Here is a 144,179-nt window from a genome sequence, read left to right as displayed (position 1 = left end):
TCATCGCTGGTCCCGTCCAGCACAGAGCCCTCTTCACCGCTGGTCCCGTCCAGCACAAAGCCCTCTTCATCGCTGGTCCCGTCCAGCGCAGAGCCTTCACCGCTGGTCCCGTCCAGCACAAAGCCCTCTTCATCGCTGGTCCCGTCCAGCGCAGAGCCTTCACCGCTGGTCCCGTCCAGCACAAAGCCCTCTTCACCGCTGGTCCCGTCCAGCGCAGAGCCCTCTTCATCGCTGGTCCCGTCCAGCGCAGAGCCTTCACCGCTGGTCCCGTCCAGCACAGAGCCCTCTTCATCGCTGGTCCCGTCCAGCACAGAGCCCTCTTCATCGCTGGTCCCGTCCAGCGCAGAGCCCTCTTCATCGCTGGTCCCGTCCAGCGCAGAGCCCTCTTCATCGCTGGTCCCGTCCAGCGCAAAGCCTTCACCGCTGGTCCCGTCCAGCACAAAGCCCTCTTCATCGCTGGTCCCGTCCAGCACAAAGCCCTCTTCATCGCTGGTCCCGTCCAGCACAAAGCCTTCACCGCTGGTCGCGTCCAGCACAAAGCCCTCTTCATCGCTGGTCCCGTCCAGCGCAAAGCCTTCACCGCTGGTCCCGTCCAGCGCAAAGCCCTCTTCACCGCTGGTCCCGTCCAGCGCAGAGCCTTCATCGCTGGTCCCGTCCAGCACAGAGCCCTCTTCATCGCTGGTCCCGTCCAGCACAAAGCCCTCTTCATCGCTGGTCCCGTCCAGCACAAAGCCCTCTTCATCGCTGGTCCCGTCCAGCGCAAAGCCTTCACCGCTGGTCCCGTCCAGCACAAAGCCCTCTTCACCGCTGGTCCCGTCCAGCACAGAGCCCTCTTCATCGCTGGTCCCGTCCAGCACAGAGCCCTCTTCATCGCTGGTCCCGTTCAGCGCAGAGCCCTCTTCATCGCTGGTCCCGTCCAGCGCAAAGCCCTCTTCATCGCTGGTCCCGTTCAGCGCAGAGCCCTCTTCATCGCTGGTCCCGTCCAGCACAAAGCCCTCTTCATCGCTGGTCCCGTCCAGCGCAGAGCCCTCTTCATCGCTGGTCCCGTTCAGCGCAGAGCCCTCTTCATCGCTGGTCCCGTCCAGCACAAAGCCCTCTTCATCGCTGGTCCCGTCCAGCACAGAGCCCTCTTCATCGCTGGTCCCGTTCAGCGCAGAGCCCTCTTCATCGCTGGTCCCGTTCAGCGCAGAGCCCTCTTCATCTTCATCGCTGGTCCCGTCCAGCACAGAGCCCTCTTCATCGCTGGTCCCGTCCAGCACAGAGCCCTCTTCATCGCTGGTCCCGTTCAACGCAGAGCCCTCTTCATCGCTGGTCCCGTCCAGCACAAAGCCCTCTTCATCGCTGGTCCCGTCCAGCGCAGAGCCCTCTTCACCGCTGGTCCCGTCCAGCGCAGAGCCTTCACCGCTGGTCCCGTCCAGCACAGAGCCTTCATCAACATCTTCAATAAGCCTCCAACGCCATGGCCACCCGAAGGGTCCTCTTCACCATGGCCACCTCCTCAGCCTGCTTCACCATGGCCGCCCGAAGGGAGGTCTCCGCCAGGACCGCCCGAGAGGTGGTCTCCTACTCCGCCATGGCCCCCTGACCAGTCTGCTCCGCCACGGCCGTCTGGACCATCCTTGAGTCCGTCCATTCTACACCCGGTCCACCTCCCCATCACGGACTCCAGGATGCCCGCCCACCCCCCCTCCCGCGTTTCTCCTGCTTTCGGGGCGGGTCGCGCCTTGCGGGAGGGGGGAGTAATGTCACATCCACCATCTGTCTTCCTCATCTATGTGTGCACTACACTTCCCATCATCCTCCTTGGCACACCTGCACTCTATCAGCCATCATCATCATCACCTGCACTCCCTCGTTAACAAGCCCTATACATTTACATTTACATTTAGTCATTTAGCAGACGCTTTTATCCAAAGCGACTTACAAATTAGGACTAAATTAAGCGAGCCATCATGAGGAGGCAAAAACAATGCAAGAAGTGCTCAAAACACAAAGTTCAGGCATTATTCAGAGTAGCATAAGCCCGATAAGTGAGGTTTTAAAGGGAAAGGGAAGGTTAGGGATGTAGACTCGTAGGAGTGAGTGAAAGTAGGAGGGAGCTGAGCCTGTGATAGATCTGTAAGCAAGCGTCAATGCCTTGAACTTGATGCGAGCAGTGAGTGGTAGCCAGTGCAGAGAGATGAACAGAGGAGTGACGTGGGCCCTTTTGGGCTCTTTGAAGACAAGACGAGCTGCAGCGTTCTGGATCATTTGCAGAGGTTTAGTTGCACATGATGGAAGTCCGGCCAGAAGAGCACTGCAGTAGTCAAGCCTAGAAATGACCAGGGCCTGGACGAGAAGTTGTGTTGCATGCTCAGTTAGGAAAGGCCTGATCTTCCTGATGTTGTGCAGTGCAAACCTGCATGATCGAGCTGTCTTTGAAATGTGATCTGTGAAGGTCAGCTGGTCATCAAACGTTACTCCAAGATTTCTGACAGACCTTGATGGGGTGATTGATGATGAATCTAGCTGGATAGTGAAGTTGTGCTGTAGAGACGGATTGGCAGGGAGGACGAGAAGCTCAGTCTTTGCCAGGTTGAGCTGCAAGTGATGTTCCTTCATCCATGTCGAGATGATCCGTGCAGCTACTGTGGGATCATCTGGTTGAAATGAGAGTAAGAGCTGCGTGTCATCAGCATAGCAGTGGTAGGAGAAACCGTGTGCTTGTATGATATGTCCCAGTGATGTGGTGTAGATGGAGAAGAGCAAGGGTCCAAGAATTGAACCCTGAGGAACCCCTGTGGTCAGCTGATGTGCTCTGGATACCTCGCCTCTCCATGCAACCCTGAAGGACCGACCTGTGAGATAGGACTCAAACCAGTGGAGGGAAGTTCCTGTGATGCCCAGTGATGAGAGGCTGGACATAAGGATCTGATGATTCACAGTGTCGAAGGCAGCAGACAGATCCAGGAGATCCAGGATCCAGATCCATATATTCAGCACTCTCCCTTCACTCCTCGTCTGGTCTCGTCTATACATGTTAATACAAGACACAAAGGGCCCTATCTTGCACCCAGCGCAATTGACTTTGTACACCGACGCATGTATCATTCCTATTTTGCACCCGCGCAAAGCGCGCTTTTCCCTCCACAGAAGCACGTCGCTAAACTAGGGAATGAACTTGCGCTCCCTGGGCGGTTCAGCGCAAAAAAGGAGGCGTGTTCCGGCGCAAACGTTCCTTCATGCTATTTTGCAGGTTTAGAAAACAATTGCGCCACTAACCAGGAAAAAATAGTTTAAAGTCAGTGGCGCGTTGCGCATGTTATTCATATGCTATTGTAAGGGTGCATGCTTGGCCATAATCAATGTAGCGTGTGCACAACGCGCATACACTTTGATTCTCTCATCTACACAGAAGCAGCAGTTTTCATTTTTGCAAATCATACATTATTACGATAGATAGATAGATAGATAGATAGACAATTTATTATAAAAGCATACATCTAGCTTACACATTTACCCAAATTATCATACGCCTTTTTAACCGAAGTTAATTTGGGTGGGTTTCTCCATCCCCAACATCCCTGACGAGAGCGTCGCTCTCCTTGGCTGTGAACCGCTCCTGGCGCGCGCCTGGCAAATCCGCCGTTATGATAGGAATCCGCTTTAGATCAAGCGCGCCTGCTCTTAAAGGGAATGTGAGATGACGCTCTGATTGGTTTATTTCACGTTACGCCCAAACCACACCTATGAATAATGAAGCTCTTCAGACCAACCCATTTTAGATTTGCGCCTGGCGCAAGAGTCATTTATTCCGCCGGGAAAATAGCAACAGCGCCAAGACCCGCCCACAAAGTTACTTGCGCTTTGACACTTGCGTTTCAGATCGTTAAAATAGGGCCCAAAGACTCCTTTCCTACAAGACTTTACCTACCTGCATACTCACCGTTGATCCCGATCCTCTTCAGCCAGTCTTCATTCTGTCATCAGAAATTTCATCATCTTCATCTGGATAAGAAAGAGAGAGAGACTTGGTTACCATTCAGTTAAGCTTCATCTGATTCTCTACTTCCTGTTTTACTCACCATTCACGCTGTGTCCGATCCATTCTGCTATTAAAATATCAAACTTACCATCTTGCCTGCTTCGTTTGTACGAAACCTGACACAAAGTGAGGTCGTATATTTTTTAATGAGCGAGAATTTTGGACTCAGTGTGTAAGGACTTTAAGCTGTCTTTTTTTTAAATCCTTAAACTCAACACAAAACTATCTGTCTGTATTATCTATCAATCTGTCATCTGTATGTCTTTATATCTGTCTGTCTATCCATCTATCTATCCAAGTTTTTTTTTTTTTTTATGCAAATGTGCCACAGTTTTGGACCACACTTCCCCAAGAAAAGTTTGAAAATTTGGGTAATTACAACAAAAACAAGAATCTACGATTTCTTAATGCTCTTGAACATTTATTTAACTTGTGTTTTGAAACACATTTTGAACATCGTGTTGCCTTCAACAAACAGGAAGAAGAGAAACATCTAGCTAAAGGACCTTTTCTTCTACATTTTTCGCTTTAAGGCATCAATACGATTCTTAACATAAAATTTCACCCCCTCCCAACTTCTCCCCCGAAGTGCCGCTGGTGACCTTTCAATGCACTCCATGCACTGGGCTTTACCAGGAACCTTTCCAGAGTGGATGTAGTCCATCAGAGTTTTTTCCACAGCCTGGATCTCTTCTTTAGACCACTTTCTCCGTGGGTTTTGTGAAGATGCTGAATAAAATAAAAATAAATATTAGTAATTGTGATTGGGATAAAAGTAATTGTTATCCCACACGACATGAACGTGAATAACATATAAAATAAATACATGATCTTCAGTTTTTCTCTCATTGTTTTACAGTTTTATACATACGTTTTTGCTAAAATCTAGTTAGCATGGTTGAAAATCTGTAAATTATGGCACATGTTTGCAAGCATGATACCTAGTAACAATATAAACAGTGATACTTTATTAAAAAGGACTATTTTGACAAAAATATTGCTGGTAATTTAGTCACTATCTAAAATGTGTAATGGACCTGGGCCGAAAATGGACCAAGCCAAAAATGACAAAATATTTAGGTTTTATTGGTCATAACCATAAATACTGCTTGGGAAATTGAAGTACATTTGTACAGGATGACCTTTTCCTTTTCTTTTCTTTTCTTTACATGTTTAAGCCTTTAGAAACGAAACATTTACGATATAGGACCTAATTAAAGCTGCACATAACGGGAGGGGTTTACCCATGCTTAAATTATATTGGCCCACGGTGAACAACGGCAACAGATCTTAAAAAACACAATTATAAGGATTTTGCTTGGAAATGAAAATATAGTTTCATATATTTATGATCAATATATTATATGGTGTAAATATACGGAAAATATTTGTTATATTTTACAATATATTGAATAATACACAAGGAATTGCCACTTTTCATTTATAAAAAATATATTAATAATAATATATTTAATATATATAATATATTTACACTGTAAAATGTCATTAATTGAGTGTACTTCAAAAGCATGAGGAACACGATTTCCTTACATTTCTTAAGGGTGTTTTAATCAAAGTTGTAAGTTGCTAGTACAAAGACTTAAGAGTGTTGGGACAATGATAGACTTTGTATTTATTTCTATTTATTAAACTGTAAATACGTTGTGCATGTCTGAAACTTCACTGAATAAATGCATTTAAAAAAGAATAACTCCAATAGAGTTACATAGTTTTTAGATAAAGCAACATGCAGCATATTCTCAATGTTTCTTGCTCTTCTGCTGGACTGAAGCACAGGCTCTGTTCTTCAGCACAATGGTGACCCACGAAACTCAGACAACACAAACCTTTTAAATCCCAACAGAACAAAACACTAACAGATCTCTGAAGATCTCAGCAGAGGAGGGTTAAACGGCTCCACAAACAGCATTACCAGCTTTACTTATTACTAACCAGACTGACTTGATTTCTGTCAGACGTCTACACAAGTTCTTATTGAGAAATTAACATTTAGATTTAGATTTAGATGTTGATGATTTATTGAAAATAATATAATATTAGTCACCAGATTGTGATCCGTGTTTGCTTTAGTTGGGCTCTCGACTTTATAACATTATAACATCAGCAGAAGAACAAGAAATTGAGAATATGCTGCATGTTGCTTTATTTAAAATGCAGAAATCTATTGAAGTGATTTCTATTAACTTCTATGTTAAGTTTTCTATGTTTTTTTGTATTTATTCAGTAAAGTTTCAGTGAAATAAATACAAATAAATGCACAAAGTCATTGTCCCGACACTCTTTTGTATGTTTTTCTATTACAAACTTTCAAATTTGATTAAAACGCCCATGAAATTTAAGGAAATTCATAAATGTAAATTACAGTGTAAATATATTGTGAATACATTTTTTTAAGTATATTTACACCATATACTGATCATAATATATTGATCATAAATATTGGAAATATATTTTCATTCTGTCTAGTCTCGAGCCTGAATTCTCAGACAGTTCTGTCCAATACAACACTTGCAGATTAAGAAATGGTCCGTAAAAAGACGCTGTATGGAGAGAAGTAGCCAGTAAAATAAGCACTTCCTCCACTTTGGATCTGCCATGCTGCTGTTACAAAACTCCAGCACAGATCACTGAGATAGAGACACTTTCTACTTTTCACCAAATTTGACCTCCACATGAAATTTAAAGGGTTAGTTCACCCAAAAATGAAACTTCTGTCATTAATTACTCTCCCTACTGTCGTTCCAAACCTGTTAGACCTTAGTTTATCTGCGAAACACAAATGAAGATATTTTTGACGAAATACAAGAGGATTCTGTCCTTCCATAGGCAGCAACATCATTACAACTTTCAAGGCCCAAAAAGGAAGTAAAGACATTGTTAAATAGTCCATGTGAATACAGTGGTTCAACCTTAAAGTTATGAAGCGATGAGAAAACCTTTTGTGCACAACCTTCTTCTCTTCCACATCCTTTTCCTACGCTATTCACGTAGTGTAAACAGTGCAGCGCTTCCTGATCCTACATCAGAACGCTCCTGTGTCAGCATCACACGCATGTGTCGTAGAGCTCACATGACCAGCGTCGGCCAATGGTGAGCCGGTGTTCTGACGTAGAACCCGGAAGCGCTGCACTGTTTACACTATGTCAACAGAGTAGGAGAATGACGTGGAAGAGAAAAAATCGTTGAATTAAGTCGTTATTTTTGTTTGGTTTGTGCGCACAAAAAGTATTCGCTTAATAACATTAAGGTTGAACAACTGTAGTCACATGGACTATTTTAATGATGTCTTTACTAACTTTCTGGGCCTTGAAAGTTGCAATGACGTTGTTGCATATGGATGGATCAGAATCCTCTTAGATTTCGTCAAAAATAACTTCATTTGTGTTTCGAAGATGAACAAATGTCTTACGGGTTTGGAAAGACATTAGGGAGAGTAATTAATGACAGAATTCTCATTTTTGGGTGAACTAACCCTTTAAGGGAACTCTGTTGTCAATATAAATGGGTCTCTTTGTAGATTCCAATTAAAATGACTTAATTCTGACTGAACTTTCACAAAAAATGGAATGTGTGACATTTCATAAGACATTTGAAAAACAGCTTACCCTTTGTTGTGTGTGGTTTGTCCAAGTCCTTGCCAATTGGCTGCAGTTCTTTATCCTTGCCTGTTATAAAACATATGTGCACAACTGAGAAGACTTTATATATAGGTAATATACAGTAATGGCACAGAATGCTGACTAAATGGATACCAGTAATTGTGCCACGCATCTAATTTACCAAATATATTGGGGTTTATTTGGTTTTGTTCTTATGAAACTGTGTTTTTAACTGTTAGAGCAGGGGATTGTTTTATACTTTTGAACAAAAGATCAAAAGCTGAAACAACAAAAATGTCTTTTCACTTCCTTCTCTTCTCAGATTAACCAATAATGCCAATATTAGCAAGGGGCACTGTGTGCAATTAAGTACTCTTTTTTTCTGTTGGTACACAGACTAAATTATACTATTTTCAGAAAAATGTATAAGAGAAAATTATACAAAATTATCTTAAGAATATATATTATCTAGGATATAAAAAAATAAAAGCAAGTGAAAATATGCAAATCATAAAGCACTGGTTCTTTAAAAGTAAAACAATATCAGAAGTCTTCATAATACTCCTGTTTAATTTAAATCGTATTACCTTTGGATGGTTGTTGATTGTGTTGTTCAACTTCATTAGTGGACTCCATTGATTTGTCTGGACACATAATAGCTCTCTTTTAGTAAAAGAATATTCAACAAGCACTCCTAAATATCAGTAAACACACTCAAATTGTTCTTCCAGTAATATTCAAGCCTTTTCTAGCTTTCCCATCATTCCCTTTCAGTAGCTGACTACATACCTGCTGAATCTGAAGGTGAAGGACCATTTCCAGTCTCATTTTCAGAGTCTGATCCATCACTGTCCATCAGTACTCTCTCTATAAAACACAGTAAACATACAGGTAAAATTAATAAGTAGCGAACAAAATATTTTTTAAACAGCTTCATTCAACCAATGTCTATAACCAACAATGGAGTTCCAGCTGATCATAACATGGCATTTGATCATTTTCAATCTGCTAGTTTATTTAAATCAATCAATTGAACATTTCATTGGCATTTGACAAAAAAAAAAAAAAAAAAAATCTATGGAAGAATATGTGTAAATGAATTTACTTAGTTATTAACTCAGGCCTGTTTTACCTTGTGGATCAATCTGGATCTCATCAAGATTCCTTCCTTTGAACTCAGATAGCTGTCCTCGTTCCATGGCCATAAGAACCTTACTTATTTTGGCAAGCTGTAATGTGCCTTCGGGTAACCTATAATACTGCCGATGGACTCGGATGTCATGTCCGAGGAAGTCAGCGAGGTCATCCATTTCATTGTCCTTTAAGTTGAGCACCTTGGACATAGTGGCCATGTGCTTTCTCAGTTTCGTGGAGGATAATGCCTCTGGGTGTTTTGCTCCACAGCTTTGAGCAATCTTACGAATAACATCTGATCCTCTGAAGTGACTGAGTGCTTGAGGTCTTCCAAACATGAACACATTCTCATCGGGAACTTCACAGTTACGGCGAGTCTTGACAAGTAGCTCCATCGATGTCAGCATATCCGGTGTGAGAAGAATGGGGACCTTTCGTCCTCGTTTGCCTCTTATCTCAATTCTTTGGAAGTGCTTACAAAGTTTCTTCTCAAGGTCAGACAAAGCAAGCTCTACATCTGGATGAGTCAACGAGGTATCCCTCAGTGTAAAAGCAATAAGGGACATCTTGGATACTTCTCCTTCTCTTCTACGATTAAAAAGTATTACCTGACAAAGTGTCATTTTTGCAAGGTTTGCCCAGTTCTTGTTACTTGGTTCTTCCTCAAGTTTTGTTTGGTACTCCTTACTCTGTCTGTCAAGATACTGGTGCATTTTTTTCACATCTTCAGCAAAGGGAAGGAGTTGCGGAGAGTTCCATTTTGCCTCACTCAAATTTCGGAGGGCTTGGGATGACACACACTCACTCCATTTAGTGTTACAGATTTGTTTGAAGGCCTGCACATTGTTAAGAGCATTCTTATCGCCTGACATCATTGCCTCGCATTCAATAATGTTGGCCAATTTCTTGAGGTTGTGCCCTAACTTTAGTGCTAAAGATGGTGCTTTGAATGTGTTAGTTTCATCATTCAAACCAGACACACTTTGAACTGCTTCGATCACATGAGGAAAATTAGCGGGTACAAAGAAGTCTGACACCTCCTTCAACTTGCCAGTCTCTTTTCCTTGGAGAACTAGTCGCCCTGTCTCGCGCATCTTTTGCCTGATATATTCATGCTTTGTGACATCATGGCCATGCTTATTAAAGAGATGTTGCCCTAATTTTAATATGATTTTCTCTTTGCGGACAACATTTGTTATCTTATCCTCATGCATTTCAAGCACCATTTTCCAAAATCGTGCATTCACACTCTCTGGAACTGGTTCAGTATACGAGCAAAGGGCCTGAACTCTAGTTTTTCCTGGCTTCATTCCTTTGACTTTTTTGCTAAGATGGCATCTCTGCATGTGCCTCCATAATGATTTCCTCTTTAGGTAGGCCTCACAGTTTACACAGTGCAAGTAATCACTTGCTGTTACTGGTGAAATGGATTGCTGTCGGGGTATCACCAGTCCTTCTCCTTCTTTAAGCACCCGAGTATTATGACAACGGTTCCCTTTATTTCTCAATAAACTCAGCTGTAATCGTCGCTCTTTAGACCCTTTCGGAAATGCAACTGCTCTTGCCACCTCTGGCTTATCTTTGTGCTTTGATACCAAATGGCGAGCCATTTTACTGAATGGTTTAGAGCAGAACAAGCAGAAGTACTTTTTGTTGTATAGTCTGCCACCATCTGTTTTCTTCTTCAGCATCATGACCTTCACATTAGAAGTATCAGGTGAAGAGGATTGGCCGCTGATATGCTCATCCGATGAAGAGGAGTCGCCGCTGTCATGTTCGTCACATGAAGAGGATTGTCCGGTGTCATTTTCAACAGATGAAGAGGATTCTTTGGTTCCACTGGTAGCCGAGGAACTAGAACGTGTCACACACTTTCTTTTACATGGTTTAGATCTTGATGTTTTTGACTGAACCTTTCTTCTCTTTTGCTGTTTGACATCTTTTGCTAAACTCTCTTCCTTTGCTGACCTGTCACTCTCTGATTGATCCTCTGTGTCCGGTATATACTCGCTGAACTCTGAACTTGATTCTTCTGTTTCATATCCAAGCATTTTCCTTTTAGGCTGTGAATAAAACGTATGAGTTAGAAGTCTTGATCAGGAATGCCAAGACAAACAACATACTGCAATTATAAATGTCTGTCCAAAGTGAAACATTCAGTGTGCAGATTTTATAAATGACAATGCAACTATAAATTTCCAGGCTGTAGTGGCAATACTAGTAGTAGTGGCATTAGCAATGCATGAATATAGCAAAAAATCATAACCATTGAGTCGAGTCATTGCTGATAGAGATATATGTCAAGAAATGTCAAGAGATATATGTCAAGAAATCTATGTAAAGAAACATAAGATTATAATATGAACAAAAGAAAAAGATTGCAAAACAGGTTTCTCATTTGCTCTGCATTCAGATATTATTGCCGCTTTTTTCGCAGAGACTCATAGCACGAGCGTGATCATCTGATGAGTGAATAACTGTTTCTTCTGACAGTCATCTAAGAATGGGGGGAGGTGGGCGGGTTGGATGAGCATCCCTATTGGACGAATCTATTGGTAATGACCATGAGCACAGTCTGTATTTGTATTAAGGCAGGCAAGAACCTGAGAGGTCTGATGATTCACCAAACACCGGTGGCATGCTTGAGGAAGGGACAAGTGGAGCAATGCCGTAGCAAGCAGTTCAAGTTTCATGGTGCCGACTACAGAACCTGGTCAGACGGAGGAGGACTCCCCCATAACCTCCATGCAACATGAGTCCCTATACAAAGCAGAAAGTCTGAACAGCGTCAGGTTAAGTGACCTGCCGCTAAGTAAAAGGAGAGCCTTTAGTTGGATGAGGATGTAGAGGATATCCTGGAGAAGACATCGAGGGGCAATGGGAAACTCCAGACTATGTGCACACTCATAATGAACATAGGCACAGAATGTTTCAGTGTCATTGAAGAACAGGTCAAAAGTGATCTAGCTAAACCTATTAGAAGTATCTCCTCAGGGAGGACTGCTCACCACAGCACAGGACTGGCAGCGCCAGGTTGACCTAGGAAGGCAGCTTCAGTTCCCAGAGAACATTGCAAATCACACGGCTCCGCCCAAACATGGTGTTGACATCGGTAGCGAAACCAAGTGGTTTTGATAGAACTAACTGTCCACTAAAGACAGGACTGAGGAAGCCAGCGAGTTAAAAAAGGCAAAATATGAAGAGCTCGTCTCAGTGTGTTGGAGCAATGGCTGGAGATCTCAGTGCGAGCCAGTTGAAGTTGGATGTCAGAGCTTTGCTGGGAAATGAGTTCAGCAAACTCTAAAACTATCAAGAACATTCATGAGGCTTCTGAAGAGGCCTTGCAATGGGCGGATCTGTGGCTTTATTTTGGGGAACCCTGTGGCTCACTGTCTAGGGTGCAGACTGAGCACTGAGACCTGGGCTCAAAATCTATGTGTGGGCCAACTGCTGACTAGAAGGGCCTGCTGACTGAAAACGGCAAGCTCAATGTTATGATGTTGAAAAATGCCCCAAAGTTCACTTGTTTTACGAACATAAGAATGACCTAGCAACCGAAGGTATATAAACGAAAGCATTTAATACAACTAACCTTTGTTTTCATGCTCTGATGTAAAAACATGGTCTTCTCCCGTTCATCATTTACAGTTTTTGTGTGCGCCTTCATGTAGCGTTCTTCACAAGCACTGTGATGTGCTTTTAATTTCTGGAGGTGACTCAAGTGACAGCTTTGAACCTACAAAACAATCAAACAAAAAGGTTTTTTGGAAGGTTTTCTTTTTCCATTTATGCCACCTCCAGAATTGAACCTTCAAATAAGGATTTATTGTTGACAGCAAACACTCTACCAGGTGAGCCACAGGGGATCCCATATATTCCACTGAACAACTCATAAAGAGCAGGAAAATAAAAGGATAAAATAGAAAAAAAAACTCAAATTAGAAATGTCTTAGTTATGGATACAGTGTCCTGTAACACAATTGCGTTTGTCCGGTAGGGTTCAGTTGGTTGCCTGACACATACTTTTGCAGGCTTGGTGGTGCAGATTGACTTTTGCAATAGCTTGGTTGAGGCCTACTTTGAACCCTGACTGTTTTAACCATTTAATCTATAACTGATTCTTGAGATAAAGGGACAAAACATGTCCTACACACAGAAGCCCTCTTTATGTTAAAAATAAAGAAATGAATCAAAATTAAAATACTTAAAGTTCAATCTAAAGGAAATCTGGATACTCAGGACATTCATTGCTTTTAATTTCTTTAGTTTTATTTTAATTACATGCTCTATGTTTGAAAAACACATTTTCAATTTACACAATTTAGCCTGTCCTCAGCATTTAAATTGAAAGACAGAGATCTGTAATATATTAAACAATACAAATATATAGTTAGTTATAGTTAGTACATGTAGTTGATTAATACTACTCAGTATAATGTAACTACGTCACTTTAAAATAAAGTGTAATAATTTTTGTTTTGCAATATGGGGAATTATTGTATTAATTTTATTTACATATATATTTGGCCTGATTAACATGCCTTACATACATCTTTACATCTACTGTCACCATGAATTCAAAATGTATGATTCATATTTTTAATGGAATATTTTTATTATAAATAATTAATTCGTATCACCACAATAGCAAACCCTGATGTAATGGACTTCAAAGACAGAGTGAACATGTACACTGGCATTTCGCACTGCGTAATTAATGCAGGTCAGGCACAAATAAAATGTACGTAATTGTTGCGATTTATAGACAGACTACAGATACTTTGATTCACATAGGGAACATTTCTGTTGCTGCTACAGGGCGGCACATAATAATGCTTACCGTTACACAACCTAACATACACTTCTTGTGTTCTGTAAATATAAGACACTGTACCGCTAAAAGGAGAAAAAAGTTTGTTTTTCTCCTTTTAGTGGTACAGTGTGTCTTATTTTGGAACTGGAAGGATTGCTGTATAAAAATTAGTTAGTTGTCTTAATTTGTTGTCTTGTCAATCATTTAGTCAGTCAGCTCCTTTACTGAACGCAATAATTACATTATTACAGACTTTACACTGCTGTTGGATGAATCAAATTAAAATAGCATGCTTTTTAATGCGTCCAGCGAAGTTATTTCATTTTCAGAAAAACCTGTTCCCTTATATGGTTCATTAGCTAAGACCTTTGTCTACAAATATATAAATTTATAATAATGTAGTATTAAATAATAAAAAGTAAAAACTAACTTCTAAAACTGTTTTGTCCCTTACCTCAACCATCAGTTATATGTTTATCTGTGGATATAGCCTACCTTTGTCTTCTCTTCTGTCACATCATCTGTCACATCATCTGTCACATCATTCACTGCAATGTAAATTACAAAGACAAAAAAAATAATTATTTAAAATATTTTTCCATTTTACTTCCTCCTACTATAGACCTTATGCGCCAGAGAAACAAGCGCGCAGCATCTTTATAATATTGTCTTTGAACTTCCGTTTTTGCGGTCGCTCTGTATATCTCTATGGCATTCGCTGTCCAGGAGTAATAAGCTTTTTAAGTGGATTTACTTAAAGTCCAACTGAAATCAAAATTGAACCTATTTACTTTGTTAGCGCATATTACTAGTCTTGTGGTGAACAATTAATCCGTGCAAGTTAATACACAGAAAAAACTTGTTTGCTGTCGTAATCTTTAATCAAAGTCTGAAAAGTTAATTCCGGTCTGGAATGGCGTTCCTTCTCTGATGATGTAGGTTTGACGGCTTGGTTTGGGAAACGCTTAACCACTCCTCAAACCGTTAGTCTGCTATGAGTGAGAGATGGAGAGGAGGAGCGCTAGAGTAAAACCCTGCCCTCTGTTCAATATTCCTTTTCACTGGGAAATACGTCACAACACTGGAGAAAAGTCGTTTGCAACTTCCGGTTCACGCGGACTTTAATGTAAAGTTAACGAAGATGTCTTGACAAATGTCAGTAGAACGGAAAGATTTTAAAACGAGTCGTTCATTCATAAATACACAAGATCACTGTGAATATACAAGACAAAAGACAACGAGCGCGGCGCTGAAAAGGGGCGGAGCTACATAAGGTCTATAGGGTTAGGCTTAAACAAGCAAATACATACAAAAATACAAACTAATACATTTAAAATAAGTATCAAAATAAGGCTGATATCAATGACACCAATTTAGCAAAACCTGTAGTTACCACAAATTTAATGTGAACTGTGACTTTTAATTAAATACAATGATAAAAAATTACAACAAAACAAACTTAACTACAGTATCCACTGAAATTGACAGTACACAGGACAACATGTTGTATTTCCTCAGCACGTACAGTTAATTATATCAATGGTTCAGTAACTGGACATTACTAACATGTCAGAGTTTAGGGATAATTGGCCAAATTTATTTAGCCATTAGAAATTAATTTTCACCAACGATGAATGCATGTAAAATACATTTTTTAGATATCAGCGAGGTATTTTTTTTATCTTTATATTGAACATGAAAAGTGCACTTTTGGTTTCACAATAACATGATCATATGGCTAGACATATTTATATCGTTTAATGCCACAATACCAAATCTTCTGTCCTTTAAAAGCGTTTCAAATGTTTAACAAAAAAGTAAAAATACTAAAATGTTTTTTTTAAATGAACATTTTCACTAAAATAAGCAGATATAATCATCTACTTGCCTTGACTTCTAACAGATGATGTTTTATTTTTTAATTAAACCGTAAAGAAAATGTACAGATCAAGTTATAACAAAAAATGTAAGTTTACAAAAAATCAACCTTAAGATTGTATTAATTACTTTGTGATAATGTAGTGGCCTCTAAACTTATAAATTAAACTGATCGGTTATTAATTAAAACATTATTTACCTGTAAACAAAAGATAGCAGATTAAAAGATTGAATTTCATGCACATCCATGAACTTGGCATGGTGTTGCAGGAGAATGAAAGGAGGGCGCATGGGGGGCTATGATGGACATTTACTTTTCTCCAAGGTTGTGCTTTTAAAAACCTCAGTTACTCTGTCTCATTAAGCTACATATATAAGCTTTAAGAATTAGTCTATTTTAAGTAATAAATGACGCACTACAATTTGACATACCACAAATGAGTTAAATGTGTTTTGTAGCCTACTATCTTCTCATTATCTCACCTGTGCATCCAGAGCTGCCATTCGTAACATTAGTCTGCAAGCACAAGTGTCATAGTCAGACATCATGGTCAAACATCACATTACACTGTATTTAAAACTGCAATGGTACAATTTGGCAATATATTAAAGTAACTGGCATTGTAACATAAGCCAATACAATTTCATACTGAAAATAAATGCCATTTATTGTCTGGTCTTGAAAACTGCATTACAGAAGTAGAAAAAAGTTGTTCTGAATTCATTAAACTTCCCTCTTGTTTTTTTGAAACCCATTATTAGTGTTTATAGTGATAAAACGCATGAATCTCAGGCCTGGCCTCAGACTCCTCATGGCTGCACGTGTAGGCCGCAAAAAATCCAACTCCTGGCCATCTTACATTAATGTTACCAAAAGTGAGCTAAACATCTAGATGAAGTAACAGGGACGCAAAATATGTCTTTCAGAAGTTACATAAAGACAACAACATTTTAAATTAGGCGAAGTTTAAAAGCGGATTACCGCTAAAAATGCAGTCACCTATGCAATCCTATCTGTGGCCTTAAAACATGAGCTTAAGACTCTTAGGAATCTAAAGCCCTAATTAATATATTAATGTTAGACTATCATTATTTTCATTTTGGTACATTAATCTATACTTTCTGCAAAGCTGCTTTGAGATTCTGATTAATGTGAAAAGCGCTATAGAAAATAAAATGACGTGACATTTACGTTACGATATATGTGCAAACAATATGCAAGTTAAACAAACAGCACCATATTATTTTGAGAACCTTGTACAAAAAGTCAAAAACTTACTTTTTCGTCGGATGTCTCGTCTCCTCTCGTCTCCATCTCGCCGTGTCCGTCTCATCCCTGCCTCTCGAGCATCTGAGTGTGTCGCAGGTGTGAGACCCCCAGCAGAGTGGGGGAGGGGGAGAGGCGACGGTCGCGGTGGGGACTCGAACCTCAGGTTCTGTGTGATCTGGGTCAGCCATTACTGACACTCGCTCGTGTTAGACCCAGTAGAGTGGGGGAGGGGACGGTCGCGGTGGGGACTCGAACCTCAGGTTCTGTGTGATCTGTGTCTGTCAGCCATTACTGACACTCGCTCGGCGCACTATCTATATATATATATATATATATAGCTATGTTTATTACCCGCGCTTTTTTTTCTTGTGCGGTTTTTGTATTCTTTTAAAAAATTATGTATGCACATATATGCTCTGATAATATAGTGTATAGGATATATGCTGTTATAAAAGAAATACATTTTCTGCTCAAATTCAGATATAATGTTTTTTTTTTTTTAAGTACAAATAAAATGATAGAATGTAGATGTTAAAATAGGTTTGAAAGAAGTGAGGCTTGTCTTAAGTGAGACCACACTCTGGATACGAGGCCTCCACACACGCTAACGTCCTTTAGAAACTGTCTATACTGATTCTGAAACTCTTTAACTGCATTCTCCTCACGACTGTTAAAATAACAACAAACATCTTCACAGAAAGTGCTCTCCTTGCTCATACTGTTCAAGACAATGACTGAAACCATGTATTGCTAGCACTTCTCCTGCTACTGCTTTCTCTTAAGACACATTGCTTGTTGTATTCCTCATTTGTAAGTCGCTCTGGATAAAAGCATCTGCTAAATTAATAAATGTAAATGCGCTCACCTAAACAGCAGTTTGCCAGGTAGAGGAGAAAGGAGAAATACTTTATTTGCAAACTACATCAATTAACTGTCAATTCTAGTTATAAATACTATCACGTGATTTAATTTATGGTAAGAATAACAATAATTCAACAAACGCTGATGCGGTTTCTCCACACTGGGACACCCTTCTGGCTCAGCACTGGTTCTGGCTCAGCCACTGGTGCAGATTCTCCCACAATATGTTTGCATGTGTACTGCATACATGTCCGTGCATACACTGGTGTGTGTTAGACTATGATTATGACACAGTGCTCATCATTTCCAGGATCTGAGTTCACCTTGTCAGAGTAGCCATAATGATTTAGCACCTGTGGTCACCAACATCTGGACCCAGAGGTCAATGTGCAGCTAGAGTTAGGGTCAGGGTCAGGGTCAGGGAGAGGTACTAGTCCACCACATCCAGATGCTGACAGCACCTCTGCTTCATGCAGGCTCTATTAACTGCTCTGCTAACACGACTGCTGGTGATGGTCAGTCCTCCACTGTGGCCTTCAGCTGCTCCTGCTGCTCCTGCTGTGACACTGGGAACGGGAGCGCAGACGCTGGCACATGCTTACCTCAGCATCACAGGGGCATTAGCCATGTTCTTAGCTAGCGATCATTGTCCCACTTCTGCTTTACTAGCAGCACATCTGGATGCTGGATCAGTATTTCTACGTCTGTTTATCTCTCACTCTGTGCTGTTCACTTCCTTTAGCTTCATGAGAAGAGCTGTGTCTGGCCCGTTCTCCCACACTGAGCGCTCTTCTGCTGAAGAGTCCTGCTAAAGCAGTTAGGATCAGGGTCAGGGTTAGGGTTAGGGTCTGGCCCGTTCTCCCACACTGAGCGCTCTTCTGCTGAGAGTCCTGCTAAAGCAGTGTCAGTCTCTCTGTTAGCTCACAGCATCTAGTAAAGCACAGGGTGTGGAAGACTACTGATAAACTGTGAGATATGAGGTATGATGAGGGTGTCATGTGCTGCTCTGTTAGCCTAGCGGCTAGCATTTACCAGATAATAAAGGCATGACACATTTATATAAAAATAGTGTGTTAGTAGTTCACTTTTAAGGCTTTTGAAAGAGCACACAAATATCACACCATTTGTGCAAAGGAATTACAAAAACAGACCAAAATATGTTGAATCCCATTTGTGATATACTTAAAAAAAGCCAGAAGATTATAAATAACAGCAGCTGCCAATTTTAGAAACAAAGATTGTATATTGTCAGGGCCGGTTCATTTATATATATATATATATATATATATATATATATATATATATATAATTTTTTTTTCAGGTTTATTAGTGATCTGTTGAAAGTGAACTCTCTGATTCTGTGTAATGTATGCAGAAAGGCTCTGTCAGAAGGGTATCACAGAGTGGAAAAACTATTATCATTTACTGATCATGATTTAATTAGTTTAGAATTAAATGATAATTACATATTAGAGTAATGATATAATAATGTATTATAATTACATTAACAAAATCACTTTGGAGTGTTTTTAACTAATTATTTATTTATTTATTATTAATTAATTTAATTAATTGGTTTAGATTTAGTATATAATCTAAATAATATATTTAGTATATATTACATTTAGTATGAAACCCCGGAGTTGGCTAACCTCGTTTGATTTCTTTCCTATTGTTATCAATAATGAGTATGGTATTAACGCATTCTCATCCTAGGGCGTCATATACTGACGCTTTCTGGCCTATATTTATCTGCGTCTCATATTGACGCTAAAGGGTGCCATGTGCGTCGGATGTAGACGAAATGTCAGAAGCGTCAGTATATGACGCCTTGGGATGAGAACGGGTATATGAATATAGATAGATCCCTGATTAATTACATAAATGCCATTTTTAACAGATCTGTTATATTCTAATCATTTGAAGAATTTGCTAAATTAAAAAAATAATATTCTGTTTGTGGCTTAGTCTATCCAGAATCTTCATTCTAGTGTATCAACAGTAAATTTATTTAATTCTGTTTATTTTATAAAGTAATATAAATAACTAAATAGTATACTAATATCCAGTATAAATATATATATAATAAAAACCCTATTAACTCATATCTTACTTTAGTGAAAATACTTTAATTTTATTATTGACCAATACCCCCAATAGGGCGCTAGAGAGTGACACACTTTTCCAGAACAATGTGACTCGTGGGGACGGCAATACTCTGTGTGACCACCAGGGGCGCATAGATACACACTCACACAGATTTTTGTCTTGAAAACGGTCTTCATGAGGACTTCAGAAAAAACTGCATGGGGCGTGTCCAGACACTGTCTGGGAGGTGCCTATGGGGCTTTGCCGGTGGGGACCTCAATTTAGGTCCTCACGAGTCTGTGTGCATTCAGGTTGAAGTCCCCACCGGGATAGAAAAACAAGAAAACACACACACACACACACACACACACACACACACACACACACACACCTATTAACTCATATCTTACTTTAGTGAAAATACTTTAATTTTATTATTGACCAATACCCCCAATAGGGCGCTAGAGAGTGACACACTTTTCCAGAACAATGTGACTCGTGGGGACGGCAATACTCTGTGTGACCACCAGGGGCGCATAGATACACACTCACACAGATTTTTGTCTTGAAAACGGTCTTCATGAGGACTTCAGAAAAAACTGCATGGGGCGTGTCCAGACACTGTCTGGGAGGTGCCTATGGGGCTTTGCCGGTGGGGACCTCAATTTAGGTCCTCACGAGTCTGTGTGCATTCAGGTTGAAGTCCCCACCGGGATAGAAAAACAAGAAACACACACACCTTGCTTTACCTGGGACTCGAACTCGTGATCATCTGCTCCACGTGCCAACGCTCTACTGTTTGAGCTACAGAGAGAGTGAGATAATTTAAGATTATCGCGTTTAGGCTAAAAATAGGTTCGGCGCTTGGATCACGAGCATCTTGCAGTACATTTAAAATATTTTAAATATAATATTTTAAATATTTTAAAAATTTATTACATTTTAAATATAGCGATTTGGAAACGTGGATGGAGCAGTGAATAGGTTCATTACACAGCAAAATGACACGACAAACTCGCGTTTTGGAAAAGAGCTCTTCATTTGTAAATTAAAAAAATTATAATAATCATGTAAATTTCCTGCACCTGTCATAGACGTCCAAAAAATTACCCAGTTCAGGTCCAATGTTGAACGTAAATATGACGTCCAAGTTGGGTCATGGTTGGACGTCCAAATAGTGGACCTAGTTTGGACGTCGAAAAAAATCACCCAGTTCAAAGGTCCAATGTTGAACGTCAATATGACGTCCAAGTTGGGTCATGGTTGGACGTCCAAATAGTGGACCTAGTTTGGACGTCGAAAAAAATTACCCAGTTCAAAGGTCCAATGTTGAACGTCAATATGACGTCCAAGTTGGGTCATGGTTGGACGTCCAAATAGTGGACCTAGTTTGGACGTCGAAAAAAATTACCCAGTTCAAAGGTCCAATGTTGAACGTCTATATGACGTCCAAGTTGGGTCATGGTTGGACGTCCAAATAGTGGACCTAGTTTGGACGTCGAAAAAAATTACCCAGTTCAAAGGTCCAATGTTGAACGTCTATATGACGTCCAAGTTGGGTCATGGTTGGACGTCCAAATAGTGGACCTAGTTTGGACGTCGAAAAAAATTACCCAGTTCAAAGGTCCAATGTTGAACGTCTATATGACGTCCAAGTTGGGTCATGGTTGGACGTCCAAATAGTGGACCTAGTTTGGACGTCGAATAGATGTCCAGAATTGGTCATGGACCGACGGACCCAATATAGACATGATCTGCACGTCTATCCGACGTCCAATGTTTAGTGGGAGGCTCTGGCAGCGCGCAATTTGAATAGGTCATGTGCGATTTTACCCGCGCTCCAGTTTTTGCCAACATTCCCGCCCAGGTGCAGCCCTCCGGTATCCTATGACCATTTATACAGGAGCAAGAAAGAACATTACCTTTTTTTGTCCTTGGGGAATGAAAAGAATGACAATCCATTCCCATTGTTGGAACAATGCATTGCTGCACATCTACGAGGCATTTTCTTTATTTCTAATTTATGCTATGATCAATGAAATGTTATTGAGCGGGATATTGACTGGATTATTTAAGGTTGTCATACCGTAACCTTACCATGTATATAAACACATTGAACACAAGAATAGAAAAAACACTCAAATTACATTTATTCCCATGTACTTTTTACAATACATTTATAACGATATGAAAATAAAAGTGCCCGCAGCAAAATATAAATACAGTACACAAAAATTAACTTCGACAGAAAGTCCTCCTTAAGATAATGTCAGACATTCTCAGACGGGCTCTGGAATGTTTCTGATTCTGCTTTAGCTTCAGGTGCCATCAAGCGGGGTCTCTGGTCGTAATCAGTCGCAAGTCCGTCACTGACCAATCAGCATTCATTAGCAGAATGCTAGCTTGTTCCGGCCAACAACGGCCCAACCTGTAAGAAATCGAAAGGACATAAGTACTCGTTCATTCAACTTTCGACCTATAACCCATGTTGAACTTGCAAAACCTACAATAAAATCTGAGATTTCTCAACGGCAATCGGGTGAAAGAGACAAATTTAGCCGTATAGCCCCATTGACTCCCATTCAGTCTGCACTCGCCCGCGATCACCCCCAGTGGAATTCTAATGGAACTGCAACCAAAATCAATACAATGGGGCTAAATAGGGAGTGCCAAGGCTCTCCATAGACGGGCTCTGGTGTTAGTAAAAACAACAATACAAAATCTTAAATAAAAGTGACACTTCACGTGGAGTGGCGGCATTTTGCACATATGAGCGGGTCGAGCTTCAAAATGAGTTTTAAATTCATGAGATTTTTATTAATGTAGCCTAATGTGTTAGATGTTTATTTATGTAAATGCTGCTTGTCTGATATGGGCGTGCGCGTTGAACTGAACATGCGAGTCGCTTTCAAACACTGGAGCGGTTGCCATGGAAACGGCGCAGGACCTCTGCAACTGACAAAAAGCAGAAATCCATCTCTCGCTGTTGTTTTCACTACTTTCAGGTGAGTTTAATCTAAAATCACACAAATAATGCACACTACTGTTCCTGACATTTTTCTTACGTGTTATTGACACACATCTATTGAAAATTTTACGTTACTTCATAGAAATAGTTTAGTGTCTTCGAAAAACTCCGTTAGCATCTCAACCGTGTTCAGAAGAGGTAACGTTAACTGTTAGCGCTAACGTTAACTGTCAGGCTAACCTAAGCTCTTGTTTATAAAAGTTTGGGCTTTTAATCACATCTTTATGTGTAGGTGAGATTTTTTGTTAGTTTTTTAAAGGATTTGCTGGCAGTTGAATGGGTGATTGGAAGTTGGCTATTTAACCAACTGATAAATGTATTTGCTGTTAATCGATGACGTCACTTACTTGACTGGATAGTATTAGAAATGTTAGAATGTAATATAAATGTTTTTTGAGCATCAAATCATCATATTAGAATGATTTCTGAAGGATCATGTGACATTGAAGACTGATCTTCACTATAGATAGGTTTCCGTTTCTCGAATTACCCATTATCCTCTGCGGCGCGCCGCCATGTTGTGTGTCAAAGCTGTCATGTTCATGTTTACCGCCTTTTCATTTACCGAAATATTTTTGACTCTTTTTTGTTGAGACAACAATGGCAAATTCCTCCAAACCTGGCGACAAGGTTAAGGTTATTTACAGGGACACATTAGACGACGTTTGCAAGGCAAGATATGATGACAAATTGAGTTTTATCGATGGAAAGGATCCGTACACAATGTCGAAAGAGGACTGGTCATGTAATCCTGCGGCGTACCCCGATATTCAGGAAATGGACATTGCGAAGTATCTCATCCACACCGTTAGTGCGTACACTTTTGACGAGTTAAGAGGAAGAAAGTCTCTGGAAGCATACAATTATTTTATAAGTGGATGGGTACAAGATATAAAGCATGCTGCCATCGGAGAAAGGTGTGTTTTGACCGCCCGAGTGCGCCATTCTCAACGTACCACAGACCCTTTTCTGGTGCCCTGGTTGATAGCGGAGAAGAGTGGCAGCGTGATTTGTGGACATTGTACATGCATGGCCGGATTGGGTGAGGTGTGTTCCCATGTTTCGGCCCTTTTATTTGCCATTGAAGCAACAGTGAAGCTGAGAAACAGCAAAACAGTTACACAGGAAAAATCCTATTGGCTACTTCCATCAGCTATCAAAAAGGTAATTTTTTTTGTATGTGTTTTAAATCTGTGTTATTCGTTCAATCAAATTACAATTTCTAAACAAACAAAATGTTTAACTGAAAGAACTAACAGAGCGAGAGAGAGAGAGAAGCCGGTCGCGCGCGCGCACTCGATCTCTCTTCGGAGCCAGGCGAAAGTGTAACTTAAACAAGACTTCACCGTCTCCAAACTAAGCGCTGTCTTGCTCTCTCCGTCGTGGAAAAGTTAGTCTGGAGCCCTGCATTGACGGTTCACATCGCTGTAGCCAGGCGGATATCTGCACAGCCCTTATTATACGGTACATTTTAGACTCAGTGTCAAGACAACACCATCTGGGTAAAAAAACAACAACAAGGTGTAGCCTCTTCCTTTTGGCAAAAACAAATCAAACTAAATTGCTGATAAAATCAGGCTCCCAGTCAGTGCTTTCAATTTTTACTGTTCAATGTAAGCATCAAAATGAAAATATAAAGTTTAAGCAGTTTTTTATTTATTTTATTTTATATTTACATATACTAGACTAGAAAATATAAGATAAGATATTAATATCATTATCAATGTGCATGTATAATTAAGGTTAACGTTTGTAATAAATCATTAATTTCTGCTTCATTTCATATTTTTTCAGGTTGGATATAAAACTATTCAGGCAATCGATTTTACCTCGGCAAAGACACAGAAAAGGAAGCTGGACTCTGCATTGATAACTGGAGACACCCCTGCCCCATTAAAGCAGAGAAAACTCCCGGATGTGACAGCTCCGACTTCAGAGGAACTAAGTATTTTTTATAGGGATTTGCATAAACTTAGATCAAAAGGAAAGAAACCTGTGATTTTGTCCTTACTGCCAAATTATGCACAAGAATATCGGCCAGCATCACTGGACAAGAAGTACCCCTTGGTACTTTCAGAACTGTTTGATGAAAATTACATCAACGCTGAGGAAGAAGAGCTGAAAGCCAAGTGTGAAACTGTATTTGATGAGTTGAGTGTAACGGAGGAGGAAGTGAAAAACTGTGAATTAGATACAAGAACACAAACAAATTGTAAACAATGGTTCCGTCTCAGAGCAGGTAGAATTACAGCTTCAAAAATCAAAGCAGCTTGTAGGACTTCACTTGACAAACCATCGTTAAGTCTAGTAAAAGACATATGCTACCCAATGACGAAGAGTTTTTCAAATTCTGCTACGCAATGGGGCTGCCAACACGAGAAAACTGCCAGAGAACAATACAAGAAAGAGATGGAGGAATTACATGAAAACTTTGAGATCAGAGACAGTGGCTTGGTTATAAATCCCAAGTATCCGTTTCTTGGTGCAGTAGCTTCCTGTCATTGTTGTGGTGAACTTGTGGTTGAAATTAAATGCCCATACTGCCGGAGGGACAAATCCATAAGTGATGAAATAGACTGTCTAGAAAAAATAGATGGGCAACTTCGTCTAAAAAGATGCCACGAATACTATTATCAAGTGCAGTGTCAGTTGTTGGTAACAAACACAGAATGCTGTGACTTCGTGGTTTGGACTGAAAAGGACTTTTTCACAGAGAGAATATGTTTCGAAGAAAACTTTTGTGCTGAAATGGTGGCACGTGCTTCACTGCTTTTCAAATATGCCATTTTGGGTGAACTGATAGGAAAAATGTATTCCAAACCAAAAGTGTCAAAATCAAATTCAAATGAGACTCAAACTTCAAATGGCATAATTATATGTGTTTGTCAGTCTCTTTACAGGGAGGTGGTGATGATGTTATTGGTTGTGACTCAGAGAATTGTCCATACAAGTGGTTACATTTTGCATGTGCAAATATTAAGAAAATACCAAAAGGGAAATGGTTTTGCAAAGAATGCAAGAAAAAAAATGCAAATCAAATGAAATGTACAGGCTAGGCTAACACAATCATCGTCATGTGCATGATAATCATGAAAATAAAACAACGTAGAATTAAAGGAACTCAGCTGTTTATCAATTTACCTGAGATAAAATGAGATCAGATCGAAGACCTGATGAGCCCTTACAGGGTGAAACACTGTTTAATGTAGGTTTTGAAATTGAACATTACTTTGGACATGTTTAATTAATATGTGTACTTGAATAAATATGAAAATGTATCCACACCCTGTTTTTTGTTTAATACATACATATTGGAAATGTACTGTATATATATATTGTCCAGAAATTCCTCCGGATCGATCAAACACATAATTAAAGCCAGCCTTGGAATTATAAATACATATACAGAGACAAGTAAGAGTAATCAAATACATAATTTGGTATGCAATAACTGTTTGCAGTTTATATTACAAAAAATATTAAATTCTTCAGGAGAAATAAAGAAATACAAATTTAATGAAATCTTAAACATCTCTGTAACATATGTATAATTACAAGTAGTGTCTTATTTTGACAATGTGGAACAATGAGGAAACAGAAAAAGACTATTAAAAATTTCAAATACATATTTTTATTATACTCAGAAATATATGGAAAGTAAATAAAATATATAATAGCATTTAGTGTTGATTAGATTTATGCACACAATGAATGTGTATTTGTGTGAGAGTAAAAGTTTTTCAAGTTCTGTACTACTGATATACAAGTATGACACTTCATTTGAAAATTAATGAATTATAAATTCATGAATCACAATTCATACATGTCATTACTCAAATGGAACAACTGAGTCACATACATTTGTCAGTGCACAACAAACTGTTGCTATCTTGTCAATAGTCGGTACACAATCAATATTGCTGTGCAAATAATCAATAGGTATGGTGCTCTGTAATATTGTGAATTTATTTCGAACTAGTCCAATAACTCTCTCAACGTGGATTCTTGTATGGGCTATCTTTCTCGTGGTTTCAAGTTCCACTGGAGACAGTTGACTCTTACCCCGGGTGAAAGCTGGTACTTTCACTTCAGCACAATGAAGTCCCACACTTTCTTTGATGTCAAAGCCCCGGTCCGCGAGGACAATATCTCCAGGTAAAAGTTTGTCAAGTAAGCCACAATGTTCAGTTACAAATTTGTCAGACACTCTGCCTCCATATCCTTTCGATAAAAAAGAAACGGCACCTTGGGGGGTAATTCCAATCAGAAACTTTGTCGTATTATGATGTTTATAACTGGACCATGTCTCAGATCTTGCAAGCAGGTTTGACGGTCTCTCAATAAACACTTCAAAACAGTCAATAATTATTGACACTTTAACACCGAAGTATTTTCGAAATTCCATCGGCATTGATAGTCGAAGTTCCTCTCTTTCTGGCCACAGAATGGTTGGTTTTAATTTGATGTACATCACATGAATTGTATCAAGAAACACTTTTGACACACAACTTTTGGAAATTTTAAACCTAAACGCTAAATCTTGAAGACAAAGATCGAGTCTCAGTTTCATTAGCACAACCATCATTTTTTCAAACTTTGTTAGTGAACTGTTTTTTCTACCAGGTATACTAGGTTCCAGGAAATGGTAAACAGTCATCAAGGTGTCATAATCCAGTCCAGTGTAGTGCTTTGCTTTGTCGTCATCAAGTGTCTCTGGTGATAACACAGTTTCCTTTATTTTATTTTTCAACTCCACATTTTCACTTGTAAGTCTTTGCAGTTCCTTCCTCATCATATCTAAGAGTTATTTATCTGTTGGTGTGTGGTCCTGTTCTTCATGTACATGTGTACTTGTTTCACTTTTAGTTTGGTTTTCATCTGTATTAGTACTATCAGTATTAGTACCACAGGGAATACTGTCCTTTTGCAAATTTAAAAGTGCCTTTGCAGCCTTGAATCTTTTCACTTTCTCCGGTCTTGCCCTGGCACGTTGGTACCTCCTCTTTGAAGACTGCGGATCTGGAAGAGGGCAGCTTTTAGGTAACTCTGGACCCATTTTCTGAGATGGAGCCCAGTCTGGGTTTGTGTAGTCATAAAGATCTGCCTTCTTTCCTGTAATATATGAAAAATACAAACACAATATTTAAACTTGAAAACTTAATATTTAAACTTGAATCAAATGTATTGTATGAAATGTTTTTTTTAGAGCATACACTGTATCAATTTGATATATTTTTAATCCTAATGTACAAAACTTCACAATACTTCTGTGCCACATCTATAACTAACATACAATACACATTTTATTATAATGTACACAAGAGAGTGAATATTTACATTTAACTTTGTATGTTCTTTTTAGTGTGGAGGGAGAAGAGGTGCTGGAATTATCTTTGTTTACCTGCAACGCAGTCATTCATTATTAAGCCAATTTATCACTGTAATAAAATATAGAACTATATAGTCGTTTTCAATCGACAACTTGTACGTAACGTTACGGCTCGCATGCATTTAATGTATTTGTGGGAATTTTCAAGCCCCACCTGACCTGCCCCCATCGCCCCAACATGCTAAAGAAATAAAATGTTCAAATTTATTGAGTTAACAAGTAGTATTAAAATACAAACTAACTATCTACATCAAATAACAGCAAGTTATAAGGATGGTTTGCTCTCACACGCGCTGCATTTATAACACAGACACACACGCGCGCAGTCACTCTCTAGTCTAGTGCGCGATTCAGGGAGATTGGATCTCATTTGCGGGCGTCAAGGAGCCGCTATCAATATGCGGGAGACTCCCGGGACAGTTGGGATGTCTGGATAAAGATATAAAGGCATAAAAAGGAAAATTTCCTCCCGTTTGGCGCGCCCCACCTGCCAGTGGGGCTCGCCCCACACTTTGAGAACCACTGGGCTAGGCTAACACAATCATCGTAATGTGCATGTGCATGATAATCATGAAAATAAAACAACGTAGAATTAAAGAAACTCAGCTGTTTATCAATTTACCTGAGATAAAATGATCGGAGCAGACTTTATAGTGTCTTTTGTTTGGGTCAGGATCGAAGCCCTCTCTGTTGATTCTCGCCAGCCATACGTTACGTCTCTTGTACGAAAGCCTTTCCGTCTCTGTTCCTTGATGATAAATCACTTTTGGAATATCGAAATATTGTCTCTTCGTCGTGTCGGGATCAGCACGATTCGTACAGCCCCACACAACACAGGTGTGACCCATTGCTTCAGTATATTATCATGCTCCGTAACCATAGACTGTAGTCCGTAACACAACACTTGACACACAAGATGGCGTCGTGAGGAGTTGCGGGAGAAATGTGACGTCATTGGAAACCTATCTATATATTCACACAATTATGCTGAAAATGTAGCTTTGATCACAAGGAATAAATTACATTTTAACATATATTCACATAGAAAACAGTTATTTAAATTGTAATAAAAGTTCACAATATTACAGTTTTTACTGTATTTTCGATCAAATAAATGCAGCCTTGGTGAGCATAAATGACTTTCAAAAGCATTAAAAGCTGTAGATTAGCAACATTAATAAAGTTCTCCTCTGTTTTAGCTGCCTAGAAGGACGATGAGGTGACAGTGCAGCCCGGGATAAGGAAGAGGAGGAGGAGGAGGAGGAGGAACACGTAAGTTAGACAATTTTCTTATACCTTTCTAACAAAAAGCTATAAACCTGACTACAATAGCATGGTACAATTTATTTTTCAGCTTCCAGTGAATATATAGAGCGAGACCCTCCGCCTATCCTTGCCTCAGAAGACCCTGCCCTCCGCTGGTGGGGTAAGAAAGACACTCCTCCTCTTCTCCCACAGCTCTCCATCATCTCCCTCTGCCTCCTCAACACTGTCTGAAGGAGCGTTTACCACAGCTGGCCGAGCTGGGACACAGTCAGGAAAGAGAGGTCTCAGATTCTCTCTGAGAAAGTCATCATGCTCATTTTCTTGAACAAAAAACTCTGGATGTATATTTGGGTGGGTGAAATAATACTGGAGAGAATTATTTTAATTTTTTACATATCTTTACTCTTTACTAACAATATTTTTTTATTTGTTAGCTTCAGAGAAGCTCAAGGACTATAGATCTTTGTTAATATTTGCATTGTTCAGGTTTAGCTACTGGTAGTGAAGCAATGAAGCACATTACCACCAGACATTTGTAGCAGGAGCCTCACAGGACACTCAGGAAACAATTTAACCTATTTCTGCAAATAAAATTAATAATAAAGAAACTGCTGAATCTTTTTTTTTTTTTTTTAAGGTCTTTATTGTTTTTCCACCAAATTATAAAAAGTAGTATCAATAAGAGTATTGATTATTATTTAACTACACCCCTGATGATACAACACTTTTTTCAATAAAAAGAATACGTTTTAATAGTTGGTTACATTATTCATTGATTATGTTTTTTCATTAATTAATTGATGTTACATTTCTGCACTCATAACTTGTTAACACTTTACATGGTTAAAAATCGTTAATGTTCAAAATGTATTGGCTTAGTAATTGTACAAAGTAGCACTGAATAAATTCTGATTAATAAATGAATACAGTGTGGTTTTTGGGCCATTTTCTATTTAGAATTTAATAGGGGTTTGTATTGGTTTCCATTACATATATGCAGGGGTTAAATTGGGATTCATTATGTGGGGGGGCTCTGTCCCTAGGGGGGTCCGGGGGTATGCCCCCCCGGGAATTTTTTTTTGAAAAATAAACCATTAAATGGCACTTTAGACACCCCTGGCTTTTTAGACTTTTCATTTAATTATATATATATATAATATTGGCAGCAATAAAATTGCAAACCTTTGCATTCTACCTGTTAAGTTTGTCGTAATATTAAGTTGTATGAAGCGCTATAGAAATAAAGATGACTTGAGATGAATTTTCACATCCTATGGGTCTAACCAACTTTCCAACCAAACTGTTCCCACAAATTCTACACAGGATTTATGGGGTAACTGTATTTTCCAGACTATCAGATACAGTATAATTTGTTTTCTGTAAATAAAGATTAACCATATCCATCTACTAAACCTTTTCATCAATTTCTCCAAAATTGAATAAATTACCTCCTGAGTTGATCTGGTAATAAAGAAACAATACCTCCCCTTCATTAAAGAGGCCTCTGAGGGGTGGCAACTAAGCAGTTGAGCAAGTAAAAAAAAACAAAAAAAAAAAACACAAGTTTTAACCATGTTAATGTTTTGTATTTAATATTTTGAAGTGCTTTAAAACAATGTGAACAGCAATATACTTGCTATCTTGCCAACAATGCAGATACTACAATTAAAGGGATAGTTCACCCAAAAATGAAAATTCTGTCATAATTTACTCACTCTCAAGTTGTTTGAGTTTTTTTCTTCTGCTGAACACAAAAGAAGATTGAAGAGTGAAGAATGTTGGGAACTAGACAGTTGATGGTAGCCATTGACCTCCATAGTAGGAAAAAATAATATGGAAGTCAATGGCTACCGTCGACTGTTTAACTACCAACATTCTTCACTCTTCAATCTTCTTTTGTGTTCAGCAGAAGAAAAAAACTCGAACAACTTGAGAGTGAGTAAATTATGACAGAATTTTCATTTTGGGGTGAACTATCCCTTTGAAACTAATAATAATAATAATAATTTATTGTCAACGAGATTACATCACAGCATCAATCGACAGTGCAATTTCATGGAGTGCAAGAGATCAACAATAGCATATTTAGTAAACAGGGCACATGGACAAATAACAAACAAGAAAAAAAAAATTGTATATGAGGCAAAGAATCATTAGTAACCAGGAAAAATGTGTATAATGGTGTGTGCTGCAGCGATGCAAAGTCCAGTTCACAGTTATTGCATTGGTGGAAAATATGAATAATAGACGAATTAAGTGAGATCAACAATAGCATATTTAGTAAACAGGGCACATGGACAAATAACAAACAAGAAAAAAAACATTTATATGAGGCAAAGAATCATTAGTAACCAGGAAAAATTTGTATAATGGTGTGTGCTGCAGCGATGCAAAGTCCAGTTCACAGTTATTGCATTGGTGGAAAATATGAATAATAGACGAATTAAGTGAGATCAACAATAGCATATTTTGTAAACGGGGCACATGGACAAATAACAAACAAGAAAAAAAAATGTATATGAGGCAAAGAATCATTAGTAACCAGGAAAAATTTGTATAATGGTGTGTGCTGCAGCGATGCAAAGTCCAGTTCACAGTTATTGCATTGGTGGAAAATATGAATAATAGACGAATTAAGTGAGATCAACAATAGCATATTTTGTAAACAGGGCACATGGACAAATAACAAACAAGAAAAAAAAATGTATATGAGGCAAAGAATCATTAGTAACCAGGAAAAATTTGTATAATGGTGTGTGCTGCAGCGATGCAAAGTCCAGTTCACAGTTATTGCATTGGTGGAAAACGACAACAAACAACATCAAATTGGTGGTAAAAACAACAACAAATGAGAAATCAGCTACACTGAATACAGAAACTGGAACATCTCATTGGAAACCAGTCACATCAACAAAGAATGGATGTGAACAAATGTACATTTGATTTCTCACCCACAGACCTTGAATAAAAACGAGTCCTTCATCAGACTTTTTAAAATTGTTTTCTCAATTAATCAACTATATATAACTCATCTATAACTTCATTACTTCCCATAATGGCTGGTATGCAGACACCTCAGTATTAGTCTGCCTTTTCTTACACGCCAGGTGCTCTGCAGATCTCCTCCTTGCTACCCACTTTCTAACAAATTTAGTGGGGTCCCAGGATGCTAATGGAGGGCCGACAATGTTAACAAACATTAGAGAGGACACATTTTCAATTCTCAGCAGGGAACGTAAAGGTGTAACAATTGCATTCATTTCTGAAAATCCTCTCTCACATTCTGCACTGCTTACAGCAACTGTTTCAACTGCATGTCTGAGTGTTAGAAGTGGTGTAGTCATGGGTTGACTGGGGTCACTTTTGAAATCCCTAAAGCTTGCCTTCATGCCAGTAAAGCCAATACTAAAAAGATTGCAAACCTCCCTAAGTCCATGTTCCCCATACATTTGAGATAAAGGAGAGGGCCAAGTTGTGTTGTTAAGAATGTTCACCTTTTGAAACAAGGACTCTTCTTCCTCTGTCACCATTCTTGCCACCATGTTGGTTTTCAAAGCTTCATAAAACTTGTCTGGCTCGATGACTTTCTGGCTTCTGTCACTGTGCAATTCTATGCCATTGAACAACCCTTCCATCACTGCGTCACATGCTTTCTTATAGAAATGACCACTCTCAGGTTCTCTACTCATTGAACTAAAAACCTCGATCTGCCTCTTGATGAGAGTCACTGACTGAGACAGTCTAATGTCTCTGTTCTGCAGAGCCTCAGAGAGATCTTTGAGTTCTTCGAGTGCATCCATCATAAGACCAAGGTTCTTAACAAAACCAACAGAATTTAACTTTGTTGCTAAGCCCTGATACATACTCCTCTCATTGGAGTTCCTCTTAAGATCTTTACTTGAAGCTGTGAGATGATTGTATAGCGCTGCATACATTGTCCAAACAGCATTAACTGTACGGAATGATGACGCCACCCACCTTATCCCCAAGACTCTACCTATCCTTCTCAGACAACTGCCTACTTCAGTTACAGCAGTCTCAAGTTCTCTTACATTCTTTGGTGACTGATTATACAAGCAGTAAAGCTTGTCTAGAAATGATGAGAAGTGATTGGTTTCGGTACAATGTTTTACTGCGTCTGACACTGACAACTCTAATCTTTGGTTTAAGCAGTGCCAACCAATGAGGCCAGGGAACTGACTTTTGAGTTTTGCAAACACGCCATTCTTTCTGCCCAACATAACAGCAGCTCCATCTGAGCAGAAACCCACCATGCATTCTTTTAGAAATGCTTCATCAAGACCATGTTTCTGAAGACAGTTAAGTAGGTCGGCTGTAATCCCATCTGAAGTGGTGCTCTCTAGCTCAAGCAAATCTAAAAAGAAGGTCAATGGATCCGAATTATGGACAGATGTTCTGAGGTACACAATCAGACAGGACCTCTTGCTTAACGAGGTACTCTCATCTACAATCACTGTTAGCTTTGTTCGACTTTGTTTGATGCTGGCCAACAATGCCCGTCTCATCTCACTGGATATGAAATTAATGATCTCAGTACATGTGACATTTGAATGAAGAACACGGCCAACATTCACACCGTTAAGCATCTGCAAGTCAATGAGTTTTGGATGGTCGGTGTAAGGACGGTTGCTCTTTGCTACATAGTAGGCTGTTCTAAACACACTGAAAGTAGACTCGAGAATTTCAGACTCGGTTCTGAGAAAACTTGTTTCTAATGTTTTGTCTTGTTGCTTTTTAAGTATACTTTCAGCTATTTTATGACTTTGGGAAACACTATGTTCATTAATTTTTTTTCTCAAAGATTTCATTTGTTTTGCAGTGGTGTTACCATAAGGGCCAACCAGACAATTTTGCCATTCACTTGATAAGGTGTACCTGAGTTTACCACTATGCTCTGCTCCGAGTGATTTTACAGCACTACATGTTTTGCATCCCAACTTTTTCTCTTTTACCATAAGAAATGGGTGGGTCTTACAGAAGTATTCATACTGGTGTACCTTCCAGCAGTCTGGCAAGTTGTGACAGGCTCTACCTCCTGTTCCAGTGTCCTGGCCCATGTCCACAGCTCCAGTGTCCTGCCCCATGTCCACAGCTCCAGTGTCCTGCCCCATGTCCACAGCTCCAGTGTCCTGCCCCATGTCCACAGCTCCAGTGTCCTGCCCCATGTCCACAGCTCCAGTGTCCTGCCCCATGTTCACAGCTCCAGTGTCCTGCCCCATGGCCACAGCTCCAGTGTCCTGCCCCATGTCCACAGCTCCAGTGTCCTGCCCCATGTCCACAGCTCCTCTGCCCTGTCCAGCATAGAGGTGGGGAGATGGATATAGTTCAATATTGCAACATTTTCTGCGCAAAATTATATTGGTACAGTCACTACATAATAGAGCTGGCAATCTTCCTCTATAATACCATTCGAATTCCATTTGATATTTTTTTTAATATTCAAATATTTAATGCTCAATTCCAGCCTGTAAAATAATATGTACTACACTATCAAGCTTATTCTGCTTTCTTCTCAAAAGGTAATTCTGTCTATTTGTGTAAATTCAAAGTTTATAGTTGATTGTCTAACTATAGCATGGTTGTGCATAACGCTAGAACGTCATTTAGGATACTTTTTCTCGCGTCAATGATGAAAAAGGATTGTCTACCTTGTAACATAAACGTAATCATATGTGTCGTGATTTCCCTGGCAGAAAGCCCACGTCATGTGCAGTTGTAACACAGACTAGCTGGAGATACTAAGACAGGGTTTCTGCAGGTTTCAGTAAGTCAAATTTAAGACCTTTTTAAGACATTTTAAGACCATTAAGATTGAAATTTAAGAACTACACGACGCATTATCCAAGTTAGATAGATAGTTACCTCGGGATCATTAGAGTATCTATCTATCTATCTATCTATCTATCTATCTAGGATTATCTGATGTGTGTGTGTGAGAGAGGAAGAGGTAGATAATTTTTTTATAGAAAATTTTACTTTTGCATATTATACTGTAAAAACACAATTATTGTTGATTTTAGTTGATCACTTGCTACCAAGTAAAAAAGTTAATTTCGAGCCCTGAAATGGTACCAAAATAACGTAAAACTATTATTACACTTGAAGGAACACTCACGGACGAAGTCGTACTTGGAATAATACAGCACTCGTAGGAGTTATAACGCGCTTGGAATGGGTAAAGTAAAATCCAGTTGGTTGTCATATAGGCCTACAATTTCACCGCTAGATGGGAGAAATTCTTACACAATGTAGCTTTAATGACATGAAATTTAATTGTTAAAAAAAATTTATTTCCACCTCTTTACACGTCTCCTCACTTCTGCCACCCTGTCCAGTGCCATGTCCACCAGTCTTCGGCTCCACTCTACATATGAAGGGAAATACAAAAGGAAGAATGCTTAATGTCAATATTAATGATGATTCTTAACTCATGCCTGTATAACAAACCTAGAAGCATCATCTCCAATCATCTGGTAAGTCTACTGAGTAGACACCGGTAACGCTAACGGAAGTGTAACGTTACGAATGGCTGCTGTTCTGACTCAGGTGCCTGGGTCTGTTTCCCGATGGTTCATAGCACCGGAGTTAAGTGCTGACCGGGTTTGGTTGCTGTGTAATCATAGTGAACAATGTCAGCGCCGGGAGAGTGAGGCAGACAGACAGGGGTGTGCTAGCTAGCTGGCTAAATTACCATTAGATTAGTCGTTGATCTGTACAGTTAACGTTACTGATGAATTCGTGGGTTAGCCCAGAGATGTTAGATTATTCTCAGTTTGTGTTACTGAGCAATACGTTACATTTATATTAATTATTACAGAGAAATAAATGTAATTCTTAGTATAGTTTTGGTAAATAATGTTCATAGTAAGTCAGATGCTTATTAATGTGCATTATTATTTGCTTATATTTCAGAACCACATCCAACTTCACATGTAACGTCAAATACAACTTCATAGTTGACCTCACGTTGGAGTTGTAAATAAATCTTCCTGGACCTCGGTCAGACATCTCTGGTTCAAGTTTGTTTCGGCAGCCAGTTTTCAATAGTTTTTACAAGCATATTGTATTGCCTATATTTTTGTAATATATTTAACACTGTTAATTTACACTTTTTGAAACTATTTCAGCTTGTCTAGGCCTGTCACTGACAGGCTGTCAGTGCTTTCTGAACATATTGAACACACTTTAAAAAATACCACGATAATACAGAAAACTGTGATAATTTTGGTCACTTTCATACCGTCCCATCTCTACTGCCAACATGTTACAGAGCTAACGTTAGTCATGCTAAAATGTCTGGAATATCAGCCCACCTTTTGAAGAAATCGGTCAGTTTCCTCTTCTTGGGTGGATATGCTCCACTCATTTCAATTTATCTCTGAAAGTTGGAGAATAAATGGTTGATTTAATTTCCATTAACCACGAGCTTACCCCCCACCCCCACATCAAGGTATGCACAAGTCACAAAAATAAGATCAATCTATCCTTATGGAAAGGTTGCTTGGTAGCTAAAAGTAGGTCTAGCAAGTCTTATATTTCTGTAATTCACACAGATCAAACACAAATATGCTGACTGAATAGATTGCTAGTTTATTTTGAATAGGCTAGCTAGTAACAAGTTAAGTTAGTTCTCTTGGCAGTTAACGCTAACGTTAGCTGATAATCCGCTGTCTGAAGTAAAATGCTCAAAACATCTCCTAAGAAAAATCACATTGTCAATCTAGTCTTGGTTATTTAATTTCGATTAAGTCTTATTTTCCTTACCTTGTCATTCAAGGCCAGGGCACTTTTTTTTACATCCAACGTTGTGCTGAACTTGACAAAATTGCGGCGGCGGCCAGCAGCTCGTGAGGTGTTTTTTTTTTTTTTTTTTTTTTTTTTTTAAGGCAGTAGAAGGCAGTAGAAGGTTCTGGAACTTGCGCGCGCCTTTCACATCCCGTGCAACTAGGGAGCGGTGCGCGATCATTGTCGACTGACAACGAGATTAAGCAGCTGATCAAGAATACGGCCGTGTTCCGATTGTTCTCATCTCAGCTCCGCCGAGACAAAATAGACATGCCATTTCAAAAATCTTTCATTTATAATCAGAAATATGTTTTCAAAAGCATCACTTTCATCTATTTTTATGTGACATAATTTCCAGTAGGCAACTGACTGCAAACAGGCAGCCCGATCTCATCCCAAGTCGTCATATACTGACGCGTCTACATCGAACGCACATGGCACCCTTCAGCGTCAATATGAGACGCAGATAGATATGGGCCAGAAGGCGCCTCCTAGCGGTCTAACCCTAACCCTACTCCAGACCTAAACCCACCCATCACCGAACAAAGCTCTGTGCGTCTCATATTGACGCTAAAGGGTGCCATGTGCGTTCGATGTAGACGAAATGTCCAAAGCGTCAGTATATGACGACTCGGGAGCAGGCTTATGTGCCGGGGCTGAGCCCCGGAGAGCCCCGGCCCAATTTAACCACTGCATATATGTATTGATCCCTAAATGTATTAACTGGAAATGATAGTACACAATTCCCTATTAGAATTTATAAGGTTTTACAGCAGAGAATGCAATGTTTGAGTTATCAGTTCTATGTGGATTTCGAGGTTATGGATCAAGCACATCTTAATTCCCAGGACTAAAGGTGAGAAGTATATTAAAAATAAATGTGGACGTTGTATTTTGGTCGTTAAGAAGTACCAGCCACGTTCCAACGACGTACCACTATAACGTCGCCACGACGAATACAGGAATCACAAAGTTACGTTGCTGGAACGTTATGTGGTACGTCGCTACGACGAATATGGTCCTTTGATGTTACGTCCTCGCAACATGCCAGTTTGGTCATTGAGACGTCCTCATCACGTTCTTGCGACGTACCACTATAACGTCGCCACGACGATTATGGGAATCACAAAGTTACGTCGCTGGAACGTTATGTGGTACGTCGCTACGACGAATATGGTCCGGTCCGGTTACGTCTTCACAACGTAACTGTGTTAGCTGGGATGCGTTTAATTGCACATTAGGCTAAGCGTTTTCCTCCCATAGAAAACCCTTATTATAAAGAAAACGCTTAATGTGGCTTATTAGGCTACTTCAGTGATAAAGATCAAATGCTGTACACACCTTATTAATAAACCATACTATCCTACAGAAAAGCAGATGAGCCCAGAATATAAACGCAACTTACAGTATTTAATTACACGTTAAGCATTTTGCTCCCATAGAAACCTTTTATTATAAAGAAAACTCTTAATGTGGCTTTCTATGGGAGAATGGCATTGCGGTGCACAACAAATCCTTTAAATGGTATTCAATGCAAAACAAAAATGAAAAATATAAGTAGCCAATACAATAAACAAATTATTGTGGCATTAATTAGCCCACAAATAATATTTTTTTTAAAGCCTAAACGAATTTGTTTAAAGAAAAACACCAGCGTTGGGCGTTTATCTGTATAGGCTAAGTGTTTCAGCCGCCCTTTTCAAACTGGCGCAAGAAAATGCAACAGAATTTGATTTGTTAAACATGAAGAGGACTTATCCGTCTGGCATGGCCGCTCGCTCTAACGTTAACTTAGATAAATGTTCGCTATTATTAAGCGCATATCCAAGCGCGCACTGCATGAGATGGAGGCGCCGGTGCAACAAGAAAACGTTGTGCTTTCGTGTGTGTTCCAGTGATCCCAAGAGTGAGTAATTCTCTTGTTTTTTACTCCAGTTTGACTTGCTTAAGGGTGAGGTTCCAGACTAAGTGCAATCCAAATGGGCATTAACTAAATAAAATAATTTTTTAAGCATAATTACTTGATTTTGTCTTTCTAGATCCACACACACATTCAGGCTATGTTTACACGGAAACGATCTGAAGAGAAAACGCGTTTTCTGTGGCGTTGCGTTATCACTTTTTATTCTGCGTTTAGACAAGCGTTATGGGGGGGAAATCTGCGTGCATATGGTGACGCAAAAGTGTGTGAAATTCGATGTAGTATGCACTCCAGGCGGCAAGGTGGCAATGTGAAGCACTGCCACACAACAACAACAACAAGGAGTACTCTGCAGTAGGCTGCATACCCAGCGTCCACGTCGGCGTTGTCTGGATCTGGGAGATAGAATGATGTCTTTTCTGTCTCCTCAGTGAATGACTGCCAATTTGCCTTACGAAAGTTCCATCTCCTGACGGGTTTCCCTACAACTGGCTGCACCAGGGAAGGGACCTTTATGATGGACGGTCGGTGGTGTGAGCGGGGGAACCTGTCCAGGACACGTCTCTCTGGCTTTTGAGCCGTGTGCCACACAGCGAAAGCCAAGTCCGGGTTGGTGTGGGTGTTCCAGCGTGCTGAAAAGAAGCTTGGAGGTTCTTTGGGGTCGAACAGCAGCAACGCATTGGCACTGGAGGCCCATTGGCTTAATGTCTCTCCATTTGGTGTAGTAAGACTGTAACCCCAGTCTATGTGTTGGCAATTAAAGTCCCCTGCATGGATGGCGGGTGCAGGTGCCGGTGGAAGTGATGCCATGGTCAGCATTGATGGTGGGGGCTTGTAGACATTGACAACCGTTGTGGTCTGCACCTTAGTGGACAGCCATTCGATACTCGAGCCTGGTGGAGATTGGCCAGTGGCTGTCCAACTAAGGTTGTTCCTTACAAAGGTTGCAAGTCCATGCTGTTTGCTGTGGGTAGACCCAGCAAGCTGGAAACCGGGCAGTTTGAGGATGTTATCACTGTCACGGTGTGTCTCCTGGAGGAGGACGGCTGCTACTTTGTGGGAGTCAGCGAGATGGTAGATGACTTCCATTTTGGCGGTGGTAAGGCCCTCTACATTAAGTTGGAACACTGACAGACCTTGGTACTCGATGGTCGGGATGGTCACTCGTCCTGACATGGACGCACCATGTCCCTTCGGTCTCTTGCACCTCGGTCTGCCAGCTAGATGATGACTGGTTGGCAACATTAGTTTCGCAAGCTGGTCTTGCACCATTTCTTGCTACTCACGAAGGAGGCCACGTGAAGGCTGTCGTCAACCTTACCCCTAAACCTACCCATCACAGAAAACTTTCTGCATTTTTACATTTTCAAAAAAAATATAATTTAGTATGTTTATTAACCCATTTCCCTCGTGGGGAGCGCTGGCTGGTCCCCACAATGGAGGTGATCTCAGGTTTTACTATCCTTGTGGGGACATTTGGTTCCCACAATGTAATATAAACCAAACGCACACACACACACCCTCACCCTCACACATGCTTGTAATTGCTACTTCAGTAAGTGAGGACCGCGTGAGTATTAACATAGAAATGCACAAAAACTATTTCTGGCCACAAGATGGTGCCCTTATCCAATACACTCCTTTGGATTACGGAAAACACCAAGATGTTTTTCACCATCGGACTGAGGACCGGCGGGCACTTGGGTTTTTAATGATTAATAGGTAAACTAAGATGCTGTTTCCATTACTGAATATTTTATAATGTAAATCTGTAATAACACATGCACAATGAGGTTGTCACCATTAACAGGGCAGTGTTTTTTATTGAAAAAGTGCAAATTGGTTATTTCATCAGGGAGAAGTGTTTGTTTTATTTCCAGTTTTATTGATTTTCTTAAGACATTATGGAAACAATTAAGCCTATTATTATTAAATTCTGTGTGACTTTTTTCTCAGTTAAGCATAAAGCAATAATCTAAGCTAACTGTTAAGTTGCCGGTCAAGGAAAATGGGCATTGGTTGTAATATGAAATGTGATTAAGAAATTTTGTGGTTGAGCACACCTTTTATAATAAATTGAGTGTCAAATTCAGAAGTGCATGCTTTTCTTTCAGAAAATCATTCCTGTTCCACGGTATTAAACACAAACATGGGAGACATGAACAACATAATAAATGCTGGTTTATTTAGTACCCAGTCTTGACAAAAAAAAAAAAAAAATACTCCATTTGTGCAGTGATTATTAACATATTTCACATATTAACATATTGAAAATGCAGCAGTTTATAAGAACAATACTGAACTTCAAGGTGTACCCTGAGTATTCCTGAAAGGTAACAAACTGCAGGTGTCAGTTCCTGCTCATAATCAAACTACTATTTAAGGCGAGACGCTACAGGTGAATGTAGAAAAAAATTAAATTGAGTGACATTAATTTGATTGTTTTATGTAAAAATGGCCTAAATTGCCTATATTTTCAGCAACAAAATCAAAATAATGAATAAAGCCAGATTTAAATGTATGGTTTTATTTTGTTTATATTTGTTCAGAGGGATTTTGGATACCATGTTTAGTTTTATAATAATCTATTAGTGAATAAATTTGTTTAATTTGTTAAAAAAAAAAGAAGCAAAATTTGCCTTTTGGGGGGGGGTTGCAGACTAAATAAATCAGGCTAGGAATTAAAATTTGAAAAATCCCTTTGAACAAACCTTCAGAATATTGTTAAGTCCAAGACTGGAAAGTTTGGAGTCTGTAAGAGTGGAGATTTTGTTACAAGAATAAACTGAAAACATCAATCACAGAAAAGACGCCTCAAAGTTTTGTAGTGTCTGCGAATGCGTATTTTCAAAGCTAGCTTTGCTCAGAAAGGATATTATCATATATGATGTACAGCATCGTGTTGTGGACATAGCGCGGATACCAAATATGTCAATATTTATGATGCATACGAGCGTGAGAGACGAAGGAAAAGACATGCTGGTGCAGTCACTTCCTGATGCGCAGTAGCAAAAAATAAAAAAAATAATATATATATATATATATATATATATATATATATATATATATATATATATATATATATATATATATATATATATATTAAGTGTAATGTGATTTAGTCTAAATATATTTCAGCCTCCGGTAAAATATGTGATAGCCTAGGCCTACTGTCTAAATACTAGACATATATATATATATATATATATATATATATATATATATATATATATATATATATATATATGTGTGTGTGTGTGTGTGTGTGGTTTATGGTTAGACTATGACACTGCTTATCATGCTTCAGTACTGCCTTATGCACAGATGTTTGTGAATACAGGTGTAAATGTTTGAAATGTAGTGATGTGTTGTTCGCGAACGATCCGTTCATTGCGTGCGTCACTAAATGCGTGCGGTCTTTATGGCTCATCAAAAGATACTCGCGGCGACGCTGTGATATTTCTCTGTCCTATGGACCATCAACAGATATATACATAGATTGTGCGTCCATAACAATTAATTGCCCATCAGTTTACTTTGGATAATGTATGCTAAATATTTTTTTTTTTGTCGTTGTTTTTTAGGAATATGGCTGCAGCTAGCTCTCCTTCTCCAGCACCCCGTAGAGGGGCACGCAGTTCAGTTCTCCGTATGATGGAGAATCTTCCCGAGTAAGTCCACAGACGTAATATTTACAGATGAAATATAATTGTTTACATCATCATAATATAAAAGTACATATTCTTGTGTGATATTACAAAAACTGTTGTCTTTTTTTATCCATGGCCATTAGTGATCGATAATGATAATAATACAGTGTCTTTGATTGTGTTATCAGTATACTCACAGTGTGTTTTGTTTTGTTTTTTACAGATGTGACAATGAACATGTCCAAGCACCTGTCCCGAAGAGAGCCAAGGCTAACCAGCAGGCAAGCAACAGGCAGTCCACTCTGGCATGGAAAACAGAGACTGATGTTGACATGGTTCCACAGATTGTGCGATTCCGTCCTGCACGAGACAGTGGACCGCAACTGAGCCCTGTAGACTCACATTCGCCCATGAGTCTATTCAAACAATTTTTTTCAGAAAGTGCTGTCTCAACTCTGTGCCACAACACAAATGCTCAAGCTGCCAAGGCAACTGCAAAGGGCTGCAAATATAAATGGACAGATATCAGCATCAGTGAGATGTACCGTTACATTGGGTTGCTGTTCTACATGGCCATGGTGAAGGTCAGCTCCATCAGCGACTACTGGCGGCAAAGCAGTGTTTTCTCCGTACCCTTTCCAGCTACAGTTATGTCCCGGGACAGATACCGCATCATTTCATGGAATGTGCACATGAGTCACCCAGATGCAGATATGGATAATGACAGAAAGAGGGGCACACGTGAACATGACCGTCTTTTCAGGGTCAAACCTCTCATGGAGACTATTCGTCAGGCTTGTAAATCCATCTATCATCCTAGAAGAAACTTAGCTGTGGATGAAAGAATGGTGGCATGCAAAGCACACACAGGCATGACACAGTACATGAAAGCTAAGCCAACCAGATGGGGTTTCAAGTTGTTTGTTCTTGCAGACTCATCGAATGGATACACTGTGGACTTTTCTGTGTACACAGGAAAGAACAACTTTCCCACAGGCCATGGACTGTCATATGATGCTGTAACATCTCTTTTAGACCACACATTTTTGGGTTCTGGGTACCATGTGTACATGGACAATTTTTATACAAGTCCAAAGCTCCTAAAAGACTTGTTTGCAATGAAGTTTGGTGCATGTGGGACTTACAGGGACAACAGGAAGGACTGCCCTCGGAATGCAGCTAATTCACTCTCTAAAAAATCTGCCAGGGGATCCATCAGGTGGGTTCGGGATGGACCTCTTGTATTTGTGAAGTGGATGGACACACGAGAGGTATCTGTCTGTTCTACCATCCATCCTGCTTATTCAGGAGACACTGCGCAGAGGAGGGTGAAAACACAAGATACATGGAGGACAAAGACATTTCCATGTCCTGCACCTGTGACTGCATACAACAAACACATGGGTGGTGTTGACCTGTCTGATCAGCTGATACAGTACTACACAACACAGCACAAAACCATGAAGTGGTACAGAAAGATCTTTCTACACTTCTTGGACATTGCTTCCACCAACTCTTTCATTGTGCACAAAGAGCTACATGGTAACTTGTCCCATAAAGAGTTTATGGAGCAGCTTATAACAGAGCTCTGTGGTGTGTCACTGAAAACGGCACCAAAACGGACCAATAGTGACCATGTACCGGTTCCAGGAGCTGAGCTGGCATCAGATGACAGGGATGTTGCCACAGTTGGTCGCCGCTCATGTGTTCATTGCAAAGCAGTGTGTGGTAAAAAGCAGTTAACACCATGGAAATGCCAGGCATGCAATGTTCACTTATGTCTTCAGTTAAACAGGAACTGTTTTCAGGAGTGGCATAAAGATGTGTGACTGTGTTCAGATGTGTGTGCTCTGCTGACCACCTTCCACTAACCATCAGCCTTCAGAAATCATTCTGATATGATGACTATTTTTTTAAATCAATGTTGGAAACTGTTGTGCTGCTTAATATATATTTTTTATAACCTGTGATAGTTTTTTCAGGATTCTTTATTTTGCTCACATTTGATTTACTTGTAGCCCGCATATAAACGGGGCACAGGAATTTACTGTGAGATACTTGCCTTTACTTTTGTTTATCGCTCACAATTGCTTTGTTTATAGGAGACTGATTAATTTATTTTGCTCACATTTGATTTACTTAGAGCAAATTTAGAACATTTAGTTCCTCCACATAGAGGAATTACAATAAAACAGATTGAAAAACAAAACCTTTGAATCTTCTCTTTGTTCAGGCACTTGATGGCCCATTAGCCACTGGAAGAGTGTATGTCACACCCCTGGTCTGAATCTCATTAATATTGATGGCCATTGGGCCATTAATATTGATGGGCCACCCCTCCCATGCATAAGACTCTTCTGACAAAAAAACTGTTTTAGAAAGTTCAAATCAATGTACTGTTTTATGAGAATGATAAGGCAGGATGATTTTCACATCATTTTGAAGCCAGTCAAAAGTCTTATTTACACATATTTAGTATGTGTTTTGTGGTCTTATTTCTGCAACTTTCATTTTTATTTTTTCCAATAACCACGCATAAACATTATTCTCTTAAAAATTCAAACATATACATGCATGTTGATCAGATATGTTGGTAGCCCTGTTTGTGCTATATAGAGTGAATTTACACCTTTGCCATTAACATGTTTATAAATAACTGAAAAAAGCACAAATGTCAGAGCATGTCAGAACACCTCCAGGGCCCAGAAAACAGCTCAGACTCCAGAGGGTTAACCACCATAGCTTCATACCGTAACGTTATATGGACAGCGGCGTCCTGGATACATATTTTAGAATCCTCAACTGGAAGCGACAGCCAAAGCCTGCAGGGACAAACGGACATCTGACTATAAAGTGAGTGTTTCTATTTTCTTTCTTATACCAACGTGGCATGTATGTACACAATACCGTACAGCTGAGTGGTGTTCTGGATTAATAGGAGTGGCTTGCAGAGCTGTGCATTGTGGGAGTTGTTGTCTTCCATACAAATGCGCCCTAAAGTCACGTTCTGTCTTTTCTCTGTCAAATAGGCGCCAAATTCTAAATTTATGTTACACTTCGACTACAAATATGACCCACTTTCAATAAAGATTAATGTTCCAATGGGTGAAATTTCCCTTTAAAAGTACAATGCACAAACATTAAAGCAAAATATAATTTGCCATAAATTTAACAATGTTTTGTTATTATTATGTCTGTTGTTTTGTAATCTATCATGTATGGAGATATTCAGACACACTTTTATATGCTTTGAGAATAGACCTTCGTATTTGATTACTGATATTTTGGAATGTAGAAAAACAAAATGGACCCCTCCATGAAATAAAAATACTTAACACTGATTTAAGAACACTTAATTAGTGCCAAAATTACAGACTTACCATCATCATGTTTTTCTGCAGTTCTCTCCATTTGTCCTCCACCTATCTCCTGGTGCACCAGTCCATCTATAAAAGAACATGTTTTGATAGAGTCAAAGTCCTTGCATCTGCATCTCAAAAATACACCAGTACTACAGCAAAACTCTATAACTGCAAGATGATGTTTTAGTTGAATGAAATTGTCCACAAACACAACAATGGTGCAGTGAAAGATTAAAGTCACACTAAGAGTGTTACCTGTGTCTTCAATGCCTTGACTGATGTTATCACTCCCATCATCCTCATCAGCATTACCATCATCTTCATGTCTTGTTCTTGCAGTTTGACATTGTCTCTTCCCAAGTGACCATCCTGCTGAGTCATCATCATCATCTTGTCTTTGTGTTGTGACTCTTCTTTTTCCTTTGAGCTGATGAGCTTGTGGTAAACAGCTGCCGTCCATCTGATGAAGCATACATTAGAAACATACAGACAATCATTCACAACATAAGTTTTTCTGAAATGCAAATACATGTATAGAAAAGCTTTTTTGGTCGGTTAGCATCTATAGATTTATATGAAACATTGAATTTAAATTCTGTTTTCTCAAAATGTATTTTTCTCTCAAAAAAGACCATACACAAAATCAACAAATCGTAATTCAATGTAAACATCACGCATCAGGCTTATTTTTTCCACAAGATTCAAAGTTTCAATTTAAATACAAGAGCATAGCGTTCCTAATATGACTACTCGTGTGATTTTTAGAACATACCTTCATGAGCTTCCTGTTGAATTCCTGCATCTGACGTCCTTCTCTTTTTGACACCTTTCAGATCTTTAGTTGGGGTGGCTGCGTGTCTTTTGCCTATTAAAATATTCACAGTAGGAAATTGCTCAACTTTTACAGTGATATTAAAAGAAAGTCAAAAATATGCAGGTAAATAAAGATGCACACACAGTAGACAAAGTCAGAAAGAGAGATGAAGACAGACAGAAAGAAAGACAGATAGAAGACAGTGTAATTGGAAGAGGGAGAACTTTAAAATTGTATAATAATAATTTAATTACCACTGATAACGGAGTCCAGTGTTTGCAGACTCTTCCCTTTCAGTGACTCTGCTCCATGCTCCATCGCAAACAGAAGTTTGCCAATCTTCCTAGCTGTGAGGAAGACTTCCTAGCTCTCATACAACCTAAATCTCAACATTCTCTCTTCACAGCAACACCGATGCCCATTCTGTCTAACGCCGTCGCTATGGAACCACCACCAGTGTCTCAAAACATCCGCGCACAGATCCTCTCAGGTGCGGATGTAGACCTTTCTTCTCTTCTCTCTCTGCTCCCTGCAGCCGATCCAGACCGCCAAATAGATTGTGGGGATTTCTCTGTTACCCTGAAAAACACAAACTTTCTTTCATTTTCCAAATTTTCAATTGCCTTTTCTCGTTTCACTGAAATGATCTGTTCAGCTTTCCCCCACAGGTGGCGCAAACTGAATGATTATCTAGCAATCATAGCTGAGTTTGTGCTGTCCTATGGGGGAGGGCACTTCTACACATACCATAAACTTTTTTCAGCCTGGAACCAGTGCACATACTGGGGTGCACGCGACCCAGATCTCCACAGCAGGGTGTTTTTAGGCTGCAAAAACATTTCTTGCGCGGTCTGCAGGTCAGTGACGCACTCAACTGCATCATGCCCGCAGGTTAACCCTTCCTCTCTTCCCTACCTGGGAACAAGCACGGCTAAATCCACCAGCTATGTGCCTCGTGCAATAACCACCAGCGCAAACCAGGACTCTTTTGACGAAAGCAGACAGCCCTGTAACCATTTTAACTCGGGTAAATGTAATAGAGCGCGCTACCAGTACATGCACATCTGTAGCTTCTGTGGCGGTGCTCATGCCCGCATTTTATGTCCAGTGTACAAATCTGTGAATAAAAAATCCAAAAATTATTTGGCGACTCCTATAAATATTTCACGCATGCACTTCGAACTAACTCATCACCCGGACACTGAATTTACTTCAAGTAGGACTTGAAAAGGCCTTCAAGTAGGGTCCATCAAAGTTTACTTGAGCGGCATCCAGTTTTTCCATAAATTGATGTACGGCGCTGCCTCCCCCAAAATAAACAATTCACAAACCTCCCTCATGATCAAAGGGATTCAAAGATCCCAGCCCACCCGTCCCGACGCAAAGCTATATCAGGACCAACCGGTTCCACATAAAAAAATAACATTTAAAAAACCTCACCAAACCCTCATTGATTAAAACCTCCTGGGTCGTCCACCTGGGGTCTCTCTCTTTCCGTCCAGCGAGCATTCGGTCTCACAGCGGATGCAGGGAGAACTTTCCCGGTAGAGCACTTAGTTTTCTCTTCTGTCCAGCGAGCATTTGGTCTCACAGCAGACACTGTGAGAAAATCTCCCGGTCGAGTACTCATGTTCCTCTTCCCTGTTTTCTCTTTCTATCCAGCAAGCATTGGTCTCACAGCGGACGCAATGAGAACTTTCCCGTATGCATAGACCGGAAATGTCACTCCGGTCCGCCGTCCGTGGTCTGCCGTGAATTGCTCCCATCAAGAAAGGCGCAAACTCTCCCGATTGGTCGTTCCAAATTACAACTGCTCCCCGTTCGCAGGCCAGCACGGCCCATCAGTCCGGCGCAGTGAGCCGCCATCACGGGCCCTCCTGGTCAAGCATCCAGGCCCCTTCTCGAGATGCTAGCCCGCCAAACTCTGCACTCATTTGGGGGGGGGTCTTTAGTCCGGCGGCTGTCCTCTGCTTTTTAGCCTTTTGAGTGGAGTACTCTGGGTTCGGGCCCTCCCCCCGGACAACACTCCAAATACGCATTAAACTTTACTCCCTCTAATTGCATGTAAGAGTGAACTCGTGAAATTATGTTTTATTAACAAAGTTCGGGAGGAGCACGTTCAGATAATTAACACAAGTGGAGAGCACTCAGCAATCAATGGTAAGAGGTATATATACATTCAGCAGTCTCACCTCAATCCATTGACAGTTTAGCAGCATCCCTCCACCACCTCTTCTCCACACTTCTAGTCCTAACCACTTACATACGAACTCCGAGCCTGGAGCCCTCCCCCCGGACAGCACGCCAATTACGCATTAAACTTTACCCTCTCTAATTGTATGTAAGTGTGAACTCGTGAAAGTAGAATTATTGGGGGCCTCCCATGGACTGGAGGCTGTGTTCCAGCAAATTCAGAACATTGTCTCCAGTGCAGAGCGAGCTATGCCAAGAACATTTGGGAAAGCCCCAAATGAAACTTTTTCTTGTTCAATTTGCACTGGTATGCAATCGATTTTAATGGCTCCACACACCAGCCTTTGTTTGTCTTTTATATAAAGTTTCTCAGTACATCTGCACAATGTTATCATTTTTATCTAATAACTTTGCACAATATGGTGGATCCTTAATATCACATTGGGCTTCATTTTGGCATTAATGTGCATTTTGTGTCTGGATATTCTTTACACCCTGCATTAGAATGCTTCTCCAGTCTGATCTAAATCTACCCCTGACAACCTCCTAACATGTGCTTCAGTGATTGTAATTGGATCAATGTATTGGGTGTATTTAAACTGATCTTTTAAGTTACGTTTACACGACAATGATATGCTTAAAACTGAGAAGTTTTCTTCCACATACAGATGACACCATTGTCAAAACAATCCGCAAAAACTACTAAAAATGCTGTTTTCTGCTGTCAGGCCAATAGATGATGAAACCCTTTAGACTGAACATGAATGTGCATGATGCCATTTTCAGAGTTTCATGTTTTTGTTTACACAGAGACTGTTTTCAAAAACTTGTACATTCAAACCTGTTTTCAGACACCCAAAACGCTGTTGCAGTGTAACGTGAACGACACCGTTTAACAAAAAATTTAAAACTTTTGGCCATGTAAAATGTGCTCAATTACTATCTGATTGTGATATCACAAATGCATGTTAATTCCAGGTGTATGGGAACCATTGACAGAACTCTTATTTGCAAGATGATACAGATGATAAATCATAATATATGGTTGGTTTGTAAAAGGGAGGGTTTTCTAAAATATCTAGTACTGTTTTCTACTTTCTAACCACGATTGAACCTGTGGTGAGCTGTTCTGGTGTCTGTTGCTCATGTTTTGCACTGTATATTTCACTTTCTTCCAGGAATCATGGAAAACCCAGTTTTGACATTATGCTGCAGAAGCATTGTGGGGTGCAAGCTGTGTGTCAACCAATGGGAGGCAACATCTACACAGTGCCCTAAACGCTGCTCCGAAGAGTATAACATCACTGAGGTTGCGGGTCTCTCCAGTGCCCTGGACGAAATTAATAATATGGTTTAATTTTCAATGCAGTGTCCTATTCTGTTCTTTGAAGGTTCAATATGAAAAATGCCAAAATGTTCGAGCTCATGCTTAATTGTTTGCCTTACTGTCCTCTGAATTAACACATTTAAAGGAGTTTAGTAATAATGGGGGAAACTGGATCAAGTTCCTTTGATGGAATCAATAAATGTTCTTGATGGCATGCATTGTTTCTCGTTTTTATTGTTTGATTATACAGCCAGGACTGGACTTGACTGGACTTCCGTTTGGGTTCCACCCAGTAGGTGATCCTGCCTTTACAGATATATATACTGTATGTATATATATATTATATATATATATATATTTTTTTTTTTTTTTTCTTCAATGATATAATTATGCAATCTGCTAATTGTGAGCCTAAATGAGTGAATTGGTGATTCAATCATTATCAGGCTGACTTGCCACCAACTACTGGCGTTTTGTATATGGGTGATTCTCCAACTATGGTACTTTTTGGACCTGGATATTGTCAGAAAATGAAACATTTTTAATTAAAATATTACTGGCATAATTTGTTTCCCCAGTATGCCTAGATACCTGCCCTGAAGTTGGCTGTGCTGATTTTTATGAAATAATATGTATTTTTTTTTTAAATTTCCAAACATCGCAAAATAAATTGGCATTTCCACAACCGAACAAAAATGTGTTTTCAACCAAAAATGTTGAAATATTTGTAGTTATAAATATATTGGGTTACACATCACACTTGCATCTTTCCAAATTGTAAATTGATTTATTTCTCTGAAATGCAACTGTTAAGATTTTACAAAGTTAACACCAAAAAAACGCTGAACGCTGAACACTAAGCCACTGAAACCTTTCATTCATATTTCTGACATTTTCAAATCTGATATTTTTTAACTCGTATACATATACTACCCTTAACTGCTAAATAATCAACACCACCACCATCATTACCTTAACTTTATTATTTTTTAATGTTTTACCCAAAAATATTTGTGGTTGTGGAAATGACAAGGGAAAGGCGGGTTATGGTGAAAATAACATTTCAGATATAAAACCTGTAGTAGAATTATAAATAATCTCTGTCTTTCCTTAGGAACTCAGCATATTTAATTTGATCAGATTTTAGTCTTTCCCTGAATAGTCTGGACATCTCTGCTGATGTTTTGGGTGCCATCTTAAAGAACTAGAGAGACTAAGTCAGATTTAGTTGTAAACAATAAAATATCTCAATTTAAAACATTCTCTATGACATTTTATGTAAAGTTTATGTGTTTACACTATATTTTTAGTACTATAGGCAAACTACTTTACTTTTAAGCACAGACAATGTCCTTGCAAAGCCAACCTGTCTTTATCACTTCCATGGAGACAGATGTGGAAAAGACGGTTGTGGAAATGACATTTTCCCCTTTTTCCTCTAATATCTCATGTTTGACTAGCCTGTTAGTGTTAGTTTTAGAGTTAGCATTAAATAATCTCAAATATCACCTGATGAAATTGTAAAAATCCAGAAATGTTTCCGTCATAATGAATTATGAGCAGTTCAGAAATGACATATAATAAACATACTCACAGTATTTCTCATATTTACCTTGATATATCTCCAATTTATTAACCTGTGCTGGGACCATTCTTTCATTCAGCCATGTGGTTTCCTCTGGAGTGTCAGTTAGTATGGTTACTGAGTATACAAATCTAGAACACTGAGCCTGGGATTGCATTTAATGCAGAGGTGTGGAAATGACAGTGAACCCAAGGGACAAGTGTTCAACATGTTTAAAATATGTCAAATTGAAAAGAAATATATAAAAAACTATTAGATTTGAATGAATTGGGTTATAATGCATATTTTCTGTTTGAATTTAAAATTATATCAGTATTAGATTTTAAGTGAGATAAGGTTGAAGACCCAAAGTCTGGCCTAGGGACAGCGGCAAAATAGTAAAAAACGCATATAAAATGCCTCCTATTTTATATAAAACAACAGAATTGAACAATGATTTTTTTATATATAGGTTCCCCTACACATGTAGTAAGTGTGAAAAGAAAAAAAAAGTGGAAATGTTTTTTAGTTTTTTTAATATCTGTCGAGGACAGAAAAAGTACCATAGTTGGAGAATCACCCATATATTGAAAGAAGTGTTTCATGTTGTCACTTCACATTTAATAGCCTCTTAGAATAAAATTGCTATGTAAATTCACAGTGCCTCATTTGAGCTGCATTAAACAGTGTGTAATATACATCTAAATGCCAGGTCAGATGCTGCTTCTGTGCCACCTGTACTGCAGAGCTGGGTGTTTGTTCATACAGATTTCATCAGACAGCCTAAAGCCTCTTACGTTGTTGATTTAAATTTCAAAAAACAATTTGACATTTGCTCGCAATGTTTTTTCTTACAAAAACCTCATCATTTTGAAGGACAATTGTCTATTACAGTATACAACACAGATAGAAGGGTGCCAATAAATCTGTGGTGATATACAACACGCTTTAAGAAAAGTTTATTTTCATCACACTGTAAAGTGATCTAGAGGAAAAGCAATTGAAAAGGTCAAATTCCAAAGATTTTACATATAAACTGGGTCAGCAAACTGTTAATTACAGTTAGTACCATGGGAAGTAGGGGTGCAGAGCATGACCCCTGGCGTGGAGCCCAGGAAAAAAAATTTAATCAGCTGTATAAACTTCTATATAAATGGAATACGACTTGACTGCGGTGCTGAATTACAAAGCTGGTGCAAAAATCCTCATTGCTATGATCATGCTTTCACAAACGCTGTTTTTTTTCATTAGTTTTATTTTATTATTGAAAGGAAAATGTGAAGAACATTTACATATTCATCTAAATGCCACTTTGGATCATATGTGAACCTCAAGGTTGCTTTATTTCTTCAAGTCTTTCCACAGTGATGGCACATGAAAGGCTTATTATGAATCACCTCAGGAATGATTTAATGTCTGTGAAACTCATTCCACACTGATGACATAAAAATGTTCTTTCAAACATGAATCCTCATGTGGTACTTAAGGGTTGCTTTATATCTAAACGTCTCTTCACAGTGACCACATTTAAACGGCTTGTCTCCAGTGTGAATTCTCATGTGCCTGTCAAGGTTTCCTTTCTGGTTGAAACTTTTTTCACATTGTTTGCAGGTGAAAGACTTCTCCACAGTGTGAATTCTTATGTGGTCTTCAAAGTTTCCTATTTGATTGAAACTCTTTCCACACTGAAGGCACATGTAGGGTTTCTCTCCAGAGTGAATTCTCAAGTGGACTTTAAAGTGTCCTTTATCATTAAAACTCCTTCCACACTGAGGGCATGTATAAGTCTCTTTACTGGTGTGAATTCTCATGTGCTTTTTCAGGCTTCCTTTCAGAGTGAAACTTATTTCACACTGCTGGCAGGTGAAGAGGCTTTGACCAGTGTGAATTCTCATGTGGGTATTAAGGTTTCCTTTTCGGTTGAAATTTTTTCCACACTGTTGGCAGGTGTAAAGCCTCTCTCCAGTGTGAACTACCATGTGGACTTCAAGATTTCCATGTTGAGTGAAACTCTTTCCACACTGAGGACAGGTGTAAGGCTTCTCTCCAATGTGAATCCTCATGTGCCTGTTAAGGCTTCCTTTTTGAGTAAATCCCTTTCCACACCGTTTGCAGAAGAAAGGGCTCTCTCCAGTGTGAATCCTCATGTGTTCTTTAAAGTGTCCTTTTTGAAAGAAACTCTTTCCACACTGAGTGCACATGTAGGGTTTCTCTCCAGTGTGAACTCTCATGTGGACTTTCAGGTTTACACGTTGATCAAAACCCATTCCACACTGAGGGCATGTGTAAGGCTTCTCTCCAGTGTGAATTTTCATGTGCCTGTTAAGGCTATCTTTCAGAGTGAAACTTATTTCACACTGATGGCAGTTGTAAGGCTTCTCTCCAGTGTGTACCATCATGTGCTTGTTAAGGCTTTCTTTTTGAGTGAATCTGTTTCCACACTGTTGACAGGTGTAAGGCTTCTCTCCAGTGTGAATTCTCATGTGTACTTCAAGGTTTCCTTTACTGAAACTCTTTCCACATTGAGGACACGTGTATTGCTTCTCTCCAGTATGAATTCTCATGTGCCTACTAAGGCTTCCTCTTTGATTGAATCTGTTTCCACACTGTCGGCAGATGAAAGGGCTCTCTCCAGTGTGAACTCTCATGTGGTCTTTAAGGTATCCTTTTCTATTGAAACTTTTTCCACACTGTTGGCATATGAAGTGACTTCTAGTCTCCGTCTTCTGAACTCTTTTTTGTGAGGAAGTCTTTTCAGGCTGTGAGCAACTAAAAGATTTTTCCCCAGTTAAGAGATCAGGATGGTTGTTATATTGAGCTTTCTCTTCAATTTCATTTAGTACTTCAGTCTCCTCTTTCAATGCCATCAGGTCTAAAAAAAAAGACAAATAAAATTTAACCCCACTTTCATGGCACAAAGCACCAGACATCAAAACATTTATACATGTAAAGCATTAAAACCAACATACAACTAAATCCTATACCCACTGTGGAAGAAATTTAATATGTTCTATCTGTGTGCATTTTCTTATTTTCATAGTAAGCCTCCCTTGCACCTTTCAATCAGCTTAATCAAGAAGTTTAAAGATCAAAGTGGGTGAGCATGAGGAGGGTATCCATACAGCTAACTACGTTTTGAAAAACCTAATGGGATCCGATCCCTCTTTGGATTCTGGTAATCCCTCTTTGGAATCTGGTAAGCCCACTAACCTCAAGTTCGAACATCGGCTCCTATCTTCCATCTCCATTATTTACACAGAGAGTGATACAATTTGTCAGTCATGATCTCTTAATATCTTGCTTGTGAGCTTGTACAGTGGTGTGAAGGGAATCATATCACAATTCCATCTACCAGCGATGGGTCATTCCAAACTTATAACAAACATTCCGTTTCCTCCCTGACAAAAATATTGCCGATTTTCTTTTAGTAAATTATTACATGGTCTGATGAGTTTTTGGTCTGATGGTTGTGCAGGGAGTTTGTCCTCGCTTGTTTCCCCCTCGTTCCTTTAATTTTTAGGGTCTTAACCCCTCAAACAGGGGTCTAAACAGATTTTAGCTCCACACCTGAACCAACAAATCAAGATGTTCAAGGTATAACAGGTAAGTGTGTTGGATCAGGGTTGGAATTGAAGAATGCAGGAAGGTTGCCCTCCAGACAGGTTTGGCCACCCGTCCCATAGAAGATGTAACAAATAGGAGATTGAGATCAGTCTATAATTAACCAGACCTCCTGGGTCAAACTAGGTTTTTTAAATAAAGTGTTTAGCTGCCACCTTGAAAGTTCTTGAGACGTGTCCTAAAGCAAGTAAAGTGAGCAATATTTAGAAGGCTTCTCAGATAACATGCAACACCTCTTTCAGTAGCTTGGTGGTGTGGTGGCAAACAATTTTCTATTACTGAATAAGAGACAAACGTGTAACAATTGTCTTTAAAGGTTATTTATTCCCTGGCAAGGAAAGGTCAGCAGTCATACAGTCATAAAAAGTGCCTGCAGAGTGTGACCATAAGAGACGGGCATCCTTCCTTTTTTATAGTCCCTAGCTAACACTTCATAAGGACAAATGAAGATACTTCTTAGCCATCTTATCCTGGTACCCTTAAATGGAGCCCCTCTGTCTCATTCATAAATTCAGCCACACAATACTTTTGTCAAGTCACGTATACAAGGTCATACACATACATACATTCATAAAGGTTAATAACAGTTCTCTGTTCCATCAATGTAGCAGAGAATCATGGGACTCCACATGCAATCCCTGAGCATTTTAATGCTTTAATCTAATTACTATTGTAAGTTCATATTGGGTATGTTTTGTCTTGGTCTAGGTATTTAAAACTAAAGACTGTAAAGGCTATTAAAGGGAATTTCCGTTTAGGAATAATAAAATGTTGCTCGACCAACCTAAACAGCTAGAGTAATATTACAATAAACAGAAGTAAGGCTCACCCTAAGTGAAGGTGGGAAACCATTGCATGACCAAACCAAAGCTACTATCAGAGAAAGTAAGTTGGTCTGCTTTTATCTGTAGTAGTAGTCAAGGCCTCTGATTAGAGATACTGTTACTTTAATTCAAGTGAATACAGATCTATGGGGACTGAACAAAATACTTTTAGAGAGAGGAAGCATGAGAGCGGCCATCTAAATAGTATAGTCAATTACCTCTGTCTAGTGACCAAGTCTGGCAAGTTTGTGATAGTGGGATCCACGTAAAACATTGGTATCCGACTGAACAAGTGCAATAAGAGTAAAGAGTTAAATAGAATAATTAAATGTCTAGATAAATTATATAAATTACCAATACCCAATAGGCATTCCAACCTAATTTCAAGGTCAGGACAAAATGGAGTCAGATAAAAGTAAATTGGAATTAAACTACTTTGCCACACAGAAAAGACAGAACGCACAGTTAACCCTTCACCCGCTTGTCAGAAACAGTGGTTGGGCCGATAAATGTTTTGTTACTTGCTTGAGCAACTTAATATATAAATCTATATTGAAGTAATGAATTTAATAATGTGTTGTTTAAATGTCGAGCGTTTAAACGTGACGTCTATGAAAGACTGTTTAACTGTACCAAGTACACTATGTACAAAGTGAATCACAATGCTGACAAACCATTTTCAGTAACAAATTTTTGAAATAAAAATAATGAATAAATGTTGTGTTTGTCGTATACAGCCGTGGATCAGTTATGCACTGCAAACGCATCATGTGACAGCACAATGAGCCTGTGCTGCTTCTGCATAAAATACACACTGCAATACTGCAAACGGAGGTATGTTTGAACTTGGCGCTAGGAACAAAGATCCAGTATAGTCCCAGAAGAATGCATATTGCTTGGATGCTATGAAGGTTTTGTCTGTTTAAAACTATTAAGGATTGTGTCAGGAAACTTGTGTAAAGAGCACATCTGTCAAACTCCAGTCCTGGAGTGCCACTGTCCTACAGAGTTTAGCTCCAACCTGCTCCAAAACACCTGCCTGGAAGTTTCTAATAATCCTGAAGACCTTGATTAGCTGAATCAGGTGTGTTTGATTAGGGTTGAAGCTAAACTCTACAGGACGAGTTCCTCCAGGAACTCAATTTGACACCCCGATATAGAGGGTATGAATTGACATAACTTTCCTGCTGGGACAAACCCCTCAGCGCAACTGAGTGGCAAAACATCCTGCAACTTAAATGGCTCTGCTAGGAGAAACTGCATAAACATGAGTAAAACAAATGATTATCTGCTTAAAAGCAGTTACACTCAACAGCACTGTTGGGCAGTAATGCATTACTAGTAATGAATTACAGTGGTATTATTACTTTTCACAGTAACTAATTACTAATAAGATTTCAGTAATAATATTACAGTTACTATCAATAAAATAGCTTGTTATCTATTATTAATCTTTTTAGAAAATATATTTTTCTTACAACCTTACATGATTTCTTTTGACTGCATATATAATGAAACATAATCGTATCTGGGTAAAAGTTGACTTGCTACAATAAGTTTCAAGGAACGTATGGCAATTTATAAGATTAATACTTCACTTCCAAAACGTAATGTTTTGATAGTGTAGATCATTCTGGTAATAAAAAATGTTGCTTATTTGCAGATCAATACATATTAAATGTCAGCATTAATCTTTCTTATTAGTGCTGACTAATCGAATAGTGCTGGCTAGAATAAAAAAAATGTGGTTCATCGCTTCATCCACCACCGAATACAACATATTGCTCTTCAGACCATAAACACAAGCAGAGGACAGTTTGAAAGCAGCTGCCCATCAGCCATCACTGCAAAGAATTATGTAAAAAAAAAAATAATAAAAAAAGCCTTGACTTGGCTTGTGTCATGATCACCTTCATCGTCACTGCCTTCATCATCTACTACGTCGCTGTCATCGTCACATCACTGTTTCTGTCACTGTCTTCTGTTAGTCCCTGTCCGCACCACAGTTCCCAGCATCCTCCTTGACCTACCTACACCTGCACCTCCTCTGCCATTACCTGCACCTGCCAGCGATCATCATTAGCATCACAGCTGTCTGTCATTGTCTAGTCATCATCTGTGTATTTAAGTTCCTGCTTGTCCTGTCATTTGTTGTCTGGTCTTGAATGTATTAAGTTGTTGTCTGTACCTATCCTAACGGTTTAATAAATTATCTTCTTCATATTTACCTTCTTCATCATCTTCGTGCCTCCATTACAGAGCAACTCTTACAGCTTGTGAAATGAGAAAGTTTCACATTTTGATTATGATTAAAGCCATCTTTGATTACCTTTGTTCGAAAAACTCACAGCAAATACTGGCAGGTTCAACATCCAGTTATGTGCAGTGCTAATCTGTCGAATGCATAACATTATAAGAACAACACTATTGTAATAGCATGTTGACAAATGATTGTACTTTTTTACACTTGGTCCTTTTCAGGGGTTTGTGTGAATTTTGGACCACAAGTGAACACCAAACAATCTCAGACCCCTTTAAAGCAAAGCAAACGGAGATAGTCTCGAAAGGTGGTCGAAGTATAATTTGCTTTAAGCTAACGATATGGTTAACTAAAAACGTGCGTTGTGCAGTCCCACCAGGATTTCACAATATTTTGTTGTGAATTGTTTTGGGGGTTTTTTTGCAATCAAAATGACTGATTTTGTAGTGGTCATTTCCAGAAACTTGTGAAACATTTGCAATGTTTTTATAATTAGGATACCACATTTACCATATTATGTATTATATTTATTTTGGTCTTTTAACAAAATTCTGATTTCAACTCTTAAATCAACCTATGGGCAATTGTTCTTCCCGAATTAATTATAATATAATTTTTCTAAATTGTTTGGCTATTAAATATCTACCTAGACTGGTCAATCAGTGTGTTTACATGCACCCTCATTATAATGGGATTTTAACAATATTGTGATTAAACTTTATCTCATGTAACGCAGCAGCAGCGCAGGCAACCCGGCATTGAGATCCCGTCCATAAAAATGTATTTTGAATTTGATGCGAGTAAATTAAATTAATTATTTTTTAGAAGGCATCTGTCTTGACTCTGATATGGCAAACAGGAACATGGTTTGTGTAACATTAGCAACACATTATTAGCTGATTGATAACTTCAGTCAAGCAAAAGGCTAATAATATTAATTACTGTTATGTGTCCGACGTTGTAGAGATCGATACATAAAAAGTATTACCATTCTGATACATCAACTTGTAGTCGAGCCTGTATAATTGCCATTGTGCAGCGTTTACTGCAGTAAAGTTGACCGAGTGGATCAGATATTCTGAGCTGGTTTGAGTGAGTGGAGGTGGAGCTCATTTGCATATTCATATATATCTGGTTGATTTAGCATTGTATTCAGCATTTGCAAAAAAACTGGAGTAACTGACTGTGAACACAAATCGCTCAGGGCTAGAGCCCTGCACGGGCCTCAAATCTAGGCCCGAGCCCGGCCCTGGCCCGAGACGCTCAGGCCCTAGCCCGACCCGTGTCCGACAGCTCATCAGAATTATCAGCCCGAGTCCGACCCGAGCCGTTTTTTTTTTTTTTTTTTACAGCGGCAGACTGCCATTAAAATATGTCCGTTTTGTTAGTTATGTTTCTTTTCTTTTCATTTCTTTATTAAGTTAATTTAGACAAATGTTTGGAGCATTAAAAAAAAAAAAAAAAAAAAAAATGACGACCAAGCAAGCCAGCCAACAGCGAGTAAAACATGTTTGATCAATTTAGCCTCTCAAATCAACGCTAATACTTTACTTAGCTACAATAAAATCCATAGATATAAAACACTTCAAGCATATCACACAGACAGTTAGTTTTTAAAGTTTATTTATTAAACCACAGTGAGTAATTTTTTTTGAAATACTGAGGCAGGCTCAGGCTGCTCGCAACAGCGCTCGCAAACGAAATGAGCAATAGTCAATCTAAACAAATTAAATTAAATAAATCAAAAACAGGTTATCTTGCAGGTTATCTTACCTCAAAATGCACCACAGAACATGGCCATTCTTTTTTCCAGTAGTTTCCAACAGTTAAACGAAAATAAAGTCCAATCAAACGAAAAGTTAGAACAGTCTCTTACAGAGCACCGTGGAGAAAAAGAATAGCATCTACAGTGGAAGACTTTTAACCCAGTCCTCTCTTCTATCACTCTGCGATTTTTCTCTTAATATTCTCCATTATTTGCACATGAGTTGAATCGTTGGTTCCGCTGACGGGAAACCTTCTGTGTGTGTCGTGCGACTGTCATGTCAATCATGTCAGTGTAATTATAAGATTATGAAAGTTATGAGGTTATTAAATGTCTTTCTATGTTTGTTTTTCTATCGTCGACGTCAACTTCTCATATATTTTTTAATTAATGTCTAAAAATATAAAAAGAAGGATAACCCCAAAAAGGCCCGATGCCCGGCCCACATGTGAACTATGACGTGAAAATTGGCCAGAAGCCTGGCCCTAGGAGCGTAAAAAAGTCGGGGCTCGGGCTGAAATGCAGGGCTTTACTCAGGGCTCACTTAATTTTTCCATTCGCCAGTTTCAATTTAGTTTGGTCATCAGACGCTTCCATACAAATAGGCTAATCATCATAGCTACTTCTGTTAAAAGACCTCTACAAATGATTCGTTCATGACATACACTTGTCTCTTGTCATTCCAAACGCTCACAAACACTGTGACACATCAATGCCTTAATTATAATTTCAAGTTAAGCTTGCAAGATGATATTTAATGATTTAACTACTTAATGTGTGTTGAATAATGTATGGAGCGAATGCTAGTTCTCACCAGTAGATTTAAATAAACTACATCACTGAAAATGCACTTTTTAACATTTCGAATGAATGCAGGCACTGATATTAGCCAACTATTTCAAATCAAAAAAGCAAAAAGAATATTACACAAAAGACATCTAAGACAATATGACTAGACAAATGTCAAAGTTTTTGTTTACATAATATAAATTAATATATATTATATTTATATATGTGTGTGTGCGTGACTGTGTATCTAAACATATACACACACACAAACATACATACAGTAAATGTATAAATATGTGTGTGTGTATATATATATATATATATATATACACAGACATGCAGACATGTAAATATAAATTATATACACATATGTAAACAAAAACTTTTATGTTAGATGTGATTAATTGATTAAATGATTCAGATAAATAAATAAAGGTACAAAACCTTCCTTCCAAATTTGGAGAAGTAGGCCTATAGTTGTTTCCTGATCGGTCCATAACACCCCTCTTCCTCTGCCATGTTGAATAGCACGAGGCATGTTACGACCAAATTAATGAAAATATGCAAATGGCAAAATCAAGTGAGCCCAGAGCGGTTTGTGTTCAGATTGTGCGTTTTTAGCGAACCGTACCATAAGGCACTTGAACCACCTCCCCAGATGGTCTTGGTTCGGTTCGCTTTAAAGGGGTCTGAGATCGTTTGGAGTATTTCACATATGGGCCAAAACATCACGCGAACCACACTCAGACCCCTGGAAAAGGACCAAGTGTGAAAACACCCTAAGAAGAGCTGCACATTCGGACTACCAAGGTTGAGTTCACTTGTGCATTTGCGTCCTTTTCTGGAGATGTCAGCTGTAATATTGTTTTTTTCTGTTGTATATAATCTCTTACAGGAAGCGTTTGGTTGAGTTTTTCCAAAGTGCTTCAGTGCGTTCATCCTCTCTTCGTGCCTATTACACTATCTGCTTTCTGTATTTTCTACATTGCTATCTGATTCATCAAAACGATTCCATTTACACCTGGTCACATAACTGTGTTTTCGCAAAACGGATATAAATCTGATCTTCAATTCCCGCGCTATATGCAGATTTAATGGATTTCACGTCACCTAAAGCAACAGATATGAGCTGCATTTTATTGTTCATCAGCTAATTTCAAAATCAAATACACCAATAGGAGAGAGCGGCAACAGCACTGGTAAGATCATTTAGTTTCTTTACTTTTAATGAAGATGATTGTTGTTTTAAGCATCTGCGATTTACTTTCACTTTGATTTGCGATAGTTTGCGCATTGGCTTGATGAATAGATGCTCAGATGCTCATCTGCGGCGATGTGTGTTGCAGTAGCGTCGTCAAATCTGGCTATAACATGACATATAGCCTATAACATGCTCTCACACGTTTGTTATTTAGCATTGTTGGGAGGAGTACAATTTCCATATGTGGTTTCAACAACCAGATGCATTTACACTTGTCCTGTCAGGAATGTGGCCCAGATCCTCTCCTGAAGTGGTTTGAGCGATCTCCAGCTTTATATCCGTGTTATATTATAAACGCATGAACAGTGGCGCAAAAAGTGGGTATGCGCTATATGCGGCGCATAGGGGCGCTGCACCATGGGGGCGCCAAAGCGATGGTAAAAGTTATATATAAAGTTATATAAATTTTAGAAGACTAACAGGCTAGAGTAGGCGCCGGCGCCCTCATAAGATTCCATCATAGAATTTTGACATAGAAGGGTAATATCGCGAGCAGGCTGGGGCGCCGTGAGCGCTGAGTGAGCAGCAGGTACGAGTGAGTTGTCGTTGAAACTCGAAAATGATGGATAAAGCAAAAAAGCTGTCGGGGGCTAAAAATAAAAAAAGAAAGAGGGAAAAGGAGATGGTATGTCATGGGATGCGACAGCAGCTAAATAAGTGGATGGTGAAAGGCAACAGGTAGGATTTAAAGTGTGACGTCTGTGCTTGGAGGCTTGCAAATATTCATGTTAACAGACAAGCTAGCGTTTGCTAACACTGGGAATGTAGCAGCCAGAATACGTTGCTAGCTTAGAATATGCAAAACCGAGGTTGCTGAGCTGAAAACTGAAAAATATAAGGTAGCATGTACAATAAATGACAAGAATCTGGAAAACAAAAAAAACAAAAAAATCTAATAAAGCAATATGAACAGCCGCCAGCAGGGGCACTAATACGATCACTTAAATGCTATGTGTAAAAAAACAACAACTGAGGAAGAAGAGTGCCTACTAGCCACTGACAGAAAGTTCAATTATAAGGCGAATTATACCTACACTGCACTTTTAAATTTGCTTACATTATATTCTCCAACGTGGTGCCTGTGAGTTGCCCACTAAACACATTATATTAATAGCCCCAACTGGGGCTCCAGACTTCGACTAAAAAATGGTATCATTTTGCGACCTTTTTTCGTGCCGGTGCAACTAAACATTTGCACTTTTGCCTCTACAAAATTACCCAACTCTCTTTGATTATACGCTGTCATTTGCGTTGCGTATGAGAAACATCAAATGGCAAACGCACAAAAAGCGGAACAAAACTTGTTTGATCTGAGCAACGCAGAGCATAATCAGCTCGGCCAAAAAAAACAGTGATCGCGGGCAGAGCAGCTGTGCGGGCTGATCTCGATCACGCGAACATTATTACACAGAGCTGCACGATCCACTGAGAAGCATTTCAATTCAGCGCAGAATTCTCTGTCTCTATTATAAACCCACAGATGACTATGTGATTTAAGCTTGTTAAAAGCCAGATGAAACAGCGCTGATATTCTCAACATATTGACGCAAAAAACAGGCGAAACATTGTTCCAAGAACAAACCAGTTAGAAGACATTTCACTCCACAACTTATGAATTAACTGTAGTAAAACAAACTTTTTTTGGCAGAAATGTGCCTGTATATAGGCTATTCATATTAAACATGCTGTTATATTATTATAGTCATGAATAAATGTATTAAATGTAATGCAGTAATGTTTTTGTTTAGAAGTTATGGCAGTTTATTTATTTATTTTTGCATTTATAAATACTAAATGTTTGGACAACTGTTTTTGATAACACATACAATAGGTTTATAGAAAAAAAAGAAAAAAAGATCAATAAATAATTTCATTATTTTTCAGGAATTGTTGAGGTTTTTTTAAACGATTGTAAGTCTGAACCAGAATATCAAGATATTTTATTATTTTGCATATGATGGTGAAAAGTAAAAAAGCACCACCATGTTATATGTATAATAAATATTTTTTAGGATACACACTCGCACACAAGCAGACCCCTGGTATATAGTAACTAGCCTATATGTTTTATAATTACAAGTTTGTGTAATTTGGGATTTCTGTAGCCAGTGACACTTCATTATTTGTATTTTATGGCATTGCACATTTTTTGTTTTTATTTGAAGGCTGAGGCTCATTAATAAACACAACCCCAAAATTATCATCATTGGTTTTGAGATCTTACTTGCTGTGAATACCTTGTCTGATAGGCTACAGTATGTGGAATAGTATCAGGACATCCTGGCTAGAGGCGGATGGCCGGATGATGGGCCTATTTGGGAGAAAGTCCAGGGCTGTTTTTTAGCCCCAGTTCGTCCCTGGAATCATGCATAGATTTGCTACCAAACTTGGAGACTTGCAAATATTAATGTTAACAGACTGGCAAGTGTTTGCTAACTTAATGCAAAATAATGCATTATCTACATTTAGATTTTGGTTAAACCCTATGGTACCAATCCCATGCATGACATATTTTGTTAAAGTAAAATAACAACTGGTAAATATAAGGTAGCATGCACAATAAATGACTAGAAGCTGGAAAACATTACTTATGCAATAAGGCTGGTATATAATGGAAACAAATAGATTTTGTTTTACCATTAGCTGTCTATGTTAGCTGTGCTGTCAGACATACAGGCTATAGTTACATCTGCTGGGTGACATGGAAGCTGTAATTAGGGTCACATCTCATGTATATATGTATGTGTGTGTGTATATAAAAAAATATATATGGGTATGGGTATGTAAATATATGTATGTGTATGTGTATAAGTTGCAAACGACTTTTCTCTAGTGTTGTGACGTATTTCCCAGTGAAAAGGAATATTGAACAGAGGGCAGGGTTTTACTCTAGCGCTCTTCCTCTCCATCTCTGCTCATAACAGGCTAACAGTTTGAGGGAAGTGGTTAAGCGTTTCCCAACCCAAGCCATCAAACCTACATCATCAGAGAAGGAACGCCATTCCAGACCGGAAGTAACTTTTCAGACTTTGATTAAAGATTACAACGGCAAACGATTTTTTTCTGTGTATTAACTTGCACGGATTTATTTTTCACCACAAGACTAGTAATATGCGCTAACAAAGTAAACAGGGTCCATTTTGATTTCAGTTGGACTTTAAGAGAGAGAGAGAGAGAGAGAGAGAGAGAGAGAGAGAGAGAGAGAGAGAGAGAGAGAGAGAGAGAGAGAGAGATGTGACCCTGTAATTACATATCTATATAAGTGGAAGTGTAGAGGGAACCACTTGATACCAACAGATTCATTTCTTAATATTATTAATATGGAAAAAGTAATATGGAAAATCTATTACATAATTTCTGTCAGCACCACTACCGTCAAATACGATTGACAATTAGCATACAGTTTGGATTGGCGGTATGGTTCCGTTCTGGGCGAGGAGTAGCATGGATAAGAGCAGGGAGAGCAGCAATAACCCCCCATGGGGTAAACAAAACAGAACCAACATGAAAGTTTGCAAATATATTTAATTCAAAATGTTAAAGAACAACATATTTCGAGAATTTATTCTGATTCAAGGGGAATCAGAATGCCAAATCCCGACTGACGACAGGAGGAGCTGGGGATGGAGGAGGGTAATTCGCTCCTGAGAAACGCGATAGCTGCTGATAATACTGAAGGAGCTTATATATGTATACGGTGATAGGCGTCATATTCCTATAGGTGGATGTGGATCAGCTGAGGGTCAGCTGATGCGAACTTGACTAACGTGACCTGCCAGAACTAATGCTATGCTTGATGTTTGTTTGACAATGTCTTAGTGGAGAAGAACACAGGCAAGGGGTAAAAGAGACAGACATGAGGTCGGCGATGGCATCAAGTAAAGATGAGACCAGTTGATGACATCAGGTAGGAGTTATATTAGTTAGACCACACAAAACTAAATGTCCAGTATGGTTTGAAATTCTGTTGACCAACCTATTCACTGTGTCCTTTTTGGCTAAAAATTAGTGCAGACAGAGATGGAAAGCCACTCACCACTGAGGAGGAATTGGAGGAGAATGTGGAAAAGGGAGGTGAAGATGAGGTGGAAGAGAATGGGCTGAGACAAGGCATTACTCAGAAGATCCATCTGACTGGCCACCACCACACGAGATTGGGGACTCATTTAGGCAGTGTATAGTTGAGAATGGCCCACAGAAATGTCCTGATGGGTCGTATCCAAGATCAGACAAGAGTAGAAGGTGTTTTTCCAAAGCATAATGTTTTCGTTCAATGTCCAATGGAGAAAAAGTGCAGCGGGATTGGTTACTGTACTCCAAAAGCACAAATAAAGTGTATTGTTTTGCATGTAAGCTTTTTGGTGGAGCTAGAGTTGTTCACACGCTTTGTGGTGGGGTACAATAATTGTGTCTTTCAAAAACGCTGCAGCACCATGAAGCCAGTGGTGATCACATAAATGCTTATCTGTAGTGGAAAGAATTAGCATCACGCTTACGCCTTGGTAAAACTATTGACAGAACATTGCAAAAAGCCATAGATGCTGAAAAGGCACACTGGAGAAGTGTGTTAACAAGAGTGACTGACTGCATACTCTTCCTTGCAGAAAGGAACTTGCCACTAAGGGGGAAGAATGCTAAGTTAGATCCTAAAAATGGAAAAATGGAATATGATGTCACACTAGCAGAGCATCTTAGGAAGGTAGCTTCTAAAGAAACCACAGGATATCTTTCCTGGTGCACTCAAAATGAATTTTTAGATTCAAATTCAGAATTTGTACTTGGTCAAATTTGTGCCCAGGTCAAAGCCTCCAAGTACTTTGCAGTGGAGTTGGATTGCACACTTGACATTTCAAAGCAGGAGCAGTCCTCCGTAATAATCCGGTATGTTCATACAGACGACGGGTAAAGGCCTGGGGTGCTGGATAACCTGGGGTTGGAGTTGGCTAACTGTAGGGGGCAGAGCTATGACAATGGCTCAAATATGAGGGGTATACACAAGGGTGTGCAAGCATTGGTGCAGCAGAAGTGTCCAGAGGCACTATTTATCCCCTGCTGTAGCCACAGTCTGAATCTCCTGTTATGTGATGCTGCGTCATCAAACAGAATGTGTCTAACCTTTTTTGCCACTCTCCAAAGACTGTACACCAGTTTTTCGGCTTCAGTGAAGAGGTGGGATATTCTGAAAGAATTTGTGGACATAACACTGAAGCCTCTGAGTGATACCAGGTGGGAAGCAAAAATAGACTCCGTCAAAGCTGTACGTTTCCAGTTAGGGGGGATTCTTGATGCTTTGGAAAAGCTTGAGGAAGTGGAAAAAGACGGCAAAACTGTCTCAGAGGCAAAGTCGCTGTCAGGCGAGATTGTCAGCATGGAGTTCCTCATGTGCCTCCTGGTTAGGTATGATCTATTGTCAGAGATCACCTATGTCAGCAAGGCAATGCAAGCAGTGAACATCTCGATGGACACTGCCATTAGAATGATAGACTCTCTTAAAGAATTCTTGCTTAAGTATAGAGTGGAGGGCTTTCAAAAATCCCTTGACATTGCACACCGAATAGCCATTGAGATGAATGCTTCCCCTGAGTTTAGAGAGAGACGTTTCAAAAAGCAAAAGAGATTTCATGGTGATGATTCCAGCAGTGGCCATTATGAACAGGAGCCTGAGACCCATTTTAGGTGCATGGTTTTCAATGCAATTGTTGACATAGTAATTCAGGAGTTGCCTGACAGATTTTGCAATCTTCAGCTTGTGTCCGAAAAGTTTGTTCATTTTTAAAATGGAACACATGACAAAAGCTGAGTTGGAGGAATCAGTGACAAGATATGCCCTAGCTACCAATGGGCAAAATTGTTGCTGCATAGCCCTCTAACACTGGGTAGTTGCACCCCTGCGCATGAAGTGGCCAGGTGTAAACAGCCCCTTCAGCTTCAGCTCAATGTCCAACATTACTGACTATTTAAAACAATCATCTATTTTTATTTTTTAACTCTCACCCAGCCAGTTTTTTTTTTTTTTTTAAAGTTGCCAGCCGGTGTAAACAGCCCATTCAGCCAGCCGGTAGAAGCATTTTTGATAATTTTCACCATTGGACATTATAATAAGTATCTATGAGAATGAAACCAACCTGTTTGTTCCTCAGTTTCTTCTTGTTTCACTCTGAATGTTTCTTCAATCTTCACGTCTTCACTCTCCTCTTTAATAAACTCCATCTTTATGTTTTCAATCTCTTCTTTAATAAACGCCATATTTTTTAATAGTGTGTCACATGGATCTCAGTCGCTTCAGTGTGTTTGTGTCCTGTTTAAAATGAGAATTAACAGAAAGAAAAATAAATCCTAACTAAATCTCTGAGTGTGTCTCAATCAGCTCTAGTTCAGTTCACTGGTAAGAGAGTCAGTCAGAGAGAGTTAATGGACTTAAATCATCTGATTAAATAATAAAAGTTCACATTTATGATTTATATTTCGTATTCAATTATTTGTACATCACATTTAATAGATTACACTTTCATGAAAACATTTGCAGTTGGTTTGTAAAAGTTGTCATTACACATTAATACTGTTTGTTCTCGTTTATTTACACTGTTTGAGCAGCTGGTGACGTCACCGTGCGGTGATTCGAATCACTGAATCATTTTACGAATCAATTGATTCAACTGACTCGAGGTTCAAAAAAACTAAAAACCTCAGTTTCTCTCATCACTTCTTTCCAGTACATTAATTCGTGTTTACCAAAAACTGATTCACATTATGGAGAGCGAAATGAGACGCACCTTTTCTGTTACTCGTGAGTGGATGCGTTTTACTCCCAAAAATAACGCTCATTATTGTTAAATAAAGCATTGCAATGTTTCTTTCAAGAATGGTTAATTTATTGTACATAGCTTGTAAAATCGATTTAATTGACTGAATGTTTGCAGTGATTTAAACACTTTAAATTTGTTAAAACACAAACCTTTCTTCAACCGAATCACAACAGACACAAGAGCGCGGCGCATCCTTATGACGTCACACCACCAGACCAAAATAAAAGTCCCATTCACATGCTGCTCTCTGTCTCTCTCTCTGTCTCTGTCTGTGTATATATATATATATATATATATATATATATATATATATATAACCCTAACAGGCAAAACTGTAATGTTTGTGTGCAGAAATAATTTATACCCAATACTATAGTATTAATATGCAAATAGCTACAAATGGTGTTTAAAAGTTAAAAAAATATTTAAAACAGTATATGACTTAATAAAGAAGAGTTCATATTATGTCATTTTGGGGTGGGAGATATATGACCAAAATCTTGTTTCAAGATAAGGCATTATTTAAAAAAACGATAACAATAACAATAGAGATATTTTGGTTATTTAATATTTGGTATTAAAAATAAGAACAATGAAGCAAATTACACACAACACTGACTGCTTTGAATCAGGTAGGGAAAGCCACAGTGGCTGGTGGATGCCCAATTTTACCAGCCACTTTTTCCAGAATTCAAATTTATAAAAGAAAGTGCACTAGCATATTTTTAATTGCTTCAATACCATATTTTTTTATTATTAATACATATTTTATTAATATATGTACTATCAATGATGTACATACATAGCATACATTCGCTTATAGGCAAATAAAAAGTGTGAAAAAAGCCTGCGAGACCATAATAAAATCGTGTTTGGTCAGTTTGGTCATATTCTACAGTAATTGTAGGCCTACATGTTTAATGAACAAAACAAAAAAATATTGACTCAGTTACATAGGCATTAAAGTGTCACTTTAGTCTTCTTCAGAGTCATCATCATCTTCCTCCTCAGACGTCTCCTTCTCATCTTCAAGTTGGGCCTTTCTTCTTTTTGGCTCCTCTTTCCATGAAATCTGGCCTCCTCGCTCTGACGCTGGCCTGACGCCACAGCTGTATGGCTGAGTCGGGATCAAAGTCTTCAATGTCAGGGCTGGACAGCTGCACTGTGAGCCAGTCAGATAGTGTGTCCGACCTCAGACCTGACCTCCAGTCACTCTTCACTTGTTTCGTTCTCAGTGTGCTGTGGAGGCTGGAATACACAGTAATACATCGACAAGCTGAAGGAAATCAGGGCACTGGCCTCCCAGTTTCTGATTTATCTATGGCCAGGTCAGCTGGTCCATGTTCGGATGCTGCTGGTACAAACTGCTCTTGGGGGATGTCCACTGGGATCCCTCAAGAGGGATGTCACCTTGTCCTTTGTGGAGTTCACACGAGCCAGCGAGAGGTTATCTCTGGATGCTGCCAAGGTTACACCCTCAAAGTTGTCCGCTGGATTTTCTAGGCATGCCCTAAGCCTGGGTCCAGGTCTTATAATTGAACACAACAAAGCACAATGTTATATTAATTATATTTCAAAATATTCTGCCCCACACACATGCATACACACACACATACCTGTTCTTGTGTTTAGTTAAGACAGCCTGTGTGGCTGTCAGGCTGGTCTGAACCTCTGCCACTGTTGGAGATGGCCATTGCATGGATGCAGACAGGTTCCTGAGTGGGTCAGGCAGTCGTGCATAAAGCAGCTGAACATCACCACACAGGATCCAATGCATTGCAAGCATTACACTTCCTGCTCAGCTACTGTTCGGACGCTCTTGCTTATTGCTCCGCGCTTTGCTCTATCACTTTTATATTTTTATATTGTATCTCAATTTATCACCTAATTTTAATTTCAGCAAATCAGCTCAGTCCTCAAACGACAAAGCTTGGATTACTACAAAAAAGCAGAATTCATTTATCCGACCAGTCTCCTACTGAAAGCCATCAGCTTACATTCCGGGGAAAGGAAAACACAACTGCCTACATTCAAAAGGATAAGAGAGAAAATGCCTCTTCTGGTTCAAGAATCTACTTGCTGCACAAACTGCCACAGACTTTCACAAAGGATTGCAGTTACTGAAACAAGGTTACTTACGGGACCACCAAACCAGACAGAACACACAACAAAGCTTCGTCATGGACACCCTAGGCATATAGCCGGTGAGTCCCATGAAACTAGTGCTCCTCGACAGGTAGAGAAACAAGCCGATCGACTTACAAATCGATGGCACAAACGGAGTGAGACCCAAAGGCACTCAAGACATCAGATTGTCACGAGCATCACATATTGCCGCTATAGCATTCTCTACCCCAGATACGGCTCTGACAAAGATTGCAAACACTGGTCTCCTACCACCGCCTATACATCTTGAGAACAGATTTGAAGTACTAATGAATGTAAATGAGGAATCCCCAAACATGATGAATGTGATCGAACACAGACTGAATGGGCCAGTAGCTAACACTGATGCTAACTGGCGCTCAAGGTCAAGCAGACAGCGGCACTCAGCTCAGAGCGCAGCCGGGCCCAGGACTCTGATAGTGGGGGACTCCATAATCAGAAACATTAGCAGCAGGGATACAACTACGTGCTGCCTTCCACAAGCAACAACTTCTGATATAAACAGGGAACTTCAGAACATTCTGATGAAACATAAGACTGCAAATCGACTCATCATTCATGTGTGGAAGAATGATATTCATAAAGAGCAGTCAGAACTCCTTAAGAAGGATTTCAATGAACTTTTTGAAACACTTAAAAGACTGAAAGTTCAGACATTCATCAGTGGACCACTCCCAGCAAGAGGAACAAACAGGTTTTCACGGTTGCTTGGGCTAAATACATGGCTGCAAAAAACCTGCAACATAAACAGAGTAAACTTCATTGACAATTTCAATCTTTTCTGGAGTCAGAGACAACTGTTTCATCGGGATGGCCATCACCCAAACAAACTTGGTTCAAGAGTGTTAAAGGACAATCCCTCAATCATCCTTCTGCAGTGCCAATCTGAATGGCACACACACACCTGGACACAGTATGAATGACCACAGAACTTCACTTCTGCAGCAAAATGGACATGCGGTTGACATATCACACAAGGACAATGATAACACCACTCCGCCACAACAACCTCTGCTCACGGACTCAATCTCAGCTGAGCCCTGCCCACAGAGCTCACCACAGACAGCCATATTAGAACTGCTCGAAGATTCAGCACCCAAGGACGACTTCCTGGAAAACAGCCAGGGAAGCCAGGACAGCATATCACAGCCTCCGATAACACCAGAGCAACAGCCCCTTTCACCAGTGATGATTTTGCTCCTGTGAAAGTCAGGAAGAAGAGTGGCAGACTAAAAGCACCTTGGAGAAACTCAACAGCAGTGCAAAATATGAAAAGACAATGCAGAAAAGCAGAGCGCATTTGGCGGAAGACAAAACTTGTAGTCCATTATAACATCTACAACGAGAGCCTTAATGCTTTCAATATGGAACTAGGCAAAGCTAGACAGACTTTCTTCTCAAATATTATAAACACCAACTTAAACAACACACGCACTCTTTTTGCTACTGTAGAGAGACTGACAAACCCCCCAAGCCAGATTCCCAGTGCAGTGAATTTGCTTCCTTCTTCTCTGAGAAAATCAATAATATCAGAAAGGTGATCCGCACATCCTTGAGTTGCGCTGTCAATCTTATTTTTAAACTGCCTCCTCCTATCGGCGCCTATCCTCGCGGCTGCTAAAACTAGCTATCTAGCCATCACAAAACACAACTTCAAGTTAGTAATTCACTTACTTGCACATCCAAACGTAGTCCCGAAAACGTCTGCCCTTTTTGCCGATCCCATGGACGTTTCTGAATAGAATTCTCATTCAGTCCAACTGCGCCGATTGCATAGAGCAGATAGCCTTTATTGCCACACTCTGCTCCTGGGGTCTCATCTTCGCCAGCTGTATGGCAGTGCACTTGATTATGAGACTTGGATGACTCGTGGTCTTTTATTGCCTCTAATTTAAGGTTAGTTGTTCCTCTAACCAACAAATTGTTTGCATTTTCTGACCATGCATAGGTTCGACAGTAAGTACTGTGCATGGACTGGTCGTCGGGAAGGTAGGCTAACCATTCCCTCGTTTTCCCTTCATCATCAATGCGCCACTTGTTCAAAAAGTACTTTCTCTTTCTCTTTTTCTTTACTTCGCCCTCAACAGTTTGTACATTCATAGCTACTGCTGACTCCGTGGCGGGCCTCTTAACACCGGGATAGAATGTTTTTGAATATTGTATGTTGTGTTTCCATACCCCTTTGATTTTGGTTGTGTGAGTGTAAAAATAACAAATGGGAATTGAAACTAGACAGATGACTAAATTTGAACCTTGTGATTAACAATGAAGTAATCATTAAAACAAAGTTTGCTTTACCTGGTAACAGAAGGGTTTGTCTATGAAAACCAATCAGATTGTGGGGAAATTATGTAATGCAACATGACATTTTTGCCATACCTCCTTATTCTATAAAAACTGTTGTATTCGAGTTAGCTGGTGGGATTCTCAATGGAATTTGTCTGAGATCCTCCGGCCTTGCTTCTTGGGAGAGATTACCTGAGAACTGCTCGGGAAGACCTCCTGGCCGTGATTAAAGCATTTGAAGGACATTTACTGAGCTCTGTTTGTAGATTATTCCTGCGTAGGAAGAAAGCTTGTTAGGGAAGCAAGTTATTTAGGTAGACCATTTATTAAGCTTCGATTGGAGACAACCCAGGGAATGTCGATTGGAGACAACACAAAACCAATCAAATTAGTTACTCGACAAATGTGCATTATTGTTACTTAGCAACAGCATGTTGCCACCACTGTGGCTGGTATACAAGGCAAAGTCCCCTGCCACTTTGAAAAAGTACCCGCCATTGGCTGGTGGCGGGTGCTAATTTCCCACCCTGCTTTGAATGAACTGATTTGTGTATATATATATATATATATATATATTAGTGGTGGACCGTTATCGGCGTTAACGTGCTGCGTTAACGTGAGACTCTTATCGGACGATAAAAAAAATATCGCCGTTAATCTATTCTCAAAGTTGGGTTGGGAGCTGGGTCTATACTACGCAAGCTATGATGACTTTCACCTTGATATTTTAGCGCGGATGTATACCTAGCCGAATTCGGTTCGGTATTCGGTACGCATTTTCAAACCGAACGGGTCGTTGGACCATTTTTCCTGCCGACCAAAATGTCGTTATTTCAAATGTAGGCGGGTCGTGCGTGGCAAGAGCGCTCATAATGTAAGAGACGCTGGCGCGACCACAACATTGCCCAACATCAAATGGCAAGCGTAATGCAAGCGGAACGAAACTGAGCTACTCGTTATTGTGTGGTTGACAGACCGTTGTTTATCAGTTTGGACCAAAGCAGCGCGAGCCGATCTTGATCAAGTGACACTGTTACTACACAGCGCTAAGAGATCCAGTAAAGAAAGCATTTGAATTAGCTACTTAAGTAATAACATTGCTGCGAGATCTAGTGAGAACATTCACATTTCTCCGTTATTAACGGATCAAACAGCGCGTGGAAGCCAGGAATAAACATTGTGCCATGATGAATGAACTATCCAGTGTCCACAGATCTGCAACATTCACCATGGATTTACTGTAGTAACACTAACTGCAACCATGAAAGTTTGGCAGGAATAGTAGGCTATAATGCTTTCAAGTAACATTACGTTGGTTTTATTTTGACATTATGAATAAAATTGTTGCCTTCAAATGTTAATCTGAACTAAAAATAGACCTTTGTTTATAACTACTACAATATTAGGCTACATTTCATTTTTTCCAAGGAGCTGTTTTGTTTTATATGCTCATAAGAAGAGTCTATTATAGCTCCATCATTGCTCAAAGTAAAAAAAAATAAATAAATAAATAATCATACTTTATTATGTTAGTTTTAATTAAAAAAGTTCACAAGTTCTTTTAAATGTCACTTTGTATTTAAGAAACACGTGCCCTTTAGTCATTATTTGGGTAGCACACATATTCTGAATACCTTCGGCAGAATTCAAATGAGCCATTTTAATCTAGATTAATCTAGATTAATTCCAAGATTACAGTGAGATTAATCTATATTAAAAAAATTAATCTATGCCCACCACTGATTTCAGAGTTACAGTTTTCCTTCTTTCCGCCAGCAGCCATATCACCCTGTAGCCCAAGACTGGTTGCCCACTGAAGCTAAGCAGGGTTGAGGCTGGTTAGTACCTGGATGGGAGACCTCCTGAGAAAACCAGGTTGCTGCTGGAAGAGGTGTTAGTGAGGCCAGTAGGGGGCGCTCATCCTGTGGGTCCTAACACCCCAGTATAGTGATGGGGACACTATACTGTCAAAGAACAGCATCCTTTGGATGAAGCGTTAAACCAAGGCCCTGACTCTCTGTGGTCATTAAAAAATACCAGGATGTCCTTTGGAAAAAAAAAAGAGTAGGATTGTAACCCCGGCATCCTGGCCAAATTTGCCCATTGGCCTCTATCCATCATGGCCTCCTAATCATCCCCATAAATCATCCTAATTTGGATGAATCATCCCCCTAATCACCCCCACCCTTCTATGTAAAGCGCTTTGAGTACCCAGAAAAGCGTTTTAATGTAACAAATTATTATTATTCTTTCATACCTCATATATTTGTGGGTTATCTGGATTTAACTGATTATGATTTGACTCGATCCTTATTGTTTTATCTTTTTTCAGAGTTGTCAGAGCAGTGCAGTTCTGTTCAGGAGGAGGTTTATTTACAGTAAACTGGATTAGATGAGAATAATTATGCTCATACTTTCACTGATCAAGTGTTTACAGTATGATCAGATGGTCTGGGTTTATATATTTTACATTTATCAATAATTTTACAATTAACAATACCTTTTTTTAATAAAATGATACATTTTATTGAAAGATCATTTTGATAGTAATAATATAAATGATTTATGTGACACTAGAATAAGAACTGAATGACTGATTTCCATCAACACAAATAGAGCTTGGGAAAAGCACAGATACACACCGTCACTCATCGTGACTCACAAACACACACTGTCTTTATCTTCCTGTCTTTATGAGGATTCATTACACACATTTATTCTGACATTATTTCACTGACAGAAGAAGAAAACTGAGGTTCTGTGATAATATTAGTCCCGTGCGGATTGGCATCTCTGTGATTTGGCGGGGGTCGTATATAATATTTTTTCAAGGTTTTTGTTTCCTGTGCGCCTTTTTATCCATCTTTCGCGAAGAATGGAGGCTGTGTTGGAGTGTTTTGATAGTATTTTGGGTGCTGGGTCATATTGCTATACACCATACAACTATACAATTTGCAGAAAGAGAAAGCTGAAAACCATCAGAAAAGCGAAAACAAAAAGATTGATTAGATGGAGATGGATGGCATGTATAGCAACATGTGGCAAAGAACATTCTTCTGTTTATGATATTTAATACAGATAGACCTATAATAACAAGACATTTCCAAGCAATAGCCTATTTACATCATATCCGGGAGATACGTCAGTAAATCTGAGTAAAATCACAGGCTTCGCTTATCCCGTGCGATAACACAAAATTCAGATGTGGGGGTGGGGGGGAATCACTCCTAATCCCCAGATAATACCAATCCAGTGCGAATAGGGCTTAAAGGGTCATGAAACCCCCCTATTTCAGCGCAAGTCTAGCTCACACTGTTTTTGAAAAATGCAACTGAAATGGCCGTGGATGGCTGTGAGAAGGGGAGGGGAGTGTGGGTGTGGTATTGCACGGCAGGGATAACTGTTATTGCATATCATTACAAATGTGTCGTAAAACGTAAGCAAAAAAAGTTTTTTTTTTAAAAGCTGGCAATACACTGACACTATTTCTGTCATTTCAAAAGTAACTGAACGCCCTGTCATCAAATTCTATCGAATAAAACATATTAAATGTACATATTAATTATAATGTCATTATAAACAACTATATACTTTATATACACACTATAAATTAATATATTTGCAAATAATAGATTTCCGGTTAAAAAAAAATTCCGTGCATAGCCTAGATCGACGCGCCACCAGAACAACAATAGTAAAGATGGACAGCGACATAGAAATATACAGTGACGGCAGCGCGCAGGGTTCTGTGGAGGTGGAGGACTTCTCTCCTCCTGCATCACCAGGGCAAAATAGCGAGATAATCGATGGCGGTGCAGGTCCTCTGCCCTATTTATTTGAACCATTAGCCCCTCCCGTGACTGTGGAGGAAAACATGGGCAAACCGGAGGCCGCGCGGATGGGAGAAGTGTCAGAATGGTAGCGACTTATCAGATAACAAAACCCATTCTGCAGGCAAAAGTCCGACCTGAAATTAGCCTAACGTTTTTATTCATAAACGTATAATTTTGCAACAGGTGTACCTGTGGTCACTGTACCAGACTGTCTCCAAGAGAAAACTTGTGCTGTAGGGAAGTTGCACAGGTAAACGCATCTTGACACTGTATTGCATTTTAGTATCATTACATTTTTTTTAAATAAATATATATATATATATATATGCATTCATATAATATACACAGATACACCAATATATTTATGGAGAAATATACATATATCGTATACATTTTTTTATTTTAGATTCTACTTTTACTTCCTAACATGTAGGTGATGCACAGATGTGATCAGGTTGGTGGGGCAGCATGCATAACTGCTCATCCAGGTTTTGAACCTGTCGCCTTAAACACATTTGTTTTGCAAGCTGTTTATGGCACATATCGCCAGCTATTCGGTGACATGGATAACACAGTACTCAATAGGTTAGTAATAATCTTACCTGGTGTTAACTAAACAAATCATTTCAAAAATTACCATACATTTACAATGTATCTCAGTTGTTACAGACACCTCGCCTACAGGAATTTTGTCCGGTGGTGCTGGGGGTACCTTGGCCGACACATTAGGGTGGTGATTCCCTCATGTGCTGTTACCCGCATCAGAGAGCAGTTCCCTGACATTACTGGAACATATACAGGTTATCAACCTCCTCCACTTGACTAAATAAAAATAAATAAAAAAAACAATTCCATTTTGCCATGTAATTTTTTTATTTACTTTCAATCACAACTGATCACAGACAGAGGGTGGCCTAAATCGTGACGTGTGTTGTGCAACAGCTTCACTCTTTTCTGGTCTTTGAAATTGTGAGCACAGGTGGTCAGGAACTTTCAGTTCCTTCAGAGATTCCTGAAACAGCTGTGGCTGCTCCAACACACTCTCAAAAAGCAAATCCTGCAATCTTTCAACATAATCTGCAAAACATTAAAATAAAATTGTATACACAGGTGCTTCTCAATAAATTACAATGTTGTGGAAAAGTTAATTTAGTTCAGGAATACAACTAAAAAAGCTGAAACTAATATATACACTCACCAAGGATTATTAGGAACCCCATACTAATACTGTGTTTGACTGAAATACAGGAATACTGTGCATTCCTGAAATACATCATCTTTACCACGACATTCTTATTTTTTGAGAAGCACATTTACAATGATATATATAGATAGATGGATAGATAGACAGATATAGACAAAGACAGACAAATGAATAGATAGATACCTGTAGACACAGACAGATAGATAGATGTACAGAGACACAGATAGACAGACACAGACAGACAGAAATATACTGTAAAGACAGACAGACAGACAGACAAAAGCAGACAAATAGATAGATATTTACAAACAGATTGATAAATAGACAAATAGACAGACATAAACATAGATAGACAAAGACAGATAGACTGAGTGAAAATACCAAATGTTGGATTTCTTTTCATGAGTCGTAGATTGTGCTCTCCTCTTCTGTAGTGGGGGTACTGTATGTGCCATCGGAGCTCCCCTGAAGCTGTTGTTGCTTGTTGTCTACCACTGTTTTCGTTGTAGTGCATGGCAGCAAGTTGAGTACTAAAAAGTAAGAGCTGAAACATCAGATCTGGTAGTGCATGATCAGATAAAATACAGAAATGTGTCTAAAAATAAACTATGAAAATTTTAAATGCAATTCAACTTAGAACAGACAACTTTGAATAAGAAACTCAACATACCGGCACAACATCCCCACAAAAGAGAATGCCACGCTTTTTGGTGCAAACCTGAGGATCAGGCTGTGATAAGACTCCAGTCCAGACGTCTGGTAGTTAGAACTCAGGTTCTCCAAGTCTTTCAGCAACTTGGGTGCCAAGATGACCTGTGTTAGCTTTTCGCATGCAGCAGTACCTAAATGTAAAATAAAGTAAAACCATGAAATGATAAATTACTAGTTTATATAAAATACAAAATTTAATTAATTAAACTAAATTTTTTTTAAAAATTTCATTACTTGGTTTAAGCCACAGTCTTGCCTGGTCACCAACAAGAGGAGGATGCTGGCATCTTTGGAATTCCCCTTCATGCTCATGTATGTCCTGTACATGGTTGACAACAGATCTCCATTTTGCCACGATTTCTTTTCCTGTTGATGATGAGGCTCCACACCAGTATAGGTGATTCACAATGCTTTTTTTCCATGGGCCAACCTCTTTGCAGATTCTCTGTTTTGCAAGCTCATCAATTTTCTTGCCAACACCTAGATTAAGCCAAAGCATTAATATGGTAGACATTCCAACACATACATAACATATAATTATGAAACATTGTTTTTAAACTCTCAGATAGCTTTAGCTATTATTAAATCTTAAATCATTTACCTTTTGCCATGTGCCATGCATCATATCTGTGCAAAATATTGGGCCTATTTTCTCTGATGAACTTCATCACACCAGGATGTCTATCAGTTACAATCATGTGCACAGTCACTCCTCTCTGCTCTAGTTGTCTCAGACTTCTCTCAAAGCCCTCCTTCTCCATCCGCTGACTGTTGCCGACTTCATTGCTCTATATAATCATATCAAACTTTGTTAAAAAACTAGAAGTATAATTGTGTTCAAGGAAACTTTTTATGATCTACTTTCCACTCATTCAACCGTAATAATAAAAAAAATGTAATGCAACCATACCTGAATGAGCTGAATGTCCATAATCTTGTTTGCTCTAAGGTCCATCATCGAGTATGTTCCATACTTTGCACTGTGTCCTAAAGAATGGCATATTAGCATGTATATTTTTACTGCTTGTCTCTGTAATCTGAGTCTGTCTGTAGTCATTTAAAACAGCACATTTATATACAGTCGACATTGGAAATGTTATATTATCAACATAACTGCACATACCAGGGGAGTCAGCACGCATGTCCCCACCCAGAACTAGATTCCTTCCTTTGAGTGCTTCTGCAATCACTGAATTTTGATGCTGTTTCCACTGCCAATTGATAGTTGGTAATAGGAAAGTCCTTTGGTGTTTCAGGTACGTAGTGTGGCAAATCCCCTGAATGTTGAATGCCTGCATAAACTGACCCAAAATAAAAAAAAAATTAAATTTAAATTTTAAAATTGATTAGTAAGCAAATCACACATGTTATTAGAGAATACATAAATCTTACCTTGGTGACCTGCAAGAAGGATGAGCCAGTAAAGAGAACAGCAGCAGCAACCTGTAGATTTCCAGCTGGTATGTTATTGACATACGGCTGGCTGGTCCAAACTTTGTGAAATTCACAATGAGCACAGGTCTGGTCCACATGTAAAACCGTGCCCACTGTTCTGCTCTTTATTTCACAGTGTCTTGAGCAGACAGGACAATTCTTGAACAGCTCCATAAGCCTTTCCTCATAAACAATGAATTTTTTCATTATATGTGGAGGTGTTGCAATTACAGTGCTACAACAAACAACATTTAAAAACATTATTAACAATAATCAATTATTAATGTATGTTTAAATAGAAACTAAAGTAAAAAAGCATGAACGGTCTAGGAGTACCTCTCATTATAGATGCTGCTTTCACTCATTCCTGGTTGGAAACTAAAGTCCGAATCCTCAGCCTCTTTTCTGGGCCTTTTCAAGGGGGTAGAGGTAGCAAGAGGATCGTTCTCTAGTGGAATACATGGCGTGGAAGTGTTGCAACCAACATGCCTTTTATGTAGCTTCACCTGAGTGCCTATAACAATAGATATTTCGAAATTAATTAAATACAATTGTGCCATAATACACTACAATTAAAAGAAAATACAACTGGTAAAGATTTTTTATGTTCAATACTGTAAAATGTGCAACATACTCTTGCTCCTTCGTTCGGGTTTCCAACGATGTTGCGTTGATATGTGCTTCATGTCTGGATGTGTTTGACATGAAGCATCTTTTTTGGCGGGCTGTTCAGTCTGACAAGCCATCTCGCAACACAGGTTAGGCTGACAATACAGACATATTAATTTCCAAAGACATATTTCACAAACAAATATATATATAAATATATATATATATATATATATATATATATATATATATATATATATATATATAAAATTACAATGTGTATAATTACAATAATTAAGCATACCATTGATGTATTATCGAAATATCAAAACTTTTAAGAAATGCTTATTTAACAAAGTCATGTAAAGCAATTAGTAACAATTTAGACACACACATACCTCTGAAGGGTTAGAAAAGTCATCGGGACTTGGTACCGCATTGCTTGAAAGACGCAAGGTGGATTTGTCGTCAACAAGGCCGAAGTCCAACATTCTCCAGTTCGCGAAGCTCTCTCGAGAAAAATGTTTGCTGCATATATATAAATTAGATGTGTCCGTTGTGGATGGCCAACCAGCCGCACGGAGCCAGACTCTAGCCCTGGCAGCATCGCGGGGAAAGCTATGCAATGCGCTTAAACTTTTGCACCACGCATACAAACACTTGCGTCCCATGATCGCCTCTCTCATCGACTACGCAATATCACAGTTTGTTTGACAGGTCTATCATTGGAAAGATCCACGTGGTATCATGATTAATTCAGTGAAATGTCTTCTCATTGGATATGAAGGCTCAGCCTCATTAATAATTATGAGAGAACGATGAGTCATCACTGTACGATCCGTACAGAAAAACATCACATCCTGTGACGTGGACTTGATGAAGATTTCAAACCCGGAAGACGAAAATAGCCGATACAAACTCAAATTTAACCATTTATATCCTATTATTAAATTTTACAGATTATAACATTGTCTTCTATGGTGTTAAACACACCTACCTCTGTTAAAATCTCAGAAAAATTGGTTTAGGGTTTCATGACCCTTTAACACTAGAACTACCGGAATTCCATAACTACTAGAACGACCATAGCGGTCATTCTGACCGTTCATACTTTGACGTTCATATGGCCGTACTGAACGTCATTTTCGTCATGTCATATCTATTGTACATGTTAACCTTCTCTTTTCCATTGAAGCTTTTAATTCCTGTCGTCATAGCCCTTAAAACAAGCACAAAAGAAAGATTCCCCCGACAGGTGCTGTCTCTATTTGAGGAACGTTTTGCGTCAAAATAATATTTTTTTCACCACACTCACCACGTGAATAGACATGCACAAAAGTTAGGAAACGTCAAAGCTTCATACCGTTTAGTACAGCCTTGTTTGTAAATAAGTTCAATAATCAATACAAAATCTAAAAATAAATGGATATACAATGATAGGTAATAATAAACAGGACACAAAATTTTAATTCAAATGAATGTGAAAATGTATACAAACAGGCTAAGAAAAAAAACTTGAACATTAGCTAAACAAGAAAACGAACTGCTTTAGAACGATTAGTTTCAGTGAACAAAAAATATTAACGAACAAAATCAGGTTAACTGCCCATTTGAACGGCGCAAACACCCCGCATCATTGACGCTTACGCACATTCCACACAGGTAAACACCGCCTTTCGTGTGCAGCTCCCACACACTTTGTGACATTTGGCACAAGTCTCCTTGGTTTTATTTTGTTTGCAGTTCCTCCAGTTGTATGGCTTTTGATTCCATGTGGTCGGAGCGAAGTTCGCTCGCCAGTCGTGTGATGAAGTCCCTCCGCAAAACTTGCAATGTAGCGGACTTATGATATTTATAATGCGTGCGGTCAAAATGACCGCTATGGTCATTCTAGGTAGAAATAGTCAGAACTGTTGTGTGTTTTGTGATTTTAATAAAATAACAGTGTCAGAATAAAATATACACATATTTAGGAAAAGTCAGAGTCCTATTGCCACATTTATTTTATTTTAACAAAGTCATTACACTGTAAAATTTAAAAACGGTCAAAATGACCGCCTTGGGAGTTCTAGTGTTAAGGCCAACTGCACAGTTTGCCGAAAAGATGGGTGTCCCTTATTTTGCCCTGAAGGTGGCAACCCTATCAACACAGTTTCACTGATGATTCAAAATCATCCCAAAACCCAGGATTAACCCAAAACCCAGGATAGAGTGTGTGAGTGAATGTGGTCTGGACTGTGTGTATGAGGCTCAGTGTGCCAGAGACGCTGTAGAAGGACAGAGTTCCTCCACTGTGATCCACATACACTCCTATTCTCCTGTTGATGGGCTTTACAGGGAGTTTAGTCTTTATCTTGTTGTGTCTGAATGAGTAACTAGAGGGAGTGCAGAACAAACTCCAGGACTGATCATTACGTCCAAACACACACTCATCACCGTCCCCCTTCCTCCTGATGCTCTTATATGACACTGATATATACACCGCACCACTCCACTCAATCTCCCAGTAACAGAATCCACACACACTCTCTCTACACAACACCTGAGGCACATCATCAAATCTGCCTGGATGATCAGGATACGACTGAAGCTTTGGGTAAGTGTTAGTAATCACTCTGTTCCTCTCAGACAGACTGAGGCGTTTATTCACTGTGTTCAGATCCAGAGTGAGCTGATGAGAATCTGATGGAGAGAAAACACATCAGAATCAGGAATTATGAATCATCTGTCTGATATCCTGTGCAAATCATCATTATCATCATCCATCAAGACATTTTTTGGATCAAATAAATGCTGCCTTGGTGAGCAGAAGAGACTTCTTTCATAAACATCAAAAACCTTTGTTACGTACGCTATACGGAGGAATGCTTGTTGTATATGTGTTTGTGTGGTTAGGCTGTTTTGTGTGTTTCAGGTTTCATTGGCGCCACAGCCTATAATTTTTCACCAGGGAAGATGATGCCCCAGTTCACTCTGCCAGTCTCCTCATGTCACCCTGTTTAAACACCCGCATCTCCTCTGTGTCGCCAGCTGTTTGCTCACTCTGCTGTTTGCTCGATTGCTGCTGCTTGTTGCTCTGTTTTGTGATTATCACTAGCCGCGTTTCCATTACCCTCCAAACTGCGCAAATTGAAATTTGCATTAAAAATACGCCCAATGGAAACACATCAATTTCACAAAAACTCACATTTATCGCAAAAATGTTTTTACGCTCGCATGAGGTGGTTTTTCAGGCAATTCGAAAATTAAATATTTAGCAAAACTGCAATGGAAACAGTTTTTGCGCATTTACAGTCACCTGACGCGATATGTTTGGACAGAATACGAAACAGAGTTCTTTATTAATTTCATAAAAGACAAAAGAATTACAGGAATAATGGATTCTAAACCTCAAAGAAATGCCACAATCAAGACCTCGAAGCAGATATGAGGGAGAAACACCCAGAAACACCTCATATGTGCCGCTCACGAGTGTCAGGGTCTTTCCTTACCATGAATGCTTGAATAACACACGTCTCCTTCCATTAATAATAATGGCCAGTGCAGTGGCTGGGATATACATAAACCTACTAACATCCGTCGCCATGATTTTTGGAATGACTTATCGCGAGAGGAAAAAATGACATTTTAGTCGCATAACATTGGTTAATGAAAACGCCACCATTTCGCAATATTTTTTTGTTGACATTTAGAAAAAAAATCACTACATTTTTGCGCAAATCTGTAATGGAAATGCACCTATTGTTAATAGAGTCCTTGTATACTGTGTGTTAGATATTTGACTGAAACCTTCTTTGTTAGGATTGTGGTTGTAAAGTGTATATTTGCATTTGTACTGTTCTGTCTTCTCAAGTCGCCACGTTGCGTGTTGGCTGGGAAGGAGGGAGCAGGTAAGTAAGTCACATGACATACATTGTGCACCCCGTAGGACGTCCTGTTGTTTTAAACACAGTAGGTTTAGGAGAGAGTGCCACCCCCTGTTTGTTTTGTTAATCTGATTAATCAGCATAGTTTAGTGAGAGTTTATGTTGAAGATTTTTCTTTTCTACATTTTCTTTTGATAGTTAATTTAGGTGGTAAAACTTAGTTGCGTTTTGCTTTATTTATTTATTTCCTTCCCACCTTGTAATTGTATCGTTATTTGTTCCTTTGTAAATATTGATTTATTTTCACCTTTGGCACTGTACACTTTGTAATTTTTTATTTTTTTTTGAGTATTTGAGTTTTCCCAGTATCCTTTTCTTTAATTGCCCAACCCTCATTTTGAGACACACAGACGCTTCTTTTAATGTTATACTCTCGTTTACCCCTAGACAAATATCAAATAACACCTAAGGAACGTAACAACCTTACTGACCCCAAACTTTTGATTGGTGGTGTGTATTATATATTTTTATTTATAATATATTGTGGCGAGCAGGACGAGGCCGAGGGCCGTGAGAGTGGTGTGATGAGCGTATCGTATCTCACCGAGGAGCTTCGGAAGGAAGGATAAAAGGAGGAGCGACGACAGTGAAGGACGAGACAGGACCAGGCCTGGACTTTTATGTTATCTTTTGTTTATATGTCGCCGTGAGGGGCTACCGCCTTTACTTTCGTTTTGTTGTTGGTTTATTTTTAGGATTATTAAAGTTTGTTAAATGTTCGCCGGTTACCGCCTCCTTCTTCCCATAACAACATACCTTTCCTACATATATATTTTGGTGTATATTATTATTATTATCATTATTATTATTATTATTAACTATATATAATGTAAAAAGCATTTCATTGAATTCCACATAACAGATTTGACTGGATAGTTCAAACATCATTATCATTAGTTTCACAAGGATAAAAAAAGCCATGTGAATAGAAATTAAATTAATGAGTGTTAAATAAACATTTTATAAATTTGGCACTGAAATCTTAATGATGTAGCTTATCACACATTGCAGCCAATCAGCAAACAAGAAGCATTTATATTAATCTTTCCAATGGAAAACAAGAACAAGAAAAAAAAAAACATATCAAAAAATCTGAATGCTAAATGCAGAAGTTGTTTTCACAGGAAGTTCAGCAGCTGCGCTACAGAAAGCTGAAAGTAACACTGAAGTAAATAGCCTTTGCTATGGAAGTGAGACACCATCTATTCTGGCCATCATGTCATCATCATTATCATTATGTCCCATAAACCCCTCTTAGGAGGTCGTTGGGGCACCACAGACATTCTATTGACTATTATAATCTGGCCACATTGGTGTAAACTGGCAGGTCGTACACTGTCTACACTGGACGCCAAATCACCGACAGTAAAAGCACACAGTACCCATTTGACTTTGACTTACATTGTAGAAAGTCGTTCCTGGTTCTGGGAAGAATGTTGGTGAATGTGACTGTGGAAATCAACAGACATGAAGAGTGTGATTATCATGTCAAGAGAAAATGATTCCTGCATCAGTTCCTAAGACATTTCTAATATGATCTTCTACATGACATGAGATGATGGAGGATCATTTCTGAGAGCTGATGAATCTCCAGGACTTTACCTCTGTCAGAGATCTTGAGCTCCTCTTTGCAGAAATCCTCCAGTTTGTCTTTCAGCTGACGGACAGATTCTCTCACGCCATCAAAAGAGGAGAGAGAACTGAAGGGATTTTCATTTACGTCTGTAGATTCACAAGGATCTGAGAGAGACTGGAAACTCTACATAAAACAGAAATAAAATATCTCATCACCTCCACACTTCATCAATAACCTGCACTACTGTCAGATTTGTGCGGCTCTTGTTGATCTTTAGTAACTCTCCTCAATCCAGCACTTTCACAGCATCAGCTTCATTCTTCTCATATTCATTATATCATGTTACAGCTATAAGTTCTTGCTTTTCACACTTACACTATATGTGAACGTTTTAGGAAAACTCTTGAATGATCAAACATCTGGCAATAACATAAATATAACAGATCAAGTGCATCAATTGCGTCACATGGCAGAGTTGAGTAGATTTGATCAGGAAAAGCAGTTCAAAAGCAATGAGTAGATTGAACATTATTTCTAACTTTTGAGCAGTTAGTGGCTCTGAAATTCACAAGGACTCTAAGGACACGATCCCAAGGTCAGGTTTTGTGGTTTTAAATACGCTGAAGCATTGCTAATATACAGCCTCAGTTCCTGCTTGAGGACTTAACTGTCAAATTCATTTCATGTGTTAAAGGCAAACAATTATGAAAATACTGTCAATTGTGTCAAGTTTGAAGATTATCTGATGCAACTTTGGTGAACATTACTAAACTTGCTACCATCACTAGTCCACTGATTTCACCATGATGTCAGAATTCAGGAAAAAAAGGAGGTAAAAAAGTTCAAATGTGTGTTAACTCTTGGTGTCTGGAAGCTGAATATATCTTTCAGAAAAAAAGAGTTTTTCTAAGAGATTTCCAGAGCTGAACTGCATTTCTAAGTGCATCTCTTTCAAAAGAAGAAGATCAGATGAGAGTCTGACTGATGATTATATAACAACCGAACACACAGATCAACACTTCAGTCAACGGCTCATTCTGCTCTCATGAAATGTTTCTCTGTGAGTCTCTTGCTCAAGTCCACTATGACCCTGTTCTTCTAGATCTCTGTTACCTGCAGGAAATGGATGTGATCCTGTGTGTGTGAAAGCTGCTCCAGCACAGCGTCTCTCCTCCTCAGATCATTGATCTCCTGCTCCAGTCGCTCCAGTCGTCCTTCAGCTCGACTCACTGCAGTCTTTTCCTGATCTCTGATCCGCTGTGTCGCCTCAGAGCGGCTTCTCTCAATGGAGCGGATGAGCTCAGTGAAGATCCTCTCACTGTCCTCCACTGCTGTCTGTGCAGAGCGCTGTTAGGACACACATCACAATCACACAGTGGCTTCAGTGAGTCCTGACTGAGACTTCTCAAACTTCTCTTCTTCTCCAGACTCACCTTATGAGACGCCACAGCCTCTCTCAGCTGCTGAAGATCTTTCTCTCTCTGCTGGATCCTCTGCTGGAACGACCTCTGCGTCTCCTTCAGCTGGTGCTAAAGGACAAACCAGTAACAGGAGAAACATCCCAGAAATCAAGTAAACAGATATCAATCCAATATCAGTGAAGTGGTGAGACTGAGGTGTTAAAGATCTTGCTTGATACAATTATAGGTTCATTCATAAGTGCCAGTATTATTTCATCATTGCCTAGTTTTATAGAAATAGTTCACTCAGAAATTTCATTGTTTACTGATCCTCATGTCTTTCCAAACTTCTCTTGCAGAACACAGAATGTCGCTGTTTCTAAAGCCCAAATTAAATATGATGACACGTCAATAACATCAAACCTCACTAGCTCATGCACATCAAGACTTGATTTTTTCTTGTCGCTTCAGAAGACGTGAGGTATGTTCGACTCTCTAATCTTGAGGTGGGGTGGGAGGGAAAGAGAGAGGAGACGGTATTGGAAAAGGTCCACAAACCGGGACTCGAACTCCGGTCGTCCGAAGTGCAACGCCACTACATGTCTGCGCACTTGCCCATGAGGCTATCGACGTCAACTGAGTAGGTACTTATTTTAAAATAAGTAATTACTTTGTGACTGCTAAAAAAGTATGCTCTTTATAGTGTGAATGTAATCCAGATGTTCTACATTCACCATGTTGTCATTATCACGTGACCTACCAGCGTCAGTTGTGTCACGTCACTTCCATTAACAAATCTTCTCCTGTGGCCTCATAAAGTGTCCACTGTATCCACACTTCAGAATCTCACTGGAAGTAGGAGGTCAACTGGGTACTTTTTGCCTATTCTTTTATGAGTACTGTTTATTAAGTTTTGTCAAATACTGATTTTCACCTATTATATAGAAGTAAAGTATGTGATTTCGGATGCAGCCTTAGATTTCCACCCTTGGAGTTGTATGGATTTCTTTTATGCCACTTTAATGTCCTTTTTGATGATTGAAACTTTTGGAACCTATTGACTTTCAATATACGGACAGATGAAACATTCCTTATGCTTTCATTCCCATGTTCATCTTTCTTTAGTGTGTAATGTTGCTGTTTGAGCATGAAAAAGCTCTGCAAAGCTCCATTTATTCTCTTTATAAGTGCCAGTGTTTCTGAACTCCCTGAAACGCCTCCATTGTAGTCTTGAGTTTTCTTCCGGGAACGGACACGTCACAATATTCCTCAATTAATGAATTCTTTCCTAAGGCATATGCTAAATAAAGGGGGTGGTTGAGTTAGTTAGTAGTGTGTTTTCGAGTGTGTCCAAGAGACACTGTTTTTACCACCCCAAATCTAAACCCCTTTTATGGCCTTCCTAATGCAGACTAACTTGATGGTTAAAATGTACTTTTAACACTATTCCTCAACAGTATACAACCACAATCTTTTGTTGGGTTCTCACTATTTTTATGACAATTGCTTTCTGAACTGTGCAGTTTGATGCAGGTCAGATGAAGCTACAAACACAGGTTCGGGAGGAGCTTAATCATTCAGTCCTGTCAATCATCATTATGAGCATATATAAGCAGCAGTCATTGCACCATCCTAGCAACAATTCTTCCGGCATCACTCCACTTCTCCATTGCCACCTCCATTTCTCTCATTCTCCCTCTACATACCATTATTGGGTGGTTGAGCTCAAGCCAAGCCTCCGTTGAGGACTGTAAGCCAAGTTCATTTACCATTAACTATTAAGACTGGATGGGCAGGCAAACTCGAGAAACCACAGTTGTAAGAAAGGTATTAAATAAAGAATCACCACTGTGAAACGTACAGCATAATTCAGTACGCAAGCGAAGGTGGTTCAGGTTGATCAGCTTGTTCTTCTTGGCTGTCATTATCAGACTCAGGTTTTGTCACAGTATATTCGCTGTCTCCTCTCTCGTCTTGTTGTTGAGTGTGTGTGTGTGTGTGTGTGTGTATGGGCGGAGCCGCTGATCACTGCTGCTGATCAGTTCACCAGCTGCAGCTGATTAACGCACCCTATTTAGTCTCTCTGTTGTCACCTTGTCTTTGGAAGAGCATTGTTGGATGTTCCGTGTATTCCTGCCTGTTTCCTGTGTGATCCTGCCTGTCGTCGGAGTTTGTGTGTTCGCATCGTCCTGCACTTCTGTCACCCGCGCTACATACTTCCTGTTTTCCGGATCGAGCTCATCACCATCATCACCGTCATTCTCCATCGGAATTCCGGGCTGTCCTCAGCGTCCCTGTGCTGCCAAGTGCAATTCATCCCTGGACATTTGGTTTCACCACTCTCACCGTCTCTGACCTGCTCACTTTAATAAATATATCTTTGAACTTGCAATTGAATCATCTTCGTCATTTCATTACAGGTTTGAACTGATACAGAAAAACTGGTAACACTTTATAATAACTGCACGCTATTAATCATTAGTTAAGCATTAGTAAACAGTTAATTCATCGTTTATAAAGCATTAATAGACATTAATAAGCAGTTTATAAATACAGTTATAAATGCTGAATTCTTGATTTAAAAGCATATCTATAATGTGTTTAATAATTGTATTTTCATACTTTATTAATGATCAATTTATCATTTCTAAATGAAGTATTGCATTATTTACAAACCAGTTATTTAGGAGTTGTCAGTGGTTCATAAGATCACTTAGAAAGTGTAAGTAAATGATTAATAAATGATTTAAATGTATATTCATACATCTTATTATTCAGACATATAGTAATAGTTACTTAGTGTGTTATAAGTGCTTTACTAACATGTATTTCTACTGTAATTCATGGTAGTAATAAAGCATTTAGTAGTGGTCAGTTAACTATTTTTGTGAGCTCATCTAAAGTGAGGGCTAGTTATGCCTTGTAAAGCGTTTACAAAGGAGATTTAAAGGCTGTTAAATATTTCTATGTTCTGTATCACTGTGTGTGTTTGTTTCCTTTTTTATTTAGAAGATAACTGAGTTTTTATATCTCCTTTGTAAATGCTTTATAACTACCTGCATTTTTTACATTTACTTACACTTTCTAAGTGATCTTATGAATCAATGACAACACCTAAATAACTGGTTTGTAAATAATGCAATACTTCATTTAAAAATGATAAATTGATCATTAATAAATTATGAAAATACAATTATTAAACACATTATAGATATGCTTATAAAAGCATTTATAGCCATATTTAGAAACTGCTTATTAATGTCTATTAATGCTTTATATATGATGAATTAACTGTTTACTAATGCTTAACTAATGATTAATTTTTATTTATTTTTTCTTTTAGAAAGACAATACATACAGGTATATACAAGCAACAAAAATAGAGTATAAATATATATATATTCACATACATACCTATACATAAGTATATATAATGAAGCATATGATTAACATAATATAAAAAAACAAGAAAAAAAAAACAAAATGAATAAAAATAAAAACAAGAAATAAAAAAAACCCAGGTATAACCCACCCACCCCCTGGATCCAGATCTCCAAATCTCAGTTACAAATTAAATCTGAAGCCCACGAAGAGTGGTTAATAGTGTGCAGTTATTATAAAGTGTTACCGAAAAACTGAAGCTACACTTAGTGTAGTTACAGTAGTGTTTGCAGCATCTCCGCAGCTGATTCTCGTTGTTTACGGTAGGCCGTGTTACATTTCCGACACACACACTCTAAGCAGTAGACCAATCACAACAGACTGGGACCGGCTGACCAATCAGAGCAGACTGCCATTTTCAGTAGGCGAGTTTTAAAGAAACTGAAACTTAAAAGTAGACATTAAATTATGAAAATGTATTCTAGTAGATTCCATAAACAAAATTATAAACCTGTAAATGAGCATAGTGCATCTCTTTAAGTTCATACCTGTTTCTCTGTCCTCTGAGCTGCAGCTGATACAGTGTCGTGGTTTTTATGTTCATCCATCGAACACAGCACACATATACACTTCTGATCAGTGCGGCAGAAAACATCAAGGAGCTTGTCGTGTTTCTGACAGATCATCTCCAGCAGTCGTCCAGTGGCATCAGTCAGATTGTGTCTCTTTCCTTTAAACCAACTCTCATGTTGTTCAAGGTGATTCTGACAGTAAGACTCCAGACACACCAGACAGGACTTGACGGCTTTGTGTTTTCTTCCAGTACAGACGTCACACTGCACATCTCCAGCTCCAGCGTAACAGTCAGCAGCAAGTTTAGTCTTCTTCAGTTTCTCCACCATTTCAGCCAGAATGGTGTTTTTAGCTAAAGCAGGTCTTGGACTGAAGGTCTGTCTGCACTGAGGACAGCTGTAGACTCTCTTCTTATTCTCCTGATCCCAGAAGTCTGTAATACAGATCTTACAGTAACTGTGTCCACAGGGAAGGGCCACTGGATGCTTCAGGAGATCCAGACACACCGAACACATGAATTCATCCTGAGTAATTCTGGCTTCTGCCATTTTACTGCGTGAATAAAGAGACACAAACACACAACAGCTCAACTACAGTTTCAGTTTCTCTGAACTCACGTGTTTCCTGTTTCCTGGATCTTTGTTTTAGTGACGTGTGCAAATGTCTGGAAGTCTGGAAAGTCACAGATAATAAAACGTCCACTAGATGTCAGTCTCAGACAGACACTCAAAGAATATAAGTTACAGAGAATCAGGACAACACCATTAATAACTGCAGTAAAACTACATCATAATTATCACATCATAATTTTCATGTGGGTTGCCATACACATTGTGTTTAATCAATCTCATAAACACACTCAAAGAATATAAGTTACAGAGAAGCCCTTAAAAGTTCAGTAATTCTGTATCCTAATTACTACACTAGTACTGCAGGACTGAAAACTGTGTCCAGTTCCTTAAAGTCACCATGAAATCAAAATTGCCAAATCTTGTTTTTATTGAATATTGCAATATTTATTCTAAATGATTTATCCATGCACATCATTATTTTGTTAAATTCATGTGCGCCAGTAATCTTTAATCAAAATAAAAACTTCTCTGAAGTTCTCTGATCACGTGTTTACGTGAGGTTGGGGCTGGGCGTGAGGCTGGTGGGGCTGGGCGTGAGGCTGGGGCTATCTGTCACTCACATGAGATCCACCAATAGCAAACCACAACCATCCAATAAATTCCCCACGGACAACATTAAGTCCCGCCCTACATTTGTTCTTGTCCCAGAGGCCGTTTCACTCAGATATACATCACAATAGCGACGTATCATATTGACATTAATATATCATGAATGTTTTCACATTTTAGTCTTTTCAGAAATGCACGTTGAAATCCTGTGTTTGTGAAAATTTTGTACATCATGCCAGGGTTGAGATATATAGAAAGTGTGTGACGCCATGTTCCCACTGTATAACGGTGAATGACTCACACAAAATGTGTCCTAACAGACACAATGTGTGATAAGATTCCAACGACAAGCAATTAGTCTGAAACTAATATCAATAATTGATTATGAATTAGATTAAAGGAGAAGTTCACCTTAAAATGAAAATTAGCCCATGATTTCACCCTCAAGCCATCCTAGGTGTAGATGACTTTCATCTTTCAGACGAATACAATCTGAGTTATGTTAAGTCAAGTCAAGTCACCTTTATTTATATAGCGCTTTTAACAAAATGGATTGTTTTAAAGCAGCTTTACAGTGACAATAGGAAATTAAAGTACCAGCTTTACAGCAGCTCTATAATAAAGTTATTGTCCAGCTAAAGTTAGTTTTGATTGATTCACTTCCATTGCAAAGATCCTTAGCTATTAACTTAGGGGCTCATCTGCACAAAACAAAACTTTGTGTCAACTTCAAAAATGTGAATTTGTGAAAGCGGTGACAGCATGCACATGCATATTACGTGTTTAGTCAATAGGTATGCGAGTTTGAATATATATGTGTGCAGTGCGCAGGCGGGTAGTCTTTCTTTACAAATTGACCTCACCAAATTACTTGTCTGACAGCATAATACAGAATTTTTTTAGCGCTTCCGCGTATCCATGCAAACTGGAATCATTTTGATAACGTTTTCTCTGTACAGAGGTGAAGGGAGCCTCTGATATTAATAAACTCCCTGACGCTTCCGAGCTTAATAATGGCAGTGGATTACAACCATTAGTTTGAAGCTCAAAAAAGTGCATCCATCCATCATAAAAGTGCTCCACACGGCTTCGGGTTTATTAATATAACTCAGATAGTCATATACATCTAGGATGGCTTGATGGTGAGTAAATCATAGGGTAATTTTCATTTTAAAGTGAACTACTCCTTTAACAACTTATTTTTATCATTAATAGTTTATTAAAATGTTCAAGAATAATAGAGTTCTATGAAATGCATTTAATTCAGAAAATTCATTTTCTGTTTATGATTTAATACAAATATATTAGCAAAAACGGTGGTAATCAAATAAAAGTTGTTTATCCTTTTATTTTTGTGTTATTTAAGTGCTGCAATACAGATTTACTCAATTAAACCATGGACAAAATTGTATTATTATTGTTGTTAATATTATTATAAGAAGTGTATTATATTGTAGGCCAACAATAATAATACATTTCTGTCATAATTTCTTCTAACATTAGTTAAACCAAACTTTCATTTTGACGGGTTGTAGTGAAGTCCGTTTAATAATGCATTTGACAATGGTTTTTCTCAAATAAAATGATGAAAATGCTCATTAGGAGCTCATCTCTCAGAGCAGCTCTGGAAATGTTCATGTATTCATGTCCTTGTATTGTTTGTGAGACACTGAAAACATCATGAGCGTCATGCATAGTTGAGTATGTAGTAGACGGAACGGCAAAGCTCATTCACACCGATTCACAAAGTCACAGAGATTATACATATAGCAGTCTTTTGTGTTTTAATATTCACAGACCATGTTGCGATTTGATGTATTGTACAGCAATACTTTTGTGTGTTTTACGTGACATCTGCGTTACTGTAAATTCCATTTTCATGACTGGATTCTGGGATTCCCTCTGCATCACAGAAATCATTCGGCCTTAAGTTATACATGGGACATACCTTTCTGCAAGGAGTGATCCCACCCAGCAAAAACTTGTTGAAAAGACGACTTTGCCAGACGTCTAAACAACGTTAAATTTTGGTTGAAAAATGAAAGGTGAAAAGCCGTAATTTTCAGGTCGTTAAAAAGACCTCTATAAAAAGATGCCCATCCTAAGTCGAAATTTGGTTATAAATTTGTTTGTTTTTTTGTTGTTTTTTCAATTTCAAGCATAAATTCATTATTATGTAATATTAATTATATTAAAATATAATTTATATTAAATTATATATTTATTATTAATAATAAGACTCTCAAAATAGAACAACTGACAAAAAAAGGAACAAGAAAAAAATTATTGATACTCCAAATACATATCTGACAAACTCTCCTTATTGGTTTGCAGTCACATATCCCCCACCGCCAGATCGTCCAGGGGCATGTTTAAGGTGGTCTCCCACGGCTTTGTAGATTTCGTTATCATTCCACTTTTTGATTGCATCTGTAATGATGACAATTAAAGAAAAACATTTGTGTTCTGTTCAGTTTGTTATTCAATTAATTAGAGAGGTAATGGTACACAGGCCTTTATTCGGTTCGGTTTGCACATGTAGCAACAGACGGCAGTGATGTTTTAACCACTGCACCTGAGGAAATAATTTTTTTAATATATAAATTATAACATGGTTTAATTCAATGTTGTTTCAGTTGCCTCCCGTCGAATCACAACATAAGCAATTGTTACTTTCGTGATTTGTTTTTTAAAGGAGAAGTCCAGTCAATTTTAACATTTGGAGTGCTGTCAATACAGAGAACAACGACAGAGAGCCTACAGAGAGCCTACACCGTGTTATCCTCTTTTTAAAATTTGCACCCTGTTGACTTCAATGGGGCAAGTTTTAAACCTGCTTTTAGCCTCTTAACATCCTTGATGTGTCATTACAAGTGCACAGCCATGTGAGTGATTCCTTCAGAGTGAACACGGTGAATCTGACTGCAGTAGATGTGAAAGATATGAATAAAAGTGATGTTTATTCAGCCAGCGCACATACCTGTATTTACTTCCTGTTTTCTGTCGAAGTCCACAGTAGTCGATTGTCGAGTTCACGCGCATAGGTTTACCTATGATCACGCACGTGAACTCAACAATCGATTACTGTGGACTTCGACCAGGAAAAACCTAGTCTAAAGTCAGTGGAGCGTTATTCATATGCTATTTTAAGGGCGCATGCTTGGCCATAATGTAGCGTGTGCACAACGCGCATACACTTTGCTTCTCTCATCTACACACAGATGCAGCAGTTGCCATTTTTGCTAACCATACATTATTACAAGCTCTTAAAAGGAATGTTAGATGACACTCTGATTGGTTTATTTCACGTTACGCCCAAACCACACCTATGAGTAATGTAGCTACTTCAGACCAACCCATTTTAGATTTGCATGGGACGCAAGTGTAATTTACCCCGCCGGTATAATAGCAACAACGCCCGAGATCCGCCCACAAAGTTACTTGCTTTTCGCGTTTGATACTTACGTTTCAGATCATTAAAATAGGGCCCAATGACTTTCAATGAGATTCAGAAGTAAAAATTATTTTAATCTTGTAATACTTTTTACATGCAGGAATTCAATTACAGATAAATAAATACTTTTTTAATAGATATAATTTCATTTTTGAGACCAAGAAATAATAAAAAAAATTGTATGAAAATGAAAATCACAAGTGATTAAATGGCATTGAAATTAATTATTACAGATATCAAAAATGAGTTACTACTTTAAAGTCTGAAAACAATATATAAGATAATTATTTCTTACTAATATCTGATATAAAGAATTGTCCATTTTAACTAGTGAAAACAGAACGATCAAAAATTCATATCCTCAGAATGATTAAAAGTCAAAACAGCTTGCTATAGACTTTTCTGCGCATCGATTTGATCAGTCAATAATCTGTTGAAAAGTAAATTAGTGCGTCATCTAAAACATTCTGGCAGGTGGTCCCCGTGCAATATCAGAACTGAGAAACACTGCCTTTGTGAGGAGAAGCTGTGTGGAGAACAAGCGTCAACCTCCCCATCTCTCTTTTGAAACCAACACGGAAGTGAGTTAAACTGCAATTCGTTGACTGGCCGCTTGGGCTGGCTGCACAAGTGAGTCAAATCTGTATCTCCCCCATGTTAAAATTACCAACTTTACAGCAGAAAAAAACATGTTTACAGCCTGGATCTCTATGTGGCTTTGGTCTATACAGCTAATTTTGCCCTTCATAACAACTGTGAGGGGGGTGAATTTTTTATAACTCATCCGTTTAGTTGATTAATATTTAAATTTCTGCATTTAAGGGTGTGGCCACTTGAGTGACAGATGGATTGCTGCTGATGTCAATGCTAGCCGTTTGTCTGCTGTTACTGTCCGTCACTTCACCTCAGCAAATGTTAGCTGCTGAACTTGCCATCTCTGCAGTGTTTTGTGCTTTTTTCCGGGATTATTTCATACAATTTAATACACCCATTACTTCGCCCACGGTTTAGGATTCCGTCGTTGTCGTCGAGTATCGTTCGAGAGAACAACCAGCGCTGTATTTCAGTTGTTTTCCTCTGTGAACATGCACTAATGGATGTCTGACAATTTCGTTGCTTTTTGGAGTTTTCAGATTTAAAAACGTCAATAAAGGCTCGTTCGTTCTGCTCTCACGGAACAGATTACCATATTATTCTTGTACCGTCAGATTAAATCCTGCAGGTGTCGGCGCTTTCTCCGTCCATGCTATAAATGCACATCCATGAATGAGTGCAGATTTTCTAGCGCATTTACTTGAACTTCATAGGCAATATATCTATGGTTTAACCCATTTGAGAGGCGGCCAAAATCAGAATTTAAAATGGACTGAATAAAGCTCTCTCTACGAACTTGACGAGCGATGCCGCGCTGACGGACCATAGACTATAAAAAAAGAGTGACTGACATGTAACGTTATGCACATAAATCACTGTCACACACACACACTCTCAGAGTAATATTAAGTTACTGCATAATACATTTTCAACTAGCAGAATAGTACAGAATCACGATACACAGTCTCACTTGTAGCCATGTCTTTTAACTATTATAATATTTTGAAGGGCAAAAATAGGAACTTTTAATTGGCTTTACATCATCAACTGTCACTTTAACGCGAGGCCCTGTGCAGTCGCAGACTTGGTACTGTCAGTAGCATAATGTTATAGCATTATCTCCCCAGCCTGAGCTAACTCGATCACGTCGAGCTAGGTGGGCATGATTTCAGATAACCAGGCTCCTCAGCTCCACTCACGCCCCGCCTCTTTGCCTATTTTCTGTTATCCGGGAGTGACGCAAGGCCAAGATGGCGACGGCCGGCTTCAAAAATGCTCTTCAGAAACCTACGGGTGACGTCACGGACACTACGTCCATATTTTTTTTACAGTCTATGGTGGAGAAGCATATGCAGATAAATACAAAAACAGTAGGCTTTATGCCTATCTACAAATATACAAGACAAAGTAATTACTTAATGGATGTGGGCATTGGAAATACATCCATGCTGTGGCCAGTTGGAGCCCTTGGTGTTTCTGAAAATGTAAAATTTAAAACTCAGTTCATACCAAGAGAAAGAGAAAAAATAGCTGCACTTCATATTGTATTTTCAAGACAGGAACTAAAAACTAACCAGATGCACTTCTTTTCATTGTATTTTAATTTTAGACTTGGTCATGTTCTACTTGAAATTGCACCCCCCAAAATCAGTTACACAACAATGTAATCTAACTAGTTACCACGTCTATAAAAAACTTTTTTTTTTTGCTCTGATGCTCTCATCTATTTTCAATGTAAGTCTATGGGGTGGTTGCTAGGGTGCTCAGTGTGGTTGCTAAGGCATTGCTAGGCGGTTGCTAATGTATTCTGGGTGGTTGCTAGGAGGTTAGTATGGGGTTCTGGCTGGTCGCTAAGGTGTTGCTAGGTGGTTGGTAGTTGTCACAGATGGTTACTGTGGAGTTTTATAGAGTTTAGAGCACACTGTAAAAAAAGATTAGTTGACTCAACTTAACTAAGTCAAGTCATCTTGTTGCTTTGACTGAGTTAATTTGAGTCAACTTATAGTGTCAAGTTTATTACTCTTCAAAACACCAAACAGTTCAAAACAGTTGATGCAACATGCAATCTGTTGACTCAACTTCCTGTATCAAGTAAGTTGGACTTGAAAATATTATTTTAGATAACTTTAAGAGATGTTCATTGAATTTATTTTATCAAGTTCCTACAACTGAATCAAGTTGGCTCAACGTGGAATACATAATTGATACAACTCACAATTTGTTGACTCAACTTTCTGTATCAAGTAATGTGGACTGGAAAACATTACTTAAGAGAACTAAAAAAGATGTTGGTTGAACTTATTTTATCAAGGTAGAGCAACATATTATTTTTTTCTCATGCTCTATTGCCAAGTTACTTGAGTTTACAGAAATTGCTAGATTTCAAAAAATGTAAGCAAACTAATATCCACAAAGAATCTACATGAGAATTGGCCAGTCAAACTTAAATATTAACACATGAAAAAATAGCTGAAAAGACAATTCAATAAGGACCTTTATTAAAACCCCAACAAGTCCAACTTCAACCAGCCTTGCTTCAAAATAAGTGTCAATGGATGACGAGACGTCAAAAAAAAAAGACCTTCCTTGGGACATGTTAAAAAATTAGCCTTTACACCCTCTAACACACTTTTACTTCGGGCTGCTCACAAACTGAAATTACACTGTCCCACACATAAATAATAATATAATACATAAAAATAAGAGCACCCTTCCTTTGGGGAAAAACAATAACTCTCCGAGTTCAACTGAGTCCATTCTGAGTGAATGTTCAGAGTTGCTGCAGTAAATTGCAGAAAGACATTTGCAGACCCTCATAGAACTTAATGATGTCCATTGACATGAGCCTGGTGAATTCCTTGACGATCTATGTGGAGAAGTAACATTACAGTTTTAGTTCAAGTTCAAAGTCACCTAAATTTTCTCATTTCAGCACTACAACTGACATGTGACGTACACCGGAGACCTGTCTCAAGGTGCATATTTCATTAATATTAACTTCAATCTCAACGATCTGTGTCCACAGACTAGCGGATTGGCTTGTGTGACAGGTTATTGAGTTTTATTAATGTTTACATCTGACTGATATGTCAGTGCTTTGTTATGTTGTCATGATAATTCATACATGCTAAGTAACAAGGCTGTAAGTTTAACAAATCAGTATGTACTACTATGATTTAAGTAGTTAAATAAAAATATGTAATTCATATCAGTTCAAGCATTATTTAATATCATAATATATAGGAGTGGCCTACAGGAAAGATCAATTTATGTTTAATGTGTCAAATATTGTGTTAGTCATAACATAGAGCAAGCTATTGCTTGCGTCTGTTGATTAAAAAAGATGAAATATTTCCATTTTTGTATATTCTGGGTCACATCAGAAGTCATCAAATTACAGGTATAAGGGGAATTGTTGAGGGTGTAATTGTTGAGTAAATGTGTTCATTTTAAATTTTACTCCCAAATATTTCACTTAAGGAGCACGTGTTCAATGGGAGGAATGTTAGCATAGAGCCCTGCAATATACACAATACAACATTACTACTTTGCTATGGCTAAGAATTTTTTTTACACACTTTACCTGTCTTTCTGTAAAAAGGTCAGGCCATCTGACTCTCATTTCGGCCACAGGTGGCTCCTCTTCAACGATCTCCTTTCTTCTCAGTGCGTATGTGGCATTCATTGCATCATCGATGTAGGCCAGGTTTGGGGTTGTTTTTCTCATCTCCTGGACCATCTTTTCTCTATCTCCTTCAAGACTTCTGCTGTCTCTTCCCTGGGGGAGATCTGGAAGAAAATTTGACCGTCTAGGTTTCTTAACTTTGTTTCTCTTCCCTCGCGTGTCCCCAGCAGCTCTTTTCTCAGAATTAACCTCCAGTTCTCGGCAACCCACACCTTTCAATTTCTGTCTGGAGTTCCAACTTTATGCTGTGTTTCCATCCATACCGTCCAGATGTGGAGCCAGGTTCTGTGAGGCAAGGGTGTTTTTCAACAAGTGCCTTGGCTACACATCCAAAATGTTCAAGTGTAGGGTAGGTCATAAATGAATATATTGTTTCAGCAAGTTTGAGCAGAATCTCAGACTTCATGTCCCTTGAAATGGATAAAAGTGCTCCACTTTCTCTAAAAGCATCATTGCCCTGCCTGAGCCTCAGCTCAACATCATATGAGAAGGTGGGAATGGGAAAATGAGCTGGCCATTGTTGTGAATGCCGACCAGCAAAGCACTCTGTTTGGCTGCTCAATGAAGAGTATGTCATCGGAGATGATGGTACAGCAGAGCTAAAAGTGGCCAAACTTGAGTCTGAAGAGGCAGGGTAGAAAACGACTTGCAATGTCACCTTGTCCTTTTGTAGATCGTCAACACACGTGAGGTTACAGAAGTCTTTGAAATCCTCATCTTCATATTGAAGGTCAAATGAAGAGCGTAACTGCAGTTTGTTTTTCAACACCAGTTTCAGGCTGTCAACCGAATCTGGAACAGAGTCCAAGTGGAGCTTTCTAATGTCCTGTGCTGAAATGATCACATGCAACAGCATCTTCTTGCGACTGAGAAACTCTCAGGACTTCTCTGGCGATGAAGAAAAAAAATTATGTAAGATAAGACAAAATGAACAATAAAGAAACATTAATAAACATGAACATTCAAACACATTGTATTATGTTTAAAACCTGTTTATGGACAAACTGCATATGTTTTTCAGAGGAAGGAGAGGAACACACCATTTAAAGTAAAATAACAGCTCAACTATACCTTAATGAAGCAAAAAAAACGTTTGATGTCACTATCAGTTTGCCTGCTTTTGTGTATGGATACAGGGGCTGATATCCATTTAGTTCGTGTAATTCCACAATCACCAGTTCAGAAGACTGTTTTTTTCATCAACTCCGCAGGTGCTCTATGTACCATGCATGATATGACTCTATGAAGTAAGACACTTTGCTGGACACAACTACAATTTTAACCAGCTTCCCAAAGTTAGGCAGGCCACTGGTGTGCCCCACGGACAGAAACTTACCCTCTGAATACTTTGTGCCATAAAGGCAGGCATGGGTTGCAAGAGACACAAGACTTATGTTTCCATATTTCAGCTCTACAGCCCGCCTCATGGAGTGCTCGAGTGCATCAGGTAAAACAACTGCAGTGTGTCCAACTTCCAGATCAGGTCTGAAAAGACTTGGCAAGTCTAGATGGTAAGCTAAAGTAAGCTGGTGTTTTGTTGACAGAGTGAACAAGATGTTTCTAAAATTGTGAGAATCATGCAAAATCTGTGCTTAGCTTCAAATCTAATGATCCAGAAATCAACCAGGGGACCCAATCTCCGAATCAGTTCAGGATAATGTTCCAAGAAGTGGTGCTTGGGCAGGAGGTGGAAATCAGGAAACACCTCTTTTAATAGGCACCTGTGATCTGAGATTTTACACTCCAAGTATGCCAATGTCTCTTCTGAAAAATGTCCACTAGCTGGAATCTCTACTATTTCTTTCAAATCTAATAGAATCCCCCAAGTTTTGTCATCTTCTGGTATAATGTGACCGATCATCAGAGGCAGAAGTCTCAATAGTGTCCAGTTTTCATGGCAATTCCCACCAATAGATTTTTTCGATGCAAAAGACTTTGAAATTGACCTCTCGCCGGCCCCTCCCCCAAAACGGCCATTTCCAATCACACATCATAGCAACCGTTACTATGTGAGCAGGTCCGACAAACATTGACTCCAAGCAAGATGGTGAAGCGGTGCGCCCACGGCGTTTGTAAATAGGACACTAGATACCCCGAGAGATTGTCTGGAGGAGTTGTGATCTTTCCATTCCCAAAGCCGAAAACACAACGTGAGTGGTGCCTACAATGGACAAAACAGTGTGGACGGCCCCACTCCCAGTTAAACGTGTCGAACATTACAAAGCATAAATACGTCTGCTGCTGTGGTATCAATGGCTACTTAAAGGTTTTTTGTTTTGTTTTTTCTGATCTGAAAAACTATCCTATCTGTAACTGAAAAAACATAGTATTGTCTGAACCACAAATTTTATGATCCGTTGCCCCACTAATAAATACTATGGTAAGTGCATTATGAAAGACAATCAATGAAAGTTATTTAGATGCAAATTAAGGCTATGTCTGGTTAAACAATTATTGTGTGATTTTGTTTATTGTGCTTTGTCAACTTGAAGCATGAATTTGAGAAAGAAAAGCTCACAAAGCTCTTTTGGAAGAAAATGCACCACATACAGGGTGGGAAATTAACTTTTTTGCCCAATTTTACCAGCCACTTATATTTTTTACCAGCCACTTTTTCCGGAATTCAAATTTATAAAAGAAAGTGCAAGAAAGAAATTGCTTCAATACATTTGTTTTTTATTATTATTAATACATATGCTATTAATATTTTATCAATATAGGCAAATAAAAAGGCCTACATGTTTCATGAACAAAACAAATAATTTTTGACTCATCTCTCAGTAACATCTCTCAGTAACATAGCATTAAAGTGTCTTAGTCTTAAAGTTTTAGTCTTCTTCAGAGTCATCATCATCTTTCTCCGAGTGATTTTATTTGGTGCTTTTTGTGCATTAACACGTTTGACTTACTGCACTTACTGATGCCCGAGTCTGAAAAATCTGAACTGAGCTTTTCAGTTTATAATGTCATTTCATATATATATATATATATATATATATATATATATATATATATATATATATATATATATATATATATATATATATATATATATTGTTGTGTGAAACCTGCAATTTATTCTGTTATGACACATATAAACAGGCTTATATTGGCTATAATAATGCCTTTATGTAAAGGAAAACACTGTAATAGATTTCTTATAAGGGAAATCTTTATGTAAAGTGAAGGATTCAAATTTAAGAATATGTTTTCAGATATGCTTCCTTACATAACATCACGGTGAAGAATACTGATTTTAGCATTTGAGGTTTTAATTTAGATAGTATATAAACTGAGAAAGTGATTATTGAGTTTACAGCAAGATATTCCTGCCCGACCTGTTTTTCCTTTGTAAGTTAAATGAGTCAGATCACGGAGACGCTAACCCATTGTCTTTAATGGCTCTTGGAGCAAGAACCACAGTCCAGACGTTGAATCGTTTGGCTGATTGGATTAGCACATATGCATTTGAGTGGTTATGCTGATTGGATTGAGACTGCCGGTCTGTGGCGGGTTCCTTAACCTGTATACTCATTTACATGCTTTGTTTGAATTTGTCTCCACCCCAAAAGTCCCTCCTCCTAAAATGCCTATAAGATACCATGTAAAGTTATGTTAGATTAGATCATGTTGGAAGTTCTACAGCCGCGTACAGCAGAGTTCTCAATAAAGAATAACTTCTGTTGAACGCGATCCCGACTGTCTCACTGGTCTCTGCTTCGATGAAAGAAAACTTTACAACAAAAGGAAACCATTGGTTTATAGAAAAGACACTGAGATATGTTTTGATAAATTGTTTTATTGGTTTATAGAAAAGACACCACAACTGTTGTTTGTAAAAACATTTATTAAGAAAATGGTTTATAAAAAAGAGACACTGCAATTGGTGATGTAAAGTCATTTATTGAGAAGATGGTTTATAAAGAAAAACAGACCACACTGAATGTTGTAAGCATTTATTAAGCATATGGCAGAGTAGAGAGAAATTGAAAATGTATTAGAAAGAGCTTTACCAAAGAAAGAAGAAAAATGCAATCATTACCGTCTACAGTATGTGTTGCGGACGAGACACAGAAGATACAGCGATGAAGAAAAGGTCCAGAAGAAGGAGGATGGAGAGACAAAGGCTTTATAACCAAGTCCTAGGGGGTTTCCAGGAGAGGATGACCAATGAACAAGTTTTAGGAAGTTTCCAGGAGGAGATTTCTGAAGATGTCCAAAAGTTGATGGACTTTAAAAGAGCTGGAATGACATGTCCAGTCAGACGCTGATTCACCAAGGACGGCCTCTCCGGTGTTAGATGCCTTGCCATTGCGCCTCATGAAGATGAAAGCTTGTAAATTATTTGGTTTTGATTTACTTTTATTTTTATTTTATATATCAGTACCGTTTTTTTAAACTAGTTAACCTGTATTTAATAAAAAATACATATAATTGAAATTAAGAACCTCGCCTGCCTTAAGTCTCTGTTTTACAAAATATTGAGCTGAACTAAACCACGGAGCAGTCTTTCGACTGAATTGTAAGTATGGAAATTTATATACTTATTGTTTAGAACAAATTCGACTGACTTTACCTAACCTGAGAATAAACAAAATAAGGTAGAAGGTGTCTATATTTAAGACCCAGACAAGGGGTTAAATTAAGCACCATAAAACAATATATATATATATATATATATATATATATATATATATATATATATATATATGCCTATATGTTTGGCCTCAATAACTTGTTTGGCCTCAATAAATGATTTTGTAATATGAGTAAATGCCTGCGTGTGGTTCTAATGCACAACAAAGCAAATCTTTTATCAAATAAAAACTTGATTTCAATATATGAGACATTCATTTTGTATTATCCTATTTATTCCATATCTAAATCTAGATGAAACATTATTATTCTAATGTAAAGACAACCAACATACTTTAGTGTATATAGAACATAGTTCGTGTCTGGACAGTGTTGTGAGGGAAAAAATATCACAGGACAGGTTTTTGGAGGCTGGCTTCATTTATCACAAAAATAAATTACAGATTATTTTACAGTAATACCCTGAACAAATAAATGGTACATACGACCTATAGATTTATTCAGGACATCAAAGAAGGAATGACATTGTTCAGCTATGTTAACTATGAATGTGAGTGACCAGCGGCAAACGTCAGGAGGACTAACGTTACGGCTAACGTTAGTCCTCCTGACGTTTAAGGCTGTTCCAGGCGGGTTACATGAGCGCTGAGCGTCCGGTGATCGCCTGGACCTCACAACTCCGAAAACTTTCGTGACACAATAACAGTAGTAATTTTAAATTTCGCGGCCTTTCTCCTCTATTGACGCACGCAACCTACTATGAAAAGCGCAAATGGACCCAAGTACGGCGACGGTGACTCTCTCGAATGCTCGATCAACATCAGCCATCTTGCACACAGACAACTGCCTAGCACAGCACTTGCCCCTCGCAAAAGAAGCAAGGATTTCGCCTCGGACGCGCTTCAATTTCGCTTCAAACGCTTGCTTTTTACGCGCGTCCTTTTCGCTGTGGACGCGCGAATGGATTCAAAATGTTCAAGCGTCCAACTAGACGAGAATTTGACGCTGTATTGTAAAAGCTTTCAGTTCACCCTGCCTAATTGTAGTTGAAAAGTCAAATTAATCTTGATTAATGATATACTGTGACTGATAAAATAAACCACAGCATCGAGAATACAACTCCCATGTGTTTTGCAGCATTTAAAATTTGAGTCATAGTGTTATGCGAAAAAACACACATAATAAATTATTGCTGACAGCACTTTTATTTTCAGAGACAGTTTTTTTCTTTCACACAAAAACACAACAGTGAGTGTCTTTCAATGCTTTTAAACACTTGATTCCTTGTTCTTTGTCATATCACAAATAATGTGTATGAACACTGGTAAGCATTAGCCTCGATAGAGACGTAAATAGTAGTCGTGTCTCCTTCATTGCGTATTTTTATATTTTGAATATATCCCTCCACTGCATACTGTAACTCCTTTTGCCTCGATCTGGAGGATATCGCGGAGGTATTGCTCCAAAAAAGGTCACTCACTGACACGCACGGGTATACCTCTTCCCGTCATGGCAATCTGTCGCGCTGGTCGTGTTCGACCATTTGTTTGCCGGACAAAGCAACAGTAACTAAGGGGGGCGGGGCTCGGCGAAAGGCTAATTGGATGAGGTCTGTTGGTTTTTATCTGTAACTTGAAAGGGAAGGATTCAATGATGGAATTCAACTCATCTATTGTAAAGTACTGTTTGGATATCAGAGACTTTATGCATAGACTTAATTTCCGTGGCACTATTCCTTCAAAAAGGTTGTGCATAAAATCTGGGGGGAAGCCCTGGATTGTGTGGAAATGATAAAGTCTTATCGAGAACACAGTCACTCTTTACTCCATTCATGGAAACTAACTGATGTCTGTTTAATTCCAGAAGGTCCTGTTTGTGAGCTTCAACTGTCCGGAGTGGAAATACTCTCTCCTTTACCTCGTGAATGTCAATATCTTGCTGACTAGCTAAACAAAACCGGCAAAATTTGTTGACATTAAAACTCTCTTGAAACCCAGCAAATGAGTGGGCCCCCAAGTTGTCTGCAGACACATACAGCACAGTACCTCTAACAGTTGTTCCCAATTTCTGAACATACAATTCTTGCTGCTCAAGTACTTCAAGGTCTTTTATCAGTGGTTCAAGAATGGCTCCATACCCATATTTCTTCACATCATTGCTATGACACAGACATGCGAGGTAGATTGACTGTACAGATGATCTATATTGTATAGGTAAATTTGAAATCACCCAATAGACTGCACAGACCTTGTGCTTTTTTTTTGATGTTCCTAGTGGGTTGCAAACTTCGAAGTCGTCTATATACAGTCCTAGGGCAATGCTAAGATTTTCTGACGAGAGCAAAATATTGTCTTTGTAATATAGACCGTCTCTGAATGTTTTGTGCTGAGACAAGTGTTCAACTGTTTCAATATGTCCTGTCTCCAAGACTTTATCTAACACGTTATTACGATTTAACAGCTCTGTCAGGACTTTCAAAACCGGAATATAAACAAATTTCAGTCTTGAAGATGCATCTAAAACTTATTCAATCAGCTCAATCACTTTAAAAATGTTCTTGTAAGTTTCTCTTTTGTATTCAGTGCCAAAATGCCCATCTTTTGACAAGAAACTTAGGGGGTTTACTTTTTTTTTTAACTATCTCTGTTATAGCAGCAGTGACTGCACTGTTTACTGCACAATTATGCTTGATCAGTACACTTTCAATTATTTTTGGTGTGCACTCTTCTACAACTGAGCTAATACTTCAAAGCTCATTTATTATTTCTTGAGTTGTTTTAGACACATGCAAATTTGTTAGGGAGATGCAACTTTGTGTTGAAGTAAATCATGCAGGTCATGATCCTCTGTGAAATCATCTGTTAAGTCTAGATCGTCTGAATGTGTCTCAAAGTCTGTACTTTCAGAGTTTAAAGTGCCTTGAATAAAAGTTTGATACAGGTTTTCGTGAAAATTTTCAATGGTACAGAGGTGATGTTTCTTACTCCTATGTGCACGAAAAGTACTGTACACACTCGACTGAAAACTGCAGTCTTTAAAGGGACATTTAACAGTTTCCTTATTGTGTATGTGTATTTTCACTGTGCAAAATACTGTGTATCACTACAATTCCTGAAAAATTGCACAGTTCACAATTTAACCTTGCAGTCACCTGCTTTGAACGGACTTGACTTTGGTCTGTAGTTAAATGTTTTTTTCAGAGATGATTCTGTCCTGAAGGAGCACACACAGTCTGCACAGACACAGGGAAAAGGACAGTTCCTTGCCAGATGACAGTGCTTCAGCTTAAAATGGACAATTAGTGTGCATTGGTTCGGCGAGGAGAAATTGCAACACTTGCAGGACCACCTCATTTAGGGGCAGTTGCCCCAAACAGCACAGCCTACACTGAAGTGAGGTACATTTACATTTACATTTATTCATTTAGGAGATGCTTTTATCCAAAGCGACTTACAAATGAGAACAATAGAAGCAGTTAGACTAACAGTAGGACAACAATATGCAAGTGCTATGACCCTTCTCAGTGTAATCTAACGCAGATTTTTATTTATTTTTTGTTATAGAACAGAATAGAATAGAGTAGTAGAGAAAGTGTTAGTATTACTGGATCAAGTGCTGTCGAAAAAGCAGTTTGAAAAAAGCATCTTCAGCCGTTTCTTGAAAATGGCTATGGACTCAGCAGCTCTGGTTGAGTTAGGCAGGTCATTCCACCAGCAGGGAACAGTCCAGGTGAATATCTGAGAAAGACATTTTGTGCCTCTTTGAGATGGCACCACAAGATGTTGTTCACTTGCAGAGCGCAAGTTCTTGGATGGCACGTAAGTCTGAAGTAAAGACTTAAAGTAAAAGGGAGCAGAACCAGTGGTTGTTCTGTAGGCAAACGTCAGTGACTTGAATTTGATGCGAGCGGCAACTGGCAACCAGTGCAATTTTGTGAGGAGAGGAGTGACGTGCCCTTTTCGGCTCGTTAAAGACCACTCTAGCTGCGGCATTCTGGATCAGTTGCAGAGGTTTGACTGTGCAAGCTGGAAGACCAGCCAGGAGAGTGTTACAATAGTCCAGTCTGGATAGAACTAGCGCTTGGACAAAGAGTTGAGTAGCATGTTCTGATAGGAAGGGCCTGATCCTCCTAATGTTGTACAAGGCAAATCTACATGACCGGGCAGTTCTAGCAATGTGGTCTGTGAAGTTCAATTGATCATCAATTACCACACCAAGGTTTCTGGCTGACCTAGATGGAGTTATGGATGATGAGTCTAGCTGAATGGTGAAGTTGTGGTGAAGTGTTGGGTTGGCCGGGACCACGAGTAGCTCTGTCTTTGCAAGGTTTAGTTGAAGGTGGTGGTCCTTCATCCAGCCAGAAATGTCTGTCAGGCAGGCTGAGATACGGTCGGCTACCGTCGGATCGTCTGGCTGGAATGAGAGGTGGAGTTGTATGTCATCAGCGTAGCAGTGATAGGAAAAGCCATGTTTCTGAATCACTGATCCTAGTGATGTCATGTAGATGGACAAGAGAAGTGGTCCAAGCACTGAGCCCTGAGGCACTCCAGTAGCTAGATGTTGTATCTTAGACACCTCACCTCACCCCTCCACGATACCCTAAAGGACCTACCTGAGAGGTAAGACTTGAACCATTGGAGTGCGGTTCCCGAGATGCCCTTCACCTTTAGGATTGACAGGAGGATCTGGTGATTAACTGTGTCAAAGGCAGCAGACAGATCCAGCAGGATGAGAACTGAGGATTTGGAGGCTGCTTTTGCCAGTCTCAGAGCTTCAATTACTGAGAGCAGGGCAGTCTCAGTAGAGTGTCCGCTTTTGAAACCAGACTGATTGTTGTCCAATAGGTTGTTCTGTGTAAGGAAGGAAGAGATCTAGTTGAAAACAACTTGTTCAAGTGTTTTCGTGATGAATGGAAGGAGAGATACCGGTCTGTAATTCTCCAGATGTACTGGATTTAGAGTGGGTTTCTTAACCCTCTGAGGTCGACAAACGCGCGGGCGCGTTTTGCCGGATTTTCTCCACATTGTAGCACTATAAACTTAAATTACTCCATCATTTATGGTCATACAGAAAAAAGAAATATAAAAAAAGAATCTGTGATATTTCTCCTTTTGTATGTGTCCACTTACAATCAAATCAAAACATTGTGCTTTTGTAAAATAAAGAAAATAAACAGGGTGTGCGTTCTGCCTCTCTGTCGCGGTGAACTTTTTTTTCTTGAGCACGTCTATAAACTGAAACAAAACTCAGCGAATACTTGTCACACATTTATGAGCCATATACCTTTATAAACATTTAAGTGTGTACTTTTAAATAATCGGATTCAAAACGAAAACAAATATTCTCTGTTTACGTAATTTGTATAAAACCAACAAGATGTCCAGCTTCTCAAACGCTTGCTCATTACAGTTAATTTGGCCACGCCTACTCGCGCAAAAGATATTCACATGCAAATCTCCACATGGAACGCGAACGCGCTCGTTACCTCAACAACAAAACACTTCACTTCACTTTTCGTCGAGTTTGAAAGACGTGCCTGAGCTTACATTGGATTTAGGCTACCTCAGAAGAAGAAGAACGCGATCTGAAGACAAGAAAGATAAGGTAAGAAATTCTTACATAGCCTAGTTTGTTATTGTTGCATAAATGTCACGTTGCAGTTGAACTGTTGCTAGATATATGGGGAATATTATAATATTTAGACCCGTGTTTACTGTGTTTGTGGATATCTGCTCAAACATAGATATGTTTATGGTAACCATAATGTTTTATATTTGAGCGTGATCGCGTTTGAATGTATCATATTTTGCAAGCGATCGCGTTTGAATGTATCATATTTTGGATGAAAGCAAAACGCACCAAACGGCTTCATGTTTTTATTATTATCTCATTTCATATCATCATAACGGATGGAAACATTTGAAGTAACATGATAATCAATATATTTTTCTCTAGCTTAGTTGTTACTGAAATCTTTTGGAAGATTTATAGGCTGCTATAGGTTATTTATTGTTATTATTATTTTATCCGCACTGCGCATATACCTTATGCCTACAAGGCACAACAAACCTGGTGTTCATTATATTATATATCGTTGGAAACGTGTGTGTGTGTGTGTGTATTCTGTGAATTTTAAAAAGGAATTTTAAAAAGCAATTTTAACCAGAAAAATCTAATATTTATTTCCAAAATCGTGCAGGCCTTTCTCTTGATATCAGTATGTTCACTTTTTTTTTTCAGGTCCCAGATGCCACTGAGGACTTCAACATTCACATGAGTCTCAGTACGTGAACATGGTAAAGTGAAAATCTTGGAAATGAAAGGTATGTACAGTGTTTTTAGGAATGGCACAAAGGTCTCTGTCTTTGAAGTGCTTTTTTGGCATTTGTTGTGTATCTTTGGATTATGTTGTGTTGTAAATAAATCCAAACAATTTAAAAGCCATTCTTTTTTAAATCTCCTCATTTACAGTATTGTGCAAGGTTGCTCAGAATGATAGGGGCCTGATAGCTCCTAATAGGGCCGTTAGGGGAGGTTCTTTGTCTTTCTCAGGTGAGAAAAGCTTACATATTAATGAGCTCTCGCATAAGGCTTTTTCACACAAAACACGTCGTAAAAATTTTAAATCAATATATTGTCTTATCTGAATGAGCAGTCAGGGTGATTTTCACATAGTTTTGCAGCAAATATTCTAGGCTACGTCATACAATTTTCAAAAGTCTTGTGAAGAAATAATCAGTATGGGTTTCATGGCCTTATTTCAGTGAGAATTTTTTTTTGTATTTTCAAAAACCACGCATAAATGTCATTATCTCAAAACTACAAACTTTTACATACATGCTGTTGATATATTATTGTAGCAGAGTTTGTGCTGAATACAGTGTAATTAGACTTTAGCCATGAAAATGTCACAAGTAACAGATATAACCAGAAATGTCAGAGCATGTCAGAACACCTCCAGGGCCCAGAAAACAGCTCAGACCTCAGAGGGTTAAGCAGTGGGGTTACACGAGCCTGCTTAAATGCTGTGGGAAAGGTACCAGTGTGAAGAGAGGTGTTTATGATGTGTGTGAGTGTGGGTACAACCGAGGATGAAATGGCTTGAAGTAGGTTAGTGGGAATAGGATCAAGCGGACAGGTGGTAGGGCGATTGGAAAGGAGGAGATTGGAGACTTCTGCCTCTGCAAGTAGAGAGAAAGGAGGGTAGAGAGTGTGTGTTAGCTGGTAAAGTGTGTGTGTCAGTTTGTGGATTGGTAAATTGACCGCTGATGGAGGTTGTTTTATTTATAAAGAATGTAGCAAAATCGTCAGCTGTTAGTGTTGATGAAGGAGGAGGAGGAGGAGGGTTGAGAAGAGAGGAGAAGGTTTTGAAAAGCATGCGAGAGTCTGAAGAACTGTTAATTTTGTTGTGATAGTAAGTCATTTTAGCAGTAGATATATTAGCAGAGAAGGAAGAGAGGAGGGACTGATAAAGACCAAGGTCAGTAGGATCTTTCGATTTGCGCCACTTCCTATCTGCACCCCGAGTTTCGAACGATGTTCACGGAGAGTATCTAGTGTTGAAAAGCTGATCAGGTGGAGGAAGTGTGTGGATGAGACCAGAGAGGATAGACGAGAGGGTGAGAGTGAGCGTAGGTGAGAGTGAGCGTAGGTTTCGCCGAAAGGTGACCTGTGGAGGAGTGTGTGTTGTGTTCTGAGGCAGGTTCAGGTTGAGAGTGAGGAGGAAGTGATCTGAGGTGTGCAGTGGAGTGACCAGTGTATTGTCAGTGGAGCAACAGCGTGTGTAGATAAGGTCCAATTTATTACCTGATTTGTAAGGAACCGCAGTAGATACTCGCTTGAGGTCGAATGAGGCAAGCAGGGTGTGGAAATCAGCAGCCTGAGGTTTTTCTAGGTGGATGTTGAAGTCTCCAAGAACTATGAGAGGAGTACCATCCTCAGGGAAGGATGAGAGTAACACATCAAGCTCTTCCAAGAAACTGCCGAGCTGCCCTGACGATATACAACTACAAAATGGATTTTAATAGGGCTAGTGATAGTAATTGAATGTGATTCAAATGAGCTGTTGTCACACAGAGGTGGTAAATGATCAAATTTCCAATCGTTTGAGATGAGCAGACCAGTACCACCACCCCTACCAGTCAGGCGAGGGGTGTGTGAGAAAGTGAATTTAGTGGAGAGGGCAGCCGGTGTGGCAGTGTCCTCTGGTCTGATCCAGGTCTCAGTCAGGGCCAGTAGACTGAGACCCAAATGACTAGAAATAGATGTAATGAAATCAGCTTTGTTTACAGCAGACTAGCAATCCAGAGACCAATAGGAAAAGAGAATATAGTACTAGAAGACACCGGAAAAGTACGCAGGTTGTTAGGATTGGACTGCCTCTGACGTGTGACATTTGATTTACGCGTGTTAGTAATAGTAGGGATTTGAAAACACATAGTGTAAGAGGGGTCACAAACAGACAGATCAGATGAAAAGTTGTGTAGAAGAGAAAGGAAAAAACAAGAAAATTAATACTCAAGTGCCTTGTCGGTGTCCTTGCTCGGTGGAGTTGCACAGGTAGAGTCGTTGGTCTTTACACTCTTCGGTCTTCACACGATGAGGGCTTCACACAAGAGCTGCCGCGACCGCTGCCGCGGTGCACTGACCTATTTTATACACGCCTAATACCTCTTTTTTGAATACAGCAGGTCCCGCCCTCCTATTTAGTCAAGCGAAACTAACAAGTCACAACGCACTTTTACCAGAGTAAAAACACAGTAAACAAAACAAACTTCCTAGCAACACAGAGCCGCGCTAAAATCTACTGGGAAAAGTAAACACTCACAGACTGATGATCTCTCCTGTTGTTCGACTGCTTCTTCTAATAAGAACTAGTAGATTATCAGCAGGTAACCCCGTACAGAAAAAACAAAGAAAGAAAAAAAAAACATATAGAACCATTATCAGCAAAATTGGGTTGATTGCGTATTTTTCATGTAGTATCAAATACTTTTTTTATTTTTTTTTTACGCGGGTCGACCCGATTTCAAATGGCATAGGGCTCCATTCCCACTGGCCAAAAAACTCACGTCTGATCTCCAGCTGGCGGTCTGCGTGACCGTTCACCCCCACTGCTGCGCATTGCCATGGATACAGAGTGTAACGGCACACAAATCACAACGCACATGAAAACAATCACCTATCACTACGTGTTTATACAACATCTAACTCTACATAAATAATATAGTCCATACACTACGCCGTTGGTCAGTGTTTTTTCCACTCCTCTTCCCCACGGACCATGAGTTGCTCTGTTATCTCGCTGTCTTGTCAATGCTGTGCCAGGTTGATTGAGTGCGAGCAAAGCTTCTTGTACGAGTCGCGACGTCACGCAAATTTGCGGGTTGACCCGGGTATAATGTTCCCACTGTTCACACATTTTTCCATAATAATGAGGACAGGTCTCGTACCGTTTCACTCGTTATCGGTGCCGAATACTTGTTACAGTCGAATATGAGGCTCAACCCTACATTAAATACTTGCTGTGACACTCCGGCGGCGCTAGCCAGCTAGTGCTACATGCTAACGTATTTCCGAAAAACGAATAAACATGAAATATTCATCACAGGTTATGTTGACGCATAATTTGAGACGGAGAGACATTAGACGACCAATGCACATTGCCAACAGATGAACTAACTAAGCTACTTACTTGGACGGCTCGGCTCCATCTTAGAAAAGATTTTCAGAGTTCAACACTGCGCGTGACGTTACTGCGGGCGCATGCGTGTTTGTTGAAATGCCCACCTTGACCTATTTTCTGAAGTGAACTGAACGGATTATTATGAGGTTTTAATGAGTTTCCTCGCGCTTTTCAAGTTGAAGTTGTTGTAACTCTTCTTACTTTGTTGTAATGGGCAATGAGTTCTCTCAGCTTGACAACAATAGTCCCTCTGACTAAAAGCCCAAATCCCTTTTAACAGTGCATGATTTAGCACGTCGCTAATCACACTTAGCATGAAGCATGTAGCCTCATCTGAAGCTGTCATAGTGTCTTCTGGGTGTTGTTTTTCATCTGGTCTTTCTCCTGAGACCTATCAGGGGCCGAGTCCCCACTGACATAGCTACTCAGGGTCATAAAGGCACACAAACCTTTAAATATGATGCATTTCGTTTGTAGTGTAAGGTTGAATGTACATTTTTAAAAAATGTACTGTAAGGAAATACCAATGTTTTTTTTGTTTTTTTTAAAAGTCTGTTACAGTGATGACAATATGACAGTGTTTTAGTGAGTTTAGAACGTAATACATTACTCATAATGTATTTTTTTAATTACATTATGAGCTTAAAATTATATTACATTTCACAAGTTCACACTTACATCAAATTAAACAGTAAAGCTTATGCGTATTTGCCGTGCTGTCCGGGGGTGGGCTCCGGGCTCAGCATTTTTGCCCCTGGGTGTTGTAATAGTTAGGACTAGAAGTGAGGAGATGGGTTGGTGGAGGGATGCAGTTAAACTGTCAATGAACGGAGGTAAGTCTGCTGTATATATACAACTCTTAACTCATTGATTGGGTTAATTAACTAAATGTGTTCCACTCGTGTTTAATTAGCTTTGATTATCTGAATGTGCTCCTCCCGAACTTTGTTAATAAAACATAATTTTGAGAAAATTATTATTGTAGAGGTAAAGCTAACACACACTACATAAACAGAAATACATGGGGTATTATGTACACAAGGTAACTGAATGAAACACAACTAATCATACTAATCAAACTAATAATTTTCAACACAAACCCACATATTTAGCTCTCTTTTCTGCTGTTGTTTTTTTGCAGGTCTAAGTATGCTTATATAATATAATATCAAAATATGCTTGCGAGTTGAAAAGTTTTGCTTGCGCGTGAAGCTGTACCTCAGTGGGCGGTCTCTACCAACCAGGATGAAAGGCCTTTTTCTATTGGTCACCCTCTATTGAAGAGACAGGTTGGCCACGCACATTGCGTTTTCCCGCCACTGCTGCTGCCACCGCCAGTCTGTCTGAGAGAAGAGTTTTCCCGCCACTGCTGCTGCCACCGCCAGTCTGTCTGAGAGAAGAGAAGCGAAGCAAACTTATAGAATGGTGAGCAACAGGTCGTTTACTGGGCAAGATAACTCATTTAAAATAATAAACTCAGTGACAAGTGAACTGAATGATTCTCTCTTCTTATGCTGTCCCATTTAAAGCCACAGTATGGAATTTTTCTCCACTAGGGGTCGCTAACCTCTTTACAATAACAAAGGCGTAGTTTGATGACGCAACACATGCTAAGAATTATGGATGTTGTCGTCAACGTCAAGCCGACCGATCTAATAATGTTTATGGTTGACTGAATACATCGATGCTTTTATCATGACTGTGATATGAAGCAGTTCGGGATTGCTAAGAGACAGCTATCAGCTCCACACGTGACGCGAGTCCCGCGGATATAAAAGGAATATGGACATTTCATTCTACCAAACTACACGCAAGTGCAGAATTACAACTCACAGGTCAGTTTATTAGACAAATTAAACTTGTGAGGTAACGCAGCGCTGTTTCATTGGTCTAACATTAGCCTACACTAGCACACTAAACTGCATTTAAATGTGTTGAAATGTATGTGTTAGTTTGTCTGTATGAGACTAGCAGTAAGCTAGATCAACATTAGAATAACATACAGATCATATTCTAACATTTTATCATTGTTGAACTATATAACATTGATTAGTTTTATGTAAATGTGCTCACCTGTTTAATAAAGTACATGTAGAAGCGGTCAAAGTCTCGGACGTGGAGCTCTCGTTTATATACTGTCTATGGGAGCTCTCGGCATCTCGAAAACATTGATTCTCGAAAACAAACTTATATTGATTCTCGTTTTAGTTCTCCTTTTTTATCCAAAGTCTGCTTGCCATGGTCCGTAATGTTTGAACGAAACAACAACAGCGTGCAAATAGACATTGCGAACTCCACAGTTGTCTGCGTCTGTCGCTTTGGTTAATCAGAGGGCTCTGGTCATAGCTCTGGTTACCATGGCAGTACGAGCGGAAACCATAGGCGGAAACCAGGGACAACGTGGATATGACGCCATTGACTGCGACAAAACGGAAATAAAGAAACGTGCTGTGTCTAAAAATTAAATTAAAATTTCTCCTGGTTTGAAAGTTGTTGGAAACAGTCGGGATAATGTAAGTACACAACAAAAAAAAAAAATAACATAGATATAGTGATTTTTGCTAATTTTAAAGCAAAAAAGTTATTGTGCCTTTAAATACTTAACGTTGGCTAGACCAGTTTGTACTTAGTGTTACCGCTGACTAGATTTTATTAGCCTACACAATATAGTTAGCAGCCAGAGCCACCAATAGTAACGTTTGTCTTGTGATCGATGTCCAATGTTGCTAGCTGAGCAGACATTCATAATCACGTTGGATTTTCTCAGTGTAAAGTTTAAGATGCACTATTTTCGATGTTCATAGAGTTAGGCCTAGTTTCTGGAGTAAACATATAGGCTATATTCTGTATTTACCGAACCTTTTTGTTTTATATGTACTGTATATATAACGTTATATAATGGCGGGTGCAAGAGTTTCGCATGTGTTCAGCCAATCAGCGTGTACTAAAGTCACTGGTAGTTCCTATAATGCTGGTTTAGACCCTACTCTACGGCTAAACTGACCGTCTGCTAGCTGTCTCACGTCACCAAGGTCAGATAAATCCCATCACATAGAACCTCTTTTACCTAGATATCATCACATAGAGACTGTGTCTGTTCCCCGAATTAGGACATACTGTACAAAAAAATTCCAAACCCATCTAAGGGGAAAAATGTTATTGATGTTCAACAAATAAAAAAAACAGATATAATACAAATGAGCAAATCTTGGGTTGCTGAATATTTGATCCCTTACTTCAGAAGCACTTATTATTAATGATATGATTACAGACTATAACCTAGATGTGCTGTATTTGACAGAAACCTGGCTAAAAACAAACGATTACATTTCCTTAAATGAGTTCACCCCACAAGATTATGGTTATAAACATGAACCTCATCTGAAAGGCAAAGGGGGAGGTGTTGCTGTAATTTATAGTAATATTTTCAAAATTACTAAGAAGTCTAGTTTCAAATATAATTCTTTTGAAGTGTTGATGCTTAATATAGCAATATATAGTGTAAATTATAAATCACGTTTGAGATTTGTGCTGGCTACTGTATACAGGCCACCAGGGTACCATGCAGACTTTATCAAAGGATTTGCTGACTTTCTATCAGAGTTAGTACTGGTAGCAGATACAGTCCTAATTGTTGGTGATTTTAATATACATGTGGATAACGAAAAATATGCATTTGGATTGGCATTTAAAGACATTCTTAATTCTATTGGAGTTAAACAACACATGTCAGGACCTACTCATTGTCGTAATCATACTCTAGATCTAATATTATCACATTGAATCAATGTTGATGCCATTGAAATTCTGCAGCAGAGCGATGACATCTCAGATCATTATCTAGTCTCGTGTAAACTTCATTTAGCCAAGGCTGCAAAGCCGACTCTGTGTTACAAATATGTTAGACATATCACTTCTGCCACTAAAGATTGCTTTATTAATAATTTTCCTGATTAGTTTCATCACCTGCATCCCAGATAGCCTAGAAGAACTAGATAGTGTGACAGAAACTTTTAACTCTCTCTTTTCCAGCACTTTAGACACAGTTCCTCCTTTGCGCTTAAAGAAGATTAAAGAAAATAGTCCAACGCCGTGGTACAACGAGCATACTCTTGCCCTTAAGAGAGCAGCCAGAAAAATGGAGCGCAACTGGAAGAAAACAAAACTAGAGGTATTTCACATTTCATGGAAGGAGAGCTCGATTGCATACAAATAGGCCTTTAAAGCTTCTAGATCTGCTTATTTTTCAACCCTATTAGAAGAAATTAAACATAATCCTAGGTATTTATTTGAAACAATGGCTAAACAAACGAAAAAGAAAGCTTCAAGCCCAGAAGTTTCTAAGCAGCACAGCAGTAATGACTTACAAGACTGATAATATCAGGGAGAAAATTATAACTATGTAACCGTCTACTACAGTATTGCATCAGGCAGTGCATTGTAGTCTCCCTAAGGAAAAAGTTTATTCATTCATTGCTATAGGAGAGGAAGAGTTCTCTAAACTCGCTAAATGATCTAAACCGACAACATGTATGTTAGACCTTATACCAACTAAGCTACTGAAAGAGATGCTTCCAGAGGTCACAGATCCTCTTCTTAATATCATTAATTCATCTTTGTCATTAGGATACATACCAAAAACTTTTAAGCTGGCTATGATTAAACCGCTTGTTAAAAAAAGCTTGATCGTACAGTATGTTATGAGGAAAGAGAAAACCCAACAGCGAACCACAGTCAATGAGTCTTTAATAATATCGAATGAGAAATCCACCAGCAACAGAAATATTCTTGCAGAAAATTTACAACAGAAACAGCCGGAATACGGGCCAGTAAATCTCCAACAGAAAGGTTTCCTCTTAGGAAGAGCGTGGGCAGCTGACAGCAGGGATAAGAGGGCACGGGCAGCGGCTAGCCTCTGGTCACTCGGGAAACACACGGAGGTTGGTCAGTGGGAAACTGTAGCAGTTCAGGCAGCATAGATACTGAATAGATACAGAGAGCTGGTTTAGTACAAATGACACAGTACCTACCCAAGGAGGAGGACTGGCGAGAACGGAGGAAATCATCGATAAGCGAGAGGTCCAGGACGTCCCGAGATGGGACCCAGCTTCTCTCCTCAGGACTGTACCCCTCCCAGTCTACCAAATATTGGTAACCACGACCTCAACGGCAAATATCCAGGAGCTTACAAACCTTGTAAACTGGAGCGCCCTCGACTAAAATGGGGGGAAGAGACGGACGCGGAGGGGCGCGTATAACGGGCTTGACGCAGGAGACATGGAAGACTGGATGGACGCGACGGGACGGGTAGAGGTCTCAGGAGACCAGTCGGAGGAGAATGGCTAGACTTAGTTTGAGCACAAATGGTGCAGGCAGCAACAAATCGACGAATGTCCCTTTCGCGGGAGGGCCACCAGAAACGCTGTCGAATGGAGGTGAGGGTTCCCCTAACACCGGGGTGGGCTGCCAATTTAGATGAGTGGCCCCACTGAAGGACGGCTTGACGAGCAGAGAACGGAACGAAAAGTAAATGTCTGGGGCAGCCTCGTGGAATGATGGAATGAGAGAGAGCGTGCTTAACAAGTCTCTCTATTCCCCAAACAGTAGCCCCGACCACGCGCGCGGAGGAATAATATTTTCCTGGTTAAGGGCGATTGCGGAGGAATCAAAATGACGGGAGAGCGCGTCAGGCTTAACATTCTTAGACCCAGGACGATAGGAAATAGTAAACTCGAAGCGAGCGAAGAAATGAGCCCAACTAGCCTGATGCGCGCTCAATCTTTTGGCGGAGCGAATGTATTCAAGATTACGGTGATCGGTCCACACAATGAATGGAACGGATGCTCCCTCCAACCAATGACGCCACTCCCCCAAACCTAAGCGGATGGCGAGCAATTCACGGTTGCCAACGTCGTAGTTACGCTCGGGGGGCGAGAGACGGTGTGAGAAATAAGCACACGGATGGACATTGCCATCAGAGGATGAGCGTTGGGAGAGAATGGCCCCGACACACACCTCTGAGGCATCAACCTCTACAATGAACTGCTTGGAAATGTCGGGAGTGGCTAGGATGGGAGCAGTGGTAAAGAGTGTCTTTAGATGGTCAAAAGCTCTCTGAGAGGAATCGGTCCATACAAAATTAGACTTGGACAAGGTAAGAGCGGTTCTCTAAAAGGCACTGGAGTATGTGACGAACATGCTGAATGTGCACCTGGAGAGAGGGTGAAAAAATCAAAATGTCATCCAAATACACAAAAACGAATATGTTGAGCATATTGCGTAAGACGTAGTTTACAAGGGCTTGAAAAACCGCAGGAGCATTTACCAGACCGAAGGGAAGGACCCGGTATTCGAAGTGCCCGAGGGGTGTATTAAACACGGTCTTCCATTCGTCCCCCTCCTTTATGAGTACCAAATGGTAAGCATTACGCAGGTCTAACTTTGTGAAAAATTTGGCTCCCTGTAATATTTCAAAAGCTGATGACATAAGTGGCAGAGGGTAACGATTTTTGACAGTTATGTAATTGAGCCCGCGATAATCGATACAGGGTCGCAGAGATCCGTCTGTCTTTTTCACAAAGAACAACCCTGCACCGGCGGGAGAGGAGGAGGGAACGATAGTACCAGCATTGAGAGCCTTGGAGAGGTATTATTCAAGTGCCTCGCGCTCGGGAATCGACAAAGAATAAAGCCTTCCACACGGGGGCGTGGTACCAGACAGGAGGTCGATACTGCAATCATAGGGAGTGTGAGGGGGGAGAGAAGTGGCTCGGGAACGGCTGAAAACCGCTCGCAGATTGTGCTAAATCTCCGGAACTCCGGTCAAATCACCAGGCTCCTCCTGAAACACAGAAACAGAGGAAATGGGGTATTGCAGACACCAAATATTTCACATGACACGACAGGTTCCGAGACAGTATAGCGCCCTTAGGCCAGTTTATCTGGGGATTGTACTGAATTAACCAGGGATGTCCTAACACTATGGGGGAAAACGTGGAATGAAAAATTAAAAAAAGAGGTGGTCTCGCGATGATTACCAGACACTGTGAGAGACAGTGGAAAAGTCTCACGATTAACATTGGGAAGAGAACTACCATCTAACGCAAAAAGGGGTGTGGTCTCTTTTAGATCAATGAGGGGGATACGTTGTTCCAAAGCCCAAGCCTCGTCAATGAAATTCCCCTCAGCCCCGGAGTCTATCATAGCGCTAGCAGAAACAGAGGAACCTGACCAGTGCAGATGAACCGGGATGATAGTACAGGACTTTAGTGGAGGGACCAGAGAAGTAGTGCTCGCCAGTACCCCCCCTACTACTGGCGAGCGTTGGCTTTTAACTGACAAGTCGAGACAAAATGCTTGTCAGAGCCACAGTAGAGACATAAACAGTTAATTAGTCTCCGTTCTCGTTCCTTCGAGGAAATGCGCAAGCTGCATAGGTTCGGGGGCAGCATCAGCGACAGAGGATGACGACGGGGAGGAGGGCAGAGAATATAGCGCTGCATCTGAGCTCTTTGCCCGTCAACGCAGGTCAAAGCGCATCTCAACGCGGATGGCGAGATCAATCAATGAGTCAAGGTGATTGGGGACCTCCCTGGCGAAGATTTCATCCTTGACCTCCACGTTAAGTCCCTCCAGGAAGCGGGCCACCAGCGCAGGTTCATTCCAGCCGCACATAGTCGCTAGGGTGCGGAATTCAATTGAAAAGTCAGCGACTGAACGTCTCCCCTGGCGAAGAGATGAAAGTAGGCGGGACGCCTCAGTACCATGCGCTGAATGGTCAAATACGCAAATCATCTCCTTAAACAGAGAGAGGGTGGTCCATGAAGTCCGCTTCAGCCTCCCAGTTGGCCGCTCCCCACTGACAAGCCCTTCCAGAAAGGAGCAAAATCACATAGGCGACCTTGGTGCGGTCCCTAGAGTAGGTAGAGGGCTGAAGAGAGAAAATGACCTCACACTGTTTCAAAAACGCACGACATTGTGTGGGCTCACCCGAGTAGCTCGGTGGATTATTGATCCTGGGCTCCGGAGAATCGGGTGGTTTAGACGGGGGGGACGACTCGTGGCGAAGGCGATGAAGCTGCGTGGAAAGTTCGGACACCTGCTCTGCCAGAGACTCCACAATGTGTCTCGTGGCGGTCAACTCTTCTTCATGCCTGCCCAGTAACGCTCCCTGGTGTTCCATCGCGACTTGAAATTGGATTCTCGTTCGCTGGGTCCATCTTGGTCAGATTGTACTGTTATGAGGAAAGAGAAAACCCAACAGCGAACCACAGTCAATTTAATAATATCGAATGAGGAAGCCACCAGCAACAGAAATATTCTTGCAGAAAATGTACAACAGAAACAGCCGGAATACGGGCCAGTAAATCTCCAACAGAAAGGTTTCCTCTTAGGAAGAGCGTGGGCGGCTGACAGCAGGGATAAGAGGGCACGGGTGGCGGTTAGCCTCTGGCAACTCGGGAAACACACGGGGGTTGGTCAGCGGGAAACTGTAGCAGTTCAGGCAGCATAGATACTGAATAGATACAGAAAGCTGGTTTAGTACAAATGACACAGTACTTGCAGCTTGATGATTCCCGACAAGACAGGACAGGACAAGCTGATGGAGGTAAGACTGTGAAGCTCCTTTCATTAGGGGTTAACAAACAATCTGACAAAGAGACATGGAAAGAGAGGAAAGAAGTAGCAAGCATAATCAGAGAAAAGAGAGAACAGGTGCGGGGAATCTAGCGCGAAGCAGAAGGAAACAAGAAACAGCTGGAAGGGAGAGAGTGTGTGATTGAATGTGTGCGTAAAGTGAATGAAAGTGCGAGTGTAATATCGTGTGTGACCAAGAGAGGGAGGAAAAGGAGAGGAAGAGAGACTGGATCATGACACAGAATTAGTCAGTGTAGTATTTCCCCTTGTTTCTGTGTGTGAGAAAGAAGGAGACCAGGGTCGGCTGGCTGTAGATGATGATATCATCTAAGTACGCAGCGGCATATGCAGTATGGGGCCGCAGAACTCTGTCCATGAGACGCTGGAACGTGGCCGGGGCCCCGAACAACCCGAAAGGAAGTGTCACAAATTGGTGTAATCCAAACGGCGTGGTGAAGGCTGTTTTTTCTTTGAAAATGGGAGATAAGGGGATCTGCCAATATCCTTTCGTTAAGTCCAGTGTCGAATAAAAACGAGCCGTACCTAACCGATCAAGCAGCTCGTCAATCCGCGGCATTGGATATGCGTCGAATTTCGACACTGCATTCACCCTGCGATAGTCCACACAAAACCGTATCGAGCCGTCCGTTTTAGGAACTAAAACTATCGGGCTCGCCCAGTCACTGTGGGACTCCTCAATTACTCCCATCTCCAGCATTGCCTCAAATTCCGTCTGAACCACTTTTTTTTGTGTTCAGGCAACCTGTACGGCCGGCCGCGAACCACCACGCCCCGCTCTGTCTCAATATGGTGCTGAATCAGATTAGTACGACCAGGCAGGGGTGAAAACACATCTGCAAACTCTATTTGCAATCTTGTGATGTCAGTGAGCTGCGAGGGTGAGAGGTGATAGGTGATAGACACTGGTGCGCACCGATTTAATGCCCAATAATTCGTACAATTCGCTTAACGTGCGTGACATAAACGCGGTGCCCTGATCTGTGAGAATCTCTTTCGGGATTCCCACGCGGGAGATTAAACGAAACTCTTAGCTGATATAGTGTGGAGCGCCACTGCTTCGGGATATCGCGTTGCGTAGTCTACTATAACTAACGCAAAGCGGTGTCCCCGTGCTGACCGTTCTACTGGCCCGATGAGGTCCATACCAATTTGTTCGAAGGGGACCTGCACAAGAGGTAGAGGGCGCAATGGCGCTTTTGGGGCGGCCGGTGGGTTCACCAACTGACATTCCCGACACAACGCGCACCATCTGCGCACGTTCTCGTGAATGCCTGGCCAAAAAAATAGGGTCATTAGACGATTTAACGTAGCTGTCATCCCTAGATGCCCCGCCATCGGATTAGAATGCACCATCTGGAAAAGCATTTCCCGACGGCTCCATGGTATTAACAATTGGGCTGAATCTTCCTTTGTCTGAGTGTCTTGGGTCACTCGATACAGCCTGTCTTTAATAATGGCAAAATAAGGATAGGAGAGCGCGCGGTCAGGTTGGAGGACCTGCCCATCGATGGAACGGACCTGTTCAAACGCATGTTTGAGCGTCTCGTCTTGGGACTGTTCCAGGGGAAATTCATCGCGACTGGAGAGGTTTAGCCTCGCCAAGCCGCTCGGTTCCTCTGAAACAGTCCCGCTGGGTCCAGGAACAGCCTCTCCGACCTGAGCGCTTGCCCCCCTTCCCCGCCTTCTCTCCTCCCCAGAGACATCCGCTGTCAAACATGCCAATAATTGTTTAAAAGCTTGCCAATTCGTTCCCAAAATTAACGGATGCCGGAGGCGCGGGCTAACTGCCACCTCCACACAATGGTTTTGTCCCCTAAATTGAATAGTGATGGCTTTTAAGGGGTATTCCACTATATCCCCATGCACACACCTCACCTTAACCCTCTGGGGTCGACAAACGCGCCCGCGCGTTTTGCTGGATTTTCTTCACATTGTAGCACAATAAACTTAAATTACTCCATCATTTATGGTCATACAGAAAAAAGAAATATGAAAAAAGAATCTGTGATATTTCTACTTTTGTATGTGTCCACTTACAATCAATTCAAAACATTGTGCTTTTGTAAAATAAAGAAAATAAACAGGGTGTGCTTTCTGCCTCTCCGCCTCGCTGAACTTTTTTTTCTTGAGCACGTCTATAAACTGAAACAAAACTCAGCGAGTACTTGTCACACATTTATGAGCCATATATCTTTATAATCATCTAAGTGTGTACTTTTAAATGATCGGATTCAAACTGAAAACAAATATTATCTGCTTAAGTAATTTGTATAAAACCAACAAGATGTCCAGCTTCTCAAATGCTTGCTCATTATTTTTAATTTGACCACGCTCACACGTGCAAAAAGAGATTGACATGCAAATCGTCCACGCCTCACACGAACGCGCTCGTTACCTCAAAAACAAAGCACCAAACTTCACCAAAGTCTCTGCTTTTCGTCGAGTTCGGAAGACACGCCGTGAGCTTACATTGGATTTACCTCAGAAGAAGAAGAACGCGATTTGAAGACAAGAAAGATGTAAGGTAAGAAATTCTTAATTATTAGTTTATGTTATTGTTGCATAAACTTCACATTGCAGTTGAACCGTTACTGTGTTTGTGGATATCTGCTCAAACGTAGATATGTATAATATGGTAACCATAATGTATCATATTTTGGAGCGAGCTCTGCTTTTGAATGTATCATATTTTGGAGCGCACCGTGCGTTTGAAAAGCAAAACGCACCAAACAATAGGCTTCATGTTTTTATATTGTAATCAATATATTTTTCTCTAGTGTAGTTGTTACTGAAATCTTTTGGAAGACTTAATTTATTGTTATTATTATTTTATGCAGCACTGCATGTAGCCTATGCCTACAAGGCACAACAAACCTGGTGTTCATTATTGTTGGAAACATTAGTGTGTGTGTGTGTATTCTGTGAATTTTAAAAGTAAATTTTAACCAGAAAAATCTAAAATCTATTCCCAAAATCGTGCAGTTTCTCTTGATATCAGTATGTTCATTTTTTTTTTTTTTTTTTTTTTTTACAGGGCCCAGATGCAACCGAGTCCTGCTGACTTCAACATTCACATGAGTCTCTGTACATGAACATGGTAAAGTGAAAATCAAACACCTTGGAAATTAAAGGTATGTACAATGGTTTTAGGAATGGCACAAAGGTCTCTGTCTTTGGATCATTGTTTTCAGTAGTGTGCTTTTTGTCATTTGTTGTGTATCTTTGGATTATGTTGTGTTGTAAATAAATCCAAACAATCAAAAAGCCATTCTTTTTTAAATCTCCTCATTCTTTGTGCAAGGTTGCTCAGAATGACAGGGCCTGATAGCTCCTAATAGGGCCATTAGGGGAGTGTCTTTGTCTTTCTCAGGTGTGAAAGCCATGCATATTAATGATGTGATCACGCCCCCCGCATAAAGCTTTCTTACACAAAACACGTCTTACAGTTTTTAAATCAATATATTATCTTATCTGAATGAGCAGTCAGGGTGATTTTCACATAGTTTTGGAGCAAATATTCTAGGCTACGTGATACAATTTTCACAAGTCTTGTGAAGAAATAATCAGTATGGATTTCATGGGCTTATTTCAGTGACAATTGTTTTTTGTATTTTCACAAACCACGCATAAACGTCATTATCTCATAACTACAAACTTTTACACACATGCTGCTGATATATTATTGTAGCAGAGTTTGTGCTAAATACAGTGTAATCAGACTTTAGCCACGAAAATGTCACAAGTAACAGAAATAAGCACAAATGTCAGAGCATGTCAGAACACCTCCAGGCCCAGAAAACTCCTCAGACCCCAGAGGGTTAACCATGCGGCCCGTATCCAATGCCCCGGATTGTATCAGGCTTTGATGGATGGAGGTCTGGTTACAACCTGAATCCACCAATGCCTGATAGGTACCCCCCTTAATACTCACAGGTATCTGGTATAATCCGGCTTGATCGGGGGCGGCCTGCGGGACGTCCGTGATCCGGACCAATGTCCCAACCTCCAGGCAGCGGTCCACAAAATGGCCTGGATCCCCGCAACGCCAACAGGCCGGCCCAGGCTTCCCCGCCACCCTAGTGACAGGAAGGGGGTCAAGGAATTGGCGTGGGGAGAGCGCAGGATTTCGCTCCGTCGAGCCCTTCAGAATGGACCAGCCCCGCTCCTCTGACGGACCCTCTTGACCCGGCTGGAACCTCGGCTCCAGCCTTCCAGCGGGGAGGTGCCCTCGGTGGTCCATTAAACCGGGTCCTGGGAAAAGGAACGGGTTTAGGGGAAGGGGAAGAGAGAGAGACAGGGAGAGAGAGAGAGAAAGAGAGAGAGAGAGATGGATGGAAGGGGTTCGCCGACCCCGGAGCACGCCGCCAGCTGATCTTGCGCCAGTTGGATGGCCAGATCCAGCAACGCCGGCCGGTGGCACTGGTCCCACTGGGCAGTCCTCTTCGGTAGTCGAGAAACGAACTGTTCCAGTACCACCTTGTCGATGATGGCCTCGGCGTCGCTTCTTCCGGCCAACAGCCATTTGCGGCACGAGTCCCGGAGCTGCTGCGCCAAGACAAAGGGTCGGCCTGCTTCCGCCAATTCCAGTGAACGGAAGCGTTGACGATGATGTCCTGGGCTGAGGCCGACCCTCTGGAGAATGGCTCGTTTCAGATCAGCGTACACCAGAAGGTTCTGGACGGGCAATTGTTGAGCAGCCTTCTGGGCTTCCCCCGACAGCAGCGGAATCAGCCGTACCGGCCAGCTGGTCGATGGCCACTCACATGCCTCGGCCGTTCGTTCAAACAGGTCCAGGAAGGCCTCGGGATCGTCAGAGACACCCATCTTCGTAAGAGACATGTGAGCGGCTGGGATGGAGCTGGGGGAAGCCGACACCGTCCGAACCTCCCGGTCCAGCAAGCTCCGGAAATAAACTATTAAATAAACTCAGATCACAATCGCGCAACATGCGCGTCAAACATAAATCTCATTCCACAGTTCAAAATACTCATTGGCATTCGTCTTTCTCATTTAGAGTCCTCTTGTTCACGGTCCCACGAGTCCTCAGCCCTCTCTCCTCGATCGCTGGTTCCAGTCTGGCTTATATACGGTCTCCCCACGCCAATTACTGCAACGAGACACAGGTGTAAGTCATTTTGCACTTGTCCTACTTACCGCCGCTCGTCTCTCCACTCTCTCTCTCGTCGAAGACCTCGCTGAACCACACCTCCCCCGCCACAGTCAATTACAGGCCGATCTTGAATCTACCTTTTCTGTCAAAGATACTAGAAAAGGCTATGTTCCTTTTTAGAAAGAAATTATATATGCGAGGATATTCAGTCCAATTTTAGACCATACCATAATACTGAGACTGCTCTCATTAGAGTTACAAATGATTTGCTCTTATCATCCAATCGTGGTTGTCCGATCTCTCTATTAGTGTTACTCCATCTTAGTGCTGCATTTGATACTATTGACCACAACATTCTTTTAAATAAACTCGAAAATTATGTTGGCATTAGTGGAATTGCATTAGCATGGTTTAAATCATACTTATCTGACCGTTATCAGTTTGTAGCAGTAAATGAAGAGATGTCTCATCAATCACAAGTTCAGTATGGCGTACCACAAGGCTCAGGACTAGGACCGTTGCTGTTCACTCTGTACATGCTACCCTTGGGAGATATCATTAGGAAGCATGGCATTAGTTTTCACTATTATGCTGATAATACTCAGCTCTATATTTCTTCACGCCCTGGCGAAACTTACCAATTCACAAAATTTACGGAATGCATTGCTGATATGTGACCAGTCACGGAAAGTAGGGACACAAGTCGGTTCTGGGGCATTTTGAGTTATTCACAGATTCTGAAAGTGTAGTCTCCAAGCTTTCCAACGATGTGTAACACATGGAAATCTGATAATATTTGGAGAAGTTATGGCCATTTGAAGGTAGGCACTCAAAAAAGCTCAAAGGGGAGAAAACAGCCTCTGAAGACTGGGCAGTTCTCACCTCTCTCTCCTGCTGGGAGTGACAATAGGGCTCATTTACATCTCATTTAGATAAGCCATACCCCCTGTAAAGCTGTAAAGCACAGAGGGGAGCAAAAAGGTCAGGAAAATGTGCCATCATAGAAAAAAATATATATGTTTGCAAACAGGTAATGTATAAATAAATGTCTCTTAGCATCTACCGATAAAACTGTATAGGCAACTCTTATATACACTGAATAAAAAATATTTTATACGCTATAAAAGGTTTCAGACTAGGAATAGGGATGGGTGATATGGCCTACAATCCATATTTCAATATACATTGCAGCCTCTTGCGATAACGATATATAAATGATAATAAAACCATTTCAGAACAGGTTACACAGACCCTGCTAAACAACTGCTAAATGTAGTTTTGAAAGAAAGAAAGAAAGAAAGAAAGAAAGAAAGAAAGAAAGAAAGAAAGAAAGAAAGAAAGAAAGAAAGAAACGGTGCATGTAGTTTTGAGAAAATTGATAACTGTAATTATACAACATAATGTTGCAAGGCAAGGCAAGGCAAGGCAAGGCAAGTTTATTTATATAGCACATTTCATACACAATGGCAATTCAAAGTGCTTTACATAGAAGAAATTAAAATAATAAAAGAAATAAGAATAATTAAAACAGTTTAGAAAAATAGAATAAAATACAGTACAAACATTCGGACGAACAGTGGCACAGTGCTCATTCAGTAAATGCATAGCTAAACAGAAGTGTTTTGAGTCTGGATTTGAAAGTGACTACAGTAGGAGCACATGTGATCTCCTCTGGAAGCTGGTTCCAGCTGCGGCTGGCATAATAGCTAAAAGCAGACTCGCCATGCTTAGAGTGAACCCTTGGTATTTCTAGCTGATATGATCCTAATGATCTGAGTGATCTGTTGGGTTTATATTCAGTGAGCATATCTGCAATGTATTGAGGTCCTAGGCCATTGAATGATTTATACCAGTAATAAAACTTTAAAATTAGACAGTAAAAAGTGCAAAACAGTGCAGAAGGCACCAAATGTAGTTTTAGTTAGGCTATTTTCTTAAAGTACACAAATAAAAATTTATAATAAAAAAATATATATATACATCAATCAATCAAAACAGAGCTGGCACTCCTGACCACTTTTACTTGGTAATAGCAGCATAAGACAAAGGTCTTTGTGACACAGTCCAAATTATATCACATTCGCTTCCTCTTCAGTGGACTCTTCTGTGTTGTGACCCTTGGCGCTGGGCATGTGATGTCTCTTGCCTCGTCAGCACAGAATGGCCTGATTTTTTCATACAGATAGGTCTGCCTGTCAATGTTCAGTCCAGGTGGGGCCAGGACAGGAAGACCGTCGATAGGGGGCAGATCTGCTCCTTTGCGCAGTAGCTGATATTCGACAGGTTGTGCATCACAGTGAGCTTTTGCAAGCACCACACCTGGTCTATTGGCGTAAAAGCTGTGACAGAATAAGCACAAGACATTTTAAACATGGCAAAGTATTTTCTCATAAAAAAACTGTCATGTGTATGTTGTTGCTATGTTATACTGTATGTACACAATGTGAAAGTTTCAATAAGTACCTGAAGTGCTGATAACTCTTGATATGTGGGAGTCTACGGAAGTGGCGAGTCAGATGCTGCTGCCAGTCAAAGGTCTGGACCATAGACTGTAAAAAAAGATGGACGACGCCCCTTCGCTCTCTTCCATTGATGAGAACTGAAGCCGCCAGAGTCCCGATATGGCGCTGACATATTGGAACTTGAGTCTGCGCAGTAGCGATCTCGGGACCAGACCTGCGCAGTAGTGAGCAGGAAGTAAAGCCGCGAAATCAACGCTCCGCCCTCACTCTCGCAGAATGCACTCAGGGAGAGTGGATTCTGCACACTTTTTTAAAAATTGATTGCAGTACGACAAGAGGCTTGTTAAAATAAAGTAAATACAATCTCCTCAGTCCTCCGAAGATCCCGAAAAAAATGTCCGTTGGTGCTTCAGTGACTACTTCGCTCGAGAACCTGTCAATCACAGCTGTCAATCATGACTTTACACCACCGCATCACGTAACTAACTAAAAACCAACTTATTTTTGAAACAGACACTTGAACTTACATCAGCGTGATAAAAACAACAGCAAATGAAAGAAACCACCTTTGGAAAAAAGATATTTGAAGTGTAATTAAATTGTTTAGTTGGTCTCACGTCCCGTTGAATAACACGGGGAGGCGGGGCTTATGACCTATACTAGGACCAGTCACCGGGGGGCGATCGAGACGTTTTGGCTTCACTTTTCAGGGCTTGTGCGGCACGCTTGGTCTGGACTAAAACTTTGCCCTCTGCCATTCCAACAAGCTGTGGGATATTGAGGTGACTCACAGGAGAGCTGTTTTCCACAACCTGATGACAAAAAAAGAAGAGAGGAAGAAAGAAAAAAAAAGATCTTCAGTTAAACGTTTCATTGAAGCAGAACCGAAAACAGCACTGAAGTCATTAAAGCAAAGTAAAGTTAAAGTACCTCAGCGATGTCTGCCAAAGTGTTGACTCTTGTCTTCATGTAGGCTTGCTTGATGAGTCCAAAGCCACAGTCAGGGGAAAACTTGGTATGGCCAGCAATAAGGAAGTGGATTTCAATTTTATTGTAAAGCTTGTGTCCAACCCGCCAGGCAGGGTACCAGAGCATGAATTTGTTCTTGTTCTGCCCACTGCAGTTGTCACAATGAAGATCCACCTCTGTTTCTCCAACTCCAAAGTTGCCGAAGAAATGATGCATGTAGCTGATGACTTCATTGCTTCCCTTAGTAGATGACATGCCTTCATCAATCAGGTAATTCACCTGTTTCTGCAGCCCTTCACACAAAACACCAAATAGGCCACATTTCCATGGGGTCAGGAAGTACATTGGTCCTGGCTGGAGAGGGTTTGAGGGAAAGTGTAACTGTAGGAGACAGAGGGAGAGAGGGAACTTGGATTAGAATGAAATTTGTGTCTATTCATAACTACCCAATAAAGATATAAATTACTATATTGATGCTATTTTGCATTTGCGCTATTATCAGGCTGCTTATTCTCATGCACCAAATCGCCCTTTAAGGGACATTAATAAAGTAAAGTGAAGTAAATATGTGTGAAATACCTGCTGAGCAAAATCAAAACTGTAATGCATCCTAATCTTCTTGCTTCCTGGTAGGGACGGTCCAAAAGACAGGTTAGAGCCAGAGCAAATCTTTCTGCAGGCAGCAGTCATGTCATTGTACACAGCCCTCTCTTTCTGCACAAGGGAAAGATGATCTTGTTGCTTCTTTACTGCTTCAGACTTTCTATCATCTGGGAGCAGGGCCGTAGCTAGAGGATTCGGGGCCCCCTGAAAAAAATATTGATGTGGGCCCCCACCACCCTCCACCAATATCATATACTGTACAACAGATGAGCATGGAGGCCCACATACAGTATAACAGAAGAAGGTGATGTTGTTGTAAAACCTTTATTTTAAAAGTTAAATTTATATAAAAATTACAACTAATAAAAAGAAATTGTTAAATAATAATAAAACCAATTTAAAAAAAGTAACAGCAAAATTATGTTTTTTCCGTCATCAGGGAAACAGTCTTGTTATAATTCATAAATCAAAAAGTAAACATTTATACAAGAATGACAAGAATGCAGTCAAATTTAAAAAATAACCTCATTTATTGTTTTATTTTTTAATAAAGATAATATTATTAAATAAAGCTAAAATTTATTCATTCAAGTGCATTCGTGTTTTATTGATGTAGGCTAATAAATACATCATCAGCCGGCAGGTTAGGTGCATAATGCAATGCGTCATGACTCGTGTCAATTTTTTAACTCTATTTACAATAGTGTAAAAAGACAGGGATTTTGAACACGTAATCATTTGGTCGATTGTGGTGCGCATCGATAATGAAGAGTGAGTAGCCTACCCGACAGGCTGTAGACGGTAGTTTTCTTATTTCCAGCGAAATAACAATACAACCTGTCTTCAAAGAACGTCTTGATCGACTGGGATACAACAACTCTCCTGGCCTCCCTCTCATTCTTTTCATAGCATTTCTGGTGCCCTAAGTTATGTTTTCTTTTCCCCGACATTTTCAGTCAATCTCCTGCTCTTCCACCAAGTTTATTGTTAACTTCAGGCACTGCCGCCTCAACTCTGATTGGTTCTGTTCACGAGCTGGGGCGGGACTTACAATTTTATTGGGTCGATCTGATGTTTGTCACTGATTGAATAATTAATAAATACTTTAGATCGGACTAAACCATTTATAGGGAGGTAAGAGAATATTTTGAAAAAATATTTAACCAAATTGCATGTTTTCGTGTTTTTTATTTAAATCTCAGGCATACAACTAATATAAATATTAGAATTATTCACACAACAGGGGCCTATATAGTATAACTGCTGGATTTTGTGGGGCCCCCTGGGCAGTGGGGGCCCCTATAATTGTCACCACCTTTCACCCCACTAGCGACGGCCCTGTCTGGGAGGTTTGCACCTTGTATCAGCTGCTCGTTATTGCTTTGGCACTGCCAGCAGAGATCGGTGCGCGGCCGGCAACTTTTGATGTGTGGGAGAAGTCGGTTCCACAGTGCTTTGAAACTGGTTTTACAAACTGTACGCTCACCTGAAAAACAGATATTGCTTATGGTTAATTGTATTGTAATTGCTACTAGTGCTTCGCATTATTTCACATTATAAGCACTCAATTCTAAATCAATGTTTACACATACCAGGCTCCTTAGCAGACTTAATGTAGAGACGCCACACTGAGGCCTTGGACACATGAGTTGGCAGCAACTTCACATGCCAATCCTTATGCCCAGGCTGTCGGCCAGGCAGCATGATGGCATTGTCTTCTGCATAGTTTTTTATGAAGTCCACAACTCTGTTGATTTCTTCAGGGCGGATGAATCTGGCAGTGAGTGCTTCTTCCTCAAACGTGGTCTTGCCCCATTCTCCTCATAGTGTTTGACAATATCAGCCAGGGTGTCTCTGCCAATGCTGAAAAAAAAAAACGTTTAACATCATGGTCTTGCTAACAGGCATCTTGTCTCGTATATCAGAATGTATTGTACAAATTATAGGTACTTTTACTTTACTGAAGTAAATTTTATGATTAATACTTTTTACTTTTACTTCACTACATTTTAGAGTCTGTATCTTTACTTCCTGGTTTAGTCTTGGTTTAGTCCCTACATTAAACTCTTCATAAATACTTTTACTTTGGACTTATAACGCACATTTTACAGCTACAGATACTTTATACTTTTACGAATTGAATTCGTATTGAATTGTATGAATTTATTGTATGTTGTTTGCAATTGTATGCAAATTGTATGAATTTAATCGGATACATTTACTATTATGTTAGTAAATCCTTGGTAAGAATATTAAGTAGTACTTCCTCCACCACTGGTTAAATAATTAGCATCACATTCAATTCAAGAATGCTAACAGGCAGGTTTACGTGGGCTAAGTCAGTAACACCAGTCAATTCAAGTAATTGAAGCATTATTCAAATTAATAGCAGATGCTCACATTACTATCTAAAAGCTCATAGTAATGGGTTTTTTTGGCAAGTGATATGATGCTAACGATTAGCCTACAATTAAAACGACAGTCCTGAGCTAACGTTAGCTAATAACAATAGGTAGGTATGGGAAGGTGTAAACATGGACTAAACATGAGTGTACGTGTTCTTAGAATGAACACAAAACGACAAACTTTGATGTTTATGGAAACTCACCCCATAAGAAACAGAAAACTATTCTTGCAGATCTCGTTGCCTCCGATGAAATAAGTCATTCGGGCACACTTTCTCTTTGTCGGGGTCTTCTTTGTGGATGTAACCATCTCCGAAGTTTGCACTGTGCGTCTGTTTGCCTCTAAATGTCCAATAATTCGCATGTCCTGCCACTCTTTTTCCGCAGCTAATGAATCCAGCCGTATGTTGTACATAATGTCTGGAGAAAGCTTCTGGCTACAAGACAGTCTCCCATGCAGATAGTTCTCTTTTCTCCTCGTGTAGCATTTACAGTCAAAGTTACGGATTTTCCCCATTTCTCTGTCTATATCCCCATCAAATGTTACTATCGATATAGCCTCTGATATCTTACGGTCCAACTCATCTGACGCCAGTCCGATACATTCTTCCTCGTCTTCATCTTCGCTCAGTTGTAGATTAGGGATATTATTCAGTATCATGCCGCTTTCATCGTCGCTCAGATCGTCTTCGGAATCAGTGAGCGCTTGTGCATCCGGCTCGTCGAAGAAGTACTTCAAAACATTTGTGTAACGGCCATGGTTCAGCTCGTCTGCGATAATCTTTGCGGCATCCATTTTCTTTGAATTTTGATATCAGAGAGAGCTGGCCAAAACGCTGGATAAGTAGCCACGCTGATCCCTTGGAGGGCGGGGTCAATAACAAAAGAAACAAAAGCCGGCTTATCCAGTATGGAAATAAACACAGACAATGACACGCCCCTACAGCGTGCTAGAAGCTCAGAAAAACAAGCCGATTTCAACCTTAAAATGTTCGCTTTTAAATATACCAATACTGCTATCTCAAACATGGAGAGGCTACTTCGTGATCTCAACTAACAGATTCTGGAAAAAAAACGAAAATCACCAATTTTGAAAAAAAAAATGCTTCTTTCTTCTCATTTTGCTCGAAAGTTGTGCTGCCGACTTGTGTCCCTGGTTTCCGTGACGGGTCACATATAAAAAAATTCCTACTACTAATTTCCTACTACTTAATTCTGAAAAAACAGAGATTCTAATTATTGGACAAAAAACTTGCTCATAGAATTATCTAGAATACTGTCTAACACTTGATGGCTGCGCTGTCAAGTCTTCGTCGTCGGTTAGGATCCTGGGTGTGCTCTTTGATACCAATCTTTCATTTGAAAGTCACGTGTCTAGTATCTGTAAAACCGCATTTTTCCATCTTAAAAATATATCTGAATTACACCATATGCTCTCATAGACAAATGCGGAACAATTCGTTTATGCATTCATGACATCAAGGCTAGATTATTGTAATGCTGTTATGAGTGGTTGCCCTGCACGCTTAATAAACAAATTACAGCTGGTCCAAACCGCAGCAGCTTGAGTTCTTACCAGAACCAGGAAGTATGACCATATTAGCCCAGAATATCAAAATCGACTGCTGGCGGTAGATCCTTTTTCTATTTAGCACCTAAACTTTGGAACAGTCTTCCTAACATTGTCCGGGAAGCAGACACACTCCGTCAGTTCAAAGCTAGACTAAAAACACATCTCTTTTACCTATCATACACACACATACACACATATCAACACATTATAGACTTCTATAATTCAACGTTAGGCTGCATAGATTAGGTCAGCCGGAACCGGAAAATTCTGTATTATAAATTTTAAGGCCAGACAAGTAGTTTGTTGAGGGTTGGTTTGTAGGGAAGGACTACACGCCTGCGTACATATTCAAACGTACATACCTATAGACTGAACTCGTAATGTGTATGTGCACGCCATCGGCGTTCTCACTGGTTCGCGTTTTTGAAGTTTGCGCAGAAAGAACTTAAGAGTTTTCTGTTAAAACGGTGTCGTGTTATCGGCCCCTAAGTTAATAACTAATGATCGTTGCGGCGGAAGTGAATCAATCAAAACTAACGTTAGCTGGACAATAACTTTATTCTAGAGCTGCAATAAAGCCAAAACAATCTCTGTTTCTTTAATATCCTATTATCAATGTAAAGCCGCTTTGGAACAATCTACATTGTTAAAAGCGCTATATAAATGAAGATTACTTGACATGACTTGACTCTTCTGCCAACTATGAAAAGGTTTCTCCGGTGAACCAGCCCCTTAAAGTCATAGGCACGTTAGTATTTTGAACATGAACATGATGCGAAATGAACATGATGCGAACTCTATCTTGAAAACGCTCATGCAAACAAAGGAGGATATTTCATTTTTTCGTTGTTTTGGATTAAAAAGTGGGATGCATTTTGAAGCAAAGACCTTGCTACTCTAGAGTAAAGGTAGTGAAATAATAAAGACCTTTTTATGGATTATTAAGTGGATTATTAACAATATGGATTATATCGTTATAAAGGTAGTGAAATAATAAATCAAATCAAATCAAATCAAGTATATTTGTATAGCGCTTTTCACAATACAGATTGTATCAAAGCAGCTTCACAGTATTAAAATAAAATAATACAACAAAGTTTGTTTCTAGTGGAATTTATTGATTGATAGAATAAAATTAAATATCCCCAAAATATCCCCAACTGAGCAAGCCAAAGGCAACAGTGGCAAGGAACCGAAAAACTCCATCAAGTGACCTAATGGTGTCCTAAAACTCCATCAGGTGACCTAATGGAGAAAAAAAAAACCTTGGGAGAACCCAGGCTCAGTCGGGGGCCAGTTCTCCTCTGGCATTTATGAACTAGAGGCCGGATTGTAGTTTGAAACTGTGAGATTAACAATATTATATGAATGCCTGGCTGAAAAGATGCGTCTTTAATCTAGTTTTAAACTGGGAGAGTGAGTCCGAGCAACGAACAGTATCAGGAAGGCTATTCCAGAGTTTTGGAGCCAAATGTGAAAATGCTCTCCCTCCTTTGGTTGATCTGGATATCCTAGGTATGACCAAAAGCCTTGAATTTATTGATCTTAAAGAGCGCGATGGATTATAGGGTGATAGAAGATCCGTTAAATAGACTGGAGCTAAGCCGTTTAGGGCTTTATAAGTCAGTAGCAATACCTTATAATTAATACGGAACTTTATAGGTAGCCAATGTAGTGATGATAAAATCGGTGTTATATGATCATATTTTCTTGATCTAGTAAGAACTCTAGCAGCGGCATTTTGGACTAACTGTAGCTTGTTTATTGAGGATGCAGGACAACCGGCTAATAAAGCATTACAGTAATCTAGTCTCGAGGTCATGAATGCATGAACTAACTTTTCTGCATCAGAAACTGATAGCATATTACGTAGCTTAGCAATGTTTCTCAGGTGGAAAAAGGCTGTTTTTGTAACATACGAAATATGATTTTCAAAAGACAGGTTACAATCGAGTATAACACCCAGGTCTTTTACTGTAGAGGATAAAGTAACAGGACATCCTACGATGTCAAAGTTGTATTGTGAGAGGTTCTGTGGGCGGTTTTTTGAACCGATAAGTATTACCTCTGTCTTGTCTGGATTTAATAAAAGAAAATTACGCGTCATCCAATCTTTTATATCTTTAACACACTCTGTCAATTTGGATAATTTAGCGTTTTCATCCGGCCGTGATGAAATATATATTTGAGTGTCATCAGCATAACAATGGAAACTAATTCCATATTTCCTTATAATATTTCCAAGTGGTATCATATATATTGAGAATAACAGAGGGCCCAACACAGATCCCTGCGGCACTCCATAGTTTACTGGAGTTATGATCGATTTTTCTCCATTTAAATAGACAAAATGGTAGCGGTCTGATAAGTATGATCTAAACCAGCTTAATGCTTGTCCTTGAACACCAGTATAATTTTGTAGTCGATCTAAGAGTATTGTATGATCTATAGTATCGAACGCAGCACTTAGATCAAGTAAAACTAGTATTGAGATGCAGCCTTGGTCAGAAGCTAAGAGTAAATCATTTGTGATTTTAACGAGCGCAGTTTCAGTGCTATGATGCGGTCTGAATCCTGACTGAAACTTTTCATAGATATCATTTTCTTGCAAGAAAGAGCCCAGTTGAGTGGACACAACTTTTTCTAGTATTTTAGACATAAAAGGTAGATTTGAAATGGGTCTATAATTTGCTAGATTATTATGATCTAATTGTGGTTTCTTAATGAGAGGTTTTATAACTGCCAGTTTAAATGTTCTTGGAACATGACCTAAAGATAAAGACGAGTTAATAATATTGAGGAGAGGCTCTTCCACTACAGGTAACACTTCCTTCAGTAGTTTAGTTGGTATAGGATCTAATAAACATGTTGTTGTTTTAGATGAAGTGATAAGTTTATTTAACTCTTTTTGTTCTATAGTTGTAAAGCACTGTAATTGTTCTTGCGGGGGGATAATTGAGGCTGAATTATAAGGTGCGATTGAGGATTGAACGTTTACAATTGTGGTTCTGATGTTTTCTATTTTCTCAGTGAAGAAGTTCATGAAATCATTACTACTAAACTGTAACGGGATATTTTGTTCGGGTGACGTCTGTTTATTTGTTAGTCTAGCCACGGTGTTAAATAAAAACCTAGGATTGTTTTGGTTGTTTTCTATTAGTTTGCGGAGGTGCTCAGCCCTGGCCGCTTTTAGGGCCTTTTTATAACGTGACATACTGTCTTTCCACGCGATTCTAAAGACCTCTAAATTAGTTTGTTTCCATTTACGCTCTAAATTACGGGTTTCTCTCTTTAGAACATGCGTAGTATTATTGTACCATGGTGCTTTAATTTTCTCTCTGACCTTTTTTAATCTAATGGGTGCAACAACATCCAATGTTCTAGAGAGAATGGTGCTCATAGTGCTAGTTAGTTCTTCTAGTTCATCTGTTTGTTTGGGTTCAGGCAGCAGCTGAGACAGATTAGATAAGCAATTTGAGAAATTATCTATGGTGGATGGAAGGATTGTTCTGCCTGGTCGATAACGCGGCGCCGCATGACATATTACAGCAGTACGTAATATGCAAGTTACCAAGTAATGGTCAGTGACATCATCACTTTGTGGAATGATATCTATATCGGTTGGATCGGTTCCATATGATATAATTAAATCGAGTGTGTGATTAAGACGATGAGTTGGTCCGGTGACGTTTTGCTTGACCCCAAATGAATTTAATAAATCTATAAACGCAGCCCCTAACGCATCATTTGAATTATCTACGTGTATGTTAAAATCTCCAACAATTAATGCTTTATCTACATTGACCAATAGATCTGAGAGAAAATCTGCAAACTCTTTTAGGAAATCAGCGTAAGGCCCAGGCGGTCTATATACGGTAGCCAAGGCTAGAGATAATATGGATTTTTTTCTAACATCTAAGAGCGTAACATTTAGTACAAGTATTTCAAACGAAATAAACTTATAACCCGTTTTCTGAGTAACATTGAGAATATCTCTATAGACCGCTGCAACACCGCCGCCACGACCAATCAGACGGGGTTCGTGCTTATAGGAGTATCCTGATGGAGTAGACTCATTTAGACCGAAATAATCATTAGGTTTAAGCCAAGTTTCAGTAAGGCAAAGTACATCGAAGCTATTATCTGTGACTATTTCATTTACAATAACTGCCTTAGGTGTGAGTGATCTAATGTTTAGAAGACCTAGCTTTAGAAATTGTTTTTGATTACTAATAGCAACATTTTCTGGTTTAATAACAATTAGATTTTTTCTAGATCCTGCAGTAGATTTATTATTTGATCTCACTAAACGAGGAATAGACACAGTTTCTATGCAATGTTCTACACTATTTATATCAGTTAATTTGGTGCAGCAGAGACTATGATTTGGACTTTTGGTTACTAGTCAAAAGGTATTTAACATTTTGGAGATGTTATCTGACAGAAGATCCGATCCGAATCTGCTTGGGTGTAAGCCATCAGCACGGTAAAGCCTAGGACGCTCCCAAAACAGATTCCAATTATTTACAAAGAGCAGTTTCTGCTCATTGCACCATGATATTAACCATTCATTTAGCGCGAATAATCTACTAAACTTTTCATGACCTAGTCGGTACGTGGGAAGCGGTCCTGACACAATGATCGTTATATCAGGCGATGTGCTGCGTACCGTATCGATCAGATTCCTGAAGTCTTTCTTCAGAACCTCTGTCTGTCGCAGCCTGATGTCGGCCCCTCCCGCGTGCAGGACCACAGTTCCGACGCGCTCGTTCAGAATCTCGGGAACGTGAGCAGCGATTTCAGAAACACGAGCACCAGGAAAGCAGTGACTATGCACCTTACTTTTATTTAACGTAGCGTGTACGTGTCGAACGATGGAATCACCGATGATCACAGCATCGCGTTCTGTTTCGCGAAGAGGGGAGAAGCGGTTTTGTGTGGATATCTCGAAAACCGGGAGGGTCGGAGAGAGTTTTCTTGGTCTAGACCTGACTCGCGTCTTCCGCTGCGGAAATATCCAGGCTTCGTGGTGGCATGTTGGAGCCGGCGTAAACGAGACCATAGCTGATCGCTAACTTAACTTACTGGCCTCGACGCTCGTGACCGATGCTGAGTAACGCACGGAGTAGACGAGGTCGGAGTCAGCGGGTTAGTAACGTTAATCACTGATTTGTGTGCATCGGCGCGTGATGTTTCAAGAGCCAAACGCCGGTCTATCAGCTCGGCCTGTCTCACTAAAAGGTCGTGGATCTGTTTCTCAACAGCTTCCAGCTCAGACTGTACCGCGTGTAGCTCAAATGTGTCCTCACCTGCACCAAAAGGTAGATTACTTACATCTGATATATTCGCCATTTTAACAGATGGACAGTAAGTTAAGTTAGCAACGACGCTACCAGTGATGCTATCAATATTAATACTAATTTATGGCTTAAGTCTTGGATATAATCCGTCTTTTTAGTGGTACGGGTGTGGAGTAGACGCACGATAGGCGAAAAAAAATGTTTGTTTATAAATGAGTGCGGAGAAGACGCGTTCAGCCGTGAACGCGCCGTGATAAAGACCTTTTTATGGACTATTTAGAATCATCATTCATCAACATACAGTAAATCAGCTTGCAGTAGCCTATTCTTGTTCTGTTCCTTATTTATTAGGTAGGTGCTCATGGACAGTTTACAGAAATTAAATTGAGACATCTACACAGCTGTATTTGTTTACTAAATGAGCAATTATTTGTCTGTTTCTTACATCATATTGTTATGCCAGTGCAGTTTTGTGTGCCTCTTTGTCAGAGGACCCAATAATGCTGGACCTGATTGCATGATTATGTTAAAAAAAACTCACCCTAGTTTCTCCTCATTTCTTGTTGAGCCAGGTTGAGATAGCATCCCCAGAAGAGGACAGAGTCAGCGTGAGAGAGCTGCATCCAGCAGGGAGCAAGAGAGAGTCAGCATGAGAGAGGCGAGCAGGGAGCAAGAGGATTACATAGATTACTTTCACCGTCCTGAGCCTTCTATGCTACAGAAGTTCTTAGATCACCACCCGCAACAGATTTCCAAAAACCCTGTAGTGCAGAAGGTATTCACGTGTAAATACGAAACCAGCAGGAAGTGGCTCACATATTCCGAGAGACGTCATGCATTGTTTTGTTATGTGTGTATGGCTTTTGGGAAGACAACTGTCACTAGCATATTTATGACTAGAATGTCAGATTGGAGACATATGCACCAGCGCACAGAGGAGCATGAAAAATGTGTAGCACATCAAAACTGTGCCGAAGTTTTTTCTTGAGGTGCTCCAAAGCAGACATCAGCAGCATGTTAGCTGGAAGTCAGATGTCTGCTCATAGAAAGCAGGTGAGAAAGAGATGGCAGGTGTTGGAGCGTGTAGTTGACGTTGTGAAAGTGCTTGGCAAAAGGGGGTTGAGCTACAGGCACAAGGAACATGAGGCAGCATATTCACAGGACGATAACTCCATAGATCATGGTAACTTCTTGGAATTAATCATTTTGTTAGGGAAGTATGATATCTGCCTCAAAGAGCATCTCAATGATTGTACAGAGAAGAGCAAAAAATTGCACCAATCAAGTGGAACGAGGGGTAGAGGGTCACTAATCACCCTACTTTCTAAAAGCACTATTAATTCTACAGTTGATGCCATTGGGTATCTAATTAAAGAGTTAATTGCTAATGATGTCCGGAAAGCTGGAATGTTCTCTGTTCAGCTGGATACCACACAAGACATAACTACTCAGGATCAATGCTCAGTGAACT

At 39.6% G+C, this 144,179-nt stretch overlaps 6 protein-coding genes across 10 annotated transcripts; 1 reads left to right on the top strand and 5 right to left on the bottom strand.

Moving 5' to 3' along the window:
- Positions 1 to 4,338: 4,338 nt before the first annotated feature.
- Positions 4,339 to 16,766, bottom strand: LOC311081136 (uncharacterized protein). 2 transcript variants are annotated; one of them, XM_084111545.1, is made up of 8 exons: positions 15,953 to 16,766; positions 14,087 to 14,139; positions 12,371 to 12,514; positions 8,777 to 10,841; positions 8,434 to 8,511; positions 8,232 to 8,288; positions 7,651 to 7,710; positions 4,339 to 4,753 (listed from the first exon to the last, which is right to left on the bottom strand). In XM_084111545.1, exons 3-8 carry the CDS (start codon positions 12,443 to 12,445, stop codon positions 4,539 to 4,541), a joined length of 2,550 nt encoding a protein of 849 aa, XP_083967671.1. In that variant the 5' UTR covers positions 12,446 to 12,514; positions 14,087 to 14,139; positions 15,953 to 16,766; the 3' UTR covers positions 4,339 to 4,538. The 2 variants fall into 2 exon arrangements, with proteins under 2 accessions (XP_083967671.1, XP_083967672.1); XM_084111546.1 differs by lacking the exons at positions 14,087 to 14,139; positions 15,953 to 16,766 and having other exon boundaries at positions 12,371 to 12,635.
- A 5,244-nt stretch (positions 16,767 to 22,010) lies between these two features.
- On the bottom strand, positions 22,011 to 37,850 carry LOC311081158 (uncharacterized protein). Its single transcript, XM_084111577.1, has 5 exons — positions 37,157 to 37,850; positions 36,706 to 36,770; positions 35,690 to 35,756; positions 34,390 to 34,683; positions 22,011 to 22,116 (listed from the first exon to the last, which is right to left on the bottom strand). The coding sequence occupies exons 2-5, from the start codon at positions 36,756 to 36,758 to the stop codon at positions 22,087 to 22,089; spliced, it is 444 nt and encodes a 147-aa protein (XP_083967703.1). The 5' UTR covers positions 36,759 to 36,770; positions 37,157 to 37,850; the 3' UTR covers positions 22,011 to 22,086.
- Positions 37,851 to 42,686: 4,836 nt separating this feature from the next.
- Positions 42,687 to 45,035, top strand: LOC311082099 (piggyBac transposable element-derived protein 4-like; the record flags this gene model as incomplete). Its single annotated transcript, XM_084112843.1, has 3 exons — positions 42,687 to 42,769; positions 42,972 to 44,436; positions 44,982 to 45,035. The coding sequence occupies 3 exons, from the start codon at positions 42,687 to 42,689 to the stop codon at positions 45,033 to 45,035; spliced, it is 1,602 nt and encodes a 533-aa protein (XP_083968969.1).
- Positions 45,036 to 52,940: 7,905 nt separating this feature from the next.
- LOC311081144 (uncharacterized protein) lies at positions 52,941 to 69,551 on the bottom strand. Of its 2 annotated transcripts, none has more exons than XM_084111556.1 (3): positions 69,484 to 69,551; positions 68,654 to 68,826; positions 52,941 to 54,880 (listed from the first exon to the last, which is right to left on the bottom strand). In XM_084111556.1, the coding sequence occupies exons 2-3, from the start codon at positions 68,772 to 68,774 to the stop codon at positions 53,466 to 53,468; spliced, it is 1,536 nt and encodes a 511-aa protein (XP_083967682.1). In that variant the 5' UTR covers positions 68,775 to 68,826; positions 69,484 to 69,551; the 3' UTR covers positions 52,941 to 53,465. The 2 variants fall into 2 exon arrangements, with proteins under 2 accessions (XP_083967682.1, XP_083967683.1); XM_084111557.1 differs by lacking the exon at positions 69,484 to 69,551 and adding an exon at positions 69,302 to 69,463.
- Positions 69,552 to 77,980: 8,429 nt separating this feature from the next.
- On the bottom strand, positions 77,981 to 82,197 carry LOC311081137 (uncharacterized protein). 3 transcript variants are annotated; one of them, XM_084111548.1, is made up of 11 exons: positions 81,976 to 82,197; positions 81,603 to 81,732; positions 81,305 to 81,482; positions 80,927 to 81,203; positions 80,658 to 80,835; positions 80,445 to 80,521; positions 80,136 to 80,322; positions 79,769 to 80,014; positions 79,494 to 79,665; positions 79,205 to 79,353; positions 77,981 to 78,696 (listed from the first exon to the last, which is right to left on the bottom strand). In XM_084111548.1, the coding sequence occupies exons 1-11, from the start codon at positions 82,066 to 82,068 to the stop codon at positions 78,506 to 78,508; spliced, it is 1,878 nt and encodes a 625-aa protein (XP_083967674.1). In that variant the 5' UTR covers positions 82,069 to 82,197; the 3' UTR covers positions 77,981 to 78,505. The 3 variants fall into 3 exon arrangements, with proteins under 3 accessions (XP_083967674.1, XP_083967675.1, XP_083967673.1); XM_084111549.1 differs by having other exon boundaries at positions 78,558 to 78,696; positions 79,205 to 79,367; XM_084111547.1 differs by lacking the exon at positions 77,981 to 78,696 and having other exon boundaries at positions 78,713 to 79,353.
- Positions 82,198 to 83,562: 1,365 nt separating this feature from the next.
- On the bottom strand, positions 83,563 to 93,044 carry LOC311081140 (tripartite motif-containing protein 16-like). The gene is made up of 6 exons (XM_084111552.1): positions 92,409 to 93,044; positions 88,513 to 88,608; positions 88,193 to 88,426; positions 87,106 to 87,262; positions 86,905 to 86,952; positions 83,563 to 84,259 (listed from the first exon to the last, which is right to left on the bottom strand). The coding sequence occupies exons 1-6, from the start codon at positions 92,979 to 92,981 to the stop codon at positions 83,721 to 83,723; spliced, it is 1,647 nt and encodes a 548-aa protein (XP_083967678.1). The 5' UTR covers positions 92,982 to 93,044; the 3' UTR covers positions 83,563 to 83,720.
- Positions 93,045 to 144,179: the final 51,135 nt, after the last annotated feature.

Source organism: Abramis brama, assembly GCF_963993115.1.
Source record: "Abramis brama genome assembly, chromosome: 4".
NCBI lineage: Eukaryota > Metazoa > Chordata > Actinopteri > Cypriniformes > Leuciscidae > Abramis > Abramis brama.
The sequence above is the reverse complement of the archived record's forward strand: the minus strand, read 5'-3'. Positions and strand labels throughout refer to the sequence as shown.

Bases quoted from the DNA above. Each gene is read 5' to 3' on its own strand.
- LOC311081136 (XM_084111545.1), bottom strand. From the start codon at position 12,445: ATGAAGGCGCACACAAAAACTGTAAATGATGAACGGGAGAAGACCATG. The intron at 8,289-8,433 runs GTATGTAGTCAG...TTATGTGTCCAG, and splicing joins TTCACCTTCAGATTCAGCAG to ACAAATCAATGGAGTCCACT. The intron at 7,711-8,231 runs GTAATACGATTT...GTTTTATAACAG, and splicing joins CAATCAACAACCATCCAAAG to GCAAGGATAAAGAACTGCAG.
- LOC311081158 (XM_084111577.1), bottom strand. From the start codon at position 36,758: ATGAGTGGAGCATATCCACCCAAGAAGAGGAAACTGACCGATTTCTTC. The intron at 34,684-35,689 runs GTGGAAATAAAT...TATGCTGGACAG, and splicing joins GTGAGGAGACGTGTAAAGAG to GGCAGAGGAGCTGTGGACAT. The intron at 22,117-34,389 runs GTACACCAGTAT...GATTTCTTACAG, and splicing joins ACTTGCCAGACTGCTGGAAG to GTTGGGCCGTTGTTGGCCGG.
- LOC311081144 (XM_084111556.1), bottom strand. From the start codon at position 68,774: ATGGCGTTTATTAAAGAAGAGATTGAAAACATAAAGATGGAGTTTATT. The intron at 54,881-68,653 runs GTTGGTTTCATT...CTTTTTTTTTAG, and splicing joins AGAAACTGAGGAACAAACAG to ACCTGATGGCATTGAAAGAG.
- LOC311081137 (XM_084111547.1), bottom strand. From the start codon at position 82,068: ATGTTGGACTTCGGCCTTGTTGACGACAAATCCACCTTGCGTCTTTCA. The intron at 81,204-81,304 runs GTACTCCTAGAC...TGTTTGTTGTAG, and splicing joins AGCAGCATCTATAATGAGAG to CACTGTAATTGCAACACCTC. The intron at 79,354-79,493 runs GTATGTTGAGTT...CTTACTTTTTAG, and splicing joins TTTGTGGGGATGTTGTGCCG to TACTCAACTTGCTGCCATGC.
- LOC311081140 (XM_084111552.1), bottom strand. From the start codon at position 92,981: ATGGCAGAAGCCAGAATTACTCAGGATGAATTCATGTGTTCGGTGTGT. The intron at 88,609-92,408 runs GTATGAACTTAA...TTTGTCCTTTAG, and splicing joins CTCAGAGGACAGAGAAACAG to CACCAGCTGAAGGAGACGCA. The intron at 86,953-87,105 runs GTAAAGTCCTGG...TGATTTCCACAG, and splicing joins GCTCAAGATCTCTGACAGAG to TCACATTCACCAACATTCTT.